The sequence below is a fragment of the Uloborus diversus genome, chromosome 4 (genome assembly GCF_026930045.1).
Source record: "Uloborus diversus isolate 005 chromosome 4, Udiv.v.3.1, whole genome shotgun sequence".
Classification (NCBI taxonomy): domain Eukaryota; kingdom Metazoa; phylum Arthropoda; class Arachnida; order Araneae; family Uloboridae; genus Uloborus; species Uloborus diversus.
The window spans coordinates 134714934-134859112 of NC_072734.1; the positions used below are offsets into that span (position 1 = coordinate 134714934).

A 144179-nucleotide genomic window follows, 5' to 3' on the forward strand; every position below is an offset into this window, starting at 1 on the left:
TTAAGAAAGTTGTAAAAATATTTTGTGTGCAGGAACAGTTATTAAGAATTTGATAAATTTGTGAAGAAAAACTGTGTCAAAGACAAAACTTTTCCAATGTAGGGATACAGAGAAAGCTGTGAGCATAAAAAGATATTGCTGCTCCCTTCCAAACATGTCAGCCTTCTCAAAATTAAAAGTTTGTAGGTAGTCTCCCCTTTCTCCCCACTCCAAAAAAAAAAAAAAAAGAATTTTAGGCCTTATGTTTGTAAATTGGGTGCGTGCAAAAGTTCTACTCCTTCTTATTGCCCACAAAGAGCATATGAGCAAAATGAACTGTACCTACCTATTGTGCATAATTTCCACTTCTATTTATGACTCTTGCCTTCTTTCGAGAAAAAATAACCGTAGGAGATGAATCCCACTGCAGTATTGGGTCAAAAAAGTATCGGAGGGCTATTTTCACAGCATGAAGCAAGTGCACCCATATGCCAAATTTTAAGGGGGAGGCCCAGATATTTTCTTCATGGTTTAGTAGGAAATATTCCCCATAGAAACTAATTGCGGTACAGATTATAAAGCTATTAAAATTTGACATTTTTAATAACTCATTCATTAATGGCTGGAGAAGAAATGTTTTTACATTTCTGCAAAGATTTTGCCAGAAAGTTTTAATGTATAGGGGGGGCTTCAGCCCCCACTTACCCCCCCCCCCCCCGTATGGGCGCGCATGGCATGAAGATCAGCAAAGATTTTTTGACTGAAGGAATTATCCGCTCAAGAAATGTGTGATAGTCATTTGGTTTAAAGTCGAAAGTAATAGAGAGGGTGGGGTGAAACCAGCACGGATGGGAAACCGCTCTTCGCTAGAGAGAGACATTTTAATTCATTATCGTACTTTTATTTTCCTTTTTTATTCACGGGGAAGGGGGGGGGGAGGATTCCACATCCGGAGCAAAACAGGGACCCTGGAGTGAAAAGGTCAGAGGATGACAGGAATGGTGGAACTGTCATCGCTAGAGCGAGATATTTTTAATTCATCATCATGCTTTTTTTTTCTCTTCTTTATTAACGGGGGGGTAGGGGGGGAGTAGATTCTAGATCTGAATGAAAAAGAAATGGATTTCTTTAAATGCATTTTTATAGGAGACTGACCTGTTGTACATATTTCCCATAATCCGGAATTTTCCCAAACTCGGCATTTCTTCCACATTAGTCTAGGGTGCCAGAGTAAAGGATCTCCCCTCCCCAAAAAAGAAAAATACCATTCCAAGCCGCCCCCCTTTCCAAAAAAAAAAATCAATTCGCAACTCTAATAAACTGTAGAGGGCGCTGCAGCCACTGTCTAATGGCAGATGAAAAAGGTAAAACAAACAAATATATTTCTGGGAACATGAATTGTTTTGCTGATGATGTCAAAGTTATGGGGACTGTAGAAAATGAAGTACAAGCAAAACAGCTGCAAGAGGATCTAGATCATATTACGGAGTGGGCTGATAAATGGGGTATGGCTGTTAATGTTGGGAAATGTCAAGTGCTACATTTAGGACATGGAAATAAGTGTACAAGTTATTATTTGCTAGGTTCAGTCATTAGTCAGGCAGACAAAGTTACTGATCTGGGGGTCCTAATAAGTCAGGATTTAAAGTTTAGCCAACAGTGCAGCATTGCTAGCAACAAAGCTATGGATATGAGGAAAAATTATTATTATAGCAGGGTAGTGGAACCTTGGAACAGTTTACCGGAAGAGGTGGTAATGAGCAAGGGAGTAGATAGTTTTAAGAGGGCCATTGATCTTCACTGGGGATTGTAAATTGCCTAGGACCAGTCTAGCTGGGCCCAGAGCCTGTTGCTGGTCGTCACTTTTGTATTTGTATTTGTAAATGCCATAACTTTTGCTTTGAAGATTAGTGAATGACAGTAATTTATCGTAGTGTTTGTAGGAAGCTTTCTTTTCTATTGTTCTGAAATGACATTACACCATGAACTGTCTGAAGCGTGTAATTTACCCTAGAAAACACTTGAATGGAATGTTTTACTTTTTTCGGTAGTATTGTAAGTCACAACAAGGTAGCGTATTCAAGCTCTGGAGGAGTTGCGAATGGCGTAGCTTGCGCCATGCGCCATTCTGCTGCATCATCCGTAAATAATGATTTAAGCAACACCACACTAGAAATAAAAACGTATTCATATAGGGACTCTAAAAGACGCTAACTGTTTATGTGGTGGTGGTGGTTTTTGGGGATAGTGGTAGTACTCCGAAGTATCCATACTCCGGAATTTCTATTTCTGTACCGGAAGTTTATAGCTTTTGGTTTTCAATATATGGCAACGGTATGAATAAAATGTAAACAAACCGCTGGAATGATGGAAATTGTATTTTAAATTACTTTCTTCGGAAAAGTTTGAGACTTATTTCAAAGAATGAAGTTATTTTAAAAGATTTTATGAACTTCAAATAGGTCAGTATGTATTTAATACACTGTAAGTGAAAATTACTCTTTTAAATAAATACCAAGTGAATATATTAAAATTAGTAAACAGTATGAAGGATGAAAAAATATTGTGATTTGGGCAAATATCGAATATTTGGCAAGAACCTTTTTTAGGTTGAAGTCGAAAATTTGACCAATCTTTCAGGCTGTATTCCGCACATTCGACCGGCAACTATAAAAGCTCTCAAAATTCATTTTGTACGTTAAAGATTTTAAGTTTAAGATTTTATTTGTTCAAATGAAAATATTATTAATTTTAACACAAATTAGTCTTATTCAAAAATGTTGTAAATCTCAAAGAAGAATTTTTCATGGAAATGCAGAATACTTGTCATTTTTACATAATTTAAGCTTATGTTGCTTCTTATACCTACGACTTGGAAAATTGGCCACGTTTTTAAAACACTAACCGATTCAAGGCCAACGGTACGCCTTCCTTTTAAATATGAGCTTACAAGATACGAAGTGCAACTTGGCTCAGACAGTACATGATGCATGTAAGCATGATATCTGTCTGTACTTCAACATAACTGATACAGACCAGAAACCAAGCCACCCCTGATGCAGAACTCCCACAGTGGAAACTTGCAGGGCTTTGACTCACAAATGTAATATTCACCAGTCACCATTAGTGTCTATGAGAGGTCTTCGTCATCTGGTAGAGCCTGCTACCATGAGATTGGTGCCTAATTGATCAGACTATCTCGGTCTGCATACTTTTGTAATGAAAGGCTTCGGTACAGATGTGATATCCCCCCCCCCCATTTGGCGACATTCGATTTTTTTGCACAAAATTAAAATATTTTTCTCGCCAATGAGGCGATAATTTTTTATGCATGGCATCCCTGGCCAAACTAACCTGTGTTTAGCAACCCGAAGGCAATCTTACAGATCTGTTCAAACTTGTTTACTTGGGTTGTTTGGGTTTCACGCAGGAGAGATACGTGGTGTTGTTTCGTGCAATATACCTTACAGGAATGCTTATTTTGTGTTAGTTTAAATTCAGTAGTTGTGTTTTGAAGTAAAAACATTAGAAAATGCCAGTTTCTTCAAACTTGAAGGTTAATTAAAAGTTAACTCCAACGTGGTGTGTATCTGTAACGTGCCATTGTCATATGATGTATTGTTTTAGACTGAGTGTGAATATTTATACCATATAAAAAGGTAAGTTCTTTATTTTAGAATTCAAAAAAAACCTCTCACTTCCAAAATTCTTTGTTTTTACAAATTCTTGAGGGGTTCTAGTAGTTTTTAACTTTATTTTTACTGTATGTAAATTAATTTTACAGAAATAGTACGGTTATTTTGTTCTAAAAGTTAATTCTTATCGATGCCACGAATTATTTAGACATTCTATTAACGTGCCTCCTTTAGGTACTGAATTTTATGTTAACAATTGAAAGTTCTTTCGGTTGTACTCTTAAAAATGCTGAATTTTATTAATAAATCTGCACAATAATGGTGCATATTTCACACTTAAAACTGTGTCATTATTGTACACTGACTGGAAGGAGCCACCCTTGGGTGTCTCCATGAAAATATACATTAATGTGACCATATTCCGACTGTAATGTATATTAACAGTCGGAGGGATAACGGAGCGAGGTCCTGGCGAGCCCGAGGTCTCATAGTACTTTCGTAATGAGACCGAGGCAGGGCCGGCGAGCCAAGGTCTCATTACGAAAGTACTATGAGACCGAGGGCTCGTATCCCGGAGAAATGATGAAAAAAAATTAATGCATTAATTTCGACTTGTAATTAATACAATAATTTATTTCATTGTATTTTAATATGTTTACAAAAAACCCCGGCCCAGTACATTTTTGAAAATATATTCGTGATGTTTTTTGTTGTGCTTTTATGTTGTTTTTATATATATTGTGTTCTGAAGTGCTTTGATCATGTTTTCTTATCTGATTTTTTCCTGTTGGCGCTAAAAAAGCATCGCTAAGAACGATGTATGACATATGTCGTCATACATCGTTTTCTTGGCGACGCTTTCTTGGCGCCAACAGGAAAAAGTCGCCAAAGGTGGGGTATATCACATCAGTTCCAAGGCTTCTATTTTTTTTTGAAAACTAGATGAGTTTTCCAATGTGTATTATATTTAAAATGGATTTACAAAAGTGATAAATTAAAAAGCCATAAGTATTAGAGAAATTATTGTTTTTAGCCTAGATAATCTATTGGAACATTTCATATTTGAAAGATATTGTCAAAGAGCTTGATTTTTAGAAGCCCACTCCATAACATTTCAGGAGTTGCAGCATTGCCATCAAACGATATCTCATTGAAGTGAGATGGGTCAAGGGGCAGCATCAGGTCCGGATCTGCAGACCTCCTAGTACGGGAAGGCCCATGTCCTTAAGGAGCACAAGAAATTAGAAAAAAAAAAAGAAAAACCTAGCACTAAGAATTTTTACGTTGCAAATATAAACTGCCGACCTCTAGGGAGGGGCCCTACAGATATTATAGCAGGGGCCCCCATAATTTATACATTCGGGCCTATGCAGTATAATGCCTCAACTGTTCATCTTGAGTGAAGAAATCCAATAAATTTTTAGCAGCAAATTCATAATTTCAAGAACTCTTGTCCAAATAATAAATACATTTATTCACCCGCTTTTCTCTGAATTCTTATTAGTCATACACTAAGTGAAACATACATTTCCATAATTTCTAAAGGCCAGCAATTGCTGATCTTTCAGAAAATGCAGCTCGGAAAAATGCTCTATGTGGCCTGCAATGTAACAAATCATCTTCACTTTGTTGTTGCAAGTTTGAAGTCAAATAGTCAGAAAATTATTTCTGAAAAACAGAAACTTAGTAATGATAAAATTATAGCATGTAACATTGATAATTTACTGTTTTATAATTTTCTCTCATTTTCTGTGTGTTTCCATGTTATCTAGAAAGAAATTAAATAGATGTAAAATTTATTTCCTATGACATTCATCTTAATATGAGGTGCAACCCTCATATAAAGAAAGTTTTGGGACCACTGGTCTAGGGTATTAAAAAAAAAGAGTATGAAAAAGGGGGGGGGGGACGAGTTATTGTAAACTAGTTAATCTCTAACTTCCTATGCTTTTTTAAAAAAATCAGTAATTGCTGTTGTTCTTTTTAATGAAATGGATGGTATTATATACAAATATAGGTTTTGAATGGATTTAAAAGTGCATTTCTTGTATTAAATTACAAATTAGGTAATACTGAGCAAAATAGCTGAAAAAAAAAGTTAATACCATCATAAATAGTAGAAATAAATTGTAGTGTCTAATATGCTCTGTACTGAAAATGTAACTTGACCAAAATTTTTTTTTTTAAATTTTCAAAGTGAATTTTAGAGACATACAAAGTACTGACTTAGACTGTCAAAGTTGAAAACCGTCTGTAAAAGTTCTTCATCTATTGAAATGTTTGCATTGATGGGTAAATGAGTAGTATACAAGTAGTTCTGTGTACTTTTAACGAATGAAATAATTTTGGTAATATAGTGTTTCCCAGACCGAAAAAGGGGCAGGGTGCTTTTAGATGAACAGAGCCCGAGTAACTAAAAGTGAGGCCCAACGCTTGAGCGAAAATAATTTCATTTTAATGTCCACATTTTACAGTTCAACCTTTTTGAGACAACCTTTTCAACCCCGCCATTCCACGAAAAAAGCCACAATTTTGTCCCACACGTGAAAGCTTATCTATTTTATTAAAAAGGAATAATTTTAAAATGTAACAATCAAATTTGTTTTCTTAAGAAATCACACATACGTTTGCGATTCCTTAAGCACCAAAATTTTATTCATTACCCTTTTAAATTATAATTTTAAATGAAATATATGAGCTGTCATGCCCTTGACAAAATGTTCCTTTTTCCGTAGAATGGTTTTATTGTACCATATATATAATTTAAATAAAGATTAAAAACTTAAAGTATTTTGTGTGCCAAGTATTGTTTTTTCTTTCCTTTTTTTTCAATTTGAGTTCTTATTGTTACATGTGTCTCTAACCTGTTATAAATATTGAAGCTTTGAAGTGTGTTGGGAATAAGGTCAATGTAATTTTGCTTATATAGAAGCAGTTACATTTTTTTTTTTTAATTCACAATGGTGGGCCAAAATTCTGCACCTTTGCTGTTAGGTTTGAAAAATTATGATTATGTATCAAAAGTTAAAATGTCTATGTTTGGCATCAAAAAGATGTCAACTTGGTACTATCTCTTCAATTTCTTACCAAGTTTGTAGGTGGTGAAAATCGGGAAAAACAAAAATATAGTTAGAGAGAAATAAGAATGAAGGCATACAACTTTGGTACATAAAAAAAAAACTATCTACAAAATTTGTACAAGACTTATTAATCAGTTAATCATTTGAAATTTTAGAATCATGGTTGAAGTTACCAAAGCGAATTTTGAAGAAATCTTGCCTCAAGTTGAGAGCTCCATTTGGAATGCTTCTTTTATTGGTGAGAAAATTTTACATTTTTCTAAATTCATTGTTAATTTAAATGTCCCTCATTGAAAACAGGAAGCATGCATATTATTAAGTTGCATAAAGTTCTACTTTCAGGTGTTTCAAATAGTAGCTATTTAATAATTATTTAATGAATACACAAGTTGTCCTGCTGAATTTCTTAACCATTTTATTTTATGTAATGTGTTATATTTGATTAATAATAATAAAACACTGTGTTTTTTTTTAAATTTTATTTTAAAACATACAACACGAGTGTAATGCAAACAAATAATTTTACTGTCAGCTTTGCTGGCCCTTTGCTATTTGATACATAGTAATGGTACAGTACGTTGTAATTGCATAAAACAGTTTCTTTGATTAATAATATATGTAAAAATTTAAAATTAGGACAAATTTATTGTGCCACAAGTTTTGTTTTTCCAAATTCTAAAATGGTGGTTAGGTTACAGTTGAGGACACTATGGAAGCATTGCCATCTTATTCATGAGAGCGATATTTTGTTTTTTGCGTCTTATAAATTATGTATTTAAAAATTTTTAACGCAAAAATTGCAAAACATAAAAGTCTTGAAAGGCACATGTTAAAGAAAGATCTCAAGTGAATGTATTCTTGACTTTTTTACAGAAAAAAAATAGCCTTGAAGAATTAACAAAGTTTTGGGGTGATATTAGCTAATAAAGAACCTAAATAAATTTGAGCCATTGGAAATGAAAACAAAATAGAAATAGCATTAACTTTTAGTTGCAAAGAGTAAAATAAAAAGCTTATTAACCTAATCAAAATTGTTAAACTATAATTATAATGCTATACCCTAAAAACTACCTCAAATAAGTGTCTTTATAACATTTTCTCAATAAAAATGAACATAAAATGCTTGTCAGTTATTTCACAGAAAGAAAGAAAAGCTCTAAGAAATAATAAGATCAAAAAATATGCATAAATGAATCATACATAGATGCATTTTATTGATATGAGTTTATCCATACATGGAAATGAAATCTTTAAGTTTATCCAAAGAAAAGGTCAATGAATGGGAAAAATAAAAGAAAAATAATCAATGTAAATTCATAGAATATTAGGTTGTTTTACATATTATGTCTACCGGCCAGAAAATAAAAATCAACTCAAAGATTTTCACTCGGCTACTGGTTCATATCCACTTTCATTTCATTCCTTTATTCTTCTTCCGCACCAGCAATGACAAGCTGAAAGAACACGTTACCTCATGGTTGACTATACATGCCGCAAATCCTTCGAAGAGGGTGCTCTAAAACTTGTACTATCACAGAAGCAATGTCGAAAAATAGTGGAAGGGTGGTAGATTTTTGGGCAATAAATGTCTTTGCCATTTGTTCTTTTTTTATTTCAAAACGGAACTTTCTTTCTGAACGTCCTATATATGTTTTTATGCTTGTCAGTATTTTCTTTCTTCCATTTATATATAATTTTTATTTGAGTTTTTTCTTTGCATTGTTTGCAACTAGCCATGGATACAGAATTCACAGGATTAACTTTGGAGAACTCAAATGAAATTAGGTATGTATTTTTTTAATTACCTTAAATCTTTTGATAGATTAGTAATCTAAATGTGTATATCTGTATCATTCTCCATGTAGGACTACGCTTTTGACCTAAAGTTGAAGGTTATACATTGCATTTTGCAGTAATATGTTTTTAATTCATAATCCATTTTTATATGTATACTCAGTTGTTTGGAAGTACTGATTAAAAGCATCATTTGAGCCTTTCAGGTGCTGGATCGTTTAGCTTCAATTTCAAACCTTTCTCCTAAAAATCTTTTTAGCATTAGGAATTAACCATTAACATTCTCATATATTCTCTGAAATTCTATCGTTTTCCTGAAAGCAAATATTTTTATGAACAGTTTTTAAAGCTTCAATTTGTGTTCATAAAAGCTGGCTGGTGGTGTGATGGTTAGGCACTGGCCTTCTATGCCTGTGAACTCAGGTTCTGACCTATGGGTTGCCAGTCGGTGGATTTTCAAGATTCAGAAAATCATTAGCGGCCATGTGGTATGATTAAGACCTCTTGGATATTCGTTTGACTTAGAGTTCTATTGGCAAAATTAAATTCCTAGGGCGAATTTTGCATCAAAAGAGAGCCTAGGTGCAGGGCCAGATTTGGAAGTGTGAAGCCCCCAGGGCAATGAAGGACTGGAGGCCCCTAATCAGGGTTCAAAAAGATCATCATATTTTCGAAAATATCCGATACTTTGATATAGATCTGAATATTTTGATATACATGTATATATCAGATATTTTCGACCCGTGAAAGTTAGGATATTTTGTAAAATTTTTTTATTGTGGGTCCCCCTTTGTTGTGGAGGCCCCAGGGCAGTAGCCCCGCCTGCCCTCCTTTAAATCTGGCCCTGCTAGGTGCCTCCATCTGGTGGAAACTGGGCGTCCAAATTATCCGTGTCATTGACATCCGCACCTTAATGGTGGCACATGAAAGACTGGATGCCATTTTAGGGGATCACACTAGGTCTGGTAAAAGGCTAAATAGCCTAAAATGCTGCCCCCATTAGATGAAAAAAAAAGTTATCTTCATAATGTCACTAGAATAGATAAGTTTAACATGCTATGAAGTGTGTTATGTATTGTTGTATGAACCACTTCAATAGCATTTAGTGGCACAACCTATTTTCTCATGTGTAGTGCTTGATAACTTTTACTAAGGCTTTAGCAAAAAAAAAAAAAAAAAATGTGTGGCTACTAATTTTGTGCTTCTTTGATAGTCCAGCAGAAATTATCTAAAAGGAGTCATTTTCTGGGCCAAATCAAGCTGCAATTGCTTTTGAAAAAGAAATGGCTTTTAAAGTTCTTCTTGCACAAATCATGTTTTGTTAAGTTTTTTAAATACCTTAGCTAGGTGAATCTGAAAAGCTCAACAGGCTGCAGGTTCAGCATCGCTAATGTAAACCGTATCTAGGTATTTAATGAGAGCCATTGATAAGCACCTGAAATGTTTCATTTTCTACAAAAAAAAAAAAAAAAAGTCATTTTGCCGCAACTATATGAGTTTTAACTTCAGTTACCAGACCCAGATAAAATTGACGACTGGACAAACTCTGTTTACAGGAAATTTTCAAAGTTTGCAGATAATATTTTTTTAAACACATTTTTTCGGCAAGTGGCAAATGTCAGTTGTAAGTTTTGAGGTATCCTCAATTAATGATTCTGAAAAAGTAGTATAAATATGATTGAAAAACCATGCTGATTGCTAGTGTGATACTTTACTTGCTTTCAATTTCTCATTTTTGCTGTTTGCAGAAATAAGCACAATATTCTTTTGCAGAAAATTTTAAAGAAATTATTTGAGTTTTCAGACAGTTTTAAAGTTTTCAGACAGTTTTAAATTTTTCTTGCTCGGTCAGTGATGTTATATGCATGTATTATATCAAATAAATAAATAAAATGTGTTTTTTTTGTACTAGAGAATTTTATATTTACAAATTGTTTTTATTTATATAATCAGTATGCTTATGTATTGTGCATACTTGTGCTGAGGTGAATTGGTGCCAGTAAAAATCATACCAGAAACCTTTTAAATCAGGATTGTTTGGTTTAAACCACAGTTTAGACCAAGTGTATTTTTTAAAAAAAGCTTTTTTGGAAATGTTTTTTTTTTTTTTTTTTGCTGAACTGAATTGTTTTCCCTTAAATATTTTCATAAATTTCACACACTCCAATTAATGCAAAGTAACCATCAAAGCTTTAGAAATAAATTCCAATTAATAAATTTGCAAACCTATTATATTTTTTAAATGTAATTCAAGTTTGCTAAATTTTAATTTCTTCCTTTCTCTTTCTTTTATTTATTTTTTTAAATAAGTGCAACTTTTTCTATTAGGTTCTTTCATATTCAAGGCAGATCAACTAAGTTTTTCTAAATTTACATGGAGAAAAAATCCAAGTAGTTTGTTGTCTTTATTTATTTTTCCTTCATTTCTCTTTCACATTTTAAAATAGCCCAAAAAGCATGTTTCAGTCTGACTTCATTTTACTACCTTAATTACTTAAGATTTATAGAGACAAATCATGTATCATTGCAGCAATCTGCACTGTATATAAATCTTAACTCTATAATATTTAAATGACAAAAAAAAAAAAAAAAACTAAAGAAGTCTAAGAGCACTTAGCGTTGGCATAAAATGACTCTAATATCCACACATTTTTTGCATTCATGATAGATTATGCAGTCAGAGCAGGGAAAAAATATATGAAATTTTGACAGCAGAAAATATCCGTGAGGCACTGCATTGTAGACCTACCTCCATGTGGTGCACCCTGGGCAATGATTTAACCGCCAGAATGGTCTACAACTTTGGCAGGCACTCTATGCAATATCCATATGGTCGACAAGGACACGGCAGAGTAGAGCTAAATGGATGCACAGTGGAATGCGGGTGGCATGTCTCAGACAAAAAGAAGTGAATTATTAACGAATTTCAATACTGATGATATTGATGTCTGCATCACAAATGAAGCAAACCTTATAATAAAATTGAATGCTTAATTTTCACCTTTCAAAGAACTTTTTTGATCTCAAAATAGTAAAGGAGGTTCTCTGTATGCATGGTTTAAAAATTAATAAACATCAATTTTTATGATGCAGTCTTTACTATTGAAATGTGTTAAGAACATATTTTCATTATTTGGATGTGTACTGTCAAAAATGAGGAAAACATTAGGATAGGAAAATACTTCAGAACTTGTCTTTTATCAGAGATTTTTGATTAAAAGGATATGTTTACCTAAATGCATTAAACCATGAGAAATAATGTCTACTATGAAAAATATGATTTTCTTAAAGCCTATTTGCCCTATTTGTATATGTATTCAACTGATACATTAAATAAATTATTACATGATCTGTAACTTTTTTTTTAAATCTTGAAACAAAATTCAAGTTGGTCTTTTGATATTTAAAGTTGTATAATGTACATCAAATTGTGACTCATTTGTAGGTACTGCAAAATACTTTCTATGCTTAAGAATACGTGTACTTATCATAGAAAGCTATAATTATGAGGAAATTAATTTACAAAATTTTATTCTACCCTATTTGTAATAATTCATGTCTTAACCCTTACAGTTAATTATTTCTTTAATTTATTTATTTATGTCAAGGTTCATTTATGTGTAAGTTTAAAAATGAGTGCATTTTTAAAAATAAATATTTATAGATTTTCAAACAATATTTCCCCTATAGAAAGCTCTACTTTTGAGGAAGTTAAAATACAGGATTTTACTCTTAGTTATTTAATCAATAATCAAGAAATTAGACACAAATGTGAATATTAAATGTTCATCTACAGTTAATTCATAAAATCTTCATGATAATCTTTACTAATAATAAAGCTGAAAGTCTCTCTGTCTGGATGTCTGTAGGAGGTCTGTGACACGCATAGCACCTAGACGGTTCGGCCGATTTTCATGAAATTTGGTACAAAGTTAGTTTGTAGCATGAAGGTGTGTACCTCAAAGCGATTTTTTGAAAATTCAATTTTGCTCTTTTTCTATTCCAATTTTAAGAAAATTTTTCTGAGCAAATTATCGCAACGTGGAATAGTAAATTACGAAACCATCATAACGTGGAACCGTAATATAGGCAAACCATTTAACATAGCCAATTGGCGAGAAAGTCATCATCCATTATTTGTTAATATACAGGCAAACCAAATGACCTTTGAATTTTCTACTACGGGCAAAGCCGTGCGGGTGCCGCTAGTCCAAAAATAAAATTGTTCTTTTTAGAAATGGTGTTTAAAACAAAAAAAAAAAAAAAGTTTTTTTTAGTAACCCTCTTTTTAATGGAAATTTGCCTCCTAAGCAAATAGCTTGCAAGACTTCCAATAGCAAATTTCCAAAGGGCTGTTAATGTTTATTTTCTGACAACCAAAAAGCATCTTCATGGATATCAACTCTTTTCCTTCACAATTTTTTTCTTTTTTTGAAATAATGATATTTTCCAATCAGAAACCTTGACACCTTTATTTATGTATTGTGTTTTATTGAATTAGGAAAAAAAATAATAGTTTGGATGAAATTTCTTGCTGAGGTTATATTTCACGGAATATTTGTTACAGGTTATTTGATACATTGGATTCAAGGTACCAAAAACTGAAAAGCAGAGCTTCAAATTTTATCCCATGCCAAATTGGTGAGAAAACCTTTGAATAAATTTTATGAATTAGTATTTTTTCTTTTTTCTCTAAATTATTTATTGAGTTTTACCTTTCTTGATGATGTAAGTTTTAGTTTTGTTTTTCAGGTTTGTCAACTTTTACAAAACATCAAAACAAAAATCTGTAAGTTATGTTAAATTAATGAAAATATTTTTGAAAAAAAAAATAATGATTTTCCATAATTTGAACTCATTGAAACTGATAAATATGTTCATCATGTTAAAAAAGATGTATATTATTCTTATTTTGTGATATACTTTAAATACAATGAAAATGTTACAGTAAAAAACTAAGTTGAAAAAATGGAAATAAATTCTGATTTTCAGTTCTGATTAATTTGAACAAAACAATCAGACTTAAAAGAGTTGACACATAATATATATAAAATATAATTTGTTCTGTATTTAATGTAAGACTGAATAAATTAGTTCTAAAGAAGATTATCTATTTTATTAACACAAGCATGAAGAACAAAATTGTTCCTTGATTTGTCCAAGTTAGTTTGAATTTTTGACCTTTAGAGTATTCAAATCGGCCAGGGATTAAAAGAAAAACTTTGAGAAAAACAAAAAAAATCAAAATAAATAAAATTGAGATGTTAAGTTGATTTTAATTACCTTTTAACTTTCATAGTAAGGGAAGGATTACATAGTAAAGGAACTATTGTAACTGCAAAATTTTTTTCTCTCAAATAGTGCCCGTAATTTCTATTCTGCTCTCCCCCAAATTTTGAGTGGTTTTCTCGGCCTGACCGCACTTTTATATGTACCTAAGAACATTTAGATACCCAAAATATCTATTTTGACGATCTCCAATGAAATTATCATGAGTTTTTCAGACATCTTTGTGTATGTATGTTTATGCATATGCATGTTTATCTCTCGCATAAAAACGGTGTGCCCTAAAAGGTTCTGAGTTGGGCCTTGTTGTGTACTTCCCTTCTTTGGTTGCTGTTGAATTTTCCTAAAGAGGTCTATTACTCGTCTTTTGGGGCAAATCAGTTTTAAGTTCAATGCAAACTTAAGTGTTTTTATAATTTGTTGACCACTTGGCAATATATCAGCAAGGTTATGGTTGCAAAGATTTTGTCTCTAACTTGTCTGTACAGTAGCAAGTTGGCCATAAATTTACTGACAAGTATTTTTTTTTTTCAAACAGGTTTCAATTTGGTCATATTTAGCGAGTAAACCATTGAATTAGGGGTCTTTAAGCTTTTTCCACCGAAGGCCACATCAAAAAAATTTATGAAGATTGGGGGCCACACAATAGTCAAATTAATAATGTATGCAGAAATTTGAAAAGGGGAAGATGTTACAGCTCTTAAATAATTTCATATTGGAAATGTATGGTTAACAGTTTTTAAATTTCCAATTGTTTTGTGCTCAAAAAAAAAAAAAAAAAAGTTCAGTAAAATAAGAGTTAACATACTTTTGTAAATTTAAACATTAAAACAGAAGAACGGTAATATACATAATGTTGCTTCAAAACTCATCAACAATAAAAATTATCTCTTACAAAAAAAAAAAAAAAAACGCTCACATTACTGGAGGGACTAAAATGTCTTCTGAATGAGAAACTTGACATTGTATTTGCTTTGATAATCTTGTTTTTGATTTCATATTCTTCATTTGACTAAACAACTGTTCACATATGTAAGAGCTACCAGAGATAGAACACATGAACAATGCATGCTTACGTACTTTTGGATATTTGTCTTCGGATACGTACTTTGAATAAAAGTTTATTAATGTGTTTCAAAAAATTTAAATTTTAGCTCAGAGTCACAGCATATCTAATTGAAGTTTAGGTGGAAAACTTTCTGTGCCATTTGAATACCTTCGACGGGCCACTGGTTGAAAACCTCTACAATAAATCATGTTAAAATTGTTGATATTTGGAAAATGAATCTCTGTAAAACACTTTTTTGCATTGGTTCGCAATAAACTTGGAGTGTAACTAGTTAAAGTGTTTTCTTGATCCCCCTAAGACAGACTAGACACTACGATATTGCATTTTTGTACTTTATACACATTCCATGCAGTTTTAGATCACAGACACTAATAAAATCATTACTTTTTGTTACATCCAAACGTACAATTCTCGGTACTTTTCCATTGCACGTACATCACTTGACTTGGAAACTTTTTCACTTTCTCTACATAACCGCAAATAGAAAAATGATGTTCATGTCATCGCCATGTTTGCTCCTCTTTTTCGGATTTAACATGTTAATGAGACTCCATGTATATCTTCTGCGGTTGATTTAACATTTTGCTTTTATTTATTTTTCATTAAATTGGCAAATTATTTGAATCAAACTTTTTAGGTTATTTGATTGCTTTTTTGTTACTTGGTGACTTATTTTATATTTTAATGCGTTTCCTTAATTACTTGGAATGCTCTTTCTCATATTAATGATACTTTTAGTCTTGTTTAAAAGTGTGTTTTGTTTGAAAGTCCATGAAAAAGACAAAGTAACGTATGATACCGCCAAACAAGTAGTTTCTATGCTAGTTTCACCAAATATGACAGCATTGAACAAAATGAAAAATTATCGCCAAAATTTAAACTGAGCCAAGTGAAGTACCACAGAAAAATACAGAGTTTTTTGCTTATAATATTTTTAACTTCATAGTGATATGTCTAAAAACTATTCATTCAAGAAATATTGCTTCTAATGCACATACACGAGTACACTTACCCATTCTTTTGAGTTATTTAAAACATCTATTATTTAATAGATGCAAAACGCAGTAGTGTGGTGTCAACCTGAGATTTTTTATTCAATGATTCTTTTGTCTAGCCAAAAGTTTTGAAAATGTGCCAAGTGTTTCTATTATGGCAAATTCCATCAAAACTTGTTAACAGTTGTCATCTTTGTGGTAACACAAACTTCTTCTTTGTTCTATGGACTCGATTAAAAATGAATCCATCTCTATAAGCCATGTTGTTGCAGATGTAGCTGCTTCATTTAGCGCAGAAAAGCTGTTCCACGTCACCATGTTTTTAAAAAGAATTTCCCTGCTGCCTCTCACAGCCAAGACTTTTTGCCAAGCAGAAGTGCAGAGAGAAAAAAACCTACGTCACTGACATCATTCAATCTGGAGAATTCTCAATGGATTAAACCTGCAACTAGGTGCAGTTATTGCATCGACGACACCAAACAGTTTTCTCTTGTAGAAATACATAGAGTTGCAGATGGTTGCGCTGTGTAAAGCAACATTCAAACAGCGTCCGCACATCACGTTCGCGACGTCAAGCAGACACACTTACGTTTTCCGAACAGGGAAAAGCATTCATACATTCGAAAGTGCGTAAAGCACATGTCGATACCTCACCCAATAGTAAGAACGCGCTCATCTCATGGAGACCAATGAAATGCGACTCCCAACTCTACAGAGGTCAGAGAGGTCAGATATCTGGCTTCTAGTCACGTTGACGGGTCCCGTGCAATACGGCTTGCTGTCATGGCAACGCGGATCGAAAACTGGTTTTAGGGAGAAAGATACGGAGCTCACCCGCTGTACGGATGCAGTCTGAATGCTGCATAATAAGACCATTAACTGTCAGTTGTATGAATGCTTCCCCCCCCCCCCCCATGTTGATCAAGTTTTTGTAATATGAATAATTTTTATACATCAAGCATTTTTATTCAGCTGGTGTTATATAGATTGCAGAAATGATTTTAATTTAATTGGAGTGCATTTTAATTTTAAAATGATTTGATTGTTATCATTTTGACATTATTGTGAATAAATGTTTGTTTACTAGTTTGAAAACATAAAATTTTAACAACTTAAACTATTCATGATTTCAACTTTTGAACCAAACTATATCAAAATATATAGTTCCCAAATAAAAGTCAAATGTTTGCTTTGTGTGTTGATTTATCATTCTGATGTTTGGTTTTGGCAAATTTAATTTTCACCTGTGAAGATTACAACTCTGGTGAATTTTAAGTTATCTGCAACTTAGATGAAATTCAATATGGAATTCAATTATAATGTCCCAGGTGTACATTTTGTGAAGAAAGTATCTTGTAAAACTATGGTAAAAAACCTCTATGGTAATGTAATTATCTAAGCAATGCATAATATAATTTTTCACTTTTTTGTTAAAAGAAATACCTGGAGCATAAGTGAACCTTTTAAAATTTTCCACTATTAAATCTCAAAACTGTTTTTGTTTATTTTAGCTATTTGGTTGAAACTTTTATCTTTTATGTTCGTCCTTGTTTGTCTGGCTCTTGTGATAAGCGCTTCATGTTTCAGGTAATTTTTGGAATCAAGTCCTAATTTTAAAGTATCTTATTATGTACTCGTCAAAATGCCATAAACACATAATTAAAAATTATGAATTTTATCATGTTCCTACATTTTTTCCCCATTTATATTTTTGTCAGAAATTTATGAAAATCCTAAATTCAGTTTGTCATTTGAGAGATCATATTTCGTCCGCCTTATTTTTTAGCCTCTGTGACTAATTAATCTGTTATGACTAATTAATCTAAAAAAATATATAACATCACTAACTACATCTACACATGGTATTTGAGCTTAAATACTGGAAAAACTTTTTTTTTTCCGTTAAAAAAATGTTTTAAAAAATGCATTTTTATCAGAATTGGAAATAGTTGTCCTTTTTTGTCCTCCCTCCAGCGCACCTTGTAAAAGAGCACAAAATATAGCTACCCTACATGTAGATATTGCTAAATATGATCAATCATCTGAAATAAAGCAAAATAATTTTTAGCACAACAGAATTTTTTCCTTTCAACCCCTTTTTATTTTGTTTTTAGCTTCTACAAAGTGAAATACTGTCATTTTTAAATTCTTAGCAAAAATTAAAGTTTTCTATTTCAACATATTAAACTTAACACATAAAAGTGTGGATGAATATTTTTGGTTATTTTTTAAATTTCATTTTTTGTGTATTTTAGAATTTATAAGGAAAAAAATAAACTAAAGCATAAAATACGTATAATTTTATTTTATTATACCATTTTATGAAAAATAGAATTTGTTGCTAATTAAAATTTTGACTGTTCATTAAAGTTTACAAATTTGTAAATTTTGGGAATTAAAAGTGCAACTTTTAAGAACGTGTGATATAGTTGTGAAAAATAAGAACAAACAACAAAGCTACTTTGAATTCACACTTTCATATTCATCCTTTATAAATCAGTAAGTAAGTGTTCCAAAAAAGGCCAGCATTAATGATGAAATTAATACTAAACTATTTTTTTTTGTGCTTAAAATTAATATGAATCTTTTGCATGATTGTGTGAAATTTTGTCTTTAGAATGCTGATTTATATTTGTTTTAAGATACTTTGAATTCAGTGCATTCCATAGTTTTGACAGAAAAAGCTTTCAAACTTATAGATGGCAAAGCTTTTTGAAACTACTCATTATTTATGTTATTTCCATTTGGCGCTTCATAAAACAGCCAAATAATACATGAATTTGAAGACTTTTTTTTTCAATACACTAGAATTTTGATTAACCGAGCTTCAATTAACCAAAGTTTTTTTTTAACAAAACAGATAATGGAATCTATAAAAAAAAAAAAAAACTTTAATGAAATGATGAATTTTGGAAATAAAAATATTTTTTTAAATTTGCGTTTTAAATGCATCTTTCAATATTTAACTTGGCATTGCAAAAACGTTTAATCGACTTTTTAAAATTTATTACAAGTTATTTTCCCATTTTAGTTTTTAACCTTAAGACATCACGTTTTATATGTTTATTTTCATCTCTTAAAAATATTCTATTATATTTTGAATTGATAAATATTAAAAATTTGCCACCCTGACAAGTTTTTATTCTAAGTTTCTATTAACCGAGATTTCCACATTCAAGGCACTAGTGGTCCTATTAAGCTCGGATAGTCAAGGTTCTACTGCACTTGCTTTGTGTAAAGATGTTGAATTTGATATGTAAAAATATTTAAATTAATGTAACAATTTTTAACTTTCATTATATTTTAGGCTTCTGCTGTGGATTTCCTATGTAAATATGACTTCGATTTTAACAAAGTTAGTGTTTTCGTATATTACTTTATTTTTTCAAAAAAAAAAAGGAGTTATTAACCTTTTTCTTGCCATTAAAAATATACAAGGTTTTACTCCCCAGTGCTACCTTTTTTTTTTACACAGGGACACATACTTATACTATGTATAGGGCAGTGGGGATGCTAGTTTTGCTGTCGAAAAACCGTTAACTATAACATAATAAAGAATAAGACAAAAATGGAAACACAAAATTTTTAGTTTGGAGTGAAATTACAGTAAAAAAGGATGTTAAAGCTTGTCTGCCAAGTGATGTATCCAGAAACATGATTGTAGACATAAACCAATATTGCACACAGTGCAATATTGGTGGATATGATAGTGGGATTCGCAGATTCATAAAAAACAGCACTTACTACAAGCATTAAATAAAATCAAAAAACACAGGAGAAGGAGAGGAAAAAAAAAGATGTTTTGCTCAATAACTCAGGCAGTAACTGCAGAGTTCTTACTTTCACCGTTTCAGAAACATCCCTCTCTCCAATTCCTACCATCCCTCTTTTCTGAAATTGTTCTTAACTCTGCATACTCTGTGAAGGTCTTTATATTGTATTCCTAAGCTATGGGAATATAATTTTACTGGTAGCTGTGCAATGCAAATGATGCGATACTATTTTGGATGGACGTAAATATAGGGCAGTTCAGAGGAATCATTAGTTTTTCAAAATTTTCTTTTTGGCAGTGTACATGGGTTTGCCCTTATAGCATGTGGCATTTACTTCTATTTTCTTCTTTTATTCTATATTATCTCTATATTTACCGTATTACCCGACATTATATATCCGGCATGCCGCAAAATTCTGGGGGCACCAGATTTTCAATAACACTTTAACTGGTCCTTTCCGGCGTGCCGAAAAAATCCGGAGTAGTGAAACGATTAAAATACTATAAAAAATATATGATCAGCTTGATGATAAATATAAGTTCTATTCATATCTTATTAGTATTAATAAACAGTTTAATTTTGTAAAAATATTTTCTAACAATGTCATTTGTTATTTTAAAAAGAAAAATATTGTTTAATAACGAAGAATTTTATAAACATTTAATTGAAACTAAGTAAGCAAACATTTAAGCATTAAGTTACGGCCCATAAACCAGTGCTTAAGAATTTACCATAGCTATTCAATAAATAAAAATTAAATTTACCTCTCTATAAGGAGCCTAAATTAGTTTATTTAAAAAAATTATGAACAAATCACAGTTAACGATTGCTTCTGAATTGATTACTTTATTGGCATATAATTAAATCTATTAATAATGACCTACCATAAATAACAAGCACATATTATAAGCAGTACACAATTTTTTTTGAAAGAAGATTACTTTCGGGATTTATTTATTTTTTTCCTTCGAGTGGTTTCCTTTCCGATTGGAACTGAACAGTTAAATGTACTTTTGTTTTGTTGCAAAATAAACATCAAACTATCCAGCATGCCGGAAAATTCGGATTTCCCGGCATGCTGGTCAACCTCACCTTTTTCTGACACGCCGAATAATGCGGGGTAATACAGTATACAATTTGAACCAAAACGTACTACAGTAGGCGCGGTTTAATGTGATCACGTTAATGTCATCATTCGCTTAATGTTATCGGAATCACTAAGTCCTGGAACATTTGTATATTAACCCGTGTTTAAAAAGTTGGATATTGTAATCAGTGCCTTCGTTTATTGTTATCACTTTTTCATAAATTTTCGATTTTTCCCCTTTTTGTTCCTCGATCAAAAGAAATACAAAGGCAAACTCTGACAGTAGCTTCAAGAAAAACAAGTTCCCTTCTTATCGGTAAAGCAGATTTTCTTTTTTCCTGCTAAGTTACACTAAAAACTTCACTTTTAAACGTTCAAACATTTTAGCCATGGAGAAAAAGTGCAATAATTTAACTGTCAAGAAAAAAGTTGACATTTTAATGCATTGACAATTTGACCGTGATGGATCAAAGATGCTGTAGAATAAATAAACATTTCTCAGCTATTACTTAGTAAGTTACTAAAAAATTGATGATGAGATTGAAAACAAAATGAAAATTTAAACAACAAGCAAAACCGTGCTGGAGAAAATGGTGAAGTTGAATCTGCTTTGAAATTACGATTTACGAATGTCAGGGAAAAGGATGAACGAGTAAAGAGTTGGTTAATGCGGCAAAAATCAGATTTTATTCTTAAAAGGGAAAAAAGACCTTGTAGCATCGGACGGATGGTTAAGTCGATGGAATAAAAAGAGCTATTAGATTCTGCTAATTTAGTAATTTATAATTTATATCTGCATTTGTTGAGTCATTGTAATTTTCATTTGCAGTTGTAAAAATAAATGCTTCTTGATTGAAAAAATCATCATTTTGTGTGTCCTGGATTCTTTTTGGTTATTGTTATCAATCGGTTATTGTTATCAAACTGTGTTTGTCCCAAAGCGATCACATTAAGCGGCGCCTACTGTATTCATTTTTTTCATATGCATTGTCTTTATAACTTTGATTTATTTTGCATAAGCCAAAGTAAAAACTTTAGTCATTGCTTGGAATATCAATTAGTATTCATTGTATAGGTACAATAATATGCTCAAGCAGCCAAAACTATGGTGATTTTACTCACAGGTGAAAAATGTTTCGGTCTTTGCTAACTTTGAAATTAGCCTTGTTATAATGTTAAAACTGCAATGGCATCATGCCTGTAGTTCACGATGTATCTGAAAGAGTTAGCTGTGACAAGATGAAACACCGCCCCTGAAATACTAAATGCCTATTTGTTTGTCGTTTTTAACATGAGTAAAACAAACTCAAAATTATCTGCCCATACTTCCATTTATCAGAAATATTAGAAATTATTAAAGCTGCATCTCTCACTCTAATTGTTGAGAGTGTGTTTAGAAGCACTACCTGTAATACTGCCACAGCAGCGCTATTGTTAGATGACTGCTGGATGGAGCTGTCATGCATAACCTTTTAGGGGCCTTTCCAAGGGCACCCATGTGCAAAATTTTAAGGGGGCTCAGATATTTTCCCCATGGTTTAGCAGGATATTTCCCCCATAGAAACTGATTTCAGTACAAATTAGAGTTATTAAAATTTGACATATTTAATAACTCATTCATTAATTGCTGGAGAAGAAATGTTTTTACATTTTTGCAAAGAAAAAAGTACTAAAAGCAAGGAAGTTCTAATTTCAAAGGGGAAGGCTCGAGCACCCCCTTGCTCCTCCCCCCATATGGGTGCCCTTGGGCCTTTCTTTCAGTTTTTCCAAGCCGGGGCAATAGCTTAAAACTACTGCTCTTATTCCTCTTCCTGCAGGTTTTTTCTTTCTTTTTTTTCGTTGAAAAACATAGAAGTAGGGCCAATATGCCATCCCTCAGAAGTCACCTCCTGGAACAAAGACCCCGGCTTGCTCCCCCTAGGTCTTTAGGCAAATGCAGTACTGCATAGGACGCATCCACTGCCAATACTATCTAGGGTCATCATTTAGCATTACAGAGACATCAGATGAAGTTTAAAAACGCTCTAATTTAATCATTATTAAAGATTAATGGATAAACAAAGACGATTCTAATCAATCCTAATTTCTTTTTCAAGTTGATCCTCTTTGAATTTTATTTGTTAATGGTAAACTCTTATAATTTTTGATATTCGTTTATAGAATTTATAATAATTATTTTCTTGGAAAAATATTATTTCACTAAAGGTTATTTTAATATTAATATCTATTATACACTTATCTATTATACACTAATTTTAGTTATTTTTCTTTAAAATCATGACTAGTTTTTTAAAGAAGGAATTCCTTACATCAATGAAGCTCAAGAACATCAACTTCATGAGGAAATTAAAGATGGTACCATTCAATACACTTATAGAAAGTAAGGAAATGATTTGACTTGTTTTAATTAAACTGTTTGTATTGTTTATTCCTTCAAAATTTTTAAATGGGGTTGTTTCCAAAATTTTAAAAGAATTTTTTCTGACAGAGCATGCTTAAAAACTAGGATTTAACCATTTTTTAAGTAATTTGAAAAAGTTTAGAATTTTTAACAATTATTTTAAACACTGCAATTTTATTGTTTACGCTTTTGCACATGACATAACAAGTGATGAAATGCCATTCACTGATGCTATTAGATATTTAATTTGCTTCCTTTCTCACATATACTGGCAACAATATGGATGATAGCAAGCGTAGAGCGCAATACTTATTTCGCAACTGGATTATCATAAGCTGGAAACGCGGTAGGCAGTAAGCATTAGCATTCAGTGCGCCAGTGGAGATGAGCCAAAGTACATTTTTTGTGCCATCATAAAAACCATGCCTTATTTTCAAAATTGGACATTAAAAAAAATAACTAAAAATTAAGCATCGGGAAAATGCAAATTTTTCTCGCTCTGTTATTATTTTTTTCTTATTCTATCAATTTCAGTGACTAAAAGTAGTATATACTTTTGACTGAAGGAAACAACCCCATTGATTGACTTTTTAAACAATTACTTGGAGATATTTTGATAATTTCAAATCTGGCCCAGTAGTGAAATGTTTGGGGATACTAGTTTTGTTTTGGTCTCTCTTGCTTTATGGTAACACTATGTGACAAGATAGTTCCTCATTTTTAGTTTATGTATGCAAAGGAAAAATGTTGCTCAAGCAGACATTGTTGTCAAAAATTAAATGCCAAAGAATAAAGATCTCAAAAGTTTTAATTATCTAAGTCTTAACAATAACCTGGAATGGTAAATCTTCTTAACTAGAAAATCGCCTGTCATACAGGTGAGTATTGCTTCATCATTTGAGCGAAGCAATTGCCTGTTCGGTGATATTTTGATAAGTTAAAATTTTAACACTAACTCTTAATAGATTAACCCTAAATTCCAGTAGATAGCATTAACTGTTGACTACATTTTTGTTTCTTCATTCTCCTAAAATGAAAGTCTTATCAGATCCAGTCCAACCTTATTTTGAAGTACTCATTCAGTAGTGCAACAGAGAGCATTACTATTATGTGCAGAAATTTGGTTTTTCTGCAGATCTGGGATTAACCGCTGTTTTTTCTTTCTTTTTTTTTTGATACTTTCCACCTTTTTCCAAATATTTGCAATTTTTAAGTTTCTTCTTCCATGTTTTTTTTTTGTTTTGTAGTAGTTTGTATTAAATTGCTAATCCTGTCTCATGGCTAGGCTGATATTAAAAAACTATTTTCAATAAACAAATTTCAGACAGAAATCATGGGGGAAAAAAATTATGTTGTTCAAAGTTAGCCACAAAATGTATCACTAGATTTTTGCTTTTTTTTTTTTGGTACTTTTCCTTTATCCGTGCGCAAGCAAAAATTGCCAAATGATTATGCCCATTGCAAAGAGATTATATGCCAAATTGATGTAGAAATCCTCCAATTTTCTTACAACCCTTGTTGGGCAAGTTTGCTCAGCAAATCATTGCTTGGGGTTCGGTGTAATTAGTGATTGCAATACCAGTATACCAGTATAATGAATAGCAGTATTTTGAGCAATTTTGCAGTTTCGTAATACCGGTATTTGCTGAAGTAAAATACTGTTATTTTCGGTATTAGCTGAAAATAATAAATAGTTCCAATTATAGAGTTTTCAATTTAGCTTATTAAATTTCTAATTATATTTTAATTTTAGATGTACATTTCTTTTTTTATTATACAGAACCAAAATCAATCTATTGATGTAAAAATTTGGCTTCCAAAGCACAAACTAATAGAATATTACTAAACGAAAGTAGCGGAAAGATTGCAAAATAATACTGTCAGTGCTAGATGGTGAGGTGAATCGCATTTTTGTGTGCTTTTGTGCACCATGTTTTTATTTTTTCCATTTATCTGATCACTCATTTTCTCTTTTGTGAAAGTTAATTTCGAGTGTAATTTTTAATGCATTTGTCCTATGAAAAATTTATTCCAACCATCAATTGCAATAATACAGTATGATCTCTTTCTTAATTATTTGTCTCAACTGTACTAAATTTTTACAAAAATATGTTCCTGTTAGCATAACAAATGGTAATTTGTTGTCACCAGTTTTGGTTTGTTGTCCTGTCTCGCTATTTGGTTTTATACTTGGCAAGGTAATATTTAGAAATTAGATAGTGCCTTCAGGGCCGAATTTAAGGGAGGGCAGGCGGGGCTACTGCCCCGGGGCCTCCACAACAAAGAGCCCCCACCAGTGGCGCAGCCACGGGAGGGGTTTTGGGGTTAAAACCCCTCCCAGAACACAAGCACATTCATTCCCTCCGTTAAAATCAAGGGAAAAAAGCAGAGTATAATTGTACTTTTCCAAGCGGAATAGGTTTCAACAAAATATCTTGTTGCTTTTAATGATCAGGAAGCAGTTAGAAATTACTTTTCAATCCTTAAATATAAAAGTTATATTTCATGATGAGCACCCCACGTCCCCACTGGTATAAGATAGCTAAAATGGTGTCGATAAAGCTCTACAGAGTATCAAGGTTCAAGGTCCCTCAGCACTTCCATCACTGCACAAATCCTTTTTAGGGACATCTATTAGAGAGAGGAAGCCTACTGCACCGGATTTTCCGAGGCTCTTAACCGTTATTAGCTAGCACTTGACATTCATAAAGACATGAATGTATTTGAGAAAGAGGTTTAAATGATCTCGCGAAAAGAACACAAAAAATTAAGATAAGATCAAAGTAAAACTAATGATAAATATTTTATGCTTTTTCTCACTTGCTTTGTTTCATAGTGATATCAATACGAATTATTAATTGCTTTTAAGCAAGTACTTTGAATGAATAATTACAAATCTGTAGAAACTCTTTGATGTTGAATAATTACGCATTGTAAATGAATGGGAAAGAAAGCAACAATTTTTAATTTTAAAAACCCCTCCCAGAAAAATTTTCTGGCTTCGCCACTGGCCCCCACAGTAAAATTTTTACAAAATATCCTAACTTTCACGGGTTGAAAACATTGGATATATACATATATATCAAAATATTCGGATATATATCAATGTATCGGATATTTTCGAAAATATGATGATCTTTTCGAACCCTGATTAGGGGCCTCCACTCCTTCATTGCCCCGGGGCCTCCACACTTCCAAATCCGGCCCTGAGTGCCTTCAAAATTTGCATAAAGGTAAAGCATAATCAATTGAGATATATTTTCATATGTTTAAATAATTATAATTGCAAAGAATTTTGAAAAGAAAGGGAAAACCAATAAGAGCAACTAACAGCATCAAATTTAATCAAGTTTATCATAAATTTCAAACCAGAGGACTAATAAAAAGATAACACAAACCTCTCCTGCTCAAGAGAAAATGATGTTGAAATTAGAAAAGTATCATCTCTCGGAAAGAAGTTACAATTAGCTATAAATTAAAAAAAAATTATAATAATACACACAACACAAAAGAAACATATATGCACACACACAAAAGGATTTGTCCAGAATTAACGCTCAAGAGAACAAATTATTTGAAGAAAAAGAGTTTCTAGACAATTAGAGGAGGTGTATCGCGCATTTTTAACAGGTACCACCGACCTGCGTGAATTTAGAAAGAGTATTTTCAACTTTAGGAAAGTTCAGCACTAAAACAAGTTTCTGGCTTAGAGTCAATTTAATAGATGCATTAAGTTTTTTACTTTTTTTGATTTTATGACATTTGTTCCTTCATTTTATAATTGTTCACGATACGTTTTCATAAATATTACAATTTTTGTACAAAATTATGAAATGTGACAATGAAACGATATGTTTTCAAGCATTTTTTGAGGAATTTCAAATACCGGTATTCTAGTATCACGTTTTAAAACTCCAAATACTGGTATTGAACTTTAGGGCTCGACCGATGGCATTTTTTGCCCGATGGGCCGATGCCGATTGTTCAAAGATGGCCGATAGCCGATGGCCGATGGCAGATGCCTTTGGCCGATGGCAAAAAAAAATCAAACAGAAATAAATTGATAAAATTGTCAGGGATTTAAAGGATCATTGACTCATTTCACTTTACTTCCTTTCTACGAATAAAGAATTGTCATTAAAAAAAATCAGATTTTGACCTAAATTTCTATTTTACGATCACCCAATTTAAACTTCACAAGTTTTTTCGGCACATCTGTACATGCATATGTACCTAAGAACATGTAGATGACCGAAATATCCATTTTGAACGCCTCCTCAGTTAATTATCGCAAATTCTCTTGTGATGTCTTCATGCGCGTAAACTTACGTCACTCAAAAACGTTATGAAATAGTAAGTTGAAAACTCATACGTACGTATTATGATCTAAAAGTTAGAGGACAAGTTGTATAAAACCTTACCCTGAATAGTTCACATTACCGAAGCACATCTATCTACAAAATAGTCACTTTGAACGACTATGCGCTTCTGCCAACGTTCGTATAGCTTTTAGAAGCACTCCTGGAAGACATTTTTCGCAATCTCCTGTAAGGCCTCTTGCGATGCTGCTTTAACTTCATTGTGGGGAAGAAGGCGACTTTAATGTTGAGGATGCACGGTTCGATTGGTCAATACTCTGATATGACAAACAAATAACATAACGTTTCGTCGAACTTAGCTCCGTGTGACTTTTACCTGTTCCCAGCAAAAAAAAAAAAAACCATTTGCATGGACACTGCTTTCTTCCGTCAGGAGAAGATAAAGCTGCATCATAGAAGGTAGCAAAAAAGGGCTTCCAGGAGTGTTTCCAAAAGTTATATGAACACTGGCAGAAGTACACAGTTAAGTACAAAAATGCTTATGATAAATGTTTTACATCTTCCGTGATAGAGAAATAGGGCCCCAAAATGTATTTCGACGGGCCCCAAACTTGTAACTCCGCCGAAGCGATACAGGAAAGACTGCATTACTGTGGTTTATATTACAAATATCGAAAAATTAAAAATTACCGTCGGCTCAACGGGAATCTAATAAAATGACACAAAACCCGGTTTTGCCATCTCATATTTGTTTCCATGGTCGGAATATATCCCCAAATAATCGTCAGTCTGAGACGCTATATTAGTTTTGCATTGAAATAAGTAATTAATAGCCACAAAAAATGAGTAACACAACAGGCTTTTCAGAACACCCGATCAAAAACAAAAAAGGAAGTGCACAACTTGAGCGTACGCACACCCCACATGCGAAAACTTATCTCTACATAGTATAAAATGAAGTCTCCAAAATGCGTCTGTGTGTTTGAACTCGCAAAACTCGAGAACTTATCCGACCGATTTCGAAAAAATTTTCACATTTTGTTCCTTTAAGTCCTGAGAAGGTTTGCAGACCAGTTCGAAAACAATTCGATGAATAGTTCTTTTTGTATTCCAATTTAGGCCCAATTTTCACATAAATTCCCGAATATGTGGGTGAAAAATTACTCGCAAATAGTAATATTATATATCGTTAGAAAGGGAAGAATTTTCCGCGTTCTATGCAATTTGTTCCAATGCTCTAACTTAATTGCGGCGGGAGTTTTTTACGGTTTTAGCTCGAATTTTTTTAGGCTTAGCTGAAATTTAGGCACTACTTTCTTCATTAAATCCATCAATAAAAAGTGAAGGAATTGTCCCACAGTTTTCTTTTTGACAGCATTGGAAAGAGCTGTTTTTTTTACTCCAGCTCTAACTCGACCTAAGGTCGAAAGTTTAACCCCCTATCTCCATTAGAAAAAAAGTTACAAGCGAATTAAATTAAGTTCAAAAATCTGTTCTCTATTCAAGTTTTTAACCATTTTATTTTGCGTTTCCACGGTAACGCCTTTTGAATCCATTGTTTATTTCCATCTTTTTCATTTTCAATTCTTAAACTTATTTTATTTTGTGTTTCCATGGTTACGCCTTTTAAATCCATCTTTCTCATTTTATTTTAGTTTCTTAAAAGTATTTTAGTATCTGTCGTCATTGTTTGGCATTGTTCATTTAATCCTGGTTACTGAAGACACTTCACTTGACGCAATGGTTTTTTTCAAGGTAGACCGGGCAAAGCCGGGCAATGCAGCTAGTCCTTCTACAAATTACCATTTTGGAGTTATGACCTATGAGAGATACATACGTACATCCAGCAGCAAGAAACAACGCAAAAATTAACTTGTTTGGTACCTGAATGCAGTATTAAAAACTCTTTCAGGGTTGACTAAAATAGAAATTCATACTGAAATTTAGTAATTAATTTTATATGAAAACAACGTTTACTTAGCATTAAAAGGTAAAACATCAAAGGTCCTTTTTTTTTTTTTCAAAAACATCGGCTAATTCCATTGGCTTTTCGATGTTTTTAGGGCCGATGGGCCGATGTTTCCTGCAATTTAGCATCGGCCGCCGATGGTTAAATTGTTGAACCATCGGCGCCGATACATCGGCCCGGCCGATGCATCGGTCAAGTCCTATTGAACTTTTGTTTCGGCATTGCAATCCCTAGGCGTAATCATTTGGCGATTTTCGCTTACGCCCGGCTAACGGAAAAGTACCTTTTTTAAGCCCTTTTTTTCCATTCCGGCTCTTTTCCTGCTGCTTTTGATCATCAGATTTTGCTTTTAAGCTTTTCTGTCATTCTATTTACGGTCTCAGCATCTATATGTTGAAGTAGCCTCAAGTATACTCGGGCTTGCTGCCAGAAGCGTTGACAGGATTTGATAATTTTGTCTTTTTGATATTCAGCAATTGTCTTCAAAGTGTAGACAAATATTTTTTGTTATTTTCTTTTAATTAATTATGTTTTTTTTTTGATGTATAAGGAAGTGTAGGTGCAACATGTAAACAATAGTACTGAAAGTATTGTTTTTAATAGGAAAGGAACCCTATTAAAAACAATAAATGCCCTTCAACAAAAAATACAGTTTAAAGTTGGTTGTGATTGTAATTTGTATTGAAATTTTGAATGTTTGTACAGATTTAATGGATTAACGAAAGTGCTGAGAGGAGAAATCTCTACTGCAATGGTTCTATTTCAAATCATTTATTCATCCTGATGCCAAAATAAAGAGTTCTATCTTTCCCTCTATCTATACCAAAAAATGATTTTTTCAGCAATGAAATTTTTGCTTTCCCTACACTTTTACATTTGTAATATTCTCTATTCCGAATGAAACTCGATAGAAATTTATGAAGAAATAGAAATAAAAATAAAAGTCAATTACAGAAAACTTTTGTCTTTCTTTTTTTGTCACCACTGAGCATTATACTTGTGGTTCTAAAACAGTTGGAATTCTGTTGCAGATTTTTTCTCGTTCAAAAATGTCAAGCAGATTCAAAACAGAAGTCTTTAATTGTTTTGTATGTATGACTAAAATTATTTCCATTTAGATATCTGGAAATCTTTAAAGGAAATTTAGATGCTTTCAGTCTCCTGTTTTGTGATAATTTCTTCTTTTTTCGCTTTTCAGCTACTTTATGCCTGAATGTGGAATGCACCAAATTGGCGAAATCATTTCTTATTGCTATAATTTTTGTTGCCATTTTTGCTCCCCATGTTTTAACTTTACATTTTAGTAGACCTTTTGTCTTGTATAAAGACTTGTTTTGTTGCAAATTTTCAGCGACATTGTTTTTGGAAACAGAAAAGTGCATTAAAAGTGCATTGTTTTGTCTAGTTAGCAAACAGTTTTGTAAACGGTACAAGTGTTCGATGTTACAATTATTTTCTCATGCAACCCTATTTGTGGCCAAGGATGAGTAAGGCAGGGTTTTTTTTTCCAGTGCCATTCATTGCACGATGATTTGGGAAGAAGAATATGAACGTTGTTTCTCAGGATATTTTGTTTTCAGAAAGCAGTACAAAATTGCAGCTCATTCCTCTTCTGAAAGGAATCTTTTGAGGGAGCTAAGACCAAGTTTGATTTTGTCAAGTCCTTGCTAATATGACGTTGAAATCATAAAAAAGGTCGCCTTTGTTATCTGTATTTATTCTAAAGTTACTAAACATGCAGTTTTTAAGTCTATTCTTGCAAACTTAGAATGTTATTAACTATTGCTCTGCATAAGTTGTAATACACCAAGACAAAAATATTAGTTTACACTTATGAATGCGGGAAACACTTTTTTTTCTGCATCAGAATGCCCTGTTTAACATTTTTTGGGGGCAGATTCAACTGCCTTCCAGTTTGCGCTTATATTAAAATAATCGTTATAATAACAAATTGATTAATGTATTTAAAATTTCTAAGAGAAATCAGTAAAAAGTAGTCAAATTGAAATGATTCCTTTTTATTGATAAGATATAACTATTTCAGAGTATGTTTTTTATACTTTTTAATGAAGTTGTTCAATTGAATCCATTTAACTGTAATAATTTTTTAGTTTGATGGACTTGAGTTCTAGAAGAAAACTAGATGTGCAAATTAATTCATTTGTAAATATGACAAGTATTCCCAAATCTGTAAAGAGCTGTGCAGGAGATGAATCTGCAAAGGAAGTAGAGCAGTTAGTTTTGGAACAAGATAGCTGTAAGACTCAATTTTCTTTATTTTCATTACTTTATATTAAAGTGTAATTTCCCTGTAGACTTAACATTAAAAACATTAAGTTTTAATTTTCATATAAAATGCTAGTAACTGCCTACTAATTTACTGAGCATTTAGAAATCTTTCGAAAATGTTTTGATCTTGCTGCAGTTTTTCACTAGAAACAGAACCTAAATAAAACAAAAGTTCTGTTTCAGTGGGGTGATAAATCTGCCAACAGTTTTGGTAGTACTTGAGCTTGAAATTAAGAAAACATTTAATTGGTGATGAAGGTTTTCTATTTAAAACCTAAGACTTGCCCAAAAGGTTTTGCACATGTTTCGGTGCTGAATGACAAAGAAAAGTTGCACCAGATACTAATATATATATATTATTTTATATATTATTTAGATTATATACAGGATTGGGTTTTGGACTGTGCAAAACTGGTTTAGGACAGGACAAGTGGTTTTTACCATCCCAAACTGTTTTAAACTCCAGAAGTGCACGAAAGTGTCTTAAACTGTCCAAAAGTATTCTAAAGCTAAAGGGGTGTACCTAATCAATATGCATTTACCGTAATATTCATGATGCATAACTATTAATATTAATAAGTTTTAATTAATGAGTATTTGATAATATTTTTCTCAAATGTTCATATTGAAAATATTTTACTTAAAAAATATTGCCAATAACTCTATTGCATGAAAACCGCGAAAGGAAATTCACAGCAAAACAACTAATTTCAGTTCCATTTATTACTCAAAAGAATGTTATTGCATGTGTAAAAAAAAGCTTTTTTAAATGGTTTCTGCGTATAAGTTTTACAGAATGTTTTAACAAAAATTCTTTTTTAAATCATAGGTTAAAGAACAATAAATTTATGATTAAACATATGCACATGTATTTAAAAACTTGTGCAATTTTTTCTTTTAATTCATTTTTTTAAATATAATACATTCTGTAATTAACAAAACATTATGTAAATAAACAAAGATTAGCTTGAAAATTTTTAAAAACAAATTATCAACATTTTCCTAAAGTAGTTTGGTGGTAATTTAGTTTTAGATCATAAAATGGCGCCATGGTCATGAGAAGAGAATCTTCTCAAAGCTGTAAAAGATTCTCAAATAGTATATAATTTTTTCTTCATTTCAAATATTGTCATTTATTGCATTTAAGTCAATTATTGCACTGTATTTTGAACACTTTCATTTGCACATATGCATAAATGTCTAAAAATGGTTACATTATGAAAAAAAAGAAGAAAACTCATGCTTACAAATAGAAGTTTTTAATAAAAAATTCAATTTCTATGTAGCTAAATTAGAATCAGCTGTATAAATAAGTACATCTATATTTATACTTGAATGTTCACCATTGAATAAATATTCACTATCAAACATAACTTTGACTTGTTTTTATATTTTCTCACAAAATAGTTTCTCTAAAAATGTAGTTTTGGTAACTTTTGAACACAAGGGTTTTGAACATGACGATAAAACCCCCGGTATTCACCATGGTGTTTACCACAATGCGCAAAACCTTGCCAACCCTGGTTAAATACTTATTTTATAAGAACAAAAGTTGTGATTTTATCAAACATTTTTTGAGAAAATATTTGCACTTATTGCTTGATAGTGCACATAAAATTCTGAAGTTGTTTTGAAACTTTTTTGCTCCCTTACAAACATGATTTCTTGAAAGCTTTGAAATTTTCAGCAAATTCTCATCTTTTCGAAATATCTCTTTAGCAAGAACCCTACAACATTTACTAGGCATAGTTCAGTAATATTGTTGGAATTGGGTTAGCTTTTCAGGATTCAGCTGGAGACAACCAATCTCTTGCCATTTATGAGCAATGTGAAGTGACTAAATCAAGCCAGAAGAGTACAAATCCTTTGTGCTTTTCTAGAGATGGCAAGAGATGTTTCTGCAGGTACTCATTGATGTACCCAGTGGAATTCATTGTGCCTTCATGGAAGAAAAGTGAACTTCTAACGCCACATTGACAAATTCAAGGCCAGGCAAGAAATTTGATGCCACATTTTTCAATGGAAATGCTTTTTTCATGCTCTGGATGTTCATTCTTCTCTTCAGTACGTACTAAAATACTGTGGCCCAGCAATTGTAAAAAATAGTTTTGCTACTGTTTCATAAGAATTTTTGCTGTTTTCAAACCAATTGTGTAAAATGTTGCATCTTACTTCTTAAAATTTCGATGTGATTTTACTCATAAAGATTTTCTAGCAAAATAGTAATGTAAAACTTAAGAGCTTTTATTCAATAACAACGTAAACATCAAAAACGTTACATCACTTAATCATCAAACGTAAATCTCTTTTTCAAACCCGATAATTCCGAGAAACATCCAACGTCTTACAAAAATCGTAATTCCAATCCCCATCGTTGCCATTCTCAATAACCCAAGTTCTTGCTTACAACCAGCCATCCTACAATCTAGTCGTCCACAACCTAGAGTATATAGTCTTGCAAGTGAATAGGCAACTTCTTGGCTCTTTGCTTACGGAATGTATATACTTCGTCGTTCATATGCTGTGTAATCTCATCAGTCTCGGGAAACGGGGAGATGAGTTCGCTCGACGGTAACGGTTCGCTAGCTTGTAATTCATCATCTGAATAGCTGCACGTCTCATTGTCTAGTGTGCTATCTTCTTTGTTCACAATGTGAAATAGTTTGATTTGTGAAGCGTGTGCAGTAGTCGTATGTGGCCGCCTTTTGTGCCCTTGCCCTTGTGTTCGGAAGTCCGCAACTTGATACACATCTGATGGTAGGACTTTAATTATTGCAAAAGGACCTCGGTACTTGACTTGAGTTTTAGTGCTACTTCCAGTACATTCTGGCGCTCGTTTTATCACAACCACATCGCCAACTGAATACTTATAAGCTTCGCAATGACGTTTGTCAAAACCATGTTTCATTTTCTTCTGAGCTTTCAAAATGTTTTCCCGGGCTTCTTCTCGGAGTGATTCATGTCGTGAGTATTCATCGGAATCAGGCAACAAATCTTTTGGAAAACCTCCAAGCTTCACTGGTTTAAAACCGTATAACAGTTCAAAGGGTGGTTTACTTGTCGATTTTCTTGGGTCCAATTTATACACCTTTGAACATCAGATAGCGTTTTCGTTGATTCTGGTCCACGAATGTAGGCGTGGGTTCGAATCCCATTTCTGAAGTGTAAAACTTAAGAGCTTTTATTCAATAACAACGTAAACATCAAAAACGTTACATCACTTAATCATCAAACGTAAATCTCTTTTTCAAACCCGATAATTCCGAAAAACATCCAACGTCTTACAAAAATCGTAATTCCAATCCCCATCGTTGCCATTCTCAATAACCCAAGTTCTTGCTTACAGTAATAAGATAAATTACTTATTCAAGGTCCAATATTTTCATCCATGCAAGAGCAATTTATGATTTAATAAACTATACAAATAAAAATTGCTTTTTAAAACTTCAAAACTTTTTGAGACAAGCCTTATTGAAATCTTTGATGTAATTAATTTTTTTTAAGAAATGACTGTTAATGAAACTCATCTTAATACAAAAATGAATGCATTTCTTTTTCTGTTTAAAATTTAAAATATGATGATCTTTTTATATTGGCTCACAAAGCTTATTAATGTATCATTAATTTGCAAATATTTTCAAAACCCTTTTATGTGAAAGTTTTAATTTAATAAATGAATTAAAATAAATTATAAAACCATTGTAGTAATACTACACTAACAGTAACGTTTTAGCTTTTGTTACGTATAGTGTGCTCCGTATGTTGCTGCCAAAATTAATTACTTTTTTTTGTTATTTTTTATGTTTCTATAGTTCATGTTTTTATGAGGGTTTTTTTAAAAATTTAATGTGTTTCTTTTAATTTACAGTATGTCCTGTGTATTTCCAATTGAATGAGTTAAGGTACAAGTATCCTTCTCTGTGGGCATATGCTGAAAATAATAAAGTAAGTCTTCATACAAAGAAAATAATGAATTCAAAATCTTTGACAAAAACTTATTTTGTTTATTATACCAACAGTAACTTTATATTTACTCTTGTTTTATATATATAAAAAAAAAAAAATCGGTTTTGGTTTTTGTGCACTTTTTTGTACAATAAGGGCTGATTATTTTTCATTTTAATTTATTACAGTTTCTTCGACATTTAATGTGTAGCATATAATATCCAGATAAAAGAAAGTATTGAAATGAATAATGCCCTTGAATTGTTATGTTGCTAGACCTTGAATAGATTGATATTCCTTTTGGTGTTCTTCCTTTTTAAAATGTTTATGTTTCTTGAAGTGAAATACAATGGCTTCAAATTATTAGTTACACTCATCCACAAACTCAAATTATAACTATATTATTTTAATTGCTTAGGTTTGTAGATCTTTATAATTGCTTAATATTATGCTGTGTGTTTGTTTTAATTTGATATTTATTTTAGGCGTGCATTATCAGGTTTAGTGATTTTTGTAAAGATGAAATTTTATCGTTTTAGATAATAGTAAAAAAAGTTTCTCCAGAACAGAGAAAAGAATTTGAAAGTCAACTTCAAAGTGAAGAAGAACTGTGAGTTTTTAATTAAGACTATTGTATGTATTAATCCATTACTGTATGAATGAGAATTAGCAATGTAGGAAATACTTTGTGCAGGAGCCAAATAGAAAGCTAATCCGATAGGGTTAACTGGCAGTTCTGAAGCTTTTATGAGTAAATGTTAATTTATTTTAATCCTTATTTAGAGAAGAGGGAACGTGACTTCTGTGACCTCCCATAAATCCCCTTTTTGCAAATTTTGTCTGAGGATTTGTAAATTGGCATCCTAATTACAATACTGCCCAATGTCTCTTTTCATTAGATGTACTGAAGGTTGCTTATTCATATTTTATCATTCGGCAAAACTTGGAGTTGCATTCGGCAAATTGAGAGTTTCCGCCGTAACCAAAAATTTGCACTTGAGGCATCCCTGCCTACTGCCTCCCCCTTTACTTTCAAGCTTATGTTAGTTATGAATGATTGTTTGTTGTACAAAATTACTTTAAAGAAAAGTCGTAAACATTGGTAGAACCGCATCTGTAACGCAACATACCTGAATTCTGTACCATATTCCCGCAGATGTTTTGCTGCAAAACATCTCTGAATTCCTGAAACTCCGTCGCCAGTAGAGCTGTCAGAAATTACCTTCTGGGTTTGTTGTTTTCATCATAACCACCCTTATGTGCATATGAACTAGCTTATTAGGATTGGCAATATATGTTAAAACTAAGAGTTCTGGGAGGCCTCTTAGACCCCCAAATTTTTCCCATGGCTGTGTCACTGAACTCCACATGAGAGTTACATATGAGAACATAGTGTGGAATTCAGCTGTGTTATGACATAGATGGTGTTTTTCCAATGTTTATGACTCTTAGGCTTCAAGGTATTCATGCAAAACAAACATTCAACCAAAATTAATGTAATTTCAAAAGTAGGGGGAGGGGTTTCACTTTTGGACAACTATATTTACATGTGTAAATAAGCTCTGAAAAACTAAGGCTTCTGCCCATCTTTTGTCAGAAATTAAGCCCTGATGCAAATTAATTTCCTTCTAATGGGTGAGCATTGAATCGAGTAGCAGTTTGTCTGTTAATTAATGTGTTCTGCATGGGTGCATGAAATCAAGTTTAGATAATGTTTTTTTACTGTGTCATTCTTGTTATTGTATTGCTTTTCTTTTTTATTTTCTCTTCTCAGGCTCTTGAATTACTTTTTGGGATTTACAAAAGTGTTTAGGATACTTAAAAAGGCAAAAAAGGTGTGTATGTTAATTTAGTTATTAAAAATAGTTTGTTATTTATTATTCTTTCATTTTTAAGTTGAACTCATTGTCTGATTATCTTTCATTTTAAGTTAGCAAATTCAAACACAAAATGGATGTGCATTTTATTTTCAGCTTTAAAAATAAATAAAAGTAAAATTATTATTATTTTTATTTTGGATTTTTTAAAATTAATTTTAATTAAAAAATTAATTATGTGGCTATGTTTTCAAATTAAAAAAAAAATAAATAAGGTGGACAAAATAACAGCGGCCAAAAAATACAAAATCTTTTATTTTCCAAGTTTTTCTCTATTTTGGCCATTCTGTATATACCACTGAAAATATTCTTAAAAAATGCCAATTATGTTCTTACATTTCCATTAAATTTTCAATGTACTTTATTCTGTGTAATTGTTCATAAGTTTGCTGTAACATCATTTTTTAAATCAGTTTTTCCCAAGGTACAGTTGCATACACTTTGGGAATAATTTTTGAAACTTGATCCTTTTTACCAAGAATAGCGTAACAAAATCTTGACTTTTTGCATAATATTTATGTGTATCAAAATGTATTCAAAATTTTAATAGTTTTGTGAACAATTCTTTGTTTGGTGTACTAAATGAAATCAACATATTGTTATGTCTTACTATAGTTTGACTCTTGAAAACTTGAATGTCTAAGAAAGGAGGATTAAATGATTTCTTTTGTTAAAACTGGTTTGATAAAAGTAGACTTGCTTTGCCAATAGTGTACTGTGATGGCTATTGATCTAGTGCCACTATAAAAATTCCTCACATTTTTCCCTTGGTAGAACTAAACTTTCTCAAGGTCAAGCATCTTGTTATCAGAGCCATACTGTAATTTTTTCAAAGCGTTTTTTATTAGCTAGAAGTTTGCTATGTTGTTTTTATGAATATTATGAAGCATTTTGTTTGATGTGCTTAATGATATAAGCAATGTTATGTGTAAAGTTTATAACAATTTTTTCAAAATGTTTCTTTTACAGCCAATGGTTGGCCACAATGTTCTTATGGATTTGTTATTGTTCATGAATAGCTTTCATAATCCCCTGCCTGGTGAGTTTATATGATTATACAGTTTCTGAAGCTAAAAAAATGTATGAAGTACATGTTCATATTAAAGTTAAAAGCATAAACTGCATTTTTGCAGTTTATGCTTTTAACTACAGTTTTTGTAGTGTTGTGAATATTTCTTTTCTAAGATGTGTAGTATGAACCCATGTAGTTTTTTTTTTCTGGTTAAATTTGAATAAAAATTATGTTACTTAAATGGTTGGTAGACAAATGTTGTTTGTTCAATTTTCCTAGATTTTGTCCTCTGAAACAATTTTGAATAAACAAAAGGGAGAGAAATCTTAATGGCATTTTTTTCTCGTTAGAACTACTTTCCATAATAGAACTTGCTCTCATAATAGAATCAATCTGAATATATTGATTGGATGTCATAACTTAAGTCTTGAAATATTATGCAAGCATTTTCATAAGATATACTAAGAGTTTTTGGTTGTGAACTAAAGAACGTTTTGGTTCTTAAGGACATTCCCTTGAATTTCCGTATTTGTTATTATTTCATTAATGTTAAAAAAAGTTTTAATTTCACTTTTTTTTTCAAAAATAAAGAGTTAATTCGAAATTTTCTTTAACAATTAATAATCAGTTATGCGCAATTCACTTTTAACATGCACAAAATAATGCTTTTTTATATCAGTTTTGTTTTGTGTGATTGTGTATTTTCAGTTCATTTAATGATAATGTGTTCTGTTTCTTTTGTTCTAGATACTTATAAAGAGTTTAAAAAAGAACTGCACTCTTTATTTCCTGTATTATATGACACAAGGCATATATGGAGGCATGTGAAGAAGGTTAGCATCTAAAAGTTTCTACTACTAAATAGGAATTCAAAACGAGCTGATATGTGCATCACATTACTTCTTTTTACTCCAATTTAATGTCATTTTCTCATTATTGGCAGTTTTAATGAGATTCAATAGTTTACTCTCTAAATATCACCAACAGTGGACAAATTGAAACCAGATTAAAAAAAAAAGTCAAATTTGTCGCCAAGTTGGCGACAAAAGACTGGCAATATATTGGCAAGTGTCTGCCAAATTATAACATCACTTGAGTTTACATTGAAATTAACAATAATTTCCCTCCAAAAAGGGGCAAAAGACCCCTTTAGAAACACCCAAATGCAACCATAAGAGGAGGTGCACAACTAGACCCCAATAGGAGTCTATGTACCAAATTTCAACTTTCTGGGACATTCCGTTCTTGAGTTATGCGACATACATACGCACATACACACATATGCACATACATACATACGTACATACAGACGATGCAAGAAAACTCATTGTAATTAACTCAGAATTCGTCAAAATGGTTATTTCACGTGTCTATACGTTCTTAGGCATTTATCCACGTGTAGTCGAGTCGCAAAAAAAAAAAAAAAAACTCAACATTAATTCGGGGTGAGCAAAATGGAAATTAAGGACGATTTTTGAGTGAAATTTTTTTCGCGGATACAATACTTCCTTTTTTTGTAAAAGGAAGTAAAAAATGAAAAAAAAAGTTCTTGTCAACAAAAATCATTTTTAAATTATGCATTTTCAGATTTTATGATACAACTTTTCCTACTGATCTTTAAACAATTTTTTTTACTGCATTATCTTCCTTACTAATAATAAAGCAGAAAGTCTCTCTGTCCGGAGGATGTCTAGATGTCTGGATGTCTGTAGGATGTCTGTAGGATATCTGTAGGATGTCTGTGACGCGCATAGCGCCTAAACCGTTCGGCCGATTTTCGTGAAATTTGGCACAAAGTTAGTATGTAGCATGGGGGTGTGCACCTCGAAGCGATTTTTCGAAAATTCGATGTGGTTCTTTTTTTATTCCAATTTTAAGAAAAAAACTATCATAAATTACGAAATCATCATAACGTGGAACTGTAACATGGGCACAAGCCAATTGGCGAGATACGAAATTATCATAACGTGGAACCGTAAGATGGGTACAAGCCAACTGGCGAGAAAATTCACCATACATTATTTGTAAATATACAAGCGAACCAAAAGACCTTTAATTTTTCTATTACGGGCGAAGCCGTGCGGGTGCCACTAGTTACTAATAATAAAGCTGAAAGTCTCTCTGTCCGGAGGATGTCTGGATGTCTGTAGGATGTTTGTGACGCGCATAGCGCCTAAACCGTTCGGCCCATTTTCATGAAATTTGGCACAAAGTTAGTATGTAGCATGGGGGTGTGCACCTCGAAGTGATTTTTCGAAAATTCGATGTGATTCTTTTTCTATTCCAATTTTAAGAAAAAAAATATCAAAAGATGAACGAGTAAATTATGAAATTATCATAACGTGGAACCGTAACATGGGCACAAGCCAATTGGCGAGATACGAAATTATCATAACGTGGAACCGTAAGATGGGTACAAGCCAACTGGCGAGAAAATTCACCACACAATATTTGTAAATATACAGGCGAACCGAAAGACCTTTTGATTTTTCTATTACGGGCAAAGCCGTGCGGGTATCACTAGTTTTCAATATAAATAAACTTATGTAATCAGACGTTGTTAGTAAAGATGGTAAAATTTTAATGATTATAGTTTACTTTGAAGGTTTAAAACTTTGCTTTAGATATTTTAACTCTAACTGTACACTTAGCAATTGAGAAAAAAATAGGTTAAATGAAGTAAATGTCACCAGTAAAGATATATGACTAGCTTTTTATTTTTTGAGCTTTTATTGCTTTGAGCTATTTTGTACACAGCAAATGTCTTTGTTATAGTTAGTTCAAATAGAGAAAACAATTGAAATTTAATTTTATTTAGTGAACTAAGCAGCACAATGTTTTTCTCTCTGAAGTCCTAAATTAAGCTGTTTAATGAACAACATTTATGTGTTCTTGAACCTTAGATGCATTGTGATATGCATTCTATGGCATGTGGCACAGCTAATTAGTAATAAGGGAGACTAGGGATACTTGATCCCTAGGGATGCATGATCCCATAGCCAAAAATGTACCAAAGTCATTCAGTAGAGGTTTGAAACCTCACAATTATATTCAAGTTATACTTGTGCATAAAAACTGGCAACATTTTGTTTTTTTTCAGCCATTTTGTTTCACCTTAGGAAATGATCGTCTGAATGTGACAATCGAAAAATTTTTTTAGGAAAGCATTCCAAAGTTTACATTATCTGTTAAATACAACTTAAAAAAAATTCCGAAGTGTAATGTTAAAGTATAAAGTCTTTAATAATTGAGACATATTTTTAGTAAATTGCCACTGATTGTTAATGATACAAGTATGTTTGTAAAAATTGCATATTAGGGATACTTGGTCCCTTTGTTTAGAGGGATACATGATCCCAGGGATCAAGTATCCATATGACAATATAAACACAATGGAAACAACATAAATGTTGTTTACTTAGTTGAAATTAACTTTAAACATTCAAAACCTTGTTAACATAATAAAATTTATCATAGTTTGAGTGATAGATTTAAACAATCACTACTGTAAATGTGCTAAACAATTGAAATATCAGTTTGCACTGGTTACCCACATAACATCTCAAACATCTAAACATAAACTAACTCTACTGATAAATTATGCTCTGATCAGACAAATGAGCTTGAACAAGTTGAAATAGATGTCAAATCTTTGTTTGAAAGTAAAAATAAATTATTTTACTATAGTTAGATTTACAAAAAAAAAAGAGAGTTGCCCATTATGTTGACCTATTAGCGGATAGAATGCAAAGTTGGATTTCTAGAGATCAAAATAACTTTTTTTTGAGGCAAAAAGGTAATATGTTTAATCAATCTATTTCTCCTGAAAAATTAAGCTGCACACATCCAGTTGGGTTGAGCGAAACTTAAAGAAATACAACAATCGAATTGTTTGCATTTGACTTTTCAGGTTTTGAAAACATATAAGCTAGACTTTCTTTTTTATGAGTACACTGATACTTACATTTTTCTTCCCTCTTTTTAAAAATTAATTTAAATGATGAAACTTTTAATTTTCTTATTGCAAGACAAGAAGCAAATAAAATGATTTTCGTGCTTGTCATCCTATATTTTTTTATTTGTTGTAATTTTAGCTTCCTTACGCTACTTTAAAAAAATTGTTAGTTTTATTTATAAAATATAGTATTTTGTTCACAACTGTATTGGATAATAAGTAACTGATCAAAATCATCATAAGTTCATGAAAGTTGTGTACATTTTTTTTTTTACAAATGTCTAGTGAAATTTGAAACTATGTTATTTTGTATTTACATTATTATAATCTAATAAAGAAAATTAGAAATTGTGTATTTTTTTTAGAAACATTATGTAGAAAACTAAATTCCATGAATAAATTGCCAATCTAATGAAAAGTTTATGTATGTTCTCAGTGGGATCAGGTATCCCTCATGAAGGGATCATGTATCCCTTGATGTGGGGATACATGATCCCTTTATGAAATTATTGAAAAAAAAATTATTTAACCAAAACTATCTGTTTCCTTTCAACTAAAAAAAATGCTGTCAGATAGAGGAAAAAATTACCTTTGTTCACGTACGTACTTTAAAAAAAAAAAAAACACTGATAATTTGCAGCAGAGAAAAAAATTGATAACTAAAGTGGGGATCAAGTATCGCCAGTCTCCCCTATAGCTCTGTAAGAATTATCTGTTAGTGATTCATAAATTAGCAGGAATTGACTGTATTGATTTGTATGTTGGAGGATCATAGAGCAATATTTTCCGATTTTTTTATGTATTCAACATTTTATGTTCCGAAATGATGTTAGCCACCACTTCTAATGTATTTTGAGTGTATAAAAGTCATTGTATGTGTATTCAGAGTATGTTAGAATTGTATAAGTTTTGCAGTGTATTTTGAAACAAATACATACTAATGAGACAGTGAGAAGCAAATGCAAGTGGACGTTTTAACGTTTCAAGTAAAACGCGTTTGAAAGTCCAATCTTAGGTAGACTTTCTCTGAAAGCCTTTTTTTGATCATGCTGTACAGCAGCACCTACCAGGGTCACTAGTACCATCTCTTCTGTCTCCCCAAGACAGAAGAGAAGTTCACCTACCATTTGTTCTGGTTGTCTCCAAATTTTTAATTTTTGCTCTGACATCCCTTTGCTTCTCACTGCCTCATGTAATACTTGTGTATGATGCTCCTTTATATGATATTCAATGCTTTATTTTGAATTCCAGCATTATAAACTGAAGGACATTCCAAAGCAATGTGGTCTTTTTGAATTGCAAGAAATGTTTCAGAGGTAAATAAAGAACTTTTTACCACCATTCTCTACTTTTTAGTTTGACAACTTAGGACTACCATATGGCTATCACCGTTTGGCAGGCCATTTATTATTGGTGAATTAAGTTAAACAACTGCATTTTTTGCACCAAAATTTAAGTTCATCATTTAAATCACTTTTATGTTGCTTTACTAGAAAGAACCTTTAATGTTTACTTAGCAATTTGCACTAATTTCTCTTTTAAACCTCCATCAAATCCAATACATAACTAAAACGTCTCTTCATAGATGGTTGTTGGTAATTTAATAAAATTCTTGCGTCAGGTGTCTATGCATATTGTTAATCCTAAGGCTTGAAATTAAGAAACACAGCAAAGTGTAGAAAAGTTTGGATATATGGATTCTTTCTTAATCGGTGCACATCCCCAGGGCCGGATTTAGGGGAGGGCAGGCGGGGCTACTGCCCCGGGGCCTCCACAACAAAGAGGCCCCCCACAATAAAATTTTTACAAAATATCCTAACTTTCACGGGTCGAAAATATCAGATATATACATATATATATCATAATATTCGGATATATATCAAAGTATCGGATATTTTCGAAAATATGATCTTTTCGAACTCTAATTAGGGGCCTCCACTGCTTCGTTGCCCCGGGGCCGCCACACTTCCAAATCCGGCCCTGCACATCCCATTTTAAATTGCCAGGTATCACATCAACATGGTTTAACATCATATCACACTCCATTGTCCCCCATTCTTACCACTACAGTCGTCCCTCACTACTTCGCGCTTCGACTTTCGCGGCTTCACTGCATCGTGATTTTTTCGTTTTTTCAAATATAGTAATTAGCCTTTTTTATGCACTCGTATAAACTTTTTCCTACAAAAGAATAACAAAGTATGTCTTTCAAGAAAGGTAAACTCTTCTGAGGGGCTGTAGTTGTACTAGAGGACTTTGCGACCACGATATATTTAGCATGCCCCAGTCACCATTAACAAAATTTGGAGAACCTTTGATTGGCTCACCTGGGACCAAGGACGTGCATGGAAGGAGGGGGGAGGCTAGAAGGGACACCTGTTGGCCCAGGCCTGAAACTGAAGGGGCCCGAGATTTTTAAAATGAGGGGTGAAATATATATAGGGATGTAAGGGTAAACAATATAGAGGGGGGGGACCTGTAAAAGTAATTTGTGACCGGCCTCAAAGTTTCTGTTCATGCCTTGGCTGGAATCCTTCCAGTTACGAGTCCAATGTCTTATTACTAGGCCACCAAGGCCTCCTTCCCCAACATGGTTTAATAGCTACAACATAGTTTACTTTAAATCAAACTCAAGTTACCTGAGATAGAGAAAAAGCGAGATAAACTTTTTCCGGAAGTCTGCTTGCTTTGCTATGAGTTTTCTTTTATTTTCTTTCTTTTTTTTATTCTGCAGTTTTTGAGAGGGGAAAATCTTTGTCTATGATATTTTTGTATATTTTTTGTTTAATTTGATACTCAAGTAACACTTTTCTAGTGTGGTATTAATTTAAGGCTCTGTTCGATCTCTTTTGTTTTATGAAGTTAAATAAATATTTTTTTCTAATAAATTAAAAATAAACATTATTGTTTCAGACTTCCCAAAGCTCTTGCAACATTATATTCTCCCGATTTCCAGCATTGCAATGGGGAGAAATATCGTAAGTTTGCTCATGCTTTTTGGTCTTAAAATTTCTAATGGTGAATTGAAAACTTTCATTTTCCTTATTACAAAAAATTCAATGTAGAACTAAACAACCCTACTTTCCCGTATACCGAAATCAATCTTCTAGCATAAGATCAATATTTTCTCAATTAGCTGAAGTTGTTAATTATGTCAAAAATGTCTTTTTAATTCTTCAATTGCTTTTCAACAAAATATGCATCTCTTATGCAAAAAAGAAAAAAGAAAAAAAAATAGAATATGTTGCATCAATTTCTTAAATTGTTAGAGTTTATTTTTCAGTAAATTTCAATCATTAATAGATTTTCTATTGGGGACACTAAATCAAACTATTTATTACAAGGCAAATTGAAGAATCAAATAACAAAAACAAAAACAAAAACAAAAAAGATGTTTCACCCGACATATAATTTTGAATCTAAATATGTAAATACAAAGGCAAATAATTTATCAGATTTTTATTAAATAAACTTCTTAAACTTAACTTTTTTTTTCATTCCAAAATGAAAAAAAAAATTTGAAAAAAAAAAAGGAAATAAAAAGCTTAAAATAAATGATTTTTTTTTTATCAAAGGTAGAATCAATAGGAGCTCTTTCTTTGGGATAAAAAAATTCATCACCTCAGATTTCTTTTTCTTTTTTTTTAAGCCTTTAAACTAGAGAAGTGAAAAATTTTGAAAAATAAATGATATTCATAAAAGTGCCCCTAAATAAACTATTTGTACTAAATATAAAATCATCTGCAGCTCTTGTTCTTTCCTTCAGGGAATTAAAGTTCCTGAAATTTCCTTTCATTTTTCATTGCTAAAAAATAAATAAATTCTCCCCTAAATGTTAATTTTAAGTTGATTTTGAACGTGTGCTTCATCAAGAGCTTTTTCCAATGAAGTTTGTTTGAAGCAAATCCACCTTTAAGTTATGGATCTATATTTGCCTTAAATTTACTTGTTGGCATTTATATTATTTTTTTTAAAACTTCGTTTTGAACATGTTCTTTGTCAAAATCCTGTTCCAACAAAGCTTGTTTCAAGCAAATTCGTCTTTAGGTTCAGGATCTGTATTTGCTTTAAATTTCTCCTCAGGCCTTAATGTTACATTTTTTTGAATTTTTCATTTTGAACACATTCTTTGGCAAGACATTTTTTCAACTAAGTTTAATGGAAGTAAATCCGCTTTTTTGGTGTGAGTGCAAATTTGCCTTAAATTTTTCTGTAGGAGTTATGTTGATTTTTTTATTTTTTAAACTTTATTTTGAAGATTATTTTATGAACATGTTCTTTGTCAAGAGCTTTTTCCAATGAAGTTTGTTTCAAGCAAACCTGCCATTAAGTTCAGGATTTATATTTGCCTTAAACTTCTCTGTAGGCAGTAATGTTAAGTTTTTTTGAACTCTTCAAAATTTAGCAAGAAATTGCTCAAATGAAAATATAAAATATGGGAATGAAATGTCCTTGCCGAAAACTTTCAAATAAAGAAGAATTTGAAAATCGGACTATTCGCTCAAAAGTTATTTGGGGGAAGGGTGAGAGACAGACAGACCAACAGACACATTTACTCCATCCCAAAACCATATTTTCCTTTTATTTTTATTTTTAGATATTCATAGAATTATTTTTCTTTTTGTTCTTTGCTATATTTTTACAATGCATTAGCTGCCTTTCTCATCTTTATTCATTGCTTCTTTACTTCAAGGGTAAAGTTAGCAAAAAAAAAGGAAGTTTTTGACAATGATACATTGTTATTAGTGTTTTAAGAAATAGTATATGCTCAGGGATTCTAGAATTTTGTAATAGCACCTGTCACCATACTTATGATTTTTTAGAGTAGATGATGCTGTTCTTTTTCTGTAAAATAAACATATCTTTTTTTTTCGTTTATAAAATAATTTTTACTGGTTCAAAATTGATGTTTTGTAATAAAATGTGATACTTTTTAATATTATGTTTGTTACATACACTAATCTTTTTCACTCTGTAACAGTTTTATACATTTTTAAAAATCCTTTGATTAATTAATTAATTATATTTGTTTAGTTAATGGAGAGTTTCCTCACGAGTCAGGATATGATTCTTTCGTGACTGGTTGGGGTAATTATACATTTTCTTATTTTCAACTTGTTAGCTCCCAGTGAAATATTGTTGAGTTTGCATATCCACCTTTTGAAAAAAAGGGGGGGGGGACTGTTTGAAAACTTTGATACTTAGCAGTTTTTGTATGGTCATCCTTTGTCAGTTAATTTGATTGTTAGGTGTTATTCCACTTCAGTGTCCTTGGGCTGCTCCATAGTTCCAGAGGAGGAGGAAGTGTGTGTGTGGGGGGGGGGGGAGTTGCTTTAAATAATATATATATTTATTTACTCAAACATGGACTATTTCTAGAACTGAATTGTCTTTCAAATAATCGGTTCAACCACACGTAGTGGTTGGTACATGGGACCCTGAAGTGTAATGTTTTTCAAATATTGAATTAAAATGCATTCAACGTAGTATTTTACTTACTTTATAGTTTAAAGTTTTTTTTTTTTGACGTTTTTTGAAATAATTATTAAACATAATGAAAACAAAACTCGTTTGAAATCGGTTATCCGTTTTTTTCTGACGTTTTCTAAGTTTTGTTTTTCATGTGTTGATACTTGAATATTACATTCATTTGAGCATTAAGTTGTATATTGCATGCAGTCGTCCATTTAGTTTCTGGAATAGAATGAAAATCAAATTTGAATGCTAAAATTTTAAAGGATATGTAAATAAATACATTTAAAATGGTTTGTTGCTCATAAAACAAATTAGTAAGAAATTAATAGGCAAAAAATTGATGTTTTAGAATTTTCTTTTATTCCTAGTAATTTTTTACATTAATGTCTGATTAACTTGCAAAAAATAGCTTATCAAAAATGAGAAAGATCACTATCCTCAAATAAAATGTTTTGGGGAAAAAAAACCCTAAGCTATGGATCAATTTTTTTTACTCCAATATACGTAAGTTGGATATGCACAACTATAAAAGTTCAAATCAATGTTTCATCTTATAAAATTAAGTCTCAAATTTGTCCAGCTTAAGATCAAAGAAAAGATTTTGTAAATTTTATGTTATGCAGTATGAGCCAGTTAATTGAATGAGTGGTAAATTGAATCAACCACTTTAATGATTTAAATCATCAAAAACAGAACAAAATCCAGCTTTATTGAATCAGCCACTTTATGGAAACAAAGCTGTTAAGAACAAATGGGATTCATATAAGTGGTGGCCACTGTAGTTACATTTTCAAAAAGCTATTCATGTTACAAATTATTAATATTATATGAGGTATCTGAGGATGTTATGGTCCAGTTGGTGATATGGCCCAATCGCCACTACGTCGTTAGATTTCCCAAGATCCGTCAAATGATTGATACCTATTGCAGTGTTCTTCTTTCAAAGATCCAGATGTTGGAATCCCTGCTAGGAAAATGTAGTGAGCCTGTTTAAATTTTGAGACACGGGTTCCTTGTTATTTCATCAAGGTAAGGTTTTAATTACTTTTTGTTCAAATTAATAAATATTATAATAATTCTTCATTGACTTCTAAGAATTAATAGTAATTCTTCATTGGCTTCTGCATCAATTTTTGTGTTATAATTGATTGGAGATATTGGTTTTTGTTGATATTTTATTCAAATAGTATATGCATATTTGAATTAAGTGAAATGGCTTAGTCAATAAAGTGACGAATGTCTGAAAGATGATGTAAAAGAAATACATAAATGTGAGTTTTGTACAAATGCATTTATGAAGAATGCAAGGGGTTGACAAAGATGATCATTTCATTTGTTTTAGTGTGAATCAGATTTTTTTTTTTTTTTGTCATTTATTATTTCTGTTCCTTTAAACTTATCTTAATATATAAAAATCTTTTGTGCGGACGTTTGTCACCATAAGACTTTTAAACGGCTGGATCGATTTTGATCAAATTTTTTGTGTGTAATTAAGTTGTGGCAAGCATGGTTTTGAAGCGTGATGGATCAAATCGGAAACGTTTTTGTTAATTAATTAATTTAAACATTGGATGGTTATATCTCCCAAATGATTAATATTTATTTTAACCTATTGTTGAGCGAGAACCGAAATAAATATTTAACCCGTTGCCAAAGGACAATAAGAAAGCCAGCTCAGGTTTTGTAATGAAATTGCCTACTGTGAAATGTTAATTGAGAATAGATAAAAAGTAGAGAGAGAGTGACGCCTTCATTTCTTGTAAACAACGATTTCAGGTCCCGTGATATATTTTAAAGTAAAGTACTGGAAGGTTCATGCAAAACGTGTGTACATTATTAAAGGAAAAGCTGATGGAATTTAAAAACAAAACAAATTTTATTTTCGTCCAGATAAATTACAACAGGGTAGTTCTGTACACAAAAGATCAGTGCAGTGGAAGATCTTTATCTTTGGTGGAAAGAACAAATTAGGCAATATATGAAGTTTAAAATGTTTATTTGGCAAATTATTTCAAATTGCAAAGAATTGCTTTTCGTTTTCAAAGAGTTTTTAGTCATTTTAGTTGAAGAATGTGTTTATTTTACATCGGGAGGGGGAATGAGTAATTTTTTGCTTAATCAGAGAACTGTTTTTACGTTTATCATTTTTTTTAACGATATCTTTTTGATTGTTTTATTCTTTTTCATATGGGGGATGTTGCAGCGGGATTTCCGGTTTGTTCTAGATGGGTAGTTAGTTTTTTACACTTAATATCTGAGGACGCTTTTTATCCTTTGCGTATGGCTGAAGGAACAAACCATCAAGTACGGGAGAAAAAATAGTTAATAAAACAACTGCTCAGTGGGTATTAGATAAATCAAGTTGCAATAAACATACGCATTCTGACACCAAGCAGCTTAAAACATTTTCTTTTTACTTATTTTTTTCAACAAAACAGCTCAAACACTTGATGGTTCATTGAATTTTTTTAACTTTTCAATTTACAAAGCTTGAACAGAACAACGTCTGTGGGGTCCTATAGTTTGTTAATAAATTTGATTTTTTTACATAATTGTCACTCATTCTCGACTTAATTTGTTACACTTCTTGATTTTATAGTGTGAAAACTTGCTTTCAATATGGCTCAGTGATAAATAGCTGGGAAATTACAACTTACGTACACTGGAAAAAGTTTTTGCATTGCTGATTTTTTTTTTCTTATTACCAAACAACTGGAGAAAAGTTTTGCGAAGCATTTTTGAGGGTCATCAAAAATAGCAATTACATTAATTGACAAGGCCTTAACACACTCAGATACCTTACTTTTTCTCCGCAACTCCTTTACCTTTTACACTTTTTAAATGCCATTTTATTATCACATACTAGATTTTGGATTGTTAGATAGAATGTGTGTTGGATATTTCTTTATTCATTCTACATTGCTCAAAACAATTAGGGGAGCACATGGTTATAGCAAAAATTTCAATAAGTAACATAAAATGAATCATTCATAATTTAAAGCCTACCTGGAAACGGAAGAAGAAAACGTAATATGCAAATCAAAGTTTATGACGTCAAAAACCAGAAAAAGGAGATAAGGGCAGAAATCAAGATGTTGCAGAAACGTCTGTTTTATTGCAATAACCGTGAAATTTGATTGCATAGTATTTTTTTTTCTTTTTGCGACAAGGTTCTCAACATGTCTCAACAACGTGATTTACCAGAATCCATGGCATGGTGTGTTATAGACAGACTAGAATCCGGGAAAACACAACGTAATGTCATGGACGCTGTTGGAGTCGCCAGAAGTGTTGTTGCAAGGCTGTGGAATCAATTCCAAGAGATAGGAAATGTTAGACTTCGAGCTGGAAAAGATCAGCCATGCTCCACTACAGCAACTGATGCCCGGTATATATGGTTAACAGTCCGTCGAAACAAAACAGAGAATGCTATGAAGCTGCAAAGACAGTTGCTCTTGGCAACAGGACGACGGATGTCCAACCAAATAGTACATAATCGACTTCATGAGGGAGAGCTCTATGCATGTAGGCCAATGGTCTGCATTACGTTGACCCCACGCCATTGTGCTCCCGAAAAAGATGGGCTGCTGAACATAGAGATTGGGAGCAACATTATAGGAGCCGAGTGTTGTTTACAGACGTGTTCCGATTCAGCCTGAAGTGTGACACCCGACGTGTTCTGGCACGGAGGTATAGAGGCACTCGAAATAACCCCGCATTTGTTTGTGAATGTTCACAATACAGATGAGCTGGTTGGATGGTTTGAAGTGGAATCAGCATAGGTGGATGTATGGACCTGCATATCATTCAAAAAGGCACTTTGACGGACAGAAGCTAAGCAGATGAGATACTGCCACCTTATGTCATGCCTTACGCTGGAGCCATTGGAGATTCCTTTGTTTTCCAGAATGATAATGGCCAACCGCAGAGATTGTCTGATGGAGAACATGCTTGAAGCTGAAACAATACAGCGTATGGAGTGGCCAGCGTGCTCTCCTGACCTGATTTCAATCGAGTTTTTTTGGCACATGCTCCGACGACACATTGCTGCGCATCCAAGGTTGCTTGTTAGTGTCTGAAATAATCTTTTCATGTTTTTTCCATATTTTCAAAGAATGAAAGCTTAATTCCAAATTTTTTTACGTATTTTTTCTGTATGGTGTAGTGAGACGCGAGTAATATCCATTGTATGCCAATATTTGGCTGTCTCGCATGGTTTTCTTCACTTTTTTGCTTGTTCCCATAATTGTTTTGAGCAGTGTATATTAGATGATCCATTCATTTATTATTTTTTTTAATTTACTTTTCTATGGTTTTTATTAAGCTCTATTCTTTTACCAATAATAAAGACCATTTTTTCCTCAAGCATATTTATCGCACTTTTTTTTTAAATTTATTAATATTTTGTTTTTTACTGTGTTACTTAATTAATATTTATATCTTTTTTCCTATTTCAGTGTTCTTGAAAATTTGTCATGTTTTAGCAATGCAAAATATTAAAAGGTATGTAGAAAGAATGGGTTTATAATACCTATGCCAAAAAAAAAAAAAAAAGCACTGTATGTTTTCAGAAATTTAAGTTACATTCATGAGAATTTTGTTCAGATTGTTAAATGAGTGGTATAGTATTGAACTGCAATTTTATAATTTTTTCTTTCTTTATCCATTTATTGAAACATCCGCATCATTTAATTCTAGCATAAAAGTTCTTTATTTCATTCATTTATTTATTTTATCACTTATTTTTTCAACTTTTTAATATCTTTTGTAAAGAAAAGCAAAAGGATAGATGGTGTAAATGGAGCAAAAAATGTCAACTTGTTGGAGATCCTTAAAATGACCTTTCAAAGGGGAAAAAAATTGGTTTAGAAACTAGATAAAATTTATTCATAAATGCTGAAGACTTAGCATGTTTAAAATTATGCTCTATTTTATGATAATGTAGGTTTTACATGTGATACTTTTGCCACAAAGTTTCTTATTGATGGAGTGTTGAAATATCAATTCATATTAAATTTTGCGATTCAATTAATTTTTGTTGTTTTTCATTTGTTATAAAGGTTTTTAGTGTATTTCTTCTTTTTTTTAATATCAACAAAGTTTTTTTTTTTTTTTCGAATTGTTTTCTTTTTAAATTTTGCCAATTTTAGTAAGAGGCACTTTCACTTTACTGTGGTATATTCACCGTTGTAAATGTAATGAAAAAAGATTAATTTTTATCCTAACAGTTTAGTGGGGAATTTATACTAAAATAATAATTGCAAATATAACATCATGCTACTAGACTGTATGATATGAAATATTTTTATAATTTGTGTTAATTAAAGCATAGCTTTTGAATTACAAAATTTCAAATATTTCAATAGTACAGCACTAATAATACTAAATCATAAAATAATAAAAATGTAAATTCATATTTTTCAAGTAAAGTTGTAAAATATCCATGTTTTCACATGATAAAGAAAAAGGGGAAAAAATCATTTTTTAAAAATCCCTGTCATTCATGACATTAAAGTAAAGTGGTTCACTAAAATGTTTTTTTCTCGACAACCATTGTTATAATCAATGAAAGATGACTCATTGGCTATGTAAAAGTCTGGGTTAACCGGATTGCACATCCCAGCTCTCCCCGATAACAATATTGAACTCCTCAAACACTACAAATACCTCCTCAAACCCCCTCTCAAAAAGAGGGGGGAGGGAATACACATAAAAACAATCTTTCTAAAAGTTTAATAACACTATCCACGATTGGTATATTTGGTGGGAAGGATAAAGAGGGGAATAATTTATCTTAGAATTCAAAAAATAAAGGGAAAGTGGTCGTCTTAACAGAGTGTGTGTACATATTTAGCATTCCTTTAGGTTTCCACCAAGGGTAAGTGTAAGCACTCTTATACTTTCCTGACATTGCTGAGTAGGTATTCCTGTTTACGGTTTTTTTTCAAGGGTTTTTTTTCTCTTGTTTTGGGGAAAGGATTACCAGTGGCAGATACAGAAAACTCTTTTGGAGGATGCCCGGGATATTGAATACCCCCCCCCCCCAATACACTGTTTCATAACAAAGTTTTCATGACTTAATTTTTGAATGTTGTTGTTTTGTTTGTTTTTTTAAATCTCTTCAATCCAGTGAATCTACTTTAAATTAATAAATATTATGCCCTAATCTAGCTTGAACGTGGACGTAAAATATATTTAACATTTCAAATTAATAAAATAGTAAACTGAACATAATGTCACAATAGGCGGCTTTAATTAGGAACATTGTCATACTGATTATAACAGGAGGGTAAGGTTCTTTAAAAAAAAAAACCATACCTCATTCATGGGTTATCATAAGAATGGGCTTGAGTCCCCCTCCCTTTTTTTTGTTTTAAGTACTTTTTAGGGGGGGGGGGGATAATATAAAAGCATTCCTTTTTCAGCCAGTAATGAATAAGTTATTAAAACTTGTTTTAATCACTCCAATCTGCACTGAAACTGCTTTCAGAATTATAACAATGTACCTTGTGTTCATTCTGTCTGTACAAAACGCAACATTTAAGGACAGATTCGTGAGTCAACCGGCGCCGCATTTGCCGCAAATGGTCAAAATGTGTTTAGAAACCTCAATGACAGTAAAGTCAGTATAAATTACAAAAACTAAAATCTGAGCGATCTAGCTCTTTCTTTCACCTAAATAAAGAGCAGAAATTGAAAGAACAAAAAAATATCTGTGTTTAACTGTAAACCTCAGAGAAAAATTCTGAGCGCTCCCCCCCTCCCCTTAAAATTTTACATATGGGCATCCATGAACTCATTTGACTTTTTATACATTAATTTATATTTTACCTATAAAATATTACAATTATATGATTAAGAAAATCATAGCTTCATAACATATCAGTTTAATAGTAGAATTCGGAATCTATTTCCGTGTGAATTTCAAAGCGGTTGCTGATTTGTTTTTAAAGCCATGACAGGTTTTACAGATTGATTTGTTTTACAGATGAGATCATGTTGAGATAACATATTCATACTACATGCCGGTTCCATTAATATCATGGTTTTACCAAGAAACTACCACCTGATTTCTTTCTTTTTGCATTTTTTATAAGCTGAAAAAGAATTTTTTTTTTTTTGCAAATAGTTTCCTGGATCGAAATGATTCTTTTAGGTACTCTGAAACATTTCTCAAAAAATGTTAGCTCTATCAGAGAAGAATTAATGGACGAACAGCGATATTACGCTTCCTTGGATTTGAAACCAGTAAGTTAAATGTATTCTGCCACATCTGGCCTCTGACTCTAGTATTTCTTCTTTAGCAAAAAAAAAAAAGAAATGTTTTCTTTCAAAATATGCTTTGTATTTTGTGTTTATTTTAACTAACTACAAAAAAATGCAATAGAGAAATCAATTAAAAAATAATAGATAAAATAGTTAAATTAATTAATCCTTTTGGGGGCGGACCCCCTGTGCCCCCTCCTAAAATCTGCTACTGAGGTTTACCAAAAAGATATTCCTTGTTGAGCATTCTTGTTTTCTGACACTTTTATTTTCATATGAAAATAAATCTGCAATGCTGAATGGGGAAAAAAATGTTTTTGTTTAGTACTGTGCATGCTGAACCACAGACCTTGAAACAACACTTGAAAGCTGTCCAGCCATTTGTGAATAAATTAAATATTGGAAGGTCTAGAGAATTTTATATTGTAAGTATGTTTTTTCCTAAAATTTAAGGTTTTTGAGATACTTACAACCTTAAATTTTTAAATATTTCTTTGTTCTCTTAAATATAATACCAAACAGGCAAAAGTAGTTGAATGACATGTTAATTTTTCCTGGAAAGTAACCTAATTAACCTTATCTTTAAATTTTTCTAATGTACTAAATTTATGTATGTGCAGGCATTATTTAAGTGATCAGGACGGGGGGGGGGGGGTACCTCCCTTAGATTTCTGTAGTATAATGTAAGTACATTTTTCTATGTACAGTAAACTCCCGATTATCCGCGGAATAGGGTGACACGGTAACCGCGGATAAGCGAAACCGCGGATAATCCGAACAATGGGTAAAAAAACAATACTACTGTATACAATAGTTAAAAAATATGAATAAAACTCAAACACACATTTAAGTTATAGCTAAAAACATTGATACATTGCATCTACTAACATTGAATGTAAAAAAATATACGCATTTAAGGCTAAAAACAAACAGCAACACAACCATAAGTTTAAAAAATATTTAATGATCGTTAAAAAAATTAATAAAATAAATTGGGAAAAGACCCGCGGATAAGCCGAGCCGCGGATGATCCGCCCGCCGATAATCGGGAGTTTACTGTCTTTTGTTGTTTTTTCCCTGTAAAAAGCGTTGAATACTTACCCTTTGCCACCCCCCTCCCTCAGAAAATTTTGAAATGATAGGCCTGGTAAGTATCATAAGGAATGGATATTTTCCCCCTAAAAATGTCTTCATTATTTCTGTGATATAGTCTTGTAAGTGGACAATTATTTTTCAAGTATTTTTCACTGGGATGAAGGGGGAAAAAAAGCTTTTTCTTTTTCTTTTTCAAAGGATGTAGAAAATGCTGATCCAATGCCAGTTGTACCGGATCTGCTTCATATCAGTCGAAAGGATGGGAAGCCTATTTTAAATCAAACCCAAGTAAGCAATTAGATTTTAATGCCACTTATTTCAGATTTATAATTAGTTAATCATTTTTTCTTAAATATCATATTCTAACTTTAGTATTATTACTGCAAATATTGTTTTTTAATGACATAGAATTGTGTGTGTTGTTAGCAGCAGGACTCCAAAGTCAAAGGGTAAGAGTTGATCATTTTCCCACAAAGTCTGCCACTCTGCCTGTGCTTCGGGAGTCAGAGTTTGACTGATTTTGGTGAAAAGGAACCAGAGTCAAAAAATCTAAAATTTCTAGAGTCGGAACCTGTCATTTTACCTTCGACTCCACAGCCCTGGTTCACAGTTGAACAATGCATCAGAAAGAATACGGTTTGTTCTCAGAAATTGTTACATAATGCTGTCTCTCAAATTAAATGCCCATGATGCATACTCCTCTCCCAAAAGTGGGTCTATGTGGACCCTAGGGTCCAGGGCTGGGTGGCTCAGAATCATCGAATGCAATTAATTTATTTGTTTAAAAAATATAAGCCCTATAAATAAGCTTAAACTAGAAATAGATTTTTAGAATATTTTTATGCATTAAACTAGTCCTACTACATTTATTCACTGCTTAAATTGTATTGCAGATTTTAACAAAGAATAGTCAGTAAAAATGTTTTTGATTGTTTCACTTATTGTTGAACAATGAACTGAAAGCAGTGGCCTACCTAGCATGGGAGACACCCGGGGCGGTAATTTGTAGTGTCACTCCCCCCCCCCCTCTGCGAACTCAAAAATAAATATTAGATATTAATTGATAATCTATATGGACATTAAAACATGAAATTCATATAATTTTCAGAAACAGCAACATTTGTGTTCAAACGAAATTTTGAGTTGACTAATGTACAAAAGACAAATAAAAATTATGAACGCTTTCTGTGTAACTTGCGCCAGAGGTATAGGTGCAGGCCGTCGACAGGCCAAAAAGTAAAGGGTTTGGGGGTGTATGAAATTGATGGGCCCCCCTTAACTATTTCGAATATATCTTAAACACAAGGAAAAACAATAGGGTTCAGTTTTTTGGTATAAGGAAAAATCTCTACCATGGCTAAGTATTGACAATATGAACTTAATCCTGAGTACAATATTCACTCCATGATGGGGGGCGGGGGGAGGGGTTGGGGGTTCACCCTGGAAAATTTTCAAATTTATAGTTTGAAAAATGCATTTTAGCTTAAAATTTTTCACAAACTTGCAATTGCATTATGGGTGTCACCCCCCCCCAGACGGGTGGCACCCGTGGCGGACTGCCCCCCCCCCCCCGCCCTCCATAGCGACACAACTGCTGAAAGTTAAAACTACGAATCTTGCATCTGAATATAATTTGGACTTGGCAGACCCAGATAGCTTAGCTGAAGAAATTTTATGCGTGAAAAGCGTCCACAGAACAGTATTTCAATCTGTAAAAGATCTACTCAAGCTTCTTAACTCCATTTGTGAGAAAATCTTCAAGTTTTTCATAAATTTGTTCTCTACAATCTGGCATTTTTTTGCACCATTCCAGTCATTGTGTGTACTGCTGGAAAGTTTTTCAGTAGATTATCTAATTGTTTTAAAATCTGACAGAGAAGTACAACAAGCCTAAGTCATCTTAACCGTTTAGCACTTCTGTCGATAAAGAGAATGAGTTGGCTAAAATGATGGACCTTTTTGTTGGAGTAGACCTTTTTAGTCAGACGAAAGCCTGTAAAATCATTATTCAGTAGTATTATTGTAACTGGTGTTTTTGTGACCAGTGAACAGTAATGAACTTTCGTCACCAAGGCCGTATCCAGAAATTTTTTTCCGGGAGGGGCCCGAATTCGCATATTGCCCTAACACACACACATATTTATATGTACATATAGACACACATATACGCATAAAAATATTTAACACAGAAGTTATTTTTTGTCTCGATTTTTAATGATTCCACTGTTGGACTGTTGTTATTTTTATTTTAATTTCTTATTATTTTTTAATTTACCTTTATAGTGATAAGGATAACAGGAGAGTGTCCCTTTAAACCGGATGTAGAACATCCATAACTTCTGGAGAGTCGGGGGGGGGGTCTCCCCGGAGAAATTTTTTGAAAAATAGATATAAAAATATTATCTGTATTTAGAGGCCCTATATAAGGCAATTGAGACTACAAAAATATGGAAAAAAATAGGCAAACGAAGTCTTTTAAAAATTATGCATTCTTTTGCAAATCAAGATCAAGCAAAATAAAAACTGCTTGCTCGACAAATCGTTGACATTAATCGACAGAGAGGAAAAACGAGAGAGGAGAAAAGAGAAGCACATCGTCATTTGCTGATATCGACTTTTAGTGTAGTTTGTTTTTGATGACTTCCCCAATATTCCCCTCCTCCCTTTTCATCAAATGCCCTACAGTATAAAAATTGTTCAAAATGGTTCAAAAGAAATGGTGTAGAAATTCAGAAACTAAGAACGAAAGAGTAATATCCTAGCCATTTGGACAATTCATACTTTATTTTTTTGATACAGAGTTGCCATGCTCCTGGAAAACATGGAAAACCTTTTCAGAAGTTGATTGTACAGTCGTAAAAAATGATTATAACTTTGTAAGACATACCCGTTTTAAATTAAAAATAAATGCAACAAAATAGCTCTCGAAACAATCTTTTTTTTTTTTTTTCGATCACAATTAGTGCAGAAAATGAAATAGAGTAGAGTAAGTCAACTTCAGCGACTAAAAGCAGTACTTTTGACTGAAGGAAACAACCCCATTACCATCAGTAGTAGATGTGAGCAGATCGTATAGATAGATCGATTGATAAATATAGAGGTCGATATAGGTAGATGGTCAGTAAGAGATAGATATGCCCGTATTTAAGGAACTTCAACGGGTGATCATTAACCTCCCCCCCCACCGACAACCGACTTTCCGACTTTAGAAAAAACAAAGCACTCACATAAAAGTGGACGTGCTTTTTGTTATTTTCCGACAAAATGGGCAGTGAGAGTACCCCCCCCCTTTTCTTTGGGGCTGCTTGCATAAAAAGGCGAACCGTGGCTATATTTTTATGTGTTTTGGCGAATAGTTTTAAATTCCAAAGACCCAAAGAGACTTTAATAGGTTTTTTGAAAAGGTGTGTACACATTTTAGTCGAAGAAAAATTATCATTTCACATCAAAAGGGGTGGGGGGGGGGGGGGCGTGGATTTTTTTTTAATTCAATGAACTTTTTTTAAATTCTTAGCACGCGCATCACCTTGCGGGTAGTGCTAGTTTCTGAATCAATTTTTATGCTGCGGGGATTTCTTATCTTACTTTTTGAAGCCCCTGAAATGCACTCTTTCTAAATCAACCTGGATGTTACTTATTATGACTACTGCTAAGATCTCTTGGCACAAAACATATTGATGTTTGATATCGTTTGCACTTCTATCTCGAAATTTTCAATTTTGTTACTTTCATCTATCTGCTTTTCAGATCTTCAAATGCGAAAAAGGGAGGTTCGCCCCATTTTAAGTTAGTCTTTGGGAAAGGCAGGTCTACCCTTTTTGAGTTATATTACACCCCTCCCCCCCTTAAACAAATTTTTTTTTTCCATTAAATTATTGACATAACGAATTCTGTAAAAGTTGTTTCTTTGTTGGCGTAGTATCAATGCGGGGAAAACAACCTGTCTTTGCTGATATACCCTGTTTTATTTTTTATTTTTTTTTTCCAAATAGATTTTTAAAGAAATTAATTAAAATAAAAGTTTGAATGGAAGGAAAATAATTAACGAGAACTTAATTATGCCCGAATACAGTACTAGGTCGAATAACATTATGACGAATGCTTAAGGATGGTCTAGTTGAGTTTCGTGTTAAGTAATGTTGCACATTAGAGTGGGCCGAAGAAAACGGATTTGGAGTACCAGCCAAAAGCTACGTATCTGTAAGTAAAATGCAAGTACTACAAAACATTTAAAGTTTCAACAAATCCTCAAGGCTTAAATATCTGCAAAATCAGAAAAAAACCCCTCAGTTTTCAAAAATTTTTATGAAAGTCAAAAATTTTGTTCTAATATCATTCAAACGCTTAATTTTAACACTTTTTTTTTACATATCTTTGAAATTATTTATATTCTTTAGTTTTTAGTCCGCACATAAGCCGTAACGTTTTTCAAAATTAAACAAAAATGGACTTTTTTATAACTTTTTTTTGCACATTGCTATATTTCTTCATTTTAAAGTCCAGTTTATATTTTTTTTTGCAATGAATGTGCACAATGCAGCGTTTAGTTGGAAACGCAATTATATTTTGTTACAGTAACAGCCCATAATCCTCTACAAGGAAGTGATTGCATTTCGCGTCCATTCATCCAACCATGTTATTTACATATTTACAATTACTATTTGATTTTAAACAGGCTTCTACTTTTGAATCAAAGTTTGAAGTTGGACTAAAAACTTAGTTTTAGCATTGATGATCGTAAATATAAATTTTCATATAAATCGATATCTTGCCTTTTCCCTAAATACTAATATACTTATTCACTAAATTGTGTTGTAACCTTTTAAAGAGCCGTACTGTTCAAGAGGAACATTTAATGACTTATTGGTAGAGCTTAAACTGTTTTTGAAAAATCAAATGTTATTAACTTTTCAAGAACTCTATCGGAGGATATCGAAGTTTTAAAAAACTGACTTCAAAAGAGAGAAAAGATGCTTGATGCGTATTGTCTTTGTAATACAAAAATGAAAATGTGACCTGAACTTGCTTTCAAAAATCCAAGAACTTTCAGTCATTAGCGTTCGTTAACGTGTGCTAATGACGCGTTGTATTACTTTCAAGCTGAACTACAACTATTGATATAACGACACTCGTAAGTTATATCTTAAAAAATGATGTTTCAGTATAGTTCAAGAAAATGAAATTAAAAAAATAATAATAATTTGAATTTTGACATCTTCAATTCAAATTGTTTTTCGCAATCACGAGTGTGTGTATATAGACGTGTGGGTTTGTGTGTGGGGGGTATGTGTGTTTGTGTGTAGAGGGTATGTGTATGTGTGTGTAGGCATGTGTGTAGAGGGTATGTGTGTGTAGGCATATGTGTTTGTGTCTGTGTGCAGGCATGAATGTATGGGTAGTTGTGTGTATGTTTTTGTGTGTGTATGAATGTGTGAGTAGTTGTGTGTATGTATGTGTGTATGTGTAGGTGTCTGTATGTATGCGTGTGTGTATGTGTGTAGGTGGTGGTGTGTGTACGTGTGTGTGTAGTTATGTATGTATGCGCGTGTGTGTAGGACATGGATGCAACCTGGAGACGGCTTTCGCTATAGGAGCAGCATCGTGAAGACCCGGTTGACGGTGATGCTGCAGAGAGTAGCGGTGGGAAAATAAAATCAAAGGACATCAAATGAAAGCAATAAGCAATCTTGATTAATCAAAAAATAGAAATAAAACTTTTATAAAACATGTGCCGGGTGCACACAATAACACACAATCTGCAATTCGTTTGTCTAATAATATCTTAAACCTCGTGGGTCCAGTGATTCAAAAAACTGCCTACGTTGCCAATTTTGAGAACTTGTTATTAGCCATGACTCTGGATGACAATAAAAATTTAATTACAAAAGGGCATGCAAGGTAAACGATTATGCATCAATAAAAACTTCTATAACTATTAGAGAATTCCTTCCTCCAATATTAAGTTTTAAAGTTTTAAACTGTAAAAGTTAAATGACTGGTCAATGTGTTCACTTTCCTCCGTTTTAAAGGTGTGAAAAAAAAAAAAAAAATAGTTTGATAAGAAAATATGTAACTTTCTAGAAATGACAAAAAAATCCTTATTTTCTATTTTTTTTTCTTTTCCATATTTTCTCTCAAACCATACCGGAGCATAATTTTTTAAGATATAACTTATAAGTATCTTCATATCATTGGTAGTTCAGCTTGGAAAACATACAGCTCTGTAACTCCATTTATTAATGAGCATTAATGACTGAAAGGTCTTGGATTTTTGACAGCAAGTTCAGGGCCATATTTTCCTTTCTGCATTGCATTGACAATCTGCATCGAAAACGTTTCGTCGCTTTTCAAATCAGTTTTTAAAATTTCGATATCTTTCGATCGAGTTCTTGCAAAGTTAACCACCGGTTGATTTTTCAAAAACTGCTAAAACTCTACCAATAAGACATAAATGATCATCTTTATCAGTCCGGCTGTTCAAAGGGTTATAAAACAGGTTAATGAGTCGGATTAGTATTTAGGAAAGAGGCAAGGTATGGATTTACATTAAAAGTTATACTTGCAATCATCAATGCCAAACGTTCTAAGTTTAACTTCAAACTTTGATTCAAAAGTATAAACCTGTTCAAAATCATATAGTAATTGTAAATACCTAAACAACGTGGTTAGGTGGATGGGAAGAACAGAATGGAACACGAAATGCAACCACCTCCTTGTGGTGGGTTCTGGGCTGTGAAAAATATAATTGCATTTCCAGCTAAAAGCTACACTCCGCACATTTATTGCAAAAAAAAGAAAAGAAAAAGAAAAACTGGGCTAAAAAAGAAGAAATATTGCAATGTGCAAAAAAAAAAAAAAAAAAAAAAAAAGCTGTGAAAAAGTCAATTTGTGGTTAGTTTCGCGAAACTTTACGATCCATGTGCGAACTAAAAGCAGCAAAGAATATAAATAATTTTGAAGATATGTAAAAAGAGTGTCAAAAGGAAGTGTTTTAATGGTATTAGAACAAACCATTTCACCATTTTATTTTTCACAAACATTTTTGAAAATCGGCCATATTTTCCTATTTTTGCAAAAATTCAAGACTTGCTAGAACCTTTAAGGAATTGTTCAATTTTGATAATATTTTCTACTTGTATTTTACTTACAGATACGCAACTTTTGCCTGGTATTCCAAACAAGATCCCGACTTTTCGTTTTTATGACCCACCCTATTGCACATGTTCACGGATTTTGCATTTAAGAGAAAACTGGGAGTGATTTTAAAAAATAAGTGTGCTACAGGTGGTGCAATAGCAGAAGTGCGAAAAGTACTCGAAAAGGAATTATAAGGTCTTTTACTCTCCAGTAATGGCGTAGGGAAACTTCAAAAAAAAAAAAAAAAAAAAAAAAACTGCTCTCAAAAAGGCTACAGGGCGCGGTGCTCTGCCAAAAAAAAAAAAACACACTTGAGTCATTGCTGCATATAACCACTTGTTAATATTTATATTTTAGACTAAAAGTCATGATTTCTTTTTTCCCTTTTGACTTTTCCTTCTTTTTTTTTTCCTTTAGCAAAGAGTAATTTGTCGAGCAATTTGTCACGCGTGAATATCACATTGTCATATTCACTTGCTTTTGTGGTACTTTGTATGCTTTATTTGTGACATTTAAAACCAAGCGTGTCACCTTTCCACCTGGGGACGCGTGGGCCGTCACCCTAATCTGCTTTTCATCGTCGAAATTGCCGAATTACTGCACTTGTGCGAACGCAGATGCGAATGTTGATATGTTGGAAGAGTTGCCCGTTGCTAAATTGAAACTGGGCTCTCGTTTCTGGGAAGTCGGAAGGAACAAAAATATCAAATAAAAAGTCGGAAAGAAAAAGTATTTTTAACTTGTCCTTCCTTCTCCGTAATTTGGCACCCGTCCTACCTTGTTGTAAGCGGCACTTGCTTTCTTAAATGATGACTCACTTCGCTTCACTTTACGTGTTATTGAGTCAAAGGATTCTTTCCAGATAATATGTGATTGTTCTTTCAGTATCGTTTACTTTGAAGCTTTTGCTGTTTTTAATGGTAGACCGTTTGTTCTTCTGTCGTAAATATAGTTTGATGAATCACGCATTTCTCTTTGGCTATTTTTTTGAAAAATAAATAAATTTCTATACCCTCCATAGCTGAACTGTTGATGGCATACTACATGTTACAGAAGATGAAACATACCATAACTGCTGACCAGGACTTGATTGCTTCGCAAGACTCTCTTGCCCGCCATTTATTTTAGAGAAACACGTAATGCATTACGCATTATGAGTTATCAATGTAATGAATGTGTTTACTCAATGCATTCTTTACATTGCTAACGGGGCAATTGAAAATTTACGAACGATGATGATTAACGATAATGATAATGATGATTAACGAAAGCAACTGATCGCCTTCGGAAATTAGTTAATCCGTCTCTTTACGTAGGGAGGTGACTTTCAAAAAAAGTTAATTTACAAGCTAGCAATTTTTCAGTGTAAGCAAAAAATGTTTTTCCGTGATGCAACACGTAAAGTATAACCAGCGAAGGAAATTTTTTCTAACTAAATTTAATTGAAGTATAGTAATGATATTTCCGAATATTTCTGCTAAACTATTCATAATAATTTTATTATTTTACTTGAAATGTTGGAACAAGTAGTGTTTGATCAACTCTTTAGGATTACATTCTATTTGATTGGGCTTGCAGTAGATTAAACAGGTTCTGTACTGTAAAACTATTTCTAATTATTAACTACTGTAATAAATTGAAATGAAACACAAGACTACTTATTGTAGTCAACAAGCTTCATACACGACACTATACTCTATAGGTATATTTCAAAAAATTATTACGGACGTGGCCTGTGGAAAAGGGTCATGGTAAATATAAAGCAATTGTGTTATTGGCCACTGAGGAATAGTTCCTTTTTGAGCAGTAAGTTAAGCAGTAAACCCTAAGCCTAGGCTAAGGTAGAATTGCATCCAATTCAGTATGAGACCCCAATTTCGTATTCCCAAAGTCCGGAAGACCCGAAATCCGGAATTTTTTCCTTAAAAAAAATCAAAATTTAATATAAAAAAACTGATGAAGAAATCGGAGAAAAATCCCCCCTCTCTTTTTTGATTTAAAAAATTGCTAAGGTTCGGCACTTTTTTGTTGTGAACATTACTTTCAGATGTCAAAACAATTGTAAAACGAGTTTCATTTTTTTAAACAACGGCAACCCGATTTGCGTCTGAAAGTGTGAAAAAGCATTTTGTATTCTAGGCCGAATCGAAAAAAAAACTTTTTTAAAAAAGTCGAAATTGCCGGTGATAAAACGTTGCCCTTATACCCCATATCGTCGGCTCAGAGCAACAGTAAAGTATCTAATCCCAGGAATAACACTAAGATATCCTACTGCTGATCTTAGGCGACGATATGTCTTTCAAAAACATTTATTCAAATTAAAAAGCATTTAGGTATCCCTAGGCCTAAAATTAATAATTTTCTTCAAAATATTTATTATTTTTCTTTTTTTTTTGTTGAATGTAAGGTAAATTTAAAGAAATTATCAAGCTCAAAAATATAAATATTAAAATAGGTAATTAGCATGAAATAGAAGTCTTTGTTCTCCTGCAATGTTTATGTCTCTCGCATAGTACTCGAAGATGTGGATTTTTTCAAGTTTAAGTTAAATTTTACATTTTAAATGTATTATTTTCTATTATTCCTTTACAAATAATGATCTGAAAATCTGTTTGCTATAAATTTTTGAATTTGATATTTTATTTAACCTTTTATGATATGTAATAATTTAATAGAAAAAAATCAAATTTTTGAAGAAAATTATAAATTTTAGACCTCTTGCTTTACTCCAAATATTATTAAATTTGGATACATATTTTTGTGGTTCATGTGAGGCTATAGGGGCAACGTTTTATCCACATGAAATTTCGAACTCACTGCATTAAAAAAAAAATAATAATTTGAATTTTTGCATCTGGAATTCAAATTATGTTTTTCGCAATCACGAGTGTGTTTGTGTATGTAGGCGTGTGTGTGTAGGATATGGACGCAACCTGGAGACGGTTTTCGCTAGAGGAGCAGCATCGTGAGGCCGGTCGACGGTGGTGCTGCAGATTGAGGCGGGGGGGGGGGGGGGGGGGGGAATAAAATCATAAGAATTCAAAACAGTCAAATGAGAACAATAAGCAATGTGATTGCTCAAAAAAAAAAAAAAAGACAACCAATTGGTTTGATAACATGTATAAAGGCCTACTAATAAGAAAATAACTATCATTGGCAACCAGATAGCTTGATTGTTTATCGAACTTTCTGTAATAATAGCTGCCTACGCTGTCCCCTAGTTTGCTTGTTTTTTAACTTTCTGTGACGAATAGCAACTGTCAGCAAAAGGTTTTGTTGTCTAAAGTTTTCTAACTAAGCACTTTCAAATAAAAATAATAAAATATTTTTTACATCGGTCTCAGTTATAAAATAGTAAAAGAAATGTATCCCTTGAGCAAGTCGGGGCCCGTAGGTCGGGAAGAAACTTCTGAGGGTATTCGTTAAATTCAAATAAATGTTGGCGCGAAAGAGCGAATCCAAAAGATCCGATAAAATATATCTGTTTTTAAAATCTAAACACTATATCTATAAGCTTGGTTCTCAGTAAAAAGTATGAAATAAAATAAGTAGATGATTTCTTGGTTACAACACTCAGTAATTGCATTTAATTTTATGTCTTCCTATTAAGGTTAATTCTAAAGCAGTCACTAAAATTAAAATTAAAAATTGACGAAGAAGAAATATAGGTATAGTAAAAGCTATTCATACAAAGCCGTGTACCGCCACCGCCGCATTTTATGTCAAATTTGTTCCAGACATACATGTGCCCGGCCTCTCTCCGCAATGTAGTGCTCTATTTTCGTTGAAATTTTGTAGATGAAATATAATTTAAGATTTATTGGTGGAATTCTTCAGAATTAAAGTATTTATATTTTTTATAAACTCGAAAATTAACTTGGGGTGTCACCCACCAGGTGGGTATCATCCGGGCCGAAACGCCCCACAGTGATTCAAAACGACAAAAAAGCGGAAAAAATTCAATAACTTTGAATATTCTCAAAAAATGCTTTGGAAAATTGTTAAAATTGTTGCATGGTAATATTTATCTTCATGCTTCATGATCGTATTCAGTGCGAAAAACCCGATTTTACGTCCCTCGAATCTACGTTTTCCCCACATTTTACGTTTTTTATCATCAGGTTCCAGTTTTTCCGTGCACTAATAATATTAATTTAACCCGGATAGAAAGTTTGTTATTTATGAATTTCCGGCATTTTACCTTTTTTCCCTTGGCAGTTAAAAAAAAAAAGAGAAAAAATGTTTTAAAATTAAGAAAAGTTTCCCTCTGTACATTTTGAAACATAATCCACTCTGTTGAAAGTTAATCCATGAAAACAGAAACGCTTCTGATACATCCGTAGCTGACCGTATGGACTGAAGATGAACAAGAAGAGGAAACACAACTTTCTCTACTTCTCTACTCTTTCTATACTGCATTTAAGAGTTTAATAATAGTGAAAAACTATTTTCTTTATTATAAAGACCAGGAAAAAACTTTGCAAAGTGTTCCAATCCTGGAAGATGCTGTATTTACTTTGGATTCAATGGCTCATAAAAAAAAAAAAAAAACAATTTACCCCCCGTCATACCGTTACGAGTTATTTTCTAACTTATTACAGTCGAGTCCCGACTTACGCGAAGGATGCGTTCCAAGACTCCTCGCGTAAGTTGAAATTTCGCGTCGTGGAAAAGTATATGAAAAACATTTTTTTAAAGCATACCAAATTCTTTTAGTCACTTATAAACACCCCTCAAACTGCTTTAAAAAATTCCTTAACTACACACCAAAATTTCTTAAATAAAGAACTGAACTTTTGCCTTATTTAAAAATAAAAAAAACTTTTCTTCAACATGAAATATTTTAAATGCTCAAAATGAATGGAGATATAGACATAAAATAAAACAACACTGTACGCAAAGTATGTATTAATAATAAAATGCTGAACTATAATAGTACTGTATATTAGATACAGTAATAATATTTATGAGTTAAAAAATGAAGATGATGATGTATGCTCCATGATCAGATCGTTATTCTCATCTAATGTATTTCTAAATACAGTTGCTTCGCCTTTTCTTTTATAACGTTTCAATTTGGGGCAACAGCCCCTCTTTCTTATCTCTTTAATCCACAATACAAGAGCAGGTTCTATATTAATATTTACTTTGCTAGATTGCTCTGCAAGCTTCAATATTGAAACTAAGTTATGAACTTTTACGGATATCTTTTTGTTTTGACTTTTAATTGTACGTATGGAAGATTCACTCATATTAATGTCGTGCTACCGTCGACGTTTTGTAGTTGTTCAAATCTATCGAGAATCTAAGGCTTTTTTTTTTAATCAGAAACTTTCTTTTTCTTCCCATCTTCACAAACTCTTTAGATAAAGGTGCCACTGAGGTGCCAGAAATTTCATACACATTAAGATTTAGAATGAAAAAAATGAATAAATGAAAGATGCTGAGTGGTTTTTTGATGCACTAACAACGCGATGCGTAGATTAGTTTGGTGTGAGAACTTTCGCTGTCAGTGATGCTTAAAGTGATGTAGTAACATTTAAAAAATAAATATTTTGTAGCCAATAACGAAGCAGATACTTCCTTCCAAGAAAATTCGTGTTGTGGACGAAAATTTCGCGTTAGCTCTAAAATTCGTTACTCGGAAAAAACTCGCGTTGTAGCCATTTCGCGTAAGTCGAATCCTGTTGTAGTGGGAGTCGACTGTATATTGGTATTCGTAAATAGCGAAGATCAAACAAAAACATCTGCCACGACTGCAGTCGCAGCTGGTCGCAGCTAAAATGTTGTTGTTTATTTTCAGGAAGGATTAAACTATTGATATATGTAAATTTTAGCCCACCGAAAGCCGCCGATAAAAGTATATTCCACAATACTTTTCATTATATTTTTAAGAAAATAATGTTTTTTTTTATTTCAGGTAGTTTTCAATTTTGTTGAATTTTTAATTTTTAACTACGACGTAATATGCATCCTATAAGTGTGAAAAACCAATCAGAAATGACTTTTATTAAATTTTAGTCCTTCTTATTGAACGAATGAATTAAAAAAGAAGTATAAGTCGTACGTCCGAAAAAAGTAAAAACATAATTGTTCAACAATCTCGGCTTTTTTTTTTTTTTTTTGTAAAAACGATTTTTTTTTTTCAAAAAACTCTATGGAGTAAGTTACTACAACTCAAGGGCTAAGTAATTACGGCATGAAATATTTTTTATCTTAAAACTTAAAAAGGGCTATTTTTTCCGCCCTTGAACCACTGTGCGCCCCCTCTGAAGAAAGGTCTTTTGACCTATCAAGCTTTTTTTTTTTCAAGGATTATTAATGGGAAATATTTTTGACTTTTATGTAAATGCTAGCGGTGTTTAAATTATTATCTAAACTTTTTTCAGAAACAATAAAATCCGGAAGAAAGAAGTTGGAGGATGTGAGTGGACGTTTAACGTTTGAGTAAAACGCGTTTGAAGTTCAAATTCTAATTATAGATTTTATTGGTTTTTTTTTTCTAAATCCTGCTCTACAGCAGCACTTGTTAAGTGTATTGGTACTTTTTCTTGCCCCAAAGCAGGGAAAACAGGTTCTCCTACTATTTGCTCTGGTTATCTTAAAATTTTTACTTTTGCTCCTACACCCTTTTGTTTCTTACAGCCTCAGTTAAGATTTGAATTGCAGTTTTTACTTTTGAAATTAAGAAAAAAAAAGTTTTTTTCGTTGATAGTTTGGCTAAGTTTAGTAAATTACGTTATTACTTCAAAATGAAGATCATTCTAATAACAATTGTTTGTTCCTACTAAAGTCACATTGATTTTATTTTCTTACAATCACTAGAAAGTATCGCACGGAAAAATATGCTCAAAACATCATCTGAAAAAGAATGATACACTAATGAAAATTTCTGCTTCGTTAAAATTCGGCATTCAAGATACAATAAGCGCTCTTCAGGAGCTCAACCAGTGGCCCTAAGTAGCGCACTACAAGTAGCAACACTACTGTAGTAGCTACTTTTTTTTTTTTTTTTTTTTTTGTAGTTATGTAGCGCACAACTTAAAAAAAAGTACAAGTGAGTATAGCAAAAAACGATAACTTGTAGCAATTTCTGGAAACTAAAGTTTAAAAAAAAAAAGAAACAAGGTTCAAACGAATCATCCTGGTGCAAATTTTACGCGAGTACATCAATGGATGCAATATGAAAGGAGACTCATTAAAATACGATTTGACCTCAGACATATCAATTTGACTGCTTACGTTCTATCTGTTTGACGCCATTAGTTTGTTTGGCATCGTAACTTTCATGTTTCGCCAATATTCGCATTGGGTAGAGCGTTGTTTAAAAAGAAAAGAATAAGCAATAACTACCAATTCAGTAGCACGTTTGTGTTTTCCGGCAACCGAAAATGTCCCGTGGACGGAGTTGGATTTACCTCTAAGCTAAATAAGGTATAGCTTAAGGCCCCCGTTTTGTTGGGGGCCCCCAAGTCCCAAAAAAATTGCATGATTCGTGCCTAAAAAATGAAAAGTACATTAGAAAGTAAATTTCATTTTCAAGTGCAAATGAAAAGGAAGTGCTGGAAAGTGAAAATGAAGTGTTTTAAGCAAGTTTTATTGTTATCGAATCCTTGAAAATAGTTAAGTCTTTGAGACTACTTGAACAGTGCTTCAGTTTCATTTATTGTCAAGTGTATAAACTATGAATTGTTTGAGTCGCTAGAATCTTACTCTCTCGTTACCTATTTTCTAAATCTCTACAACGTTTCTTTCAAAAAAAAAAAAAAAAGTCAAGCATTTTTTACTATTGATCATTTTACATTTAATTCAGTGTTGTGTTTATCTGTGGGTTAAGGGGATACTCAAAAATCTATTATTCCAAAAGCTAATGTGAGCAGAGTGACGATGCGTTATCTTTTCTCTTCCCTCTGTCGGTTAATGACTACGATTAGTCGAACCAAAAACAAATTTTACTTTGCATTATCTTATTTTTCAAAATAGCTTAGGGTTGACACCAGTAACAGACAGTCATAAGTTTGGATGGAAATAATAAGAATTTTAGGCGGGTTAAACTGATGTTGCTGTGGTCCATGAATACGGTGCAACCGTCTAGTGTTGTCAGAGTGAATTTTATGAGACATTTGGTATTTACAAGCCAGTGTTGGAAGAACAGTCACCACGAGGTCTGCTGGTGTTTCATGTTCATTTGAATTTAATAAGGTTTTAGTTCTAAAAATGAAGAACTTATGCACATTTTGAAGACAAAAAGAGAATTTTGTCCATTACTCATCCTTTCCTCGTCCTATCTGTTACTGGGTATCATCAGATTTTTCGTGTCTGTTACTGGGGGTCGGACCTTTTTTAGAAATTGAGAAAACAAAAATAGAATTAAGTAATTCAGGGGCTTCAGAAGCTGCCAAACATTAGATGAGATGTAGTTGCTTGAGAGAAAAATAGATTAAAAAATCTAAATACTACATTAAAAGACTCAGAAAATTGAGTCAACCTGAGAGCGATGTCTTAAGCATGTCTGTTACTAATGCAGTTACCCTATAACTTTGAAAAACTTTTTGTTTGTCTTTTTTTTTTTTGTGATTTTGTTTTTTTAATTGACGTTTATTAGGCCTTAAAATGCATAATTTTATATCTAATTTTCAAAAATTTCCCCCAGGGGTAGGGGGTAGGGAAGGGAGAAACTTCCGCATACCCTTAAATTGAGGATATTTTACTCCACATTTAAAGGGGGGGGGGGGTCCTTGAATCACTCTCCAGATATCCCTTCTCCCTCCAAAGTCAAGCTAAACACAAGCAAGCGGGCAGACATTAAAATAATGAAGAGAAAAATCATTGCTTTACGTATCCGAGGAAAAAACACGCATAGTAAAAAAGAAAAAAAAAAAAACCTTCATGTTGGTGGCAAAACAGACCAGTTTTTAATCTTGCCCGGGCAGCAGAAAGAGCCCCCGTACCTGATATAGCTTTTTGCCCCCTCAAGTCTAAATCCGGCCTTGCCCATGGATGAACGCTTTAGATTTCAATGGGATTATTGTTCCAATGTTCACCAAATATGTATGCTACTGTAAATGGTGTAGAAAAGAATGATATTGAACTGCCTCGGCCGGCTTACAATGAATATTAGTGTTATAGAAAAGTATGAAAACTGAAAGTTTGCTCTTTCATGCAATATTGGCCCGTTGAGCAAAAAGCTTTTGGTATTAATGTCGCCCGCATGTAATTTCAACGGTTCATTGAATCAAGTTTAGCATTCTTAGTTTTGTTTATATTTCGAATAGCTTATTTATTGATATTTAATAATGAATACTAGTACTGTTTGGGATGTTTTTCTATCTTCATTATTTTTGCTTTTTTAGTGTTTGAGTGTTGATGCATTAACATAATAAAAGTCAATATATTTGTAAGTTTTTTAGATCATTTGGTAGGATTGAAAAAAACGTTTTTATTTCATTTTAGCAGTGGTTTAATTAAGATAGAGAATTAAGATAGAGGATGGTGTCCAGGTTTGGACCCCTAACTTGAAAGTCAAATATTAATTAATAAGTTCCTACAAAATATAAGTTCCCTTAAAAGTAATTCTTAAAATGAAAACTAAAGTTCTTCTCTTCTGTTTAAAAGATGTTATTCATCATCTAATCAATTATATACACTCATGTTTGTGAAAATTGCAACAACAAGAAGAAATTATGCAAATGAACTGAAATTCACAGGAAATATACAGCAGGATAAGATATGCAAATGATTGGAATTACAGAGACGTCGCGCATGCGTGGACCGGGTTACGCCCTCTGAACTGCGGCGTAGACTCTGCATATAAAGGGATGTAAAGGTTTTTTGGAATCATTGTATGATTATCTGCCGATGGTAGATGTTTCTCTAGTAATCAATATGCCTCGTCCAAATTGCAGAGCGTTATACGAACGAGTAACAGAGTTCGAATGGGACCGCATGATTTGCATGCGTGAGGGTGAACTTAAGTATACAGAAATCAATGCCCGCATGTGGCGTAATGCTTCAACTGTGATGCGTATTTGTAAAACATGGACAGAGGACGATAAGATTAGCCGAATTACACGCAACCGAATGACGCCATGGGATTATCGACACCTCACTCACCTAGCTCTGATGGATCGTATAGCGTTCTCTCGTACGCTAGAACAACGTTGAGTATGGCTACAGATGTCACACGTGCTGCATCCACAGTTCGTCCACGTCTGCTGCGCCAGGGCCTGCATGTCAGGATCCTCGTACACAGGATTCAATTTACCCTCAACCATTGTCACTTCCGGCTTCAAAGGGCCCATCAACGCACCCAATGGCGTGCGAACTGGCAACAGGTCGTCTTCTCGGATAAGTCCAGATTTAATCTGCACAAGAGCGATGAACGTGTACGCGTCAGATATTACACATGAGAACGTCACCTCCCAGAGTGTATAATCAGACGTCATACCGTCATACCGCCAGGCGTCACGGTCTAGAGCGCTATTGAATATCAAGGGCTGTCTCATCTAGTCTGCATTACGGGTAACCTCGATAGCGAGCACTACTTCATGGAAGCTGTGACGTTTCTTCAGAACATTCCTGGTGCAGTGTTTCTGCAGGACAATGCACGTCCACATGTCGCACGTAACGTACAAGTGTTCTTCGGTGTACGACAGGTTACGCTACTTCCTTGGTCTGCCCGTTCTCCGGATATGACGCTCGTCAAGCATGTCTCGGATTGCGTTGGCCGAAGATTCGCCCATATGTCTCGTCCGGCAGTTGGTACGAATGAACTTTAGCTTCAGATTGAAGTCCTATGGAATGCTTTTCCCAATTGTGACATTCAGCACCTCTATGATTTGATGCCAAGACGTGTACAGGCTCGCATAGCGAGGTATCTACATTCGATATTAATTTACGCCAGTTATTTTCATTTCATTGATCTGTAATTTTGATCGTTTATTTGTAGCACTATGAGTAATTTGTGTAATAAATTTTATTCCTTTTCAATAATTCCTTCATGTTGTTGCAATTTTCACAAACATGAGTGTATATATGTATGTCTAAGTAAAATTTAAATTAAATATATGACTGCTTCTATTTACATTTTCAAGTTGCCAAGTTGCACTTTTGAATTAAATACTTGCTGGCAAAAAATGATTAAAAATTTGATGGTTGAATTCTTTCGACTTTTTTAATCCTTTTTTGCAGCTAATATTCGTAAAAATCGTAGAAAATAGTTTAGAATGACAAACTGGCTCAAAATATTTTTTTAAAAAAAGTTCTTAGTAGTAATAATAATAATTCTTAGTAATATTCCATGTTGAAATGAGCCAATTTATTAATCTGAATCACTTTTCAAATATTTTCGTTTAATACTCAAACGGTGTGTGTGTATGCTTTTTTTTTAAGTAGCAAAATAGCGACTACATTTCAGAAGTAGCGTGTGGTCGCTACAATGGGGAAAAAAAAATAAAAAAACAATCAGTTGTAGTTGTCGTTCATTACTTTTGTATTAAAGTCGTTGTAGATCGATGCAAAAAAAAAAAAAAAAAAGTAATTTTACCTGCCACTGGTCTGGTCTCTGGTTTCCGACTGGGCTGACATGGCCTTTCGTCGGCCGTGTAAGCAAAACTAACGGAATAATGCAGGAGCCAAGAGATCGTGTGCTATTCGAAACGAAGTGAGATCTGGAAAACAGAAGTGTTTTCGTTAACAGTAACCAGGAGCGAATCCAGAGGAAAGAGGGGGGGGGGGGGGGTCACACACACACATTTTTCAAGTGACCATAAGAAGACTAAAGCTTCGTTTTGAGTCATTATATTTTGAAACATTCACCCCGGACCCCCTATTTACGCCCAAAAATGACAGTTATGACCCAGCCTCCGGAAATAACCACCCCCAGAACTGAATCCAAACTGTAAACGGTTTCTGCACTTGGAGCAACCTTAGCCTGGCAGTGTCGTTCTGCTGTGATTAGGATCTGCACAGCTTTCACTACGCCATTAGGCTAGTTTTGCCCCCAAGTGTAAGTAACTTGATCCTACAATTCACTCCTTTCGTTGGTTATTGCGCTATGTGTGTGAGTAGTTGTTAAGATGTGGTCATCAAGTTTTCTGTTTTACGTGCGAAAGCTACATTAAACATTTTATAAGTGTATTCTGCGTCGTAAAACAGACTTTCAATATCATAAGTGATTAAGTCTAATTTCAATTATGTTGCGTAATTCTAGCTCCTACTAGTTAGTTGTGACAGGCATCATTGACGTCCGAAATGGAGATAGAAAGAAAAAATAAAAATAAAAGGAGACATTAGAAATCTTTGAGTTTATTCAACCTCTTATGATTTTTTTAACTTATCGTACACGGACGGAAACTGCTTTGATGTCTCACAATGTTCTTAAAAATAAAAAAATGTAATTTTGTTACATGGTTAAAAGTGAAGTTTATCTCTGTTTTTGCGCATTGCCACAAATATTTGTTTCTACAATTTCTCAATTTAAGATTATTTGTTGAAGATGTTTCGACGTTCAATATAGCACACAATGAATAATCGATAGATGGCAGCACTTGTTCATCTATGGCTTAATTAACTTTTTCTATTATTAAGCTTTAAACTCGAATTTTTTTAATCTTGTTCAGACCCGTTATTTCGAATTTTTCGGCCGGGGGGGGGGGGGGAGGGGGCAATGGGTGAATACTCAAAACCAAATTTTTATCGGGTATAACTCCAAAGCTACATCCACTTTATGCGAAACATTAATTTTCGGTGGGGGGGATTTTTGTGTTCAAAGGGGAGGAAATCAGATGGATTAATTTTCGGCACGAATGTTTCCACTACTACCAGTTATCAACAGAAAAGAAGTGATCCTGAAACACGAAAATGCAAGACCACACTGCTCAAGGCGAACGCTAAAAAATAATGTGCTATGGTGAGCTGCTTCACCTACCATACTCACCTGATATTGCACCGTCTAATTTCTCTTTATTCCGATCTATATGTGACAAGAAAACTTGAAAATTGTCCGATATCTAAAATGCCATCTCCAGATATTTTGCTGAAAAAACGATTAGTTTCTATCCATCCGGGATTGAAAATTTATTCAGTGCATGCAAAAGGTTGTTGATAACGGGGGTAATTTTATCGTGAATTAAAAGTAAAAACTTTTAAAAATTCATTTGTTTGAAAAAAAAAAGACTTATCTAGGTATTAAAGAATAGTTACAAACGTTATTTGCACGATTTTTAATAAGTTTCACAAAAAATAATATTTAAATAAAAGGGGACGTCATTATTATAAATAGTATTTATAAATAAATGAAATTTGAGAAAAACCACAAATATGTCTGAAACGTTATTAGTAAAGCAGCTAGCAGCTGTCACCAAAGAAGCAAGTTGACTTTATTACATTGAAGACGTTTATGTTATTACATTCGTAGCGTTTAACAAAAAAAATTACAGGCATATTAAAGCAAACAATTTCCGCACGTTCAGTGCTTTAGTATCCAAAGGCCTAACTTTTGTTTTGTTTAAATTTTTGTAGAACATCTTCTCGGACATGAAAGGCAATTACCAGGCGTAAAATGCAATGTGAATCTGAATCTTCAATGTATCCCACAATTATGGAAATTTGTCGCTCTGGTAGCAAGTCACCGTTTTACATAACTGAAAAAAAAAAAAAAAAATTGAAATTTTGAGATCCTGAACTCAAATTATGTTTTCCGCAATCACGAATTGCGATAGGTCCCTACTCGTCGGGTTTCTTGTTTCTGCTAATTTCTTTTATCGCAAACATAATTGGATGTCAAAATTCAAATGATTATGCCAGGATTGGGGATGCTGTATGTTATGTGCTGTGTATTGTTTTCATGTGAAAAGGATTGTGTAAAGTTGAGAAGGGCGTTTATAAATAATTGGATTCCGAGGCGCATGGACGCCTAGAAAAATAAAAATCAAAGGACACGAACGTCATTCTACAGTCACATGAAAACAATAGGCTATTTGAGATTGCTCAAAAAAAAAAAAAAAAAAAAATCAACGCATCAAGGAGCTGTCCGATTGCAATAAAAAATATTCAAAGTAAAAAACAAACTATTAAAATTCCAGAACAAATGATTTTTTTACTACAGAAAGTACCATGCTAGAATTGACAACATAAAATGTTAAAACCAAGGGTTTAGGTTTGGGAGATTTGATTCCTATATCTCCTCTCAGGTTGCGCCACCGTTGTTGATTAATAAGTTGAGGCCATCGAAACATTAACAGCTGCTGAACCATTCGCAAAATTACGTCTATTTTTAGCTGTAATATAAGCAGGGTTCGCCGATATATATCAGTTGATATATATCATGATATAGTATATCACGATATATATCCAATATTTATTTTGAAAATATCATATTTTTTGATATTTTCGATATTTATTTTTTCCAGTACAGTATTTTCAATATAAAAAGTATATTAATCATAGTAAAATTGTTCATTTGTTATTAAAAATAACCAAAAAGTTATGTACTATGTTTTTATGATGTATAATACATCATCAATATAACAAAGTAATATAATATTCCTTTTTTACTTGTATTTTTATGTTCATAAAATTATTAGTTACGCAACAATTTTAATTCATATTAAAACTGCCTAATTAATTGTTAAACGATGGTCAAAAAAAAAAAAAAAAAAAAATGTCATGACTGTGCACCGACTAATGCATGTTATTTATTTCTGAATCATATAACTGTGTAGAAGTCGCTGACAGAAGAAAAGTAAGTGAAGCAGCTAATGCTAAATTAACTCCATTAAAATTGATAGAAATGTAAAATGAAATATTGGATATAAATAATGAAAGAAACATTAATTGTAAGTCTGCATATTATAATAACAATATAAGAACTTAAAGAGTGATTTGGTGATGCAATTTACTATTTTGAAGACTTAAGTTTGTGCTAATTGAAAATATCGGATATATATCAAAATATCCGATATATATCAAAATATCCGATATATATCAAAATGTCCGATATATATCAAAGCATCGGATATTTTCGATGTTTTCGAAAATGTGATATTTTAGAACCCTGGCTATAAGTGTGCTAGTAAAAACTGGCAAAGTGCCTATCAAATGCTGTGGCACCCCAAATCCCCATGAGTCCCTATTGTAACATACTCTCCTGGATATCCCCACACACGTGCACGGCTGCCGTCAGGATTGAATTGTAAACGGGGCTTGTCACTAAAGATTGTACGTTACCCCCCTCCCCCCCCACATGAATCAGTGCAGTTCCAAGCTAACCTAGACTTGTACACTGTAGTTGGACTCGACGGTGTACAGGTATGGAAAGTGGCGTAACTGTGTGCGCTAAGGTAAATTTCACTCTCCCAGTCGTTGGTTGAGGTTCGTTTTGGATACATGGGTAAGTCGCTCATAGGATGTTCGATAGCAACGAATTATGTATTATGACAGCCGTTCTGGCAATTTCTCTATCTCCTCATTTTCTTGTGGTCCTAGGGCTCCCACTGCCGTCCTGGTGTTGATATTTGCCATTGCCGACCAGTACTTATCAGAAACATCAAATGGACGCATCGTTGCGACCCAGATGTCGAGCGAAAGTTCGATTCATCCAACCAGCCTCTTTCAATCCTATAGCATGATCCCGTTCAAAATCTGACGTTTATGCTCATCGCGGGCAATAGCGCTTCTGCCATGCATTTTGCCCAATTCTCGTACTGCTTGGATTTAACAGGGCTATCAGTTTCAACTCAGTCCCGTGACAAGTTAGACATCTAATTGTTGAAATGAATGTGATTTCGCCCACATCACTGGTCGAAAACGACACCGGAAGATTTTCGACCATTCGAGAATTGCCCTGATTGTTAATCGACCTAATTTGTTTGCAGGAATGTCAGTCTTCCAAAATTTTTTGAAGCAAAGTCGCATCGAAATGAACGAACCATACGAATCAAAATCTTTTTTCCACTATTTCGCTATTTTCCACTTTCCCTGCTAGGCTCATTCATATTGGAGCATTTTAATTGGCCGCTTGACAATTTTTAACTGGAAACGCAGTCGAATATTACCTAACTGTTGAATGCGCAGGTGAAGAAAAAAAGATAAATTGATTTTAAAAAAAAATCTATTATCCTATTCGGTCCCTTGAATTCCCTCGCACGAATTTGAAACGAAGTTCGCTGGACCTCGATAACCAATCATGCAATTATTTTGTTTGCTTGTGTCAAAGAAGAATAATGAAAACTTTAAAAGAGTTCTGCGTAGTTCAAATATTGAAGAATGTGGCATATTCTTTGAATAATGTTTTGGCTTGAATAAGGGTACGAGTTGAGAGGTCTACTTAGTTAGAGAGGTTATTTACTTATTGTAAAAACATATCATCTTATAGAGCTTTTCAATCTGTTTTCTAGCTCTCTAGGCTTCTGAATAACTATGGAATGATTGATGTGAAACTCTTGAGCAACAAGAAAGGAGCTGTTATTGCTGTCGGAAGTCTTGGCAGGTACTTTAAATTTAGTTTGAGAATTAACTCATTATACTTATATGTATAGAAAGTTCACGAATGTCGGAACCCACCCCGTAAGTAGGACTCTCAACTTATTTTTCCAAATACGTATTAACTAGTTCACTTCGTCAACAGCCTGTGGAATCGCTATCACGCAGTTTTAGTCGGTTATTTCTGAGCAGTGTACTAATGGGGTCTTGCGCCCCTGGAGAACTTCAGTGATGGCGACCCCCCCCCCCCCCCCCCAGGACAGACTGCATTCCCCAGTATTTTGTTTGTGTGAATTTACGTATAAAAATTTATATGCATTATTGAAATATTAAATTCCCTTTGTTGGAATGAATAAAAAACGCGGGAACTAGGAGATACATCATAAAATACGTTCTTAGAAAAGTACGTAGACAAAAATAAGGTTAACTACTAGTTAAAAAGAAATTTTCTTCTATTCGATGATGCAAATTTCGTCCGAGTTTTTTTTTTCCTGTACCCTGTATCTCGTACTAGTATGCACCCCTGTGTGTACTAGTATGTGGTAGGTTGACGAGGGTGGTACAGGGTCATGATCCTCGCTTTGTATTTGCTTCTGGGTATTGCTTTTGTATGATGTAAAATATTGCGCAAAACTTTTTTTTTTCTATCAGTGTTTAAAATCATGACACAAAGATCGAAGAAAGTTTTGTAGATACACTCTATAACAAAAAAAATCGACGCACCAAGAAGGAGTGATCCGACTGAGACGAAAATTGGTGGATAGGAAGAAAATGCACAGAATAGTAAATGATTAAATTCTCAGAACAATTGAATAATTTATGTCAGAGTTACAGTAACAAATTCAATAAGCTATTGACCCGCCTCTAGCCTAGATACAAGCTGAAGCACGGCGTGGCAAACACCGATAAAGCTCCCGGGAGGTGTCCTGCGGTATTTCCGATCAAATTCGCTCCAATTGTCGGACGAGGTTATCAACATTCCTTGCCAGATGCAATCGCCATCCCAACCACGGAAGAGTTTGACAAGCTTGCAGACAGTTCATAGCAACACGTGCCGTATGTCATCTGGCATTGTCCTGCTGAAAACCAGCCGAGGGTACTGCAAAAGGAACGGCAACAAAACAGGTCTTAGGATGTCGTCGACGTACCACTGTGCAGTAAGTGTACCTCTAATTACGACCAAAGGGGTCCAGTTATCAAAGGAAATGGCACCCTAGACCATAATACTTTGTTGAGGACCAGTATGGCGTGTAAAAGTGAAACCATGATCCTACCTCTGCCTTCGGAGATTCCAAACACCTCTTCGATGATCGTCATGACACAGTTGAAAGCGGGATTCGTCGCTAAAGACTATAGATCCTCAGTCGACACCATTCCAACTTGATCGAGTCATGCACCACTGTAATCTGGCTCGGCAGTGTGTAGGCGTCAGGGGCAGGTGGCGTACCGGTCAGCGCGAGCGTAGATTTCGTTGTCCCAACCGTCTGTAAATGGCCATGATGGACACTAGTGTTTGGGTTGAACGTCTGATGGTTCATAGAGATGAAGAAAGCGCTGTGACAATCACTCTGTCATCACGATCTGTTGTGATCCTAGGCCGACCGCTACCATCCTGACGCTGAACTCTGCCATTTTCCACCCATCTTTGCCAGCATCTTCAAATCGCCGCATCGCTTCGACTCAAATGACGAGTGATTCTCCGATTTGACCAACCAGCCTCTTTAAATCCAACTATACGACCTCGTTTAAACTCTGACAGTGACAGTTGCTCGTAATGAGCACGAAACATGCGGCGAGACATTTTTAAGTTGTTGAAAGGTAATCTAAATCGCAATCAAACCGAAAGTTTTAACAAGTGTTGAAGAACTGCTTTTCATATACATCTGCTGGATGCGCAATTTCAATGCGCTGGAGATCAAACTCTTCATTTATTGGACACCAAATTTTAATCATTTGTACATCTGGTCAAAACAATCATGCATACAAAATTTCAAAGCTATCGGATTATTGCTTCTTGGCGCTTCGATTTTTTTTGTTATAAAGTGTATTTTAAAATTAGATCGTGAGCTCTCAGTTTCTTGCGTACTTGCGGCCATAAAAATGTGACACAAAAACCGATTCATGACTCACACAATGGAACAATCCTGCCATAACCAAGCCTCAAAAATTACTACCTATAAAATTGCCTCAACGCTGCCATTGTTTAACTTTTTGTAGCAATGAGGTCTGGAGATAGTTGGAAAAACTGGAGCAGTATATAAATTATTTTACTCGTAAATATTTCATTTCTTTTTTTTTCTTTCAACTTTTCTAATGATGCAAGATGAATATATTTATTCAAAAACTTCCGCTAAGCACTTTTAGGACATCTGCTTCATTGTGGACATTTTACTTAGAGCAATTACAGAACCTTTAAAAAGATGGTCGATTACAGCAGACGGATCTTTCCAGAAAAATGTTGATTGCAAGAAAGGGACCCTTGTTGAAATTGTTGATTGCAGGAAACAGACGCTACACAAAAATGTCGATATCAGAAAACGCCCACATTGCAACCACAAAATTGCTGGTTGCAATGAAGCAGACCTTTTATATAAAAAAAAGGCGAGGACTGGATTCTTCATATAAATGTAAGATGACAAAGTACAGGTTCTTTTTGCTTATGTTGACTGATAGGGAGTATGTGTAATCGATAGTTGAGATATAAATATAAATAATGATAATTTCGATGTAAAAAATGATGAATGTGACACAGGAATTAAGCCCACTGAAAATCTAAGAATGATTACAAGTGCTGAAAATTCCATTGTCAAAATAGCAACAGCGCAAAAAAAAAAAAAAGTTTCTAAACAAAGAATGGGAAAAACAAGGTTTGAAGATACCAAAGATATATGTTTTTGAAGATTCGTACAGCGTGCCATTCACATTTTAGTCTTAGCTGCTGTATTTAACAATTCTTCGTGGACAAAAATAAACATAACACTTTCAGGAGTCGTGAAAGTGGAATTAGTTTTTTAAAAATTGTTTTTACACATAACACATCAATTTTCCTGGCTTGAATTTGAAACTAGGAGCAAGAATAGATGTTGGCATTGCTCCAAATTGCAAGATTTCTGGTAATAACTTGAATTTTTTTCGGTAAATATTTAGTTTAAGTTGATGATTTATATAGAATATAATCGTTGAGGGATTCGTTTTGAAATGTCCATTATTTGATTAAATGGGGGAAATTAAAAAAAGAAATTAATTTGAATTCTGAAATTTTGAATTCAAATAATGTTTTTTCGCAATCGAGTTGCAACAGGACCCAACTCATTGGAATTATTGTTTCTAGAAATAGCTCCTGTCCCCCCAAACCTCCCCCTACTCCTGAGCGGTTACATGTGTATAGTTTTGTGTGTACGCTCGTAAGCGTGTGTGTATGTGTGTAGGCGTGTGTATATGCGTGTGAAGGCATGTGTGTGTGTGTGTGTGTTGGACATGGACGCCACCGACAAGAGGAAACGCGCCTACAGAGGACGGCGGGCGTTGGTGCTGCAGCAGAGGCCCCTGGTCCAAGCTGAAAAAGGAACCGGACATCAAAGACGGTCAAGTGAGAACAATAAGCAATCGTGATTGCTCAAAAAAAAACATGCCTAATTTTTCTGTCGTCATGCATACCAAGGAAACAGGTAAGGTCATCAATCAGGACAAATTTTCAAAAATAAGTGACTAAACTCAACATCATTCTGAAACAAAATTGCAAAAGTACTGCACAAACCCCTTTTTTAAAGCATGCGTAGTTTTAAGCTCCTAATGGCTAAGTACTACTCATAAGAATGGCTGCTTTGCATCTGAAGCTCAAAACATTTTCTTCATTGAAAACGGTTTACCTTTTTACTCTGAACCATTATATGTATGCAAAATTTTTGCGATTTTGTGTTTTAATAGAGTTATTTTTTTTTCCGCGAAGTCATTAAAAAAATGTACAATATTTCAATAAAATATATAAATTTTCCGTTCGTTAATTAACGTATGCCAAGTACTGGTGTGTGGCTAAGCCCATCATTTTGAATTTTTCCTGGGAGCAAAGAATATGTGGTACTCAATGCAAATTACTCGAAAAAAAAAAAAAAAAAAAACCTCACCCACTTATGCATAAAATGCACTAATTTCTCAAAACCGGGAGGGGGGCAATTGAGGTTGTGAGAAGCAAAGGATCGGCTTTCATTAACAAGTTTTTCTAAATCACGTTGTATAACAGCACCTACCAAGGCTACTAGTACTATCCCTTGCACCAAAATAGAGAAGAGTTTACTTACAACGTGTACTGGTTATCTCCAAATTTTTAATTTTTTCACTTACATCCCTTTGCTTCTCACTGCCTCAATTGCCTTTCCTGACAAAAATTGAACCCCCCGACCCCCTCTTCCCCTTGTGAGAAAATCCTGCTTACGCCAATGAGTTGGAACACAGCTCTTGTTTTTGCCATTTGATTTTATCTTTATTCCAAAGATAGAAAATCACCCGTCAAGGTATGACGGGTGAAGATTGCGTCTACATTTTAACGAAACAATGGCCTGTTTGGTGATATTTTGACTGTTGAAATTTTAACCTAACTCCACTGGATGAACCCTAAACTTCAGTAGATTGCGCTCATTGGTGACCACTTTTTCCTTTCTTGGTTTTCCTAAAATCTATTGGTAAAACAGTTAAGATATCGGATTCAGTTCAGCCTTGTCAAAATAAAGCCGTTCCCTGCATGTCAAACATTACCAAAAAATATTATCAAATTAGCATGCTATGGCGCAAGTTTCATTGTTGGTGACGTCAGGAGCGTTACTGGATCAGTGAATTCGCTATCATATATAATATATGAGGATTAGGGTGGAACGAAAAAAAGAAAGTTTTTATTTTCCAATTGTAATAGTGCAGAAAAGTTGCGATTGATGAAGGCTTACAAAACAAAACAAAATTTTTTAAAATCGGATAATATCTTCCGATCCCGCAACGAGCCTAAAAATTTGAAAAAATTGAAAATTTCATGTGTTTTTAGCGATTTTTTAAAAACTTTGCTCCAACGTTTCTTTTTAATACTCTAAGACAGAAAAGTTACGATTGCTGAAGCCTTCAGAAATTTAAAAAAACATATTGAAGTCAAATAATACCTTCTGATCCGGAAACAAGCATGAAAAGTAAAAAAAAAAAAAGGAGAATTTCATCTTTTCTTATAGTGATTAAAAATTAAATTGTTCTTCTTGTTTTTTTTCCCCGGTGTTACATGGAAAAGCCTTTTAAAAAACCCTATATTACACATAAACATTAATTTATCTCATGACTTTTAAGGTATCTTCTAATCATGCAAAACTACCATTCTTTACAACAATGAAACATTTTCAAATAATACAAAGTCATAAAATATTTACCAAATTTACAATCCAGTATACAAGTCTTATTGTTTTAGGTGTTACTTGTTAAAGCTAATTTATAATCAGATTTTTTGGAAAATTCGGGCATAATTGACCTAGATTTCAATGTTGCTCTTATGTAGCCATCTCTTGACTTAAATCCACACACTTTGAGTGAAACCTCCGTCACTAGCTTCACACATCTTTCGCCAGCTTGCGTATGGCAGGGGAATAGTTTTATATCCCAGTCGGGTATAGTGCTTGTTGCAATAAGATTTTCAATGTCTTTGTTAGGAACTTTTCGAAGAAAAGGTGGAGAAGATAACTTTGTCGTGTTCCAATTAATAATCTCTGTGTAATCTTCTGCTTCGAAATTTAGAGATGGAATGACAAAGTTTCTAATGCTTTTGCCTTTAGAAACAGACTCCCTGGCTTTTAAGACGTTTTTAAACGCTAGTTCTCTTATGTGCCTCCTTTCATCAAACACCATTGCCATTAATAAGTTCTCGGGATGCGAAAAGAAAGTTTCTTTCAGTGACAGGGTGAACAACTTGCATGAGATTGTCAGGTAAGTATCGACAGGTTTGAATTGTTCTGTAAACATGAATGGCACCGTCTGTGAAATTTTTGCGGTTCTTTATTTCAAACCAGACCGACATGTAACATCTCAAAATAAAAGTCACTTTGTATTTTAAGTCACCTGATGGGATCGATACACTTACTTACAGTCTAAGGACTCTATTTGCACAAGTGAGACATCTGGAATGTGAGAGTGGGCCGGGGGTCACGATTTGACAAATCATTTGGGCAATTGCCACCCTTTATTGCCTGAGATACATCTAAAAGATATCTTTGATCCTTGCTCAAGCACTTTCTGTTTACATCTGAAATTGTACAGTCAATTGCTTGAAAATCTATTACTGGCAGTTTTTCGCAACCTCTGAGTTGTTCTCCTATTGGTCCAGAAAACGAATTTGAGCCAGTTGTTCCACCATCCAAATACCGAAAAAGATGGCGGAAAGGCAATTCAATGAAATGTAATAAACAAATAGCCCATTGCAATGGTCGTCCAATATAAATTTCAAATTGACGAATCGCGCCACTTTCCCACCCAGTATTGGCTTTAGTACCATCGCAACCTACGATGGCTAAATCATCCAGAGAAATTCTTTGTTCATTTAGATATGAAACAATGCTATTCACTATGTCTTTGGCTGATCCAGAGTTTGGAGACACGTGGCCAATATAAACGGAATCAGATTCTTTGATAATAGAATAATGCTCTTTCACTGTTCGCCGAAATTGCTTTGATTCAATCTTATCTATATATAAAGTATCATCTTTTCTTCCGTCAAAATAAATACCACAAACGGAGTCTTGTTTAATGCCACTTTGCAGATCTTTTCTATTTTGGCTCTTTTCTCTCCTAATTTTTTGTAATTAATCGTTAAACTAAAATTTAAAAAAAAAGCTGAAAAAGGGCTTAAAGTTTACATTTTTTCAAACATGTAGGTTCGTTGCGCGATCGGAAGATATTGTTTTATTTCAAAAAGATATTTTTTTTTGTTTTGAAGTCTTCACTAAACGTAACTTCTCCGTTCTGTAGCCTGAAAAAGTACATTGAACCAAAAATGTTAAAAATTCGGAAAAAAATCTGAAATTATCAACTTTTTCGATTTTTTAGGCTTGTTTCTGGATCAGAAGGTATTATTCGATTTCAATTTTTTTTTATTTCTGAAGGCTTTACCAATCGTAACTTTTCCGTCTTAGAGCCTTAAAAAGAAACATTAAAACAAAATTTTTGAAAAATCATTAAGAAATCACGAAATTTTCCATTTTTTCAAATATTCAGGCTCGTTGCGGGATCGGAAGATATTATCCGATTTTTAAAATTTTTGTTTTGTTTTGTAAGTCTTCACCAATCGCAACTTTTCCGCACTATTACGATTCGAAAATAAAAACTTTGTTTTTTTCGTTCCACCCTAATGAGGATGCTGTAGCCCAACTTGCTTAATGTTGTATATTATAAGCATGCATGTACAATGTGTATATAATGCACCGATTATTACATGCCGAAATCAGACAAATGCTGCAAGCCTATTAGAGTTGTATATTTCTTCTAAATTATTCCAGTAATGCTAAAGTGAATGTTTATTTTTATCTATGAACTTGAAAGTGAGTTAATCGAGTGAAACTGAACGCTTTCGCTCTAATAATCAGCTGTCGTTGTTAATGGTGGTGAATTGCATGCTTCAGAAAGATGAAATATTAATTTAGGAAATTCTGATGAACGACTGGCCTCCCAGTGGATTTTGAGATCAGGGTGCCAAGGCCTCCCCTGTAAATAAAATGAAGTCATCCGGTTGGGAAAGATTTAAGCAGAAGTCGTCTTCCCCGTGCCACTGTAGAGGAGAGATGGCAGTTTTGCCCTAGAGTCCCTGGAACGATTTCAGCTGTTGTATCCTACGAATGTTCTGTAGATGTAAGGCAGGGGATTCCTTGGCAGCGGGAACATTCCGTGTCGAGTTATTTTCTGCAGGCACGACTTTAGTTACCCATCTCACTGCGCTGATCACCGCCTGATTCTTTTTTTTTTCTTATCTTTTTTAACCCTTCTTTTTTGTCCCTTCAACTTTTATGTTCTCGGGTTATTATTTAAGCTATGCCATTCTTTTGTCTAATCGTACTCTCTGTTGGAAAAGGTTTTCTATTTTCGTTTGGTTCAGGGATTCTCAGTTGCTGGTCCGGCGACGGTGAACTGGCACTGATTTGTAGGTTGACCTGTCTGGTTCTCGATGATTTTTACTTATTCAAATTAACAAGGTTTCCTTATTCAAATAGTTACAATAACATTTTGTGAGGTTTTTTAAGTTAAATTCATAACCTTAGATCTAGACTAGAATCCATAATTTATTTTTCCAGGCTAGCAATGTTGCAGTGTACTCTCATTTATTTTGTCCATAATTTTTTTTGAAAAACTAGATTGGCATTTGTGATTTTTTTTTTTTTAAATAAATTTCTATTATTTTTCTCAAAGGTTCATTCACTTAAATAAAAACTGATAGTTAGCTGTATATTTATATTTAAATATCGATGTTAGCAAATGATTATAAAAATGTTGCTATGAATTTATGTCGTTTTTTTATAAAACATTTTTTGTAAAAAAAAAAAAAAAACCATCGGTCCTCGAAAAGTTTTTTCCGACAGATTCTTACCAGTCCGCGAGCCAAAAAATGTTTAAAAAAAAAACTGGTTTAGTGTTTCTGGTGTGAATTGTTATTGAATCATATTCATGGATCCATTACGGGGCATTTCTTTGTCCTAAAATATGCCTTTCACAAAAATCAACGCTAGAAAAGAAGCGACTCTTTACATTGTCACAAAAAGTTTCTTCGCTATTATATTAGTCTTTTCTGCGGAAAAAAGAATATCCTCTGATGATCTAATGCTTCAGCTCTTGTACTACTCAAGAATTCACATTGAAAAATAGATAAATTAATTCATAAAGTAATGAATGATCGCCATCAATTTTCAGCTATGAAAACATCGTAAAACATATTAACTTATGCAGGAAATTATGTACATGGATACACTACACATATTGCGATCCAGCAACAGATTTGACTGACACACCGCAAAAATCTGAGGGGAAAAAAAAGCTTTACAAATTTTTTATTTGGAACTTTAATTTTCTTGCTGTTAAGCCCGCACTAAGTTATCTTACACAACTGGTGCGTAGCGGTGTACAAACGTCATGATAAATAGTGGCTCGTCATTAAAATTTCAAAGTTTAGGTGAAAATATTTCGAACTTTGTTTTCATTGAGCCGCCAGGGTGGCTAGTTTAGCGGCCTTCTACAGCCTCGGCCTTCCCGCCTGCTGCGAATTACTCTCGCCGCCTTCTGTAGTTTACTTTTGGGGCTTCGCCCTTTTTTGCCGCCTGTAACGGGCACCTCGGGGGCTTCGCTCCCTTCTTGCGGTCTGCAAAGATACATTAATTAAAAAGCAGTTTATTAATTTTCGGCGCTGCACGCCTCTAGCTTACTCACTTTCGCTCGAACCATTCCAAAGTTCGTGGCGCTCCTCTAACTTAACCCAGTGCAGAGGATTGGCGTACGACTCTGTTCCCCCGAAATACCAAAGTACATAACCTTCGACGGTGTACTTCAGGGGCTTCTTAGGGGCCCCATACTTGCTGTATAAGGCAGCTTAAGTTAGTGAAATAATTTTAATTGACGTGTTTTGAACGTAAAATACAATACATTCCTTTGAGAAAAACGTGTGAAAATCGTCGTATCAAAAACGCGCCTTACTTAACTCACTTTTTCTTGAACCAGGCATTATTGGCAAGAATCAATCTATGCTTAAGCCGCGGGAAATGAGGCTATAATTTTGTAGAGGTAAGCGGCGGCAGTGACCTTGGATAATAAAAACCATGGACGATGGAACCATTGGAAAAGGTGATAAGGAGAGATAAGGAAGGTACGAGATTTCGGACCATAAAAGGAGGGAAGAAAATGACGTTTTAAATTGATATATCTTTTAATTAAAGTCGCACAAAGATCCAAGTTTGCCAAACGTAATCCCCAAAAAGTTATGAATTTTTCATCATAGTGTTTGAGAATATATATCAGTTGAAAGAAAAATCGCTCAAAACCCTGATTTTTTTCCAATGCTGTTTGTTCAAGTTGAACCACTTCTGTTGCCGGTGTGCAATATCATTATAAGCTGATAAAATCGTAATATTACCGTAGTATAAAAGTAAACGTTGTACTTAGTAGTCTTGTTGTGATTCTTTTTAAAGAAATTTTACTTTAGTTCAATTAAAGATAAAAGCAGAAAAAAAAATGCAATTTTTTTTTCTGTTGTGAAAGTACTCACACTAATTTAAATCGTTTTATAGTTATAAAGATATATTAAGAGGCTTTGGAAAAAATGATGAATTTGTAGTCACAAAGTACAGCGTTCTTAAGCATACCCCTGCCATCCAATCTGCACTTTGGTAAGATTTTGTGTTTTTTGTCTGTATGTTTACATTTTTTTTTAATTATATATATTTGGTAAATGTGGTTTGAATCCCACAATATGCTACTATCAAAAGTCTTTGATGAAATTGCAAAGAAATAATTTTACACTAATAGCCGCAGTTATGAGCAATCATTTGACATTATGAACTTTCAAGGGAGCAACCATTGTTTTCCCACTTAGTGTGAGAAGAGGTTTATCAACTATCCTTATATTAGCATCTAAGGTGTGACTAGTAAAGCTCGATATTGTGGACTTCTGGGTGGGACGAGGGAATATTGCTACGCTACTGCGGAATTCATTTCGTCGATTTAATTCTGCTTTTTATACGTAAATTTATTGCAGAAATATTAAGGTATTTTATTGATCCTGTTTTGTTATGTAGAGGAAAAAAATCCATTGATTTTTTATATCTACGAGGTGTTATCAAAAACTGCGATGAATGAATTTTTGTAGCAGCAACTGCTGAAGCTATATCCACATGCTGTGACTTGCCCAATGGCATGATCATTTGAGACAAGTAGGGACAATGTGTGACAGTTTCGAACTTGTGAGTCAGCTGCCAGAGCCCCTAGAGTTAAGATTGAGTTTATCATGTCTGTCGCGCAACATGAATTTCAAACAGCGCATTCACATTAAGTTTTTTTTTAAGTTGCAAAAGAGCTCACGAAATGTTGAAATTGGTGTGCGGCGATAATGTGGTAACCCTGAAGACTGTGTACAAGTGATATGACCGATTTAAAAAGAAATAGAGACTGTTGAAGACGAGCAGCGTGCGACATGGCCAGTAACCTCAAAAGCAATAGAAAATTTGCAAAACGTGGAAAATATGATTCGTTGCAACAGACGAATGACTATTTAAGAACTACCGGAAGGCTTTAACATCTCGTGTGGTTCCATTCAAAGCATTTTAATTGATGAATTGCAAATGAGACGAGTGATGGCAAAGTTTGTTCCCAAACTTTTGAGTGATGAACCAAAAGAAGATCGTGTTTCACGAGTTTTTGGAGCGGAACAAGTATTTTTATCTGTCCACAGTGGACGTGCTCATCGGATTTAGCACCATGCGACTTCTGGCTCTTATTAAATATTGAAACTATGCCTAAATAAAAACATTTTGACACCCTCATTGACATTGATAGGGTCACGACAGAGCATCTGAAAGCCCTTCCGAAAGGCGCGTTCCAGAAAGGCTTCCAGTCATGGAGTGAACGTTTGGATAAGAGCATTGCTTGCCAAGAACACTGCTTTGAAGGAGATTAAATCAAATTTTATGTAACCGTGTTACTTTTTTTAATAAAAAAATTATTCACCTTATTTTTTGATCACACCTCGTGCACCTCTTTTTTTTTTCTTAAAATCTGTTTGCATTATTTCCCAGCAGAATTGTTCGCCGAAAAGTGTATGTTTCTTTATAGGGAAAAAAAGAAAGCAAGAAAAAGGGCTAAATAGAAAATAAGCTTTTGATTTCTCCCTCGATATCTATTAATATGTACTGTGCAGTACAGCTGTAATAATAAAAGCTTTGGTTTTTAAGAGACGTAAATTGAAATTATTTTCACCAAGAAATTTCCTCTCCGTGAGCCTCTTGCTGTGACCTCACGAAATCAGTGTGAAGGCTTTCTTCTTTAGGAAATGCTGTTTTAGCCTCCGCCCTCTCATGAGGTTTTTAAAACTTGCGCTCTAAGTTATTTGATTTCAGAAATTGTCTTTCCAAATTTCGATCATTCTTTTGTATCTCCTGTAATATCTGAAATAAATTTCTCAACACGTATAATAAAAAAACTAACATTTCCCCCTTATTGCAGGTTGACTGTAGCAGGAACAAGTTGTGTGGTTGCATTTCTTGTCTTCAAACTGTTTTCCTGATAATAATCTCATGTTAAATTAAATAATTATTGTAAAATGTAATGTTTTAATACATTTATACGAATCAAGTATTTCAATTTTGTTATCAGTATTTTCAATATTTTTACTGTATTCTTGCCTTGAATGAATTTGAAGTAATAATAAAATTGTAAATATCTTTCTTTAATGCAGTTGCTATGCACTTCATTTTTTGGTTTATTTCAAGGTCATGACTGGGCTTTTGTTTCGGAGGGGGTTTTACCACATGCATTTCTTGAAAATTCCATATAATCAGTCAAATTTGTTTTCATTCATAGATTTTCTTGATTTCGCTACAATAGTTTATTAAAATGGGGTGCTACTTAAAAGTATTAAAGTATGCAAATATAGAAGGTGACGTATTTCTTCGTATTCCAACTAAATAATCGATGGCCTTTTAATAATTCAAAAGAATAAAAAACGTGTTAGCGCATTAGACGTAATGCTTCTGAAATGCATTTTTTTTTTTTACAAACACTTTTATGTGCTTCAAATAAGATTTCTGGACAATGGAACTAATTTTTGCACTTCAGTAAATTTGTCATTTTATGTCTCATTAAAATTATTATCTAATTACCAAGAAACCACACGAAAATGGTAACAATGAAAAAAGTTTCAAATGGTAGCAGTCGAAAGAGCATATTGCGACATTTTTATTTGCCCTCGTCCCTCCGTTGTCGAGATATGAGTAGGGCCTGATTACTGAATAGGCCAACTGTGCCGTGACTTAGGGCGCCCACTATTTAGTGGACCTCAAATGCCAAAAAAAAAAGTCAATGGCTAGAATTGTAAAGATTGACAAAATTGTGGATCTTGATCCACCTGATATCTTAATCGGGCCCTGGGATATTAGAAATTTAAAGTTATCCGAAATTTTAAGAAAAGAGCCAAATTTAAAGGACTTGGCGAGATATTGAAGGTAAACACGCTCCTTCACCGTCCGCATGTGGTAGGACATCTCTGCAAAGCGGGTGAAAGATGTCTTCCATTACACACTGAAACTGGCTTAATTTGGCAATTTTTTAAAAAATTTCGCCAGTCTTAGAGACATTTAAAAAACGGGAACGCCAGGGCAAATGATTTATGCATCGTGAATAATGTTTTATTGTGCTATTTCTACTCCTAATTAGTTTTTTTCCCCCGTTTTGCACGGAACTCGTCGACGTGACGAGAAGCTAGATATTTGACGTCTGTCCAGTTGGGTGTCGCATTTCAATGGTCTTCACAAGATGAACGTGCTCTCTCTATTGGATGAGCGTACTGTCAGGTGCTTTACGTGCTTCCGCAATATATGAATGCTTCTTCCTTTTCGGAAAACGTACTTCTGTCCGCTTAACATGGCAAACGTGACGTGCGAACGACGTCTGAATAACGCTCTTCAGTGACGTCTTGGAAACTGCGAGGAAATTGTTATGGTTCAATGTAGTGAATGATATCTCAGAAACATCAGAGTCTAGAAGGGCACGTAAAATGATTGATGTCCCAGGGACATCAATGTCTACTATGGCCCATGAAATGAATGATATTTTCGAGACATTACAATAGAATATGAGATGAATGATGTTAGTGTCTACAATGGTGCACGAAATGTCTAATGTCTCCATGACATCAACGTCTGCGATGACACATAAAAGGAATGATGTCTTAGATGTATCGATGTCTACATTGACTCATGAAATGGATGATGACTCCGAGACATCAAAGTCTACGATGACACATGAAAGAAATGAAGCAGAGAACGAATAAAAGTAGTGATTGTTTCTCATAATTATTACAGACCCAGGCAACGCCGGGTATTTTTGCTACGTACAATTATCTGGTAACTAAATAAAGTTAAGAAATAGAGTCGGCCCCTCTACCCCCAGTTACCGTCGAAAAAAGATTTATTTTTCGCCAGGAACGGCCAAATACATGCAAACATTTTCTTTATAGCATCTTCTGTTCGGAATTAAAAATCATATCTTATGAATATAGATTAACCAAACATTTTACAGTGGCTCCCAAAAGTGTTCGTACGCCTTGAAATTTTTTTAGTAAAACCAAAATAACGTAAAACTGAATTCGAATATGAAGTCCAATTTTTTTTTCACACCATTCTTATGCCATTCTGAATAAAACCCAGCAGTTTTTTTTCAAAATATTGTCTGATTTTATTTTTAAAATTTGTCAAAAAGCGAAGCGACAGGGAAAAATATGCCACAAAAGTCATCGTACACTGAAATATTTTCGAATAAATTCATAATTACAATTATCATATGTGGTTTTTTTATTATTTTTGCATTGTAATGACACTGTAAAGTCATTTGCCTTTAATTTTTGTTTATTTATTCCCTAATATTCTGCTTATTATTTTAAATTGGCAGGTATGCGTGGAAAACAACAAACACGATTCGAAATTTGATTTTTTTTCCCTCATAGTAGACATAAATTGATTTAAAATGTCTCTAAATTAGTTAATTTATATCATTCTGTAGTGAAGTGCTAGATAAAATAATTTAAAGACGAGAATCGGATCGAAAACAAGGTAAGAAAAGGTCAACTGGCAAGGTTAACAAAGCAGCATGATCGGAGGTTTACAGTTTAAAAAAAAAAAGAAAAATACACATTTTAGTGTTAAAAAAGTTTCTGCAGAATTGAATGAAACATTTTATATTTAACTAGCATTCCCGTACCCGGCATTGCTCGGGTAATGGAATTAACTGGGGTTAACAGTGCTTGGTGCACCTAGTTTCGAAAATCCCCTGTAATAATAATTACTTATGTTAATATATAAAAATCTTCTGTGCGGACGTTTGTCACCATAAGGCTTTTAAACAGCTGGACCAATTTTGATCAAATTTTTTGTGTGCAAGCATGGTTTCGAAGCGCGATGGATCAAATCGGAAACGTTTTTGTTAATTAATTAATTTAAACATTGGATGGTTATACCTCCCAAATGATTAATATTTATTTTAACCTATTGTTGAGCGAGAACTGAAATAAATATTTAACCTGTTGCCAAAGGACAATAAGAAAGCCAGTTCTGTTTTTTGCAATGAAATTTCCTACTGTGATATGTCAATTGAGAATAGATAAAACGTAGAGAGATAATGAAGCCTTCCATTTCTTAAAAGCAACGATTTTAGGTCCCGTGATGTATTTTAAAGTAAAGTACTGGAAGGTTCACGCAAAACGTGTGTTCTGTCGTCGTAGTTGAACCATGTGACCGGATCGATGCTTTAGATTTTCCTAACCAAACGATCAGAAAATACCGTCCGTACTTAGCAACATTTGTTTCTCGGCTGAAATCCATCTGAGTTTTGGCACCAATGTCAAGAATACGTTAAGGATTATCTAACTAATCAGTACATTATTAAAGGAAAAGATGATGGAATTTAAAGACGAAACAAATTTTATTTTCCTCCAGATAAATTACAACAGGGTAGTTCTGTACACGAAAGATCAGTGCAGTGGGAGATCTTGATCTTTGGTGGAAAGAACAAATTAGGCAATATATGAAGTTTAAAAAGTTTTCGTTCAAAAGATCGGAGCGCTAATCGGTCGGAGTTGGCTTCGCTCACTGATCGGCTGGATTACAGTAACGTGGTTGCTTGGCGACTTTGGCTGTAAACAATAGAGTTGTGTGATCATTTGTTTACATTTTAAAGCTACTGTTAATGTAATTTATTGTATATTTTGTTTATTTGGCGAATGATTTCCAATTGCAAGGAGTTGCTTTTCGTTTTTAAAGAGTTTTTAGTCATTTTAGTTGAAGAAAGCATTTATTTTACATCGTTATGGGGGGGGGGAGGGATGAGTGATTTTCGCTTATTCAGAGAACTGTTTTTACCTTTATCATTTTTTTAAACGATATATTTTTCATTGTTTTATTCTTTTTCATATGGGGGATTTTGCAACGGGATTTCCCGTTTGTTCTAGATGGGTAGTTAGTTTTTAACACTTAATATCTGAGGACGCGTTTTATCCTTTGAGTATGGCTGAAAGAACAAACCATCAAGTACGGGAGAAAAAATAGTTAATAAAACAACTGCTCAGTGGGCATTAGATAAATCAAGTTGTAATAAAATGACACCAAACAGCTTAAAATCTTTTCTTTTTACTTATTTTTTTCAACAAAACGGTTCAAACACTTGATAGTTTATTGAATTTTTTTTAATTTTCAATTTACAAAGTTTGAACAGAACAACGTCTGTCGGGTCCTCTAGTTACCTATAATTTTTCCTAATTTTGGGAAGATCCCGGGGTCCCTGGACTCCTTATATATATGCCCTTGTCCTTACCTGATCTTTAAATGTTATTAACGATCCTTTTAAAGTATTGATTATCTTTGCAAACACAGACCATCCACATTTTATTGTTATACCTATGTTTAAGCAAGAACTTCTTTGTATACAACATTTTTAGTTTTTTTTTCCTGGTGCTAAAATTATTAAGCTGCTTGATGAACTGACTTTGGAGCAAGCTACATAACATTGGCCGTGTGAAAAAAAGTCGTGTCTTAAATCGATCCCTGCTACTTTTAATGTATGTCCTTGTGACTTATTAATGGTTATTGCAAAGCAAACTTTAACAGGAAACTGCACTCTTCTATCTTCAAAAGGATAGTCCGCCTGTGATGATGTTCTTAAAAACTTCGTTTCTAGTTTTGAAAAAATGAAAGCAAAAGACAGAAACATTATGAATTGAAATTTCAAAAAATCCTTTCTTAGTGGTTACTTTCGTTATCATGCGGACATGCCTGCCAAATTTCAAGTCTGAAGCTTCAGCGGTTTCGGCTGTGCGTTGATATATATATATATATATATATATATATATATATTATATATATATATATATATATATATATATATATATATATATATATATATATATATATATATATATATATTATCTCAGGACATTGATTTTTACATATTAAGATTTTCACCAAAAATTGTTCGTCAAAGTCTCTGATTAGCTGGATTAAAGATAACCTCTTCACGCAGAAATTTTCTTGTTCGTGCGAAAAACAGTAAGTTTACGCTTTCCGTAGTAAAATCAATGATAAATAAGCTCAAAACGCTTTGGAACAACGTCTTACTTGTAGATGAAAATAAATTCAATATTTTGGGTTAAATTGTTGTACATTTGTCAATAGAAGAAAAAATGAGGAATTTAATCTTAAGAACTTAGTTGGAACAGTTAATCAGGACGGTGAAAGTGTTCTTGTGCGAGGGTGCATAACTGCATCAGGACTTGTAAATTTAGAATTTTTAGAAGAAATAATGAATCATGCTATTCATTTACATATTTAAAAAACAATTTTAAACTATTAGCCCAAAATTTGGTAATCGGAAACAACTTTGTTTTTTTATCAAGATAACGATAAGAAATACACGTTTGCGTTTGGTGCCTCAAAAATTGTCCTTAAACTTAGAAATATCTCCTCAATCGCCAGATTTAAACTTAATGGAACATATTTGGAGACATCTGGAGGCTAGATTACGAAAATACACCATTGAAACGAAAAGCGAACCTGAAACAGTTACGACTCGAAGAGCGGCAGAACACTTACTCAGAAATAGCTTTAAAAAATAAAGAAAAAACAGTGAAATCTATTCCCAGACGTTTAAAAGCTGTTGTTGATACTGCGTGATATTCTATTAAACAATAAATTCGTAAAAAGTTAGATTATTTACTAATTTTTTGACATTTTTTTAAAGTGTACGAAGACTTTTGTGAGATAAAATTTGCGGCACTTTTTGGTTTTTGATTTTTAAAAAATTAAGTTTTAATGTTTTACTAAAAATTTTCGTGTAGTTTTGTTAAAAATAGATCATAGATCTTATAATTAAACTAGTGAAAATACCCGGCGTTGCCTGGGTCAGTAATAATTAAGAGAAAAATTCGTTACTTGCTTTTGTTTTCTGTTTTAAGTGAAAGAATTTAAAACACATCTTTTTGACGTGATTAAAAATCGAGTTTCTTCCTTACCCATAAAACTAAAATAGCAATAAGTATAAAGAACAAAATAGTATTGATTTAGAAACGAAAGCACTATATTTAAGCATATACAAAATTCCAAAACATGAAATTAATCTTCTCATGTTTAAAAAGATTAATCTGTTGATACTTTTTTTTTTTTAACATGGAGTCTAAAACCTTCTCTGTATGGCTAATGAAGTACGAAGTGATTTAAAAAAACTAGCTGCGCTCGTAATCCCCTTATACTTGCTTTAGCTATTTTGGGAAATTTCAATCATTGTGGGCTCTTGGTGCGATTTTACTGAATTTGCGAGAGTCGTTTTGGGGTACCTTCGATGATTCTCCCCCCTTCTTTCCTTCCTTTGTAAAACGATATGATATTAATTTTCGTTACAGAGATATCGTCGCCAGATTCTGAGATACTTTTGGTCACCATAAAATGGCGCTAAACAGTTTCATCCGAAATGTTTCCAAAATAAGTTGTAAAATCTGGTGATTGTCTGAAATTGTGCGAAAAGGAAAATTAATGGAAGTTTTTGTGCTGTTTATGGATTTGCCTAATTTAGTTGCTGGATTATTTAACACAGTAAAAAAAAGTCTTTTGAAAATTCTTTGATTGGCGATATTTTGTTCACATGGTGAAAGCTGAGAAACATTATGACGTAGTCTTCGGCTTCAAAAACAGCGACGTTGAAAAAACTGCCAAATGCATCAGCTACGGAAATCTTTCTGCAAAAATTTTAGTGATCTGCTGGTTGATTGGATAATGAGTAAGCGTTCAATCAGCATAAATAATAATAAAAACCATTAATTACATTAAAGTTCCGTTTAAGTGGAAAATGATCAGCCAAATCATGTATTATTTGCCAATCTTGTGCAAAAATCTTACTTCAAGATTTGACTTCAGAAAAGCCTTGAACAGTCACGAAAAGCAAAGATAGTCAACAATACAACAATTGCCGCTATCGACAGGGGGTTGAGGTGATACACTAAATACTGTATTGAGTTGAGGAAAGCCTTCGAACATGGAACTAAAAAGCTCATAACTCGTTTTTTATTCTACTTAGAAATTTTGAACAGGTGCCATCTTCAGAAGAAAAATCAGAGCTTTCGATGGACATATAATGTAAATATGTGCAAGTATTTTTTCATCCCAATATTAGAGAATTTATACAAAAATTGTGTTTTATTGCCCCCCTAAGGGGGTTTTGCCCCCCATAACGCGACGAAAACTACCCTATGTGTTATTCTGATGCATAAGCTATATTATTGTAAAGTTTTATGAAAATCCGTTCAGTAGTTTTTGCGTGAAAGAGTAACAAACATCCATACATCCATACAGACAAACTTTCGCATATATAATAGTAGTAAGGTAGCTGCTCCGAAATATTAATTCTAACCAATGCATGGGGCCTATTTTATTGAAAGTCGTAGGTGTACGAACACTTTTGGGAGCCACTGTACGCAGTTTCATAAACTTGGCAAGTCTCTGCCGAATGTATGGTACTGTGGTCCTTTGGCGATTAATAATAGATTTGGATTTATTATTTTACATTTTAACGCTGCTTTTCATTGCAAAAATATAAAATGAACACAATGAGATTTTAAAAACTTAATTGATATGAAGAGTTTTGATAACGTGTTCGGGACGAGTGTTCAAAAACCTTGCCGCTACAGCCATTACAAAAGTTGCATTAAAATGTAAAATTCCGCCAAATTAATTTTGGTAAAAAGGTCATTAAGTACTATGAGGTATTGAAGTTAAAATTATTCCTCCAAATTAGTGAAACAACACTCTTAAATAACATTAAAACTGCTATTAAAATGTAAATTAATACACCAAATTCATTTTTTATCTCCAATTTACCAGGCGACTACGTTAGTGCATTAGCGAATTATTTAAAATTTTTATGAAACTTTTCATTTTCTTTTTTCTTTTTTGTGTGTGTATTTTTAAGGGTTAATGATGCTAATTAGGATTTTGTGTAATTAATGTCCCTATTTTAGTGGCGACAATGAAGAATATTGTTCTTTCTTTATTTCATTTATTTTTTATTTATTTATTTTTTTAATCCTATCTGACCTGTACTGATGAAGATTTTTGGAAATAATCATGACTGAGATCATCAGAGGGAAATGTTATTTGAAAACTCTGATAGAGACTACTCTAATAGAGACTTTTGGGAATTTTTCTCTTTGCGAAATGAGAAGTTTTTGTACTATTGTCCTTATTTAAATGGGAACTTGAAAAAAAAAACTGTTGACCTTATTCTGATTTTAATGGTATTTTCCCTCTGAATTTTTTAGTATTGTAATTAGGATCGTTTACGTTATTTAGAAACAGTTGATTTCTTTCTAATGGGGAGTTTAAAGGTTTGATGTTCTCACTCTAAAAGGACATAATTAGAATCAGGATTTGTAGTGATTGTTGACCCTATTGTGGGACGATATCTCTGGTAAGAAGCTATACATTACACAATAATTTAGATAGCCGATGTAGTGCTGGATATTATTTGACGGAGATCGAGATTATAAGGAAACTGTTTCACTTTATTTAAGAATAGTTGACCTCACTCTAATTGGAATTTTTGAGAATTACCCAAACTAACTTCGTTAGAACTCCTGAACGTTTTCGTGATTTATTTTGTGTGGTTTTTTGGTTTCGCCGACATTTCATTTACTCCCCTTCCCCCTGATTTTCAGTTTTAATCATACCTTTTGATACATTTAAAGGCGCAGGCAATTTGAAATGTCAGTGAAACTGGAGACAAACCATTTTTTGGTAACTATTTGACCTCTGCCTGTGTTGACCGTTAACTTGAATCGATTGAAAAAAACTACATCAACGTGAGCGAAGCCGCGGGTAAAAGCTAGTTTAAAATATATTCCCTTTTGATTCGCAACTCCAATAAACTATAGGAGGCGCTGCAGCCACTGGCTAATGGCGGATGAAAAAGGTAAAACAAACGCACGCCGTAACTTATAACTTGCTTTGACGCGTAATGAATGACAGTAATTTTTCGTCGTGTTTGTGGGAAGCTTTCTTTTCTATTCTTCTGAAATTACATAACACCACAAACTGTCTAAAGCGCTCGCTAAGAGCTGGGTTACGGTAGCGTGGTCGCTTGCCAAGTTTGGCGACAAGCAATAGAGTTGCAGAATTATTTTACATTTGAAAGATACTATTTGATGTATTTTTTGATTATTTGTTGAAACATTTCAAATTGCAGATAAAAACCGCTTTATTCACTAAAGGGTAGGGTTGTGGTACCCTTTGAGTCTTAAAGCTTCTGTAAATCTTTTAAAATGCTTTTTGCGAATAGTTTTAAATTTCAAAGAGACTTTAAAAGGTTTTTTTTTTTTGAAAAATGATTATTTTACATGGGGGGGGGGGCGTAGATTTTTTTACTCAACGGAATTCCTTTAAATTCTCAGCACGGGTATCACCGGGCGGGTACTGCTAGTCTTATATAATTAAAAATTTGAATGTGTGTATCTATATCCGTCCGAGTTACTTCTTCCGAACGCCAGTGAACTGACCATCGAGCCAGGTATCGATAGATTCGTTATTTTCCCGTCTTTATGTTTGGCTTTAGCGGAGATATCAATTAAAAACTACACTGGTGTGCAAAAATTAAGGACGAGACGGTTTTTTCAATATAACTTTGTACAAAAGCTTTCCAAATCAACACATTTAATACCGTAAGATCCCCAATACGTAAGGACATGTGTAATGTAAGCAACACTTACTAAAAGAGAACTCAAAGGGATAGAAAGAAGCTTTATTGAAAAAGTAGCATGGAGCGCAATGCGACTGAAGGCCGAAACATCCCTGTGATGGGTGTCCAGCAAGAAACATCCGATCTTTAGTAGGGGATATGATCTCCCCCGACTGCTAGGCAGGTTTCACAGCGTCTGCCCATGCTGAGAATGAGGGTGTCAATGAGTTGTTGAGGCATTGCTGCCCATTCGTCTTGCAGCGCCAATCGAAGCTCCCGAATCGTTACTGGTGGTAAGGTACGAGCTGCCAAGCGTCTGCCTAGAAAATCCCATACATGCTCGATGGGATTGAGATCCGGAGATCGTGCCGGCCAATCCATACGTTCAATATCCTCACTCTCTAAGAGCTGTTCGGCAGCTACTGTGCGATGACATGTGTCGTCCATGAAAAGGAACTGCGGACCCATAGCGCCTCTAAAAAGACGCACATGTGGAAGAAGAATCTCGATACAATAACGGGTCCCGTTGACTGAACTTGCGTCGAAGATGTGAAGGTCTGTACGACTACCAAGCATGATGCCTCCCCAAACGAGAACACCGCGACCTCCATACCTGTCCCTTTCAATGATGTTCGAGGGATGATTGCGGCTTCCCCGCTCTCTCCAGATGAGTATGCGATGAGAATCGCTACTCAGACTGAATCTGCTCATCTGTAAAGAGTACTCGTCCCCATTCATTGTATCTCCAATTCCGGTGTTCCCGGCACCACAGAGGACGCCTTCTCCGATGGGCAGGCGTTAGAGGTACACACCGTATAGGGCGTCGTGCAAACAGACCACCACCGTGCAGTCTTCTGGCCACGGTAAAACGCGATATCGGTCGTCCAGTCGCCTGTGTCGTGTGTCTAGCGATTTCACCCGATGTCTGCCGCCTGTTTCTTCTGGCCTGTAAGACAATATAGCGGTCATCTGCGGGTGTGGTTCCTCGTGGACGACCACTACTGAACCCCCGGATAGCTGTTCCTGTAGTTTGAAATTGTCTCCAAAGTCGTGAAACGATGCTGTGAGCAATTCCGAACTCTGCAGCCACACTTGTCACACTGCGGAAGTCTGCACACTGTCCACACATCCTCCAACTTCCCAATGATTCGACCTCGGGTAAAAGCATCCAGATGTCGTCTAACAGATTGATTATTCGCCATTTCTCGCTGAGGCAGCAACTCGGTGTGATTTTAACTGCTATACGGCATGCAATCTCTTTGCCAGAAATACTGATCTTACACCGACAACATGCTTTATACTACTCAGACACTCCCCCATTACGTCTGCCTGCATATCTGCGCATGTGCTACCTTACATCACCTTACTTAATCTCCTGATTGGTCTTTCTGTCCGCTCTGCCTCTTCGTTCAGCTGATATGCTAATTTTTCGACTTCGTCCTTAATTTTTGCACACCAGTGTATTGATTATAATACTTAGATTTCGACATGAAGTCCCTATTTTTCGAAGCCTTTCTTCGAATCAAATTATTATCAAGTGCTTTATCTCAAATTTCCGTAACAATGCTTTTAGTGAAATTTGTAGCGCGAAGAAAATCATTGAGAAGACAGATTTATTGCCATTTTTTTTCTGGAATGTGAACAAATAATATTCTGGCTTTTGTTTTGAAGGTTTTCCTATAATCGGGGATTTTAAATGTTTCCTTTTTGGTTATTTTCCCCCAATCTGCCGCAAAAGTTTACTGATTTTTTTTTTTTTCTTTTCTTTTCATTTTTTTTTTTTTTTTTTTTTTTTTTTGTTCAAGCCTGATTGTTGAACAAGCGTCACTTGACATAACTTTTATTTTCGAGGTAGACCGTGCAAAGTTGGGCGACGCAGCTAGTTATTTTTAAAAGTTGGTACGGATGAAGTTTGCGCTTCAGTTCAAACCATTAATGCGCAGAAAAAGTTTATTTCTTAAAAGATTGTTGCATTTTATTCAGAGTATGGGTATATCAGAGTAAACAAATATGTGGGCAATTCCATCAAAATGTTGATTTTGACTATAAATAATTATCTGATGCTTCGAGTACACTTTTTCTTTGAAATCAAACAAGTGTTGCATGTCAACTTGCCATGTTCATTCAATTTTTTTTCTTCTCTTTTTCGCAATTCTGGGGAGAAAATAATATTATTAAATTAATAAATACCTCGGCATCAGTGGATCCTGAAATTTTCTTATAGATTTCTTGACGTCAATAAATTTGTAGTAAAGCAAAAGTTGAGGTACAGCCATTCAAAAAACAAGAAGCTGATTCTATTTTTACTTGTCTGACTTCTAAAAATATGGATCGGTAAGGAATCGTGGATTTGAAAATGAAGCAAGGTAAAACCCTAAACGATCTCAATGGGGTTTTTCGTTCCGTTTAGCCAACTTGCACTACTACATTGTGTGTATAATAGCACCGATGTGCTGCTAGTGACTATAGTTAGTGTAAGCCTAACCTGGCAGCATTGTGAGGGCTACGGAGATCTTAATCACAGCATTACGACGGTTAGGTTTGCCTCAACTAGAGGGGCCTAAAAAACCTTGTGAATCAAAGCAATACCTTATTTTTCCGTTAATAAATTTCAGTTATTTGTCTTAAAATTAATTGTTGGAGTTACTCTGGTCCTCATTATAAGATTTACAATAATTGCTACTAAAGAGAATAATATCAATTATATTCCAGAAATGGATTTGCAACAATTCTAAAAGAGACGATAAAACATTATTATTAGGATGCGTCAAAGTGAGCTCTCTTAAGAGCTGGAGATTGGTTTACAAAAGGTTTACAAGAAATGTAACTTTCGGAGCAGGTAAAATATTTTAATGGGGTCGTTTCCGAAATTTTAAAAGTATTTTCTTCTGAAAGAGCATGTTTAAAAACAAATGTTTTGACCATTTTTTAAAAAATAATTTTGACGAAGTTTAATATTTTTCAAAAAATATTTTAATCGGTGCGCAGATTCAATTTCCCTTTTGATGGTTCTGCGCATAACATCACAAGTGATGAAATGCCATTCACTGATACAATTAGCGCAGAGCGCAATTTTTAATTCACTTCTTTGCTCGCTTTTTCTGGCAACGATATAGTTGATAACAAGCTTAGAGCGTAAGCAATCAGATCGCCAGCGGAGTAGCGCTCCAAAATTCATCATTTTTAACGTCATAAAGACCACGCCTTATTTGAAAAATCGGACATTTGAAAAAATTAATTACAAATTAAACGTTTTTAAAATAAAAGATTTTCCTCGTTCTATGTTATTGTTATTATTATTTTTATTTATTTATATTTTTGCTCATTCTGTTAACTTTAGTGACTATAAGTAGTACTTTTGACTGATGGAAACAACCCCATTACGAAATGCGGTGCTTGTTTTATCACTGATCAGCGGGCAATAATAATAAGTCGTGTATCATAAAAGACTAGCTAATGAAATTTAAAGTATAAGTGAGAGATGGGCATAACGCTTGCCTCGTACGTCAAGATGCTTTCGTCACGAAGACGACAACGATGTGCTGTACACGTCGGCGGAAATTATCTCCGATAAAAATGACGCCTTAGCACGCCTCTTCTTAATATTAAGCTTGTTATTTATTAATTACTAAATCAATCACATGTAAAAAATACGTTTTCGGTAAAAAAGTAGTTTTTGAGCAATCACGATTGCTTATTGTTTTCACTTGACCGCAAGTGATGTTCTTTTTATTTTACTTTCGTTTGCTTATAATGCAAACTCCTCTGGTCCATGGGCCTCTGCGACCATGTCCCTCCTCGCGAGCGGTGGTATCCTTGTTCCGACGCCGCACGATTCGAACTTGCTTGTGCAAGCACTAGTTTATATTACGACTATGTTTAGCAATGATTTATGATTGACAATTAGTATCATTCTTTTCGTAGCAGACGATAAGTATGCTGTAAAAATACGGTCTGAAGCAAACGCTTTTAGTTACATTTTGGTTGAGTTCATTGTAGATTTTTGTTTTTGTTTTTTCCATCAAACTATGTAAAAAAATGGCAACACATGTCAACAGAAGTATTTTATGTTTAGAATTGAAATAGGGCCGTGGTAGCCCGATCGGTAGAGTGTCGGATTCGGGGCCGGAGGGTCCTGAGTTCGAACCTCGATGGTCGAAGACCCACCGTCGTCATTAAAGGGGACTGGGCGACGTTAAATATGCTCGTGGTCTCAATGTCCTCCAAGTGAAACGATACCTCTGGGGGTGCTAGCACCCGGTAGCTTTTAGCTACTGGACTAGTTCTAAATTCACATTAACTGTTCGATCGGTGATGGTGCTGCCATCTATCGGTATATAAAATAATGGAGGCAAGGCACTTAGTATGCAGTCCTCGACTTAAATACGGTTGTAGTCAGTTGTGACTCTGAATAGGAATAGGAATAGAATTGAAATAAATGTCGCTTGCCATCTCCTTTGCTGTTAGACCTGGCATTAGCTATCATAGAAGAACTTAACTCTGAGAAGTACACTATATCAAGGTAGTAAAGGCAAGGGTTGTAATATACTCAACCCTCGCTCGAATTCAAATCAAATAATAAAAAAAAAGTTGCTTGCACAAGTGTATCACAAGGTTATGGCTGATTATTTATTTATTTATTGATTTAGTGCATTCTTTAAAATCTCCTGAAATGCAATTGATGAAATTTTGGGTACAGATTGCAAAAAAAGAAAAAACGAGCTGATGTGTGCATCACATGCTTTCCTTTTACTCCAATTTAATGTCATTTCCTCATTGCTTACATCGAAATTAACAATGATTTCCCACCAAAAAGGGGCAAAAGACCCCTTTAGAAACACCTGAATGCAACCAAAAGGGGAGGTGCACAACTAGACCTCACTAGGAATCTACGTACCAAATTTCAACTTTCTAGGACATATTGTTCTTGAGTTATGCGACATACATACGCACATGCGTACATACAGACGTCACGAGAAAACTCGTTGTAATTAACTCGGGAATCGCGAAAATGGATATTTCGCGTGTCTGTATGTTCTTAGGCACTTATCCACGTGTGGTCGAGTCGAAAAAAAAAACTTAACATTCATTCGGAGGTGAGTAAAATGGAAATTAAGATTGATTTTTGAGTGAATTTTTTTTACGAATACAATGCTTCCTTTTTTGTAAAAGGAAGTAAAAAGAAAAAAAAACTATTGTTGCTATTGTGTCTGAAAAAAACTTTCCGCCCCAACTCGTTTCGAATTTAGTGTACTAAATGTGCGATGCTGTAGCCGGTATCAAGTAAGAAAGTAAAATCTATAATATACTCTTGTTATTCGTGATAAAATGGGTAATAAAATTTGTTCGTAGTTTCAAAAAAACGTTATTTAAAATTATGTATGGATTACTGAAAACCCAGAGAAGAAATCTCCCTTCCCCTGTACTCAAAGAGACTTGATAGCATGGTGTAGTCTTGGATAGCGATCGATGTTCTATGCAGTTCCAGGACTGCACTGTGGAAAAAAGAATGCCAATTAGTGATGCAAAATGCTCAACTAATTTTGAACAATAGAGACAAACCTGGAATTTAGATGTGTATCTGCCCATTTTATCAAAATTGAGTTATTGTCACTGGGTGGTTTGTTAGTCATTTAATTTACCTGAATCTCAAGTCCCTTGGGAATTTTGTGAGTAAAGAAATTCCATCTTTTTACGCGTTGATATTAGTCCTAAAACATAATTATTTAAGTTTTTTTTTTTGCAGACAATATCGTTTCTAAAAATTCAGGTATGCTGTCAGTAACAAGCTGTTACTTACGTAAAATCGAACGTTAGTTAAAAATACATTCGGTAAAGAAACATTTTTTCTTTTGCATTGAAACATAATTCAAAAGTTGTGGTTTATGTCTAAAAAGAAGTATTCAAGCAATGCTTGCTCATACAATCTGATGTTATGAATGTTATGAGATACTATTGGCGAGATGATTTTATATTTCTGTACCAGTTACGTACAACATTTGATTCCTGTAAAGAAACTGGTGCATACTAAAATATTTTTTCATTCACTATGTAAAATGGAATCCCAGTGCTATATATCATCTCATTTCGTACTTCTGCATTCTTAAATGGAATATATCATTGTAAATACTGTGTGCATTCATTTCAAATGCATGCCATTTACCTCATTTTGATGGATGAAGTTTTTAAATTCAGTTGCACTATTGCCATGAGCTATTTTTTCCTTGTATTGAGAAATCCATTTTCGATTTTTTGCGGACGAATATTTTTGCGGTACGATTGATGAAGTTAACTGCAAAATCGTACCAGATAGGCAAATTTTAAATATTAGGAATTGAAGTTTACTTCAACTATTATGTTTTGACTGCGCTGAAAGAACTAAAGTTTAATAATTTTCAATGTCATTGGTGCAGAACATTTTATTGGAATTGAACAAAGTAATTATTATTTTCTGATTATGTATCAAAAAGTTTATTCATTTCTACTACAGGCTAAAAAAAGTTTAGTTATAACTCCAGTGTGCATAACCCTTTGTACATGCGTTCTGTTTCACTTGGACAAGTGACTTGCATGGTTAAAATCCATTCCACTTTAAAAAGAGTTGCACAGTTGAAATTCTTAAGCAAAATTATCGTACGGACGTTAAAGTTTACTTGCCTAAAACGATGGATTATGAATGCTTAAGTTTGCAGTTATGTTGCGTAACTTTAAGAGACTAAATTCATAGTTGAATTTAGATGCCAAAATGAAGGGGGGGGGGGGATTTAGTTCAAAGAAAGAACAGTGATGTTATTTTTGTTTTTAGAAAGAGGTACTGATAATATTTTGTTTGGCAAAATGGGTTCTAAGAGAGCTTTAATGAATTTTACTTCAACTAGAAATAACAAAGTCAGAAATAGGTGTAACAACAAAAACGTGGTAAAGAATTTTAGTGTCAAAAAGGGGGGTGATGGCCTGAAAAAATGAGAGTAACCCTGCCCCAGATCGAAACATTTTGAATGAATCTCGCACTCTACACCTCAACTCTTCTCTCTTCTTGTCATTTTCAAGTCTAACCGAATAAACTGGGAAAAGTGCCTCTTTTTCGGAATGAGTTTTATTTACTTTGAAGAACAGCCAAACCCTTATTTTTAGCATCAATATTTTTTTCGTTCGATTTAGAATTTCTTTTTTTTCCCCCTCTCTCTACTCTGCAACCTTCTAGCTGATTGTCGTCGTAATGTGGCGGGAGCTCTTTAAACCTGTGGATTACGTAGGTGGAGTTTTGGAAAAATGTGCACCAATGTTAGTCTTACCTGCCTCTTGGGAAAACATGAGGGTTAAAAGTGCATTGCTCCGGATTTTTAGATGACTATACGGAAAATGATCCGTTTTAACTACGTGGCGTATTTTAAGACGCCTTTGTTTTCTGAGAAAAAAAATGTTCTTGATTCTTTGCAAACATTTACAGGTAAAGATTATTCGCGGCATGAAACGTTTTTAGTTGAATTTCTTCACTAAATGTAGTGTAACTTTTAAGTTTTAAATTCCTTGTGAGTTTTGAGAATTAACTTACCAATTTCGATGGGTAATGGAAACTAGGGAGGTTTGATCCGCTTTTTTAAATACATTTTTCTATTTTTTTTCTAACCGTTAGAAAATTTCCCAATGGACATTATTTTATTTCCTTAGGATGCCTGGCAACTTTTTAGATTTTTTTTTTAAAATCTAAATTATGAATGAATTATTTTATTATTAATTTTTCAAGGGTGTCCAAATTGGGTCAAACCTCCCCTTTTGAGAAAAGTTTGACCCATCAGGGGAGGAGGGACCCTTAAAGTTGAAAAAATGATTCTGAAATAACTACAGATCTAATTAGATGTTATTACACGGTACTGGAATTGATTTCAACTAAGGAAATACCACAGTCGAACCCCTCTATAATGAACACAGGATAAAACCCCGGTTCTTAATTGGTACCAACTGAAGATCTATGTTCTTAATGTATTTTCAAACGCTTGTAACGAACTCTAAACGCTGTAGAATTGGCTATAGCGATTCTAAAAATGTCTAAAATTTTCAGCTTTTCATAGCACTTGTCCTATTTATGTTTCTTACCCATTTTTCCCAAGAAAAACACCATATTCTGCATTAGTTTACCTTTTTGACCAGAATATTCCGGTTCAAACCGCACTCCTCATACCTATTGCTCCTTTGATATTGTATTGTGAATTTCACACTCAGAATAGAGAGAGAGAGCTAAATTAAGCAAGCGAAAAAAAAATTCTGTTGGGGACCAACATTGACCAAATTTTACGGAATTCTTTGAATCAGAAAGGAATGGGCCCCGACTGTTGATCCTTCTATTCTGCTTTTGAATTTATGATTTGTCTTATCTGTGTACGGTTATAAATCTCTTTCAACGGTGCAGTTATTCAGTAGTACTTAATAACATTCTAAACAACTGGGCTTATACATTTTTCTTTTTAGTTTTTTGGTTTTTACGTAGTCGGGTTTTTTGTTTTTATTTAATAATTTTTTTTAGTGAACTTCTTTGCAGAGCCTCGTCGTGTTTAGGATACAGAGAATTTTGAAGAAACGCCATCCGATAAAATTTTGAGTCAAACTCCAAAAGAAGGCAAAGGAAACATTTGATGTGCTCACTCAGATTTTCAAGAATGAGTGTTGTCGTACTCTCAGGTCAAAATGTTGCTAGGTCGTTCAAGGTAGGCCTAGAAGAAGAGCCCAATTAGGCATATTCCAGGCGCCCATCAAAACCTGCGAACTGACGATAATACCACTCGTGTGCGAGATCTGCTGAGCATGGATCGCCGAATGAGTGTTTGTTTACTATCAGAACAATTAAATTTTCCGAAAACAGATGCTCGTCGAACTGTTTCAGAAGACATGCACCGACATGACAACGCGCCGAGACACACCGCCATCGTTGTCAACTGCTATCTGACCCGGATCGGTGTTTCAACTGAGCCACAGCCCCCCCCCCCCCCAAAGCACCGATGCAGCCCCGAAAGACTTCTCCTTGATCCCAAGCGTGAAAAGGGAGCTGAAAGGAAAGCATCTGGAGGACCCTGGACAACATTCAAAATACCACGACGTATTTGGTGCCTTAACAGCATTATCAAAAGCGAGTTCCAGAAGGACTATGATGCATAGAAAACACGTTGGCAAAGGTGTATTAGACGGAGGAGGAAGCTATTTAGAAGAGTATTTAATTGTATTACATATTCGATGGATATAAATCTTTTTTTTTTTTTTTGAAAAACGACTTATTACTTTTTGGACAAACCCTGTATGCATCTAGGATAAACGGTCGCGAAAAAAAAAGTCGTTCAGGTTAAACGTGAGAACGCTGTGAACTATTTAGGGAAAAAAAGGACTAAGTACGAAATTTGAAGTTTTACCATTTTTGAGTTTAATGTTACATTTTCCTCAAATATTCACATAGAAAAGAGAATTAACGTATGAATGTATACTACAGATATTTTTACTATTTCGTGTTTCTTTTTCTTTATAAATATTTGAGAAAAAAATAACACAAACAAAATTGTGAAAGCTCAAATTTCGCCTTTTTCTCTAACACGAACGATATACAGGACGTTTCAGTTAAAGGTATCAGAACTTCTCAGAAGAGTAATGGACGCTTACGATTCGGAATTACAAATCAATGCAATGTCGAAAATAGTTCTTTCATGCAGTGATGTTGTGCTAGGTTTCGAAAACACAAAAGTTTTCTCTTTGTATACTAAATGCTTGGAAGCAGATTATTTTAAAGTATAAAAACGTTGTTATAGCGCAATAATTGCACTGGTGAGGAACTATTTTTTCAATGCAGTAACAGTCTTGAACTTGCGACGTAAAGCGTCCCACTTTAGTAATCCCCGTACTCTCTGCTACTTGTGGTTTTACCCTTAGAGCAATAATTAGTAAATGGAGGGAGGAGGTCCAATCACAGGGGTAGGAGTTGTCCCAAAATCCTAAAATTTCAAATTTTGTCCTAAAATTCCCAAAATTTCGAGTTTTGTCCTAAAATTCCTAAAATGTTCACTACTTTATTCCATACTTGCACAGAAAAAGAAAATTTAACTTAAAAATGACACTTTTCATGCCTATAATTTCTTTAGGTTTATATTTTAGGATAATACGACCTTGCTAGGCCCCAAAACATTTTCTCTAAAATAGAAAAACCCAAGCTGCTGCTGCCTTTTTTCCTGGAGAAAGTGGGGGGTGGGGGGATGCATTTAACCGTAACATATGCTCAATATAAAGCTGTTTGTTTTATCTATACTTTAGAACTCTTGCAGTCATTCCCCTTCTGCAAAAAAAAAAAAAAAATATTAATATAAAATAATAAAGAAAATAAAAACAGCTGTGCAGCAGACATTGCAGAAAAAGAGTTACAAGGGGGGAAGATAGGATCTGATATTTTTGATTTTGTTTCCCCTTCAAAAGAGATGAAAAATATGCAAACCATGTTAGCTGAGATGTTGCTCCCTAATCATAACAACATAACATAGTTAACATAGGAACTTATTGTTTGCATATTGTGCATAATGCTATGCGCAAAGGAAATGAAAAAATTTGCTCCACATAGATAATTTTGCATTAGGCATTCATCAATGGTTTACACTACTACTTACGTGGTAGTATCACCAACCACGAGGGAAGATTTCCTTACGAGTTGAGTTGCTTGACGAAGCTTTGGCTGATCATATCTTTTGACGCCATGTTGAAACCAGGTGGTTAACACTTTGGCCTGTATGTGATAGACTGATTGAGCAGTATTTAGTGTTTAATTATTATTTCTTAAATCTATATCTGTTAAGTATGAAGGTGGCAATTAAATAGATATACTAATAGAACTGCAAGTTCATTGATAGATCTATTTATACTTGTACACATACATTTTTACTCATTTCTCTCTGGTTTACTCAAAAAATATGTACTTCTACAGAAAGAAAGTCTAGTTGTTCATTTTTAGTACCTAAAATTGGACGAACTTATTAAAAGTGTATTTTTAAAATTCATGAAATCTAAAGTAGTGGGAGCCAAAAAAGTCTATTTCTGTAATAAAATGTTTATTTGTGTACTTATTATAAAAATAAATTCGAATTTCTTTTAAATTACTTTTTTAGATTAACCCAGATTCAAATCGTAAGATAAAATATTTCTACTTCATTATGTGTCATTGTGTTGAAGAATGAAAGAATGAATGCATTTTGTTGTAGTTTTCAAGATTGAATTTCAAATGTTTGATCACCCACTACAAAAATCATGCCTATAAATTACATTTAAGTTATCAAAACTTGACATTTGTTGTCCTAAAAATATCCTAAAATTTTCCAAAATTGTGTCCTAAAATTTTTGAAATCACCACTCCGACCGCTGCAATCATTGGCTAAGCAAAAGCTTGGGCAAAGACCTCAAGTCAACGTGACTCAACAACGACGAATGGTTGACACGTTTTGCGTGAAACTATCGAAAGAAACCTGATTTCTTCCAATCCGTTTCTTTAAAATCTATCACCTGATTTGAGGTGTTTTCTACAAGAATGAAAATCTTCACTCTCTCCATTTTATCTCTTTTCAATGGTTCAACTGGTTGGGAGGGGTCCTGAAGACAGCTCTACTTTTTGATCCAGACCAGCTGTCATGAAACCCCTGCTCCAGCATCCCAGCGGCATTGATTTGGAATGATAATTTGAATGACTTTGTGCCCACGACAGATTTAACGAGCACCAGTCACCATTAACGTACACGGAGGATCTTCGACCGGCGACTATCGACCCCGCGACACTCCAGCTACGAGTCCAACGCCTCACCGATCAGGCAACCACGGCTTACGACTCTGAGCAGCAGTCATCAAAGAAGCATGGATGTTTTATTACCTTATAAGAGTCTAATTTTATCACATTTGCAGTATTTATCAGAAAGACTGCAAGCGCATTAAAACAAACTTTTCTTGGCGTTAGTATCCAAAGAGAAAACTTCTGTGCCTTCAAACAACCTGCAAAATGCCCTTCGCTGCATGGAGTAGCAATTTCTGACCCTGCTTTACTATGTCATTTCGAATCGTCTTCGTCTCCCCTACCCCTCTCAGAAATCCTGAAACATGCTGCCTAACTTTTAGTCCTGCGTACAATACTAAGATTCTTGCACTAAAAACGAAAAGAAAAGGTACACCCTTTCTACTTTCATGCACGAAAGGGATAATGAAAAATGCAGAACGAAATGTACGGCGAATTCGCGTTGCTTGGACGAGCACCAAGCCACAGACAGAAGGGGGATATTGAGAGACATTACCAGAAATACTTTTTATTCTATTTCGAAGGTTGAGCCTCCCCACCCCACTATAAGTGCTCCTGACAAAAACATTCGACCTTCCCGACAAATATAGGCGGAGAGAAGTCTTGTCTGAGGCGAGACATCGGCGCGTGGAGAGGGAAAGGATTGTTAATGTTGAAGATGTAGGTCCCAGAGAGAAAAAAAAAAAGTTTTTTTTTTTTTGTTTTAAAAAATAAATTTTGCACCATTATATGTGAGAAAAAAACGTAATCATTGCTCAAAATGGATTCTTAAACAAAAGGCAGGAATTTATATTGCGGATGATATCACAGAACTGCTGGAAATTTTTTCGTACTGCAAAGTTCTCTTCGTGACGTTGGCAACACTTAGTTTTTCGAGAGAAAAAAAGGGACGATTGAGTCAATTGAAGGCATCCTCATCCTCTTATAAATAATAGCCTATGATCGAATAACCCGCGTGTTTCAACAATGAAACTCGCGCCACGCCATGATAATTTGATATGTTTTGGTAATGTTTGACATGCAGGGAAAAGCTTTATTTTGACAAGGCTGAGCTCGATCCGGTAACTTAACTGTTTTATTGGTAAGATTGTCATTTCAGCGGAATGAAGAAACGAAAAAACGGTCAGCAATGAACGCTACCTACTGGAGTTTAGGGTTCAACCACTGGAGTTAGGGTTGAAATTTCAACTATCAAAATATTACCAAACAGGCAATTGCTACGTTCAAATGTAGAAGCAAATTTTCACCCGTTATACCTTGATGGGCGATTTTTTAGTTTATAAAGAGTCTATAAAATCTTAAATTTCAATTAAGATATGTATCTTAATGCATGTGCATAAACATGCTTAAAGATCAGTGCAACAGCATCATAATGAATGCTGTTGATACTGATCATGTTTCTTATGCATGTAAAGTGAAAAGTGATTTTTTAACATTTTTTTTAGAATACAGCTTAATTGGGGCTTTCGGACTGTCTATAAACGAGGTCACTTTTTTTTCGACATTTTTGACCCCCTATCCCCCATTCTCACAATTTGTCCCTCTTTATCACTAACTATCACTCTTTCTTAACACCCCTCCCCCCTCTCTCAAAACGTGATATCATTTGTGGACGGCCTCAGAGCACATATTTTGCCGTAAAAATAAAATGAAATATTTGAAATAAAAAAATAAAAAATAAATGCTTCGTTTACAATTAATATTTGCACTTCAGTCGCACTAGGCAAACGTACTAATAGGGTTGTTTCTGAAATTTATAAATATTTTTTTCAGAAAGAGCAGGCTTAAAAACGTAGGATTTAACCATTTTTTAAATAATTTGATAAAGTTTAGTACTTTTTAACAATTAGTGGCGTATTAGTAGTGTTTTAGTATTTTTTCAGTTTTAGAGGGGTGACCCACTTACCCCAACCAACTACTTTTTATTGACTTTCCACTCAACTGTGTAATTAGGGAATGCAATACCGGACCAAAAATGCAATACCGGTATTCGATATTTTTAAAACGTGATACCGGAATACCGATATTAATACCGGTATTAGAATTTTCTCTAAAAAGGATCAAAAGCGTCTTGTTTCGTTGCAACGTTTCATAATTTTGTGCAAAAAGTGCATCAGTTATGAAAACTTATTGTGAACAAATAATAATTATAAAATGCAGAAACAACTATTACAATAAAATTTCCAAATTAGTGAGGAGCAATGCATCTTTTTGAATTGTCACTAAGCCTGAAACTCACTTAGTGTAAAAATTTCCTGCAGTTGAAAAAATCTTCCAGAATTCAAGCTTGTCGGTTGAACTGTTAATAATGTGCGATACACCTCCTCTGTCTCAAAGTCGTTCATTAAAAAAAATCAGTCTTTTGTGTGCTGGTTTTGGATATGTGATTTTTTTTTCTTTTTGCTGTGTGTACTATTATTTTCCCCTCTTTTTAAATTAATATCTACTTTTACTTTCTCTTCGAGAGATGGTTCTTTTCAAATATTAACATTATCATCAACGATTTCCCCTTAATTTGGATAGGTTTAAGTTTGTTATTTATTATCCACTAGCTGTACCCGACGCGCGTTGCTACGCCAACAAAAAAATACATCATTATACTGATTTTCATAACACTCGGTTGAACGGGGTAGAAGTTGTTACTCTGCAGTGCCATCTGGTGGCGAGTGGCTTCAATGAGCATATTATGCACCTTCTCCGTGGAAAAATACATATATATATATATATATATAGCAATTTTCATAATAATCGGTCCAGGTATCAAGTGAAGCCGTGACTATACTCAAATTTTGTACTCACGCAGTTTGCAAGATCAATCAATCGCTAAAAATATCAAATAGAAAAAGTTTTAACCCCCCCCCCCCCCCCGTTGCACGAAAAGCCATAAAACAATAAAGAAAGAATTTATTTGTTCAAACTCAAGAAAAATGGCAACAGCTAACTTCTTATCAATGAGATCTTTCACGCGAATTAATTTCTGCAACCGATAATTTTATTCGTATTTATCCAATGGATTGTGACTTAAATTGGAATAAAAAAGGAACTATCGATCGGATTTTTTTCGAACTGGTCTATAAACATTTCCAGTACCAAAAATAACAAACGGTGAAAGTTTCAGCCAAATCTGCCGGGTAGTTTTTGAGTTCATGGATGACATACAGACAAACATTCATTTATATATATATATAGATATAGTAGGAAATTTACGAGGAATAACTAAATTTGGTCCTATTGTTAGTTTTTTTTATTCGTTTTTGTTTTCTTTTCAAATTTCTTTATAAATATGTTAATTTCTGAAAATATTTTCTAGTTTACTATGTCATTACTCTATGAATTTTGAAACCACTTTATGATTGCTAAATATTATCCCGTCACGTTTTATACCGCGAAATAGAAAGACACTGCAGCACACCAACGCCGGAGAAAACAAATTGTCATTTATTTTACTCACAAGAAAACGTTTTTCTCGAAAACCTGTACAGTTGAGAGAAGTATTTAAAAAATGTATCGTGAAGTATTGCTGCAGTTTGTCGTCAGTTCAAATAAATTATTTACAATGTAGTTATTTTTAAAATTCTCTTTCGGATAAGGGAAAGTGAATGATCGTGAAAGTGATGAAAATAAAAACGTATTTTCCATAAACTCACAAAAATGCAATTCACCACACCATCTATTGATTAAAATATCACATCATTTTGTACTCTTTACGCTACTTTTGTTTACAAATAGTCGATGAATTCGTGCTTTTGAAATCTAACTTTTTTCATCAATAGATTGAGGTTGGTATTGATTGATTTTTGGTCAAAAAAGAAATGCACATTTAAATCAAAAGTAGATACCCAATAAATAAACTGAAAACTCTTTTATTCAAAACTATTTATTATTTTCAGCTAATACCAAAAATACCGGTATTTTACCTTAGCCAATACCGGTATTACGAAATTGCACAATAGCTCAAAATACCGGTATTCAGTATATCGGTATTCCGGTATTGTAATCACTGTGTGTAATTAAAAAAGGTTCAAAACTGTTTCGCTTTGGAAGAAGAAGAAGAAGAATATTACTTCTCCTAGCTTCAAGTCATTAGGAGTTAAAATGTGATTTACGATTGTGCTGAAACGCAACAATAATATAAACTAGCATTTAAATTAAAAAAAAAACTTTATGCAAAAATAAATTTACAACACAACTTAAAAAAAAATCCCTTGATTTTTTAAAAAAACTTTTAACGGCTTATTATTAGTTGTCCACTCTGTTACACGAAGTGGTCGAAATATCTTATAACTCACTATGAATTACTAAAGTACAAGTCGTTAATTTTGAAGAAAATTAAATGGGAAATAAGCAAAACAAAAACAAAGTATGAGTAGTTGGTGGAAATTTGAAAATTGATAAGCAAAATTCATAAGTATCGGACTTGAGAATGACGCATAGGTTTTCCCTGCATTGGAACTTTCCTGGCAGAGAAACGACTTTTACAGAATTGATTTTGTTTTATTTCTCATTTTATATTATAATTTTTATTATTTATATAGCGCTTTCGCAGTTTACATGCTTGGCGAAAGCACTGATTATAAGTTGGTGCCTGGAGCTAAAATAGAAAAATGGGTGACTATGGAATCTTTTAGGCTGTTCGGGATCTTGTATAAAAACGAAGTGCAATGAGGAATAGGCAGATTTTAATCAGACAAACCAATCAGACATCAGGGGAAAAAAACAAATTTCGAATGGTGTTTGTTCTTTTTTACGAATGAAAGAATTTCAAAATAATAAGCAGTATATTGGGGAGTAAATAAACAAAAAATTAAGTCAAATGACTTTACAGTGTCAAGACAATGCAAAAGTAATTAAAAAACGGCAGGTGATAATTTTAACTATGAATTTATACGAAAATATTTCAGTGTACGATGACTTTTGCGGCGTATTTTTTCTCTGTCTCTTCGTTTTTTGACAAATTTCAAAAATAAAATCAGGCCATGTTTTGAAAAAAAAAAAAAATACTTAGTTTTATTTATAATGGCATAGGAATGATGTGAAATTTTGTTGACTTCATATTCGCATTCGGTTTCGCATTATTTCGGTTTTACTACAAAAGTTTAAGGTGTACGAACATTTTTGGGAGCCATTGTATGTGTCACAGAACAATAAATATCAATTTATATTACAGAATATATTATGAAAATATCAGTAATTCAGGCAAATAGTATGAAAAAGCAAGGCAAAGTTATTATTTTTAAAAAAAAAATTTAAAGCATTTCGCCTTAATGAACTTTACTGTTTTGGTAAGACCAATAATAGGGCATAATAGAGCAAAATAAAAATTTCAATATGTTGTTCGCGCAAGGAGTTTCAACAGTTTGAATATAAGTAAAATGTGACATTTTCCCTATTTCGGCCTAATGTAACTAAAAGCACATTAAAGTTGCCTCTGTTTATTATGCATTTTTTTAAAAGTGCATATACTTACCTTTCAAGCGACACTACTTTTGCCGTGGCAACTCAAAAGTGCAATCAGTTTTTGGACCTCAAAAGTTCTAAAAAACGTCAAAAATGCCACTTTTTTGTGACCTTCATTGACCTTGCGGCAAAACCTTGCCACAAATTTAGCATCCATTTTATTTAAAGAATTTCGAGGCAAATTGTTCTCAGCAACAATTGTGGCTTATAGCAATTACAATGTCTTAAAAATCCGTTCAATTTTTGCTGCCGCGCATTGACCTTTAGAGGCCCATAAAAACTGAATAACTGAACTTCAGAACAAAAAATTCTGGATTTGGGATTTATACCATTTAACAAGGTAAGTAATAATTAGTAATTTTTTGGAGAAAATCTGAGATGTCATGAATCACAAGCGAGACACTTTCTAAGATTCTTGCTGTTAAGGTCCTTCCTTCATATGCTTTCATTTTTGTGGACCGACAAAAATACTTTCTGTTCATTTACTATCACTCAATTTGGGAAAAAAGTACTTTTCAAATACAAAAATCCTTTGCTATTTTTATCCACAGCTTTGAAAACATTTTTTGTCGGACCAAGTGTTATGTGTAAGGGCGGAAGGATCCTTTTCTTGGAGAATAAGAGGTAGTGTTGCCACTTCAGAAACTTATAGCAATTCTAATTGAAATAAAATATCAACTGCTGCAGATGGTATTTTTCACAGTACATATATTAATAGGTTGTTTTATACTTCTAGTTTTTAAAATAAATATGCAATTATTTTTTTTTAAAATCACATTATAAACATGGGTGTATCAAAATGTTATAGAGGCATTAACTAAGAAACGTAACGTGTTAGACACATTGAGAAGGAATAGAATTCCTTCTCAATGGTTAGACACCCATATCAACAGGCAATTTTGGTTTCAATTAAATAAATTATTTAATACACGTGATAGTATTCATGTCAGAAAATCGTGTCACACAGTATTATTAATTTGAAACCTGAATCATTTCCCCATCTTTTTTCCGCTACGCTTACGAATTAAGTGGGTCTATTCTTGAATTTAATGTACTTTCTTATAGAAATAATGGTACAAAGTCCGTTAACATAACTGGTGGATTGCAGGGGCGTAGCTAAGGAGGGGGTTGGGGACAACCCCCCCCCCCCCGAAATGTTTGTCTCAAAAAAGGGAGAGAGAGAGAGAGAAAGAAAGAAAAGAGAAGAGAAAAGAAAAAGAGAAGAAAAAGAAAAAAATCAAAACAGCTTTTTTTCTGAATAGCTATGGTGAAAAATTCACTTCGCTCCCCCCCCCCCCCACAATGCCATTGAAAATCAGCTCCATGAGTGACCCTCAAGCGTAAAGACGCCTCACTCCGCTGTGACATTTTTTTTGATAATTGAGTGAAATTTCACACTTCGCTTTAGAAATAAGATTGATTTGTTAAATCCACACATATGTAGCCTTTTTGTAATAAATTCTGCAAATTGTTAAATATGTTTAATTTTATGAGCGGCGCAGTGGGAATATTACATACAATTGAATCTGTATTTTTCGAATTTCACAGGAAGGAAAAAAATCGAGATAAAGAGGTTTTAAAAATACGGGGGCTTTAAGAAACTTTATAGAAATTTGGAATATGATGGTGAAAATTTGGAATCGATACTAAAGAAAATATGGGCTTTTGATCAAAATTCCTCTTTATTAGTTTTGTTAGGTCTCTATTCTATTATTACATTATTAAGTGTTTCATTGCGAGTTTAAGGAATCATTTTGACAGTAAAAGAAACTTTAAGCATATCTTTTTCAAGAAAACGTCTTTTATTGCTTTTTTGGTGCCTGATTTTTTTTTTAATTAATTATTTATCCTCTTGAGGTTAGCAATTGCTGCAAATCTAACCTTGCCAATATTCTAGGATTTTCCTTTTTTCTTTACTTGAAAAAATCTTAAACTTTCTTTTCATTCCTATAATTTCGGTTTTCTATAAGGAATCATAATTTTAAGAAAGAGAGCAACCAAAGAACAGTACTTAACCAGATAACAGAGCAAAATGGCTTTTAACTTGAATGACCTTTAACCATTAACTTGAAATACTCATGCATAATGCAACTAATACTCAACCTGTGATTTTAACCCCTTTACTCTTGATCCAAGAAAGTGCTCGAAACGTCTCTCCTTTTGTTAATCTTCCTAGAAAACCTATTCGTGGAACGCATTTCTCCCTTTTTTGCCCCCCTCAGCCCTTTCTGTTTCGAGTTGAAAAACATGCTTTTGCTTGCTGCTTTAAAGATCATTGGGCTTCGAATCAGAAAATGATAGCATAGCCGGAATTCGAGGCATAAGGTTTTTCAGTAAATTACCGCCCATTAGCCAGGGCTAAAGCAGAAATACATGAAATACCCCGCTAGCTCAGTTATTTCCAGCCGAGGACTGCAGTTTCGTGCTTATTAGCACTCATCAGCCGGGCATAGGAAAGTGACTGAGCTGGAGATGGAAAACCTCTTAAGGAAGCCAAGAGTACAGTCTGCTGAAGCAGCATTAATCCCATCGAACCCATCTGAAGGAAATTTTATTTTAATTTAAAAGAAAAACTGCATAGCAGTACAGGAATAAAATGTTTAAAAACGAAATGAATCTAGACTGTTCTGTACTATTTCTGTTAGCTTGGTTCGCATTAAAAAGTAGAAAATAAACTAGGGCTCGACCGATTACATTTTTTGGCCGATGGGCCGATGCCGATTGTTGGCCGATTGTTCAAAGATGGCCGATTATTTTCCTCAAAATGGCCGATTGCCGATGGCCGATGGCCGATGCCGTTGGCCGATGGCAAAAAAAAAAAAAAAAAAAAATCAAACCGAAATAAATTGATAAAATTGTCAAGGATTTAAAGGATCATTGATTCATTTCACTTTACTTCCTTTCTACGAATAAGGAATTGTAATCACAAAAAAAAATCAGATTTTGACCTAAATTTCTATTTTACGATCACCCAATTTAAACTTCACAAGTTTTTTCGGCACATCTGTACATGCATATGTACCTAAGAACATGTAGATGACCGAAATATCCATTTTGAACGCCTCCTCAGCTAATTATCGCATATTCTCTTGTGATGTCTTCATGCGCTAAACTTACGTCACTCAAAAACGTTATGAAATAGTAAGTTGAAAACGCATACGTACGTAGTATGATCTAAAAGTTAGAGGACAAGTTGTATAAAACCTTACCCTGAATAGTTCACATTACCGAAGCACATCTATCTACAAAATAGTCACCTTGGACGACTATGCACTTCTGCCAACGTTCGTATAACTTTTAGAAATATTCCTGGAAGACATTTTTCGCAACCTCCTGTAAGGCCTCTTGCGCTGTTGCTTTAACTTCAACGTGGGGAAGAAGGCGACTTTCATGCTGAGGATGCACGGTTCGATGGGTGAGTACTCTGATATGACAAACAATTAACATAACGTTCGTCGGATTTAGCTCCGTGTGACTTTTACCTGTTCTCAGCAAAAAAAAAACATTTTCATGGACGCCGCTTTCTTCCGTCAGGAGAAGATAAAGCTGCATCATAGAAGGTAGCGAAAAATGGCTTCCAGGAGAGTTTCCAAAAGTTATATGAACACTGGCAGAAGTACATAGTCCCTCAAGGTAACCTTTTGAAGGTGGATGTGCTTCTATAATGTGAACTATTCTAGGTAAGGTTTTATAGAGCTTGTCCCCGAACTTTTGGTTCGTACTACGTACAATCTGTATAGGGTGTAGTTATGCTTCTCCTTTTTTGACTGCTGTATGATGAAAGAGAAAGAACAACAGTCAAAAAAAAAAAAAAAAAAAAAAAAAAAAAGAAGAAAGAAAGAAAAAAGGAAAAAAACAAAGAGACTGTTTAATAACCAATTGATTTGTTTTTTTTTTTTTTTAATTGAACATATAACTAAGATTTCAGTAATATTGTAATGATGTATGGATTTAGGTACACTAAACATAGTTAAAAAACATTAAATTATGTTGTTAAATCATTCAAAAAAAATTAAGAATAAAACTCTGAAACCGTCAACAAATTACGCAATTAAATTGGAAAGATTGCACGTAGACATTTTTTAGTCATCAAATTAAACAGAAAAGGTAACAGATAAATTACAATACTAAATCATAATAGGAATATTTTTATACTTATTTAAAATTTATGAATAGAAAATTTTGCAGTTTTCAAAAAACTAAAACAGTGACATAAATATTGCTGGAAAAAAAATAGCCATGAAAAGAGCGAGGCTCTTAAAACGCAGCTACAATAAACAAACTCAATATTTACACCAAGTTAATAACTGAATACATATACTACTTGATCTGATGTTGGCACACATAATATTGAACAATTTGGTTATTTAATCTTTTATGAAGCTTTACAAACAAGTTCAAATTAAATTGTTCAATTTAACAATATTTTTTTGAAATTTAAAAAATAGCATAATAGAAAATCCTTGAAACTTTTCTATAAAAAACGAAAATAACTTATTCATTGATTTCATATAAATTCATAAAAATAGTTACTTACAACAGAAAAAAAATCGATCGCTATTAATGATACAAAAAAGATGGCGCATTACAAAATGGGCGGGGGGTCACCCTCTGATTTTGCAGTAACTCACACTTCGACCCGAACCTCGGCCTAATTTTTTTAGTACAGAACCGCTAAAACCAACGCCACGGAAGAGTTTCTGAATCTATTTCAGCACTTCCGAAGAAAAAATTCAAAAGTCCCTTCAATTTCCGAATTATATCACCATTCAAAACGTCTTTAATCAATTTCTTACATTAATGCTCTAAATTCTTTCTAAACAATAGATGAAGTTTGAAAAAAGAAATCTCTAATTTTATGAATGATGTTAGTTTTAAACAACTCGGAAGTACAACTAGAGTTTAATTTCAGAAATTGAGGGAGTGGGAGGAGGGGCACGCAAGTGTTCTCGGAAATTCAAAAAATAGTCGTAAAAAATAGAATTCAAAATAATCATAAACATTGAGAATAAACCCTTTCAAAACTTGCACCCAAGTTTGTTGTGACGTGCAATGGCGGATTTAAAATATAGCAAATGTTGCAATTGCACGAGAGGCCCCATAACCATAAGGGCACCGTAGGAGTTACAAAAAGCAAATGATAAACGTTTTACAGCTTCTGTGATAGAGAAATATGGCCCCAAAATGTATTTCGAAGGGCCCCAAACTTGTAACTCCGCCGAAGCAATACAGAAAATACTGCATTACTGTGATTTATATTGCAAATATCGAAAAATTAAAAATTACCGTCGGCTTAACGGGAATCTAACAAAATGACACAAAAACCGGTTTTGCTATCTCATATTTGCTTCCATGGTCTCCAATTCGGCAATATATCACCAAATGATCATCAGTCTGAGACGCTATATTAGTTTTGCATTGAAATAAGTAATTAATAGCGACAAAAAATGAGTAAACAGGCTTTTCAGAACACTCGATCGAAAACAAAAAGGGAAGTGCACAACTGGAACGTACGCACACCCCATATGCGAAAACTTATGGAGTTATAACTTATGAGAGATACATACATCCAGCAGCAAGAAACAACGCAATAATTAACTTGTTTGGTACCTGAATGCAGTATTAAAAACTCTTTCAGGGGTGACTAAAATAGAATTTCATACTGAAATTTAGTAAACAATTTTATATGAAAACAACTTTTACTTTGTATTAAAAGGTAAAACATCAAAGGTCCCCTTTTTTTTTTTTCAAAAACATCAGCCAATTCCATCGGCTTTTCGATGTTTTTAAGGCCGATGGGCCGATGTTTCCTGCAATTTAGCATCGGCCGCCGATGCCGATGCCGATGGCTAAATTGTTGAACCATCGGCGCCGATGCATCGGCCAGGCCGATGCATCGGTCGAGTCCTAAAATAAACAAGACTTCTGTTTATAACACTCGAAAATTGCTGTTGCTCTCTCAAATAGATATTCATGTAAATTCTAAAGCAGCTAATAAAATTAAAAATAAAAACTTGAGAGGAGAACAGATGGTATGCAGCTTTGTGCAAATAACTTTCTACGGCCTACATTTCTTCCCTTTTTTTAAATTCAAATTTTATTATTAACTGCTTTAGAATTAGCATAAATGAAAATACATATAAAAAACAACATATAAATATAACGATATCAAAGACATTTCATTTTTTGCAGGTTATAATCAAGAAGTCTTTTTTTTTAATTTTATTTCATGCTTTTAGTGCGAACCAAGTTAGTAAAAATAGTCTGACCACCGATGATGTTGAAAGTCAAACATCCAGTTTACAGGCGGAAATGGATGCATCTATTAGCTTTCAGGGAGGCCAGCTTTTGTAGATGTGTGTTAGCCTCTAAATTAAGCAGTCACACTAAAATGAACGGAACATGCTCATCAGATATTTGATTTTCCCCCTGATTTGGATAGACTGGTTTTGACTAGACCCGTTGCTAGAAAGTTTCACTTTAAATTAAATGGAGGAAAAAGAAAAAAAAAGTTAAATTTTCCAAAACATTGAAAAAAAAAAAGTTTATATATATATATATATATATATATATATATATATATATATATATATATATATATATATATATATATATATATATATATATATATATTAGGGTGCATCATTTGCCCAACTAGTCTAAAATTGTTTTGTCCGTAATTTAAAAGTGTTCTCATACCACTAGATAGCATTCCTGTGAATTTTTATGAAAATCAAAATTAATTTAGGTATCCCACCTCAAGCAAGAAGTTTCTTTTTTAAGGTAAACGAACAACTATAACATCAAAAGTGACTCAAAGTGCAATACTGGGAAATAATTTTTTAATTATTTAATTTACATTGTACCTGTGTTAACTTTAACTGTTACCATATTTTCAGTAACTTTACTTAACATCTTTTGTAACTGTTCACTGTTCAGATTCACTATTTGTTTTCAAAATTTCTCCCATTTTCTTCTGTCATGCAACTACTAATGCTAGTTCTTTAAGTTTTCTTCTTGTTATTCTATGCATATGTCCGCCGTAAACCACTTAAACAAGTTAATCTATTCTATTTTAATTCATAAGGTGTATGAATTTTTGAAAGTAACATATTTTGAAAACTTTTAATAAACATGAGTGAATCAGCTGCTGTTGAATCAGTGACATTTTCTCCACAAAGAAAGCCTTGTCCATCTGTATAAAAGGTTAAAGTCAAAACCAGACAATCTTCAATGGTATTTGAACTTGTAAGTGGAATAACTCAAGAGGACTCAGAATTTAAGGGTTCACGTTTACCCAATGGCTTGCAAGTGCTTCGCTGCTTGATGTATCATATTGAGAAAGGTACCGATCATAATCTTACCAAATAGGAGTCTTCAAAACTTGTCTTGTCAAAAATATCCCATTTCTATGCAAAAGCAAACATTCCAATGACTACTAAACGTAAATCCTGTGAGAAAATGCTAAAACTTCATGAAGACAACACAAAATTAAAAGTAATTCCTCTTCAAAGAAGAAATACCACAAATTCCATCAATAAAGTAAAGAAAGTGGAAGAAGAAATAGCTAAAACATTTTCATTATGGCTTAAAAATGTAGAATGCCTTATAAAAAATCCAGAAGATTTAGTTTTTCTTCAATATATGAAAAGTTATTGTCTAGCAACCTTTGGCTCACATGATAAAATATTACATCAAAAAATTAAGCGTCGGGAAATACGTGAAATATCAAAAGCAGCATTTTATGAAAAAATAGCAACGGAAACAAGCAACTTCAATACAAGTTTTAATTCAGCTATTATTGATGAAAATGAAAGAGATGAAAATAGTGATGTAAGTGATACAAGTGATGAGACAGATCTGAGACACCACATTTATAATGATCATAATACCAGAAATCATTATCGTACAATACGAACTGGTACATATGCTTTTATTCCACATGATATTATAAAACAACCTGATGTTATATCATTAGCAACACGTTTAAAAATGACACCAGCAAGCAAGCTTCATACACTAAAGTTTTAATAACAGAAGCTGGTGGTGATTCATTCAAAATTTCAGCATCATATGCAATAACAGACAGAGCAAGATGATCGAGTGTCAGAGACATTGCCAAAGCTTGTAGGGATCAATGGAATGGTTATGATTTTGCAACTTTGCACTGGAATTCTAAACTCTTACCAACTCGAAGTTCGTAAGGTCCCCCCAGTCACCACATCCGGTTAAACCCTCACCGGGGTTGGTACGGTGGTGATTGGTGGGGTTTAAATAAAATAAATAAATAAAACTCTTACCAACTTTAACAAATCATAATATTGCAGAAGAAAGGCTTGCAGTTATATTGGGTAATTCATATGAAGTTAAGCTTCTTGGTATACCAGCATATCCACCAGGAACAGACAAAAAAAAAAAAAAAAACGGAGATATCATTGCTAATTAACTAATTTGCTGAATTCATGAAACTGTTCTGACTCAACAGTTAATATGTCGTTTGACACAACTGCTTCCAATAAAGGACATATAACTGCAGCATGTAGTTATTCAAGAGCATTTGGGTAAAGCTCTCCTATGGTCAGCTTGCCGTCACCATATTGGAGAAATTATGTTACCACATGTGTTTGTCGAAATAAAAATTGAAACATCGAAGTCACTACACATATCTGTTTAAAAGATTTCTCAAACATTATACATTACTGCAGTTTGTGGAAGAGAGTGACGCTGCTATACCTATAAATTTATTCAAATTTGATGACAGTTCATTCAGTGAGTCCGCAAAAAGATTAATTGACGAGTGCAAAAACAATGTTATCAAATTAACTAAATCAAATGTTGTGTTTTGCAGAGGTGACTACTTAGAATTTGTTCAACTTTGTCTTTTATTCTTAGTAAACGATCCAAATGAGATAACTGCAGTCGACTTTAAATGCCCAAGAGCTTTACACAAAGCACAATGGATGGCAAAATTAATTTATTCAATCAAAATTTGCTTATTTCAACATGAAATCCAAAAACTGCCAACTGGAACAATAACTACACATTAACAAGTTTTAAAATTTAGAAATGTTGTTAATTTCGTCACTTTGGTATATAGTTCATGGTGGATGACGTGCACTTCTGTCTTTGATGCACCATGGAATGACTTGAATTTTTTCATTTACTTATAAAATATAGAATTATAAATTCAGAAATTTCTGGAAGTGCAATTAATGCTTTTAAAAATCACCTTTGGTATCGGACAGAAGAAACTGTACCTCTAGCACTATAGAGTGAAAAAGCAAACCGGCGTGCTCTTGCTGACAGTATGTTAGCCATTAGAACAGCTAATCTTTCTAATCCAAAACACAGATTTGGTATGGGTTTTGGAAAACCAAAGTTTCCAACAGAAATCCGTTCATCATCAACACTGTCTGATTTTGTTGGCATTGATTCCTGGTTTTCATTTTAATTTTGAAGTTAGATTCAGAAGTCATGGTGGAACATGTTAAACAGTGGCCAAATTGTACTTCATTTCAGACTTCAAAAACTAATTTGAAAGGAATAAATGTAGTAAATGATTGTGCTGAGCAAGGAATAAAGCTAAACAATGACTTTTCAATATCAGCCAAAACTAAAGATCATTACCAGAATATATTACAAGTAGTTGAGCATGATCGAAAACAACTCCCAAATCTTCTCAAAAGGAGGAAAAATGATTAAAAACTAACTTTCAAGCCAAACTTTAATAATTAACAAAGTAATATTATGAAATATACTGTAAATTTGCTTCAATAAGTAAAATAATTCTTTCAGTAAGTAAACAAATGTAAAAAGTAGCTTAATGTGTTATTTTACCGAATTTTCATAACTTTCAGTTGGCAGGTGGCACACATAGATATTGTTCAAAGTGTGAAAATTTTCACACAAATTATTAATTTTGTATGTAGAATAAAAATAACTTAGGGACAAAGCATTTGTAAACGAAAAAAAATTTGATGGGGCGTATGATGCACCCTAATATATATATATATATAAAAGAAGTAACCCCCCCCCCCCGAAAGTCGGGTCTAGCTACGCCTCTGGTGGATTGTCACGTACAAACTGTATAGTCAATTTTCAAGACTTTCCAATTTTAGGAAAACGCTTTGAAAAAATTAACTAAACATTATTCATTTCAACGGCAGAAGTCAACATATAATCATAACATATCATGCATTTCCCCATTATATTGTAGTACAGTAAAGTCTCATTAATCCGGACCCTGGTAAACCGGACTTTGCTTAATCCAGAAAGCCATTTAGAAGTACGTGCTACATAAATATAAGGCGAGCTAGCGCAATAATGTACTTTTGGAGGCAGTAGTTTGTATTTTATTCTTTTTTTATTCACTTGGATTTAAAATACAATGTTTACCGTACATAGTAGTTTGTTTTTGTACCTTGGTTCAATTTATAGGTTATTTTGTTTGACCCGTACATTCATTAATTCGGATGACCTGGATCCCCTATTAGTCCAGATCAATAAAATTCTACTGCACTGTAGTGTACATCCATTAAAATTAGTGTACTTGAAAACCTCGATTTTCTCCAATGCTGCTTTTCCTACTTCATTTTCCTTTTTCAAATGTGCGATCGTTGTCGCAGGGGATATTAATGCTGTACCTTCTCCGAAATGTTTCAAAACTATTACAAAATAATAATAAATAAATAAATAGATAAATAAAATTCTGAAGAAATTTTTATAATTTATTATGATTATTTTCAACTTCTCTTGAAAACTGAAATTATTATTACTGAAAAAGCTACAAACTGTTGCTGTATCCTCTTTTATTGATATTTTGACAAATATAAATTAAACTATTTTAAATAAATAGATTTGCAGATTGTGCATTTTCTGAAATAGCTTTAGATGTTTTTTTGATGACTGAATCGTCAAAAGAAGTTCTAAATTTCAATTTCGCACGAAATTTACCATCATTGACATTATCGTAGCTGTCACTCTCATTTATCCTTTTTCTAAAATAAGGAGTCCATCTGAGTGCAATTTCTGGAATTCCACGAAGTACTTTTGTTTCTATATTTATTAAATTCGTAAATCATCTGCTACATTTGTTCATGTTGTTGCCGTAAAGCAGACATATCTGAGCCAGACTAACTTAAGTCATAGCGAAAAAACTATCGTTTGATGCATACAAAAGAGGGGGCTCGCGCTTTTTGAGCTGGTAAATAATGGGGTAGTCTCCAAAATTTTAAAAGTATTTTTTTTTCTGAAAGAGCATGCTTAAAAACATAGGATCTGATTATTTTTTGCTAAATTTGTTTACGCTTAATTTTTTTAAAAAATTACTTACATCGAAGCGCTTTTATTGTTTACGGCTTCTGCCGATGACATCACAAATGATGAAATGCCATTCAGCGTTGTTATTCACAGTGCAAAATATTTAATTCGCTTCTTTACTCACGTGTATTGGCAACGATATGGTTGAAAGCAAGCGTAGAGCGCAATTTTAATTCGCTGCTTGATTATCATAACGTGGAAACGTAGTAGAAAGATGCAGCAAAGTGCATCATTTGTGACGTCATCAAGACCACGCCTTGTTTGAAAAATCAGACATTTTAAAAATTAATTAAAAAAAAAACTGTTGGGAAAATAAAAGTATTTTCTGGGTCCATGTTTTTTTTTTTTTTTTTGCTCATTCTATCCATTTCAATGACTTAAAGTAGTTACTTTTGACTGAAGGAAACCACATTCTTATAAAGATTTTTTTTTTTCATTTTATAGAATCACGCTGCGATAACTCGATTTGGAATAAGATTCTGCATATAAAGCAGCAATAAGCTGAAAATTGTTATTTTTGGATTTACTTTAGTTAGGGTCTGAGGTGGAGATATCTTCCCCTCATTTAAATAATTTATTAAAACGAAAAGCAATAAAAGGTACGAATGAAACCAATTTTGAATGATTTCATTAAAATGTGTTTGGTAAAAGCCTCCTCGAAAAAGTTTGGTTACGGCCGTGGGTGATAAATATATATATTCTTGTGTTCTACTTTAGACATTTTCTATTTTACTCTGATGTATCCTTTTTTCGGCTTAACCCGCTAGACCCCCGGATTTCAATGGCAGTCACGGCTGGTGAGCTTCGATTAACTGCAACTGCAATAGCATTCACGTTCAGACAGTCTGATGTTCACTTAGGTCACGTTTCTGAATCCACACTTTTGCCACACTATTTCTCAATCTCGGATTTGTCATTTGATAGGCTTTTTTTTTCTGTGAGGATCGTGAAAAAGGAGTGGAATTGTTTGGGAATTTTCTGCACAATATGTATCCTTCCCCAAACGCAATCACTTGTCCAGAAAAGTAATGATATCAGCGTATAGATTTAAACTGACTGACGCACATAGTTGCGTTCAAGTTTCTAATCAGTTTTGTAATACCAAAGAGAAGATCATTCAATTACTATTTAAAATCTTTTAATCCTTGAATTTCTAAATGTTGTCCAGGGATAAAAGAAAAGGAAATTCAAGAAGTTATGAGGATTGCCGATAGAAGTGAAAGCTTAAAACTACGAAATACAAATTTATATTCTTAAACATATTTATATTTTACCTGTACCAAAATTTCCCTCCTCAAATTTTAACAGAAACAAATTTTAATAAAAAAAAAACTTTGCAAACATAAACTTGAATTTTTCAGAAATGTATTTTCAGGTACACTTAAATTGAACCAAAATGGATTTCACAAGTGGAAAATTTCCAAAATACTATAAGTTAAAAACATTATACAGTATCAAAATAGAGAAAAATTGCAATAAGAATTCCGTGTGCAGTTTTAAAGTTGTTGTAATATTTATATTGTGTGCTTTCAATCACAACCTCGCAAATGCAGTTCCACATATACATATGTCCGTGCGTTCGTTTAATTATAATGGTAATGCATTAGCCATAACTCCTTTCCTATAAGAATTCCTGTTGTCTCCTTTGTCTCCCCCTTCCGGTGAAAAGAGTTGCCCATGTATACTGCATACCGATACAAAACTGTTAAACAAAATTGTTTGTTAAGGATTTCTGTTAAAAATAAAATATTTAAAAAACTTGGAATGAAGCTTGGCTCTAACTATAACATTTTATTCTTTAAAAAATAGTGTTTATTTTTTTTAAAAAAAGTAATCGTTTAAAAGTAGTGATAAAAAGATGAAACGAGAGTAAAAATTTCCAGGAAAACTCTATAATCTCGTTTATAGCACTAATTATTCGTATCCTCATATAAATAATAGTCAATGATCGAGTAACCCGCGAGTGTCAACAATGAAACTCGCGCCACGGCATGATAATTTGATAACATATTTTGATAATGTTTGACATGCAGGGAAAGATTTTATTGTGACAATACTAAACTCGATCCGGTGACTTAACTATTTTACTGGTAAGACAGTAGTTTTAGGGGAATGAAGAATAAAAAAACGCTTGAAAATTGGCCACTGGAGTTTGGGGTTAATCCACGAAAGTTAAGGTTAAAATTTCAACTATTAAAATATCATCAAACAGGCAATGGCTTCGTTCAAATGTAGAAGAGTAGAAGCAATTTTCACCCGTCATGCCTTGACGGGCGACTTTGTCGTATTGTTACATTCATACACTTCGGATATTGCATAAAAGTGTAAAAAGAACATTTATTCAAAAGTGAGATAAATTATAAGTATGACCTACAATGGAAGTCAACATAACTAATCAACTGAATTATTTTTCTTTTTTGATGGAGTTTAGTCTGAAAATCACTAATTAAAAAAGCATTAAAAAAGAAAAAAAAAACAAACAAAATCCCCCCCCCCCCAAAAAAAAGCATTTAAGACTTTCTGCGTAAGATTAGTTAGTTACATTTCTCTTTATGTCATGTTATTATTTCTCTTTGTGCCACGTTATTATGTGCTCTCAAGTTCAAAAAGTTGAAGGCACTTAATTTTAGTACGCAAGGAATTATTGCTGTAAAATAATTCTCATCGTAGGTTTGTTTACTGATGTGCGTTTTTTTTTTTTTTTTTTGTCTGCCAACAATCACTTTAGTAAAAGTTCTTCTTGACGTCACGAAGCGAAGTAAAATGCTTAAAATTACTGTCACGTGACTGATGACATAAGCAGTAAGAATGAACCGTTGTTACTGGTGAATGCTTGAGTTGAGCGGCTGTTCCAAATGGGAATCAATTTCACAATTTTGCTAAAAAGGCGTAATTTTGTGTACAGGTAATACACTAGTAGGTAGGTAGTGATACAACGTATTTTAACAGAAGATGTCTCTAAAAATTAAGATAATTTGCTTAATTTCGAATTATGAAAAATGGAGGCTGATTTGTAAATCAACTTTATTTCTAAGCCTTAACTAATTTTACCTTTAATAAAACCAACAGATATTTGCATATAATAGCTTTTTTTACCTAGCTATAGTTTCATTCAGTGTATGTTATAGGGCGTTTTAGTAGAAATTTAAACGTTCCTACTTTAAAATCTTCGTAACCACGTTCTGTTAAGTGTTTAAATTACATTATGGAAGAAATACGAATGTTCTAGAAGTTCTTCTTCCTTCATTTACAGGAGTCAAATTGTGCGGGAGCTAAAAGTGTTTTTTTTTTTTTTTTCACACTTCGAACTTTTACTATAGCAAATGCTTCTCCTCAAAAGTATAGAGAAATCAGAGACTAGAAAAAAGATTTTTTCTTTCATGAAATATGCTTCACTTGAAATGTAAATTTTCATTCTAGAATGTCGTACGTAAAATGTGGCGGGGAATAAATAAATTGGAAAGGAAAGTGGCATGGGCATTGCAGAGTGCATTTTCAATGAATGCAAAAAGTTCTTTTAGGAATAGTTGACCATACTAATTCACAAAAACTGCTTGATGTAATGCAAAATGAATGATTATATAAGCACAGAGAGGAATGTTTTAAACCTATTCCTTGGAGAACTAGATTCAATTTTAAGCATAGTTAAATTGAAACGAATTATTATAAAAAACATTTCCAATCAACTTAGAATTTGACCTTATTTTGCTTAATGTAACTTTCATCACGATTGAATAGTGATGATTTGAAATGATAGTTGGGGCAAACTTAACCTGACAGCATTGTGAAGGCTACGAAGATCCTAACCACAGCATTACGATGCTGCCAGGTTAGGTTTGCCCCAACCATAGTTATCATTTAATACACATAGTTAACATAACCACAAAGTTCAATAATTTCGCTGAGCATATGGTCAAAGTGGAATAGTGAAGATAAATTATTTTTTTTCAAAATGAACAATTAGAAATTTATTCTAAAAATTGTAATACATAAAGGAGAGGTGGAAAAGTATTTTTCAGTAGATCTTGTATTGAAATGATATTTTAAATTCTTTTGGCCTAAATAAATGAACGAATACCTAATAAATGAATAAACACAAGAATTATTAATTATTTGAAAAATATGGGAATAAATTAGTTAATGATGAATAAACAAGTGGGTGAGTAAATGGATAAATGCGTAAGGATTAATTACTTAATGAATAATCAATGAATATGTAAAGGAGTAAATTAAATTATTGAATTTATTGAACATACTATTTCACTTTTCTTAACGCCCTCTTTTTTCTTTCTTGCGCCAATGAGTGCACTGCTTGGTCAGCATTCATTAATAGCTGCATCGTCCTTGCAATTTTTACCAAACACAATTATGGTTGAAATTAATTTATTTGCGTTTTGATATTGTTTACTTATGGTCATTAATATACCAAATTGTACTACTAAATTGATACGCAATCATGTTGAAACAAGGCTTTGTTACGCTAGTGGCGATAAATATTGTTCTTTAATGTAGTTGGCGAGTTATATTGCATTTTATTAGAACTTTCAATGTTATTTCATTGCTTGGTTTGTTTAGTTGGTGGATTGTTTAAAATTTTAACGGAACTTTCAATGGTCTTTGATGGTCTTAATTTATTTATTTGACGAAACTTGAACATTCCAATGCAACTTTTGTAATGTTACCAACATTTTTGAAAACACACCGTTATTACGTTACCATGTCTTTGTCCAAAACAATCTTATCCTTCGTCCTAAACTAGTTTCAAAACTTTCCTCATTTAATTGATTCAGTTTCCCGTGGATTTCGTCTTCTTTCTTTGTTTTTATAATATTTTATATAATGGCGAAATTAATTTTTAAGTGCAAACAATCAGCAGTCGAAATGAGGCTAAGACTAAAAGTATAGTGTGGCATTGATAAGCTGACTTATGACCTTGACAATGTTTACCAGTTTTTGGGGTAAAAGAGAAGACGCAAGAGTTGAGTTACTTTCGTACTAATTTTGCAGAAGTACTTCGCAAAAGTATTGCAAAAGTAAGTAAATGTCTCGCAACCCAAAAGTATTCAACCCAATTTTTCACTAACTACATAAAAAGAGGAAAACATTGTCAACGTCATAGCTCAGTTTATTAGAGCCACACTATAGTTTGTATCTGCCAAATCTTATATCTAGAGAAAATGTTGCTTGAATACTTTTCTTGATTTCTTTCCTATTGCAGTACTTGATTTGATAAAATTTTTGTCTTTTGCATATAGCACAAAATATTTCAATGCATATTCGCAACTTCAGAGCTCGAATACGCTACCTTGCGGAGATTAACAATACTAAAGAAAAGGGTAAAACATTCCATTCCACGTGTTTTCTTTGGGGTAAGTTACAGGCTGCAGACAGTTTATGATGTAATGTAATTTCAGAAGAACAGAGAAGAAAGCTTTCCACCAACACGATAAAAAATTAATGTCATTCACTAAGCGTCAAAGCAAGGTATAAGTTACGGCATTTTTTTGTTTTACCTTTTTCACCCGCCATCAGACAGTGGCTGCAGCGCCCCCTATAGTTTATTGGAGTTGCGAATAAGTTTATTCGCAACTCCAACGAACTATAGGGGGCACTGAAGTCACTGTCTAATGGCGGAATTGAAAACTACAACAAACGCACATGGTAACGAAGAAAATGCTAAAAGTGTTGTGATTTTTGTTCGTACGTATGATTTTTTCGCTTTATTCTTTTAAAATTAATTTTCAAAGTCTTGTGGATATTCTGGCCCACGTAGAAAGAAATGAGAATTCAAGAAGCATTACTAAACGTCAAAGATTCATGCAAACTACGTAGTTCGTAGTTCTAAGCAGCTATTTCCACGATGTTGAATTCGATATTTATCAATTCTTGATAAAACTAAATAATAATTGTGGCCTGACAAGAATAACAATTAATGCTAGAAAATTCAATGTGACATTACAAATTGTTATCGAAAGAAGATGATACTTTTTTGCCTTGCTTGGCTAGCGCTTATTTTTTTTTTTTCCATTTGTAGTTGAGTTATTTCTCTCGAATTCCCGAATCGGTTCATTTAAAAATTTTCTGTTTCGATTTTTCTAATTTCTGAGTTACGATTTAATTGTGTCATGTTATGCAAATCATCAACAAAATTCTCACAGATATATGGTGGTAGTTTTCTTTTCAGTTGATTGACCATTATTTCCTTTCACTTATCGAATTCTGTAATCTTACTACCATTTTATTCCACTCATGATAAAAATTAAAAATGGTTTAACTAAAAACGCGAAATCTCGCCAAGGCTACTTTGCTTGCACAATACTAAAAATTAATAACCCTAAACAAATTTGGCGAAACCTTTCAGCTGAGAATAAAAGGAATAAAGTAAATTCTTTCTCGGTTATTCATTTTGTTCTACGATAATATATTCAAGAAAATATTTTGCATACTGTCCATTCCAACTAAATGCTGCTGTAAAATATGGTAAGTTTAATTAATTTAAGATTAAAAAAAACCCCATATTCTTACAAATTCATACAAAACAATAAAAAATTTTACCTGGTATAACGTTATCCAATTTTGTTAATCCAGAGTTTTCTTGTTTACGCTTCCACCATTTAATACTTTTTTGAAAGAAATAAGGAAAACTAACATTATTTTGAGAAGCTCGAGAATACTACTAAGGGACGAATTAATTTCTGTTGTTGAAGGCGTTCTTAGACATGTTGAATGCGTTACTCAGAACAAACTGACCGCGTTTACGTCAACAGACACACGTGATGCGCAACGTGGCAATGTTTTAGGTGCAGACGCAGTTTTATAAATCACCGCAAGGTAGCGTATTCGAGCGCTGGAGTTCCGAATAGTAACAATCCAAATAATTTATTTTGTTTTATTTTATTTATTTTATGTAAAATAAAAAAAGGGGGAGGGGTGCCTCCATAGCTTACTTTTACCGAAATAAATGATATAACTAGGAAAAATTAAAGATTCTGAAATAATAACTCCATTTTCGATTAAAAGAATCAAGTCAAAAGGATTGAGTGAAGATGTTTGATAAAAGGGTATTGATGAATGCCTTGATAAATTTAGCAGAGACATTATCTCTCTTTGAGTGGCAACGGTAGAAATTTCTCGGCTAATCGCGAGAGCCATTCTTTACCCTTCCATTATCTTCAGATCCTTCTTTCAGAATATGCCGGAATCTTAAAGGGATTTTAATGACCCATTTTAATGCGGACATTGTGGATGTATTTCTGGTCCAACTGCGGGTCGTATGCCTTTATAGGGTCGCATACCTATCCAAAGTAAGGGCCACAGGAGAAGGATTATAAATAAATAAATAATAAACAATTGAAAAAAAAAGAGAAGCCTGGCACTTGGAATTGGTTCCAAATATATCTCGCCGTCTCATTAAGAACAAAGTAGCTTAGAATAAATTTCACCGCTTCTCCTATTGCTGTTTGTTAATCATTTCGACAAAAGGTGCTAGAAGGTACTTTTTTATATGCACAGTACATGGAGAAAAAGTAGGGTAAAGGTGTTCATTAAAAAAAGAAAGAAAGAAACAAAAGAGACACTTAAATTTGTGGTTACAACATTGACTTGAAATTGATAGTTATTTTATAAACTCTTTTATACATTAGTCCACTGGCTCCAGGGGCTTGCACAGGGTGGGAGGAAGGACACCTACTGGCCCGGGCCCGAGCCTGAAGGGGCCCCAATATTTTTAAAAATAGGCATGAAATATATAGGTAAACATTATGGAGGGGGGCCGGAAAAGTCATTTGTGACGGCCCCAAAATTTCTATTCACGCCCCTGAGTGGCTCAACCACGAAGGGGACTAAGGGGCTTAATACCCTCCTATACGAAGAAGGAATTCAGAAATGGCCATTGTCCCTTAGACCAGACCAATGAGAAAACCTAAAACTGCGTTTTTTTGGCCCTTAATTTTGGAAATTTCACAAAATGGCTGAAATTTACTTCTCTTGAATAAGGCTGCTGCTAAAATCTTTTTCCAATAGACTTATCCACCAATGAGGTTCCTTTTTTTATCAAACAAAATGGTATTTGCTGCAGCTTTCTTTAGTTTATATATATATATTTTAAATTTGAGCATAATTAGGTTGATGTGTGTCGTTTAGCAAAAAGTCGTTTAGAAAACTGATTTTGTAGTTCAATAGATGGAGAGAAATCAACAAGAATAGGAAAGAGAACTATTTTATTTTTCCCTAATATTTTATTCTCCCCTTAAACTTCACTAATACAAAATTTAAAAAAGAAAAAAAAAAACGAAGAAACCTACGTAAATCTGGATGGGATTAGATTGTTAAAATTCCACTGATTTTGAATTTATCTCATTACTATCCACAAATCATGACACATTTTCTGCCACTTTTTTTTTCTGAAACAAGAGTAAATTTCTCTTCTTTCTCCTTAAATCTTGATTATGCCGTTCGTACATGAACTACTTCGAATATTGACAGGCAGCATTGAGCAACAAATACAAGATGCCCCCAAGCATAGCAGAAATAATTGTATTGTAAAAATAAATGGAATCAAAGGTCGGTGAAATTATGCTAAATCACAATGTGATATCAAATGCCATTCACTTTATCATCAGTTAGGCTTTCTGTAGACAATAAAATCACAATCTGGTGAATTTTTGCAACCAGTCTACATCAAAAAAATGGGGGGGGGGGGGGGGGAGGGTTGACCTTATTGGTCTACATGGCATTACTTTATTCACACGCCTGAAAATCAATTGTGCCCAACCGACGGCCCCAGATCATACGTAGTCCTTGAAGATGATCTATGTGGCCCGTTGATATGTTTAGTGTTACAAGTAGAAAAGGATGTTTTAGAAACTTCCACAACAACCAATTACAGTAGAACCTCGATTATCCGATCTTCGATTAACCGAGTTTTCTGTTAACCGAGCCGATAATGAACTCTTCTTCTTCTTTTTTTTTGTCTAAATACGTAAGCCCTTCAAAGGACGAGGTGTTTTATTTCTGTACCTGAGCTGCCTCAAAAACTAACTTCTAAGAAACGTAAGAAAGACCCACATTAAGAGCAGGATACTAACTAATAATTAGAAAACTAATTAGATACTAACTAAACCTATAGAAATTTTGTTGCTTAAAAAATTGCGTGATCGGGGAGCTATTGCCAGAAATTCGGGACTTTTGCAAAGAATGGTAACAGATTTGACAACAATAATGTAAACTTAATAAAATGATGAATTTTCAATTTAAAAATATAATTATTTTCTGGAAATTTTGTGTTTTTTAAAGGCATCTGTTGATACTTAAATTCACAAGGTAAAAAAATCAACGTTTTTATAACTTACTGCAAGTTATTTTCCTATTTTAGTTTTGTAACCGTGAAACATTACTTTGTTTATTTTAATCCTTTAAAAATATTCCATTGTATTTTAACTAATACATTTTTGAAATTTGCGATTTTGACATGCTTTTATACTATGTTTCTACTAACCGAGATTCCCGACATCCGAGGCACCGGCGGTTCCAATTAACTCGTATAACCGAGGTTCTACTGTATCTTCACTCGGTATTACGAATGATTGTAGCGAGTTTGACGTCAAATAGCCTGAAATTTTAAAAAACAGTAGGAAACTTTGCATCAAAAAAGTAGCATCTAGTACGATAGAAACAATTCCTGGTATGTAACTTTCTTTTCCGATTTTGTCCCCATTGTTATCTAAAAAAAATTAAATATATTTTTTATTTCATATGAGGCAGTGAGAAGCAATGGGATCTAAATGCCAAAATTAAAAATTTGGAGATAACCAGTGCAAATGGTAGGTGAGCCTCTGCTCTGCCTTGGGCAAGAGATAGTACACTGGTGTCCAAAAGTTAAGCATAATTGTTATTTATGTGAGTAATGTGAGAAATATACATCGAAATAGGGGGAAACGTGATATGCGAGTGCAACACGGTTACAAAATAAGGAAACTACTCAAAAAAAAACGGTAATATTTACTTTTATCATCCCAAAAAACAGTTTAAATGAAAATTAGGCATATGAGGAGTTTACTCTTTGCACAAAAATTTTTCTTTAAACGATGATGCTGAAGTTCAATAGTGTGTATGGCCACCTCTGACTGCCAGGCACGCTGCACAACGATTACTCATACTTTCTATGAGGTGGTGGATGAGTTGTGGGCTTAAACAGTTCCAAGCATGCTGGAGAGCACTTTTTAGCTCCGGAGCGGAGCTTGGCGAGGGCGAAAGAGCTGCAAGTTGTCTCCCGAGCATATCCCAGACATGCTCGATAGGGTTCAGATCAGGGGAGTTCACAGGCCACGTCATTCGCTGGATATTTTGTGATTCGAGGAAGTCATCGACCACAGCTGTTCGGTGACATGGCGCGTTATCGTCCATGAATATGAACTCAGGACCAACAGCACCTCGAAACAAGTGAACATAAAAGACTCAAGAACCTTGTCTCTGTATCTTTGACCAGTGACTGAGCCTGTTTCAAAAATATGGAGGTCGGTGCGGTCATCCAACATAACGCCCGCCCACACCATTACTCCTGCTGATGCAAAGTGATGTCTTTCTCTTATGTTTTGCGGTTGGAAACGAGTCCCCTTTTCTCTCCAGATTGTTACCTGGCGAAAATCACTCTGTAGAGTAAAGCGGGGCTCATCACTGAACATCACATTAGCCCACTGTCCCAGAATCCAATGCCGATGTTGCAAGCTCCAGTTTAAACGAGCGCGTTTATGCGCTGATGTGAGAGGAATGCAAACTGCTGGTCTTCTGGCATACAGACCGACATGATTGAGTCTCCTGTAAACAGTTTGCCTCGAAATTGTTATTCCTGTGACGGCACTGAGCGCCGAACCCAGTTCTCTGGCACAGCTGTCCCTATGACGTCGTGCAGAAATTGCAAGAAAACGATCTTAGCTTGCCGTTGTGACTCTTGGTCGACCTGGTACTGGTCGGCGGGTAACATCTGCCGTATTTGAAAACCTCTGCCACAGTCTCGAGATTACACACTGAGGCACATTAAGAATACGAGACACTTCAGTTTGTGATCGTCCAGATTCTAGCATTCCAACGATTCTTCCTTTCGCAAACATGTCCAATTGGCGTCTTTGTGCCATTATTAGTTCTGTTTCACCAGATCCAATGTTTCTTGGTACAGCAATTGCATGAAACGCGCCTGAACTCTATAAAGCGTGCGAGCTGTTTTATCCACATTCCGAAACGCGCACCTAATTCGCGCATGACACCATCGACTATACTATTTTGCATAAACATAATGTTTCTTCTTCAACCAATGAATCTTCATAAGTAACTTTATATAATTTCACGAAAATTTACAGAATTTTCCCGCATTTTATGAATTATGCTTAACTTTTGGACAGCAGTGTACTAGTAGCTCTGTAGGAACTTTAAACGCATTTTACTCAAAACATGAAAATGTACACTTACATGCGTTTGCTTCTCACTATCTCATATGTGTTTTATCCCGCGAGATTCTTTTTTTGTATAAGGTGCGACCTGCGAGAGAGAAAAAGGTTGGGCACCACTGCTTAAAATGATCCTTATTTACCCCAGGCATATGGTGTTCAAGAATGGGGTCGTTTCCAAAATTTTAAAAGTATTTTTTCTGAAAGAGCATGCTTAAAAACATAAGATCTAACTATTTTTTAAATAATTTGTTTAAGTTTAATATTTTTAAAAAATTACTTAAATCGGTGTGCTTTCATTGTTTACATTTCGTGCCGATGACATCACAAATGATGAAATGCCATTCTGTGTTGCCATTCACAGAGCAAAATATTTAATTCTTATCTTTACTCACGTGTATTGGCAACGATATGGTGATATGGTTGATAGCAAGCATAGAGCGCAATTTTAATTCGAGTCTTGTTTATCATAACGTGGAAACGCGGTACAAAGATGCGCCAAAGAGCATCATTTGTGACGTCATCAAGACCACGTCTTGTTTGAAAAATCGGATAGTTTGAAAAATGAATTAAAAAATAACTGTTGGGAAAATAAAAGAATTTTCTGGGTCCAAGTTTTTTTTTTTTTTTTTCTTATTCTATCAATTTCAGTGACTAAAAGTACTACTTTTGACTGAAGGAAACAACCCCATTACATTCTAACAATTCTTTTATAGGAGTAGCTTTCAAACAAATGGCGATGAAAAGGTTGCACAGAATCTGAAGAAATATTGCAAGACTAGAGGCAGAGTTTTCTTTGTCAGCTTGCTACTGTAGATTTCGACGGTAACGTCTGTTCGCTTCGGTTTCATGAGTAAAAATTTACACGCGATTCTTAGAGATGTGAAGGCAAATTTACACTCTTTCAGAAATGTGTTTCTAATACCGATGTCTTCGTGCAATATACCGACATACGCCCGAAGGCCCCCCCCCCGTTCCTATCACTTGATGACATACCAGTTAAGGGGGCCCCGGGAAGCGCAATATACCAACAGCCCACTATCCCATCTAGAGGCAGCAGTTTCGTCTTCGTTATGAACTCCTCAGTCTGGAATTGGGAATAACCGAGCTGGAGGCAGATGCCATTTCATTGAAACTAAAAGTGCCAACCAACTGTAGGATAAAATATTGTATAATAAATTTACTTTACCTACCAGTTTGTTGGCCCTCTCAGCTTCAGTGAGATGACATCTGCCTCCAGCTCAGATATTCCATACTCAACTTGAAGAATACATAATACATTCCTCCAAAACTTTCTACGGACTAACAATGGAAAATATTAAAATACTGACGTACGAGCTGGCAATGGCGAACATACTTTTTGTTAAATTACCTGGTACATGGATTAACTATCTAAGAAAGGGTAGAAAAGAAACTTCTGAAATACGCTGTCCTCATAAGGGGCCATTCATTAATTACGTAAGGGTCCCGAGGGGGAGGGGGGTTGGAAAAAAAACACGCAAAATATCCATTTTGACGTTTCCCGAGTTAATTACAACGAGTTTTCCCGTGACGTCTGTATGTACGTATGTATGTACATATGTGTGTATGTGTGAATGTGTCTCGCATAAACCGCATAAATGCGTATGTAACTCAAGAACGGTAGGTCCTAGAAAGTTGAAATTTGGTACGTAGACTCCTAGTGGGGTCTGGTTGTGCACCTCTCTTTTTGGTTGCATTCGGGTGTTTCTAAAGGGGTCTTTTGCCCCTTTTTGGGGGGAAATCATTCCAATCATTCAATCCAAATTATTTTACATTGTTAATTTCAATGTAAAATAATTTGGCGGACACTTGGCGATATATCGCCAGTCTTTTGGTTGCCAAGTTTTGTCGCCAACTTGGCGACAAATTTGGCGATTTTTAAAAAAAAAAAATCTGATTTCCATTTGGCCGCTGTTGGTGATATTTAGAGAGTAAACTATTGAATCACATTAAAATTGCCAGTACTGGGGAAATGACATTAAATTGGAGTAAAAGGAAGTCATGTGATGCACACATCAGCTCGTTTACTTTTTTTTAAAAGAATAAATAGTGTAAAATATAATAAAAGAATCACGCTGTGTATCTGCATGGTATGTCTTACTTTTAATTACTATTGCATTATATGCAAAAAAATTTGGTCGAAAAACATTGTCTACTGTCCGCCTCTGGCATGTTGAGCTCCGATGGCTAGAGGGTTAAACTTTTCCATTTGCTGAATTTGCTGAATAGCATATACGGCT

The 144179-nt window shown here is 33.6% G+C and overlaps 1 protein-coding gene across 2 annotated transcripts; it reads left to right on the forward strand.

Annotated features, from left to right (window-relative positions):
- Nucleotides 1-2312: 2312 nt before the first annotated feature.
- Nucleotides 2313-92337, forward strand: LOC129220238 (pre-piRNA 3'-exonuclease trimmer-like). Of its 2 annotated transcripts, XM_054854603.1 has the most exons (23): nucleotides 2313-2441; nucleotides 6850-6932; nucleotides 8428-8479; nucleotides 13056-13129; nucleotides 13241-13277; nucleotides 17350-17425; nucleotides 19146-19193; nucleotides 22984-23078; nucleotides 31499-31644; nucleotides 35545-35621; nucleotides 36161-36231; nucleotides 37396-37456; nucleotides 38468-38537; nucleotides 39258-39343; nucleotides 43717-43781; nucleotides 45379-45443; nucleotides 47500-47553; nucleotides 52398-52443; nucleotides 55532-55631; nucleotides 56500-56589; nucleotides 79836-79927; nucleotides 90207-90305; nucleotides 92137-92337. In XM_054854603.1, exons 2-23 carry the CDS (start codon nucleotides 6854-6856, stop codon nucleotides 92195-92197), a joined length of 1644 nt encoding a protein of 547 aa, XP_054710578.1. In that variant the 5' UTR covers nucleotides 2313-2441; nucleotides 6850-6853; the 3' UTR covers nucleotides 92198-92337. The 2 variants fall into 2 exon arrangements, with proteins under 2 accessions (XP_054710578.1, XP_054710580.1); XM_054854605.1 differs by lacking the exons at nucleotides 2313-2441; nucleotides 6850-6932 and having other exon boundaries at nucleotides 8455-8479; nucleotides 13228-13277.
- The last annotated feature ends 51842 nt before the right edge of the window (nucleotides 92338-144179 follow it).

Bases quoted from the DNA above. Each gene is read 5' to 3' on its own strand.
- LOC129220238 (XM_054854603.1), top strand. From the start codon at position 6,854: ATGGTTGAAGTTACCAAAGCGAATTTTGAAGAAATCTTGCCTCAAGTT. The intron at 47,554-52,397 runs GTAATTATACAT...TTCCTATTTCAG, and splicing joins TTCTTTCGTGACTGGTTGGG to TGTTCTTGAAAATTTGTCAT. The intron at 52,444-55,531 runs GTATGTAGAAAG...GTTTTTGTTTAG, and splicing joins GCAATGCAAAATATTAAAAG to TACTGTGCATGCTGAACCAC.